Raw genomic sequence first — 125,808 nt, 5'->3', positions numbered from 1 at the left:
CCGCCACCAACAGCCTTTTTACAGCTAATGAAAAATAACCTGCTTTTTATCTGCAGAAAATAGCATCGCCTGGGTCTTATCATGGCAAATTATTTAATGGCTCTTCAAGCGTTAAATAGTCCCTCCCTGTCTATAGAGATGTGTAAATCTCTCTCCAGCCGCTATCCTGCCACCTTGCTGAGCACCCCAACTTCCAAAGCAGAGCCACAGACCACAGCTGTAGCTGTCCCATCCCCCCAGGCAGGGAGCCAGAGTGTCCCCTCGCATTGCTGGGGGCAGAGGGGGGTCATGAGCCCTCCCCCAGCTTCCCAGCTCTTCTCCCCCAACGCAGGTCACTTGTTCCCTGGAAGGATGCAGGACAGCAGGATTCTGGCTTAGGGAGAAACATAGAATCATAGAATGTGTTGGGTTGGAAGGGACCTTTAAAGGTCATCTAGTCCAACCCACCTGCAGTAAGCAGGGACATCTTCAGCTAGACCAGATTGCTCAGAGCCTCATCGAGCCTGGCCTTGAATGTCTCCAGGGATGGGGCCTCCACAACCTCTGGGCAACCTGTTCCAGTGCCTCACCACCCTCATTGTAAAGAACTTCTTCCTAATGTCTAACCTAAACCTGCCCTGCTCTAGTTTAAAACCATTGCCCCTCATCCTATCACCACCTGCCCTTGCAAACAGCCCCTCCCCAGCTTTCCTGTAGGCCCCCTTCAGGGACTGGAAGGGGCTATAAGGTCTCCCTGGAGCCTTCTCTTCTCCAGGCTGAACAACCCCAACTCTCTCAGCCTGTCTTCATAGCAGAGGGGGTCCAGCCCTCTGAGCATCTTCATGGCCCTCCGCTGGACCCGCTCCAACAGGTCCATGTTCTCCTTGTGCTGAGGGCTCCAGGGCTGGGCACAGTACTCCAGGTGGGGTCTCATGAGAGCAGAGTAGAGGGGGAGAATCACCTCTCTCAATCTGCTGGCCACACTTCTTTTGATGCAGCCCAGGATGCGATTGGCCTTTTGGGCTGCAAGTGCACAAAGAAAAGTCCTGTAGATCTGCTTGCGGACACAGCAGCATCCCAGCAGGATGCCAGGAGGGATCCCAGGTGCCGAGCCTGCAGCCCACCTCTGCTGGGAAACGGTGAAGCACAGAAAGCACCGAGCCCCCGGATTTCCAGCCATCCACTCCCATCTTGTTTGTGCATTGAAACAGAGGAGGGAAAGTCAGCGATCCTGATTGCGTTACAGCCTCCCCGGGAAAGGGGCTGCAGCACCCGCAGGAGAGCCCAGGGCAGGAGCCCAGCCCGCAGCTGCCTCTGCCTCGGCCCTGGTCCGAAAAAAGGGAACTGTCAGAGGGGAATTGCTAAGTCAAGCTTTTAATTGTTGTTTTTAAGAATTTGATCATTTATAGGGTGGTTGGGGTTTCTTTTCTAATACAGGGAGAATAGTGAAGGATTTGTTGTTTAAATTGCAACATTATTCTGGTTTTTATTTTATTTTTCCACAAGGGAAGAAACAAACCCCTCTGTTCTACGCCAGCTTCACTTTAAGTACAGCAACACGGCAAACGGACAGCAGCGAGAAACCTCTTCTCAAACACTCCAGGAGGAACCGAACTATTTATTCTTTTTTTTTTTTGCAAACAACCAGCTTAAACCCCTTGGGGGAAATGCATAACTTGAACCCTTTATTTTTGCGATTACTCTCTGCTAACTCTCTCCTTTGCCCGTGTGAGCTGGGTCAGGTTTGGCTTGGGCATGGGGCTTTCAGGCTCTTTCCAGCCAAGCCTATGAAGGTGGCGGGAGAAGGCTTGCGAAGGTGATGGGAGAAGGCTTATGAGGCTGCGTAGGTCCTGAGATCCCGCTGGATGGGAAGCACAGCTTGCAGCCGCGAGACCGGCTCTCCAGCCGCAGAAGCAGAGCTGCAGCCATCAACAGCAGAGATTGCCGCAGGTTATGGATGAAGCCAACCAAAAGGCAGCTCCCCCGAGGACATGTTGGAGTGACCCGGTGTATGCGGAGCTTCTCACTTGCTGCCGGGCTGGAGCAAAAGCCACCGGACAGCTTTTGCCTCCCTGCATGGCAGGAGTGGAGCTGCAGGTCCCCATGAGGCTACTGCCCGGGCAGAGGCGGTCAGAGCTAAGGGGACAAGTGAGGACGGCAGCATCCCTGGAGCGCCAGGGCAGGCGTCCGCCTTCACCCTGCAACGGGAGAGATTTTTTCAGCCCGAATAAATGCAAAGCCCCCTATTCTGCCTGGCACAGTGGGTTTTCCTGAGGCTCATCCCGTGCCTTAACGAAGGACCCTTTCCAATCCGCGAGCTGTCAGATCCCAGAGCAGAAGGGAGGACTGTTTGTTTAGACCTATGAGGGTTAGGCAGCTCAGACTTTATTCTTGCACTTTTGATAGGTTCCTAAATGAAAATCCAATAATATTTTAAGCAGAACGAGTTCCCATGAAAGTCATTTCTAAATCGCCCGGCTCATCCTACCTGTCGGCTGGATTCTCCATCCCCACTGGCCTAAGCCCGGTGTAACGTCCCTGCTCCCAGCGGCGTTACTCCCGGGAGCCGAGTCCGGCCCTGCCGCCGAGAGCCCCCGCTGCCGCCTGCCTTTAATGAACATGTAAATAGACGAGAGGCTTGGGAGCAGAGTCACCCTGCAGTCAGGAAGTTCTCCAAAGCAGCTCGGGAGAAATAATACTTTATTCCTGGTGGTGCAAATAACTGATAGGGACTGGCTAAGAAGGGTTCATGCAAATACTCCCGAATTAAGCACCGTCTGAAGTTAGAAAGGAAAGATGATAAACACACCCGGCTTTAAAACTGCAAAATATGCTTTGCAGGCATGAAACCGGAGGAGTAACAAAACTATCTGACATCATATTAAACGGCAAAGCATTTCTTCTTCTCAGGGCTGCAGTTACCTAAAACCAGAGTCCCATTAAAGAGTCCTAACTATTATTTACATTTCTAAATCTTAAAACCATTAACAAAAGCCACTTAATTCAATTACTTTCCCTGGGCGCCGATGTTATTACATTATTGTCACGAAGCCGAGTTTGGCTCTGCGTTTCTCTTTTTTTTTTTTTTTTTCCTTTCTTTAAATTCATTCCTCTTTTCTCCGTGCCGAGTGCCTCCCCCCCACCTCCCCGTCTTCCTCTCCCCCGATGTCATTGTGTAGAACTAATGGGGTAAACTGAAATGGTATCTGTCCTCATTGACAGGTTTATGAGAATTTAATAAAGCGTGGCGCGGATAAAATGAGATATTACAAGGCCACACAAAGCTGATTGACTTCTCCACGTCAGCATTTTTATTTGGTTATTTATTTATTTATTTTCAACGCAGGGGTGATCTCACCACTTCTCCGGTAGTGCCGGCCTGGGAGAGATGAAAGGGGGAGGAAAAACGCGGGCGGCAGGAGGGGCCGATCGATCCATCGACTTGTTATCTGTGAGCATGGGCCCCGATGCTCTGTGGCTTTCCGATCGCCCCAGGAAGGTGACATATAAGAGTCAGCGAGGGCCCTTCCACCACTCCGTGTGCGTGTCCTTTCCCTTGGTAGCTCCATGCGCTGGGGTGGGCTCACCAACAACAGATAGCCCACAGGTGGGGGTCCCCACCACTTTGTTATCAGGGCATCCGAACCTTGCCAATTGTGCAAGGCATTGAACAGACACTCCGCATGGACGGGGCAGGAGGGTCATTGGCATCGCGCGAGTTGTGTGTCCCTATAGGGGTGACATCTGATGTGATGGCCCCCCGTAGCCCACCTGCTCGGCTCACCCCAGACTAAGAGCACAGCGGGGTTTACACCGACCGACGCAAAGCAATCACAACCTGCGATAGGGTTGGTCCTCAAGAGGTCCAGGAGGTCCTTGAGAAGAAGGATGCCACCAACCAGCTCCACCAAGGCATCGGCTTGCTCCATGCCTCAGTTTCCCCTCCTGCCCGATGCCCATCCTGCTTGTGTAAATGTAAATCGCAGGTCACCCGGGGGCCTGCAGAGATCAAACCTTCCCTCTGGGAAAATCAAAGTGTATATTTCAGTGTGTTTGCTCCCATCCCACGGCAAACAGGGCGAGCTGGAAATGTGGGCTGTGCGGTAAATGGCTGGCTGACTCCCTCTCCTGGCCTGTTCAGAAAGCAGCGCGCTCAGAACCCAAAAAAACCAAAATTCAGGGTTTGTGTGCTTTTTTCCCAGGCAAGGAAAACCCCAGTGCCAGTAGTCGAGGAGGTCTGGGTTCAGCCTGGTCACACTCAGAGATGCACAAGGGCTCAGGACTCCGCTACGACGCAGGACCCCACTTAAATCTTGACCCCAAACTACGGAAGAACGTTGCTTTGGGGGAAGACTGCCAGGTTTAAACTTGGGGCTGCCCTTGTTAGCCTCAAAACTTGGACCGTGGGACTTTAAACACAAATAATATTAATTGTTTCCCCCTCTCCAATATGCAGAGAGGCTGGAGATGCCCTTGCTCATTCGAGGTGGTCCATGCTCCTGGACACTGCAACAAACGCCAACAGCAGGAGATCTGCAGGTCTCCTGGGCACTGACGGTTTGCAGGATCAAGCCCTGCTGGGATATCCTCCTCCTTGGCAAAACCAGCCAGGCCCAGATGGACCAGCAGCAAATCTCCCATCTTTTCATCACAGCAACCTGAAGTCGCCTGAAATGAAAGAGCATTGCTCGCCACAAAAGCTTGGGCTGTCCCATCACCCAAAGAGCCAGAAAAGAGCCTTCTGCCTCGTTCAGCGCTCCTCACAAGTAGGGTATGTAGTGCAGGGTTTTAGGGTGCAAAAGCCTCCGAGCGCGGGATTTCTGCCAGGACAGCGGCTCAATCCTGCTCTCTGGTGGCTCCCCCCCGAAAGGCCAAGCGCATCCAGCAGCGGTGTCTTCCCGGAGCAGCAAGAGATGCACGGTGTTCCCCGTGGGCTGGAAAGGGTCTGTGCTTTTCTATTTTTTTATTGATTTAATTCAAGATACAGCTCAGAAGGCAGCTTTGCACAAGAAGATGGAGACTGCAGAAGATTTTAAGATTTCTTGCTTGAGCAGGGCGTGGGTCCATCACAGGAAGGGGGCCCATGAGCTCCGTAAGGGGTTGCAACCCACCGCCCTTCATTTAAAAGCCTCTCCAAATCCTTTGCATCGTGGCAAGCATCCTGCTGCTCTGCATAGATTGCTCACAACCCCTGCAAAAGCCTTTACTGTCATTTCTGTAAACATCCCCCCCCCCCATATCACGTCTCCTTGCTGAAGGGCCACAAGGTGTGGAGCAAGCCAGGGAGCATTTCTTCCAGATTTCCTCACCCCATCCCTGCTGAGACATACCCGTGCTCCCAGCAATACTGATGTGGCAGCGTGATGGGCTTGCTTGAAGAGCGGGGCACAAGCAGATGACCATTGGGGACACTAGCTCTGCCGCTCCCACCACAACCATCGGTCTCCGAGGGCTGGGCAATCATTGCCTGTGACCCCAGGACTGGTTTTATCAATTCAACACACCATGAGGCAGCATCCTATAAAGCCTGGTGTCATCCCTTGCTATTCTGAGGAGTATTTAAGCATCTTCTCCATACTGCCTTCACCCTGTAAAGTTTTAAACACAGAGAGGACCCCCTATTCTTCGCTCTGTAATGCACAATAAAGAAAAAGAAGGGCCAAACTTGTCCACCGTCATCCCCAGCTTTGCTGCCCTGGCTCTGCTCCCCCCTCCCTGAGCACCAGAGCTGCTCATCGGGTAAATGTATGTAAATCTTTGGCAGTATATCCACAATACCCCCCTATCTCCTGCTCTCTTTCTCTGAGCGCTGGAGTAATTACAGTGTAGAGGTGCCAGCACGAGGCATTTCTGCTGATGAATGCACTCAATCTAAGCACAGTTTTATGTATCATTAATTCCTTTAGCATTCAAAAAAATAACTTTTTTGATGGCAGATAATACTGTAATCACTCACAATTGCCAATACAATTATCTTCATTCAGCTGTGTAGAACAACGACAAGAGTAATTTTAGACACTTAAATTTTCTTTCTTTCTCTTTTTTTTTTTCCTCCTTATTTGTTAATGTTCACATGGTAAATGCAAAGCTGTTTGGACTTAGGTTGCTCTGACACAGGCACTACTGGAAATGAGTCCCCACACTCCCATTTGTACAGAGAGGCGGTTTTCAGAGCCTGATCCCAGTGCTTGCAAGGTGCACTATTTGCTTAAGGTGTCTTCAGCAATCTTAGGGATTTCCCAAAGGGTCCTCCCCGCTCTGGGGACCCCACCGCTGTGACCTCTTCAGCTTTTCCTTACCTTCCATCAAGCTCCCACGCAATAGCTGCCAGGTGCACCAAGGAGCAAAAAGAGCTTGTGCAAGTGCAAGCTGCACGTACAAGTCATGGTCCTCTGCCAGGTCAGCTCCTCCTCCACTCTCCTGAGGAAGAAAATACGTGAGCCCTCCCTCATCTGCCACAGAGCAGAGTCCGCAAAGCTGGCACAATCTACGTGTTCAATCTGCTTACTCTAACTCAGATACTCCAGTTTGAGGCAGACTACGCAGCAACCAAGTGAACAACTTGTCTGAAACATGCGATTTTTTGGCAGGGCCAAAAGGAATCACTCCCACATGACACTACCTCTTGCCTGAGCTGCTGGACAACCTCCTCCAGAGTCTCTACACGGTCCTTAGCTTGGACAAACTTTCTCTTCCTCAGCTCCTTCATGGCCAAGGTGAGCAGCACGGAGCTGCTGTGGAGCTGCACACCAGGATGGAGACAGAGCGGGGTTAAGCTCCAGTTCTGAGAGGAGACCCTTCACCTTCTTGCAGATTGTGTTGCCGAATCCCATGCAAGAGCCAGGAACCTGCAAGGAGAGGAGAAATGAAGCAAGAAGGACCACTTGCTGCTGTATACAAAGCTTGGATCTTCTTCCAGAGAGCCAGACCCTGGGAGGGGGTGACTGGCAGCTGGCGGCAGGAGCAGGTTGTTCTCCTCTGGAAAACAGTCTAAAAGCAGTAGGGTGAAATGAAGAATGGATGTGTATGAATTCCCAGGTGAACAGCAAACAATTGCTTATTGTCTCTTCTGAAATAAAGGGCAGCAAATGAAATCAGCTGAGGGCAGCAAACAGGAGATGTCGCCTCCCTGTAGCACATGGATAAACCGTGGATCTCCCTGCTGCAGGACACCGCGGGTGCCAGAATCGGATTGCTTCACACCAGAAATATCTGTATGAACACGCAGCTATTAGTCACCCAAACCTAACCTCTGGCTTGAGAAGCCACAGCAACCCAGACGGCGGGAGACAGCATTAAGGAAAACATTGCTGTGTTTTTGCCACGCTCTTGTGGCGTCTACTGTGGTGTCAGATGAACTGGAGGGAAGCTAGCTGGTCCTTCAGCCCGAGCTGGTTCAGCTGATCATGTGTGATCTGTCACGGTTGGAAGAAGATGACGCCTTTCTGCCCCTCCTTTGGTAACCACAGTGTTACAGCATCGCTGGGGTGTGGGGGTGGTACCCACCCAGCTGCAGCTCTGTGGACACATGGAAGGGTGTGGGCAATGGGGAAGGAAGCCTTCACGGATCCAGCTGATCGTTTCGCCCTCCCTTAGCCGCAGGCTCCAGCCGTTTCAGGCAGTGCAGGATGGGCAGGATCCATCCTTTTTTCCAGCACCCCAAGGTTCAAGCCTGCTTTGCTGCAGCATATGGGCAGCCCTATGGATGTAACAGCAGAAAGTCTCCACTTGCTCATCTGGCAAGGACAGGCCAGTGTCTCAAAGGGACATCAGGGCACCACTTGCCCCACAAGCCAGCAGTTAGCCCCCAATCTGGCCCATGGGGAGCAACGCCAGACCCAGTTTACCTCTCTTAGGTGGTGCCAGGCACATCTTCCTGGACAGGGCATCCCCAGCCACCACCTGCCTGTGCTTGGAGTCCCCCTGTCCCATCTCTGCTGGAAGCCGGGTCACAGCAGAGACCTGCTGCATTTTGGGGTTTCCCATGCTCTGAGTTAACCTCCTGGAGCTTGCCAGTGTCCCACCTGATGTCTCAACTCCATTTATCCACTCCCACACACTTGCCTGTGGGAGGGGAGAAGGGGGTTCTCCAGCACAGGTGCCCCAGGCATCAAGTTCATATTTTGTTTTCTGCCCTTTGATGAGCTGAACTGCAGAAGCTGAAAATTGTTCCTGCATGAGAGATTTTAAGCAGGGTTTTGACTAGGGGGAAGAGGGTTGGAGAAGTAATTTTTCCCCTTCCACCAGAACTAGTTTTTAACTTCTGTTTCTCCAGAGTTCACCACCTTTCTTGTTCTCTTGTTAAAAGTCTTCAGGTGCACCTGGTTTTACTGCCTGCAGGGAAACAGCCCTATTCTGGCATTGTGCTGCCATGGGATGAGATTAGTGCAGCTGAGGAGAGCACGAAGCCTCCAGCAGGAGAAAGGAGGAGGTAGGGATCGCAGCATCTACTTTCGTGAACCTTGAGCTGATCCCATCCTCCTGTCTCACTGCAAGGGCACCCCCCGCCAACCCTGCTCCCCTTGTGGTTTCTTGTGCCCTGAGCAGCGCCCAGAGCACGGGGCTGCAGTGCCCTGGGAAGCTGGCGTTACTGGATAATCCTCTGAGCCCTACAGTCGGGGGGGGGGGGGTAGAAAAAAGAAGAAAAAAAAACCCTCACACAACAGTGGGGAATAAGAGGCTGTTCTTGCATGTAATTTCCTTGACGCAGACAACAGGGAGCTGCTTGTCCTCAAATATGGAACAAGAAGCCATAAGCCACGAGTTCAATGAGAGCTGAATATTTCCAAAGCTTTAACACCCTTCAGCAAAGACGGTCCCGGGACACCGTGTACGCACAGCATTTCCCTCCAGGGGAGCCAGGCTCTGGTGCAAGCTCCTCAGGTGCTGCCAGAGTAGCCCTGAGGGCCCGCAGGTTGATGCAACAACAGGATTAACACCAGGAAAATCAAGTCTGGGGGTATGTGACCCTCCATGGCATTTTCTAGCTCAGCATCTGCCAGTGGTGGCTTAGGCACAGCTCAACCTGCTGGGAAGCAGGAGGAGGGAGAAGCCATCCCAAATCCTTCCCGACAGGTTTTCCACAATCCTGTGGGCAGCATCTAAACTGGATAGCTTGAAACATTTCATACAGTCATAGAATGGTTTAGGTTGGAAGGGACCTTAAAGATCACCCAGTTCCAACCCCCCTGCCATGGGCAGGGACACCTCCCACTAGACCAGGCTGCTCAAAGCCCCATCCAGCCTGGCCTTGAACACTTCCAGGGATGGGGCATCCACAGCTTCTCTGAGCAACCTGTTCCAGCGTTTCACCACCCTCACAGTGAAAAATTTCTTCCTGATACCTAATCTAAATCTCCCCTCTTCCAGTTTGAAGCTATTACCCCTTGTCCTATCAGCGGGGAAGTTTAAGGACAGACTCCATGTAGGGCTGGCCACAAAGAAATTATTTTGGAGTTTCCCTCAAAACTGAGTGCAAGGCCCCAGCACACACACCCCCCGCCCGAGCAGGGATGCCAGACTGCTGCTGTCAGAAGCCGCAGCACTTAACAAAGCACAGGCACACCCATGCTCCACCAGCGATGAAATGGACTCTACCGGGCACAGGCTGTGGCATTTATTGTTTTTTTTCCCACACAGCTGCTCGGCTTCAGGAAATGCAAAAGGAGACGGGTACCTTTGGGACTCCCGCCTCGCTCCTTTGATGCTCTTAGCCAAGACTCTCCCCAGAGAGGCTGAAAAATTACAGGGAGATCAAAGTCCCGCTTGGGGAACTGCAAAATAAATAAACCTTATCAGAGAGAGAGAGAGACAGAGAGACCACCCAGCACAGGGAGGGGTGAGTTTTCACCCAGGAGCTTTTCCTGCTCCCAGATCTCCTCCCCCCTTACCCGCGCTGCCGCTCGCAAAGCCGCAAACTGGTTAAAGCCTTTTCTTTTCCAGCGAATCCAACCCTCTCCCGCCCGGGAATCCTTCCCAGGTTTTGCCTCCCTCTCCCCCACCTCCCCATCGGCGAGCGGTTGCCCTTGGACCCGGCCGGCAGCGGGGAGGCGCCGGCAGCGGGGAGGAGCGAGGGGCGAGCGGGGCTCTCGGCCGGTTAGCCAACCCGGCTAGCCAGCCCCCGCCATGCGGGTCCCCTTGCCCGCCCTGCTCTGCTGCTCGGCCGCCAGCCTGCTGCTCCTGCTGCGATGGCGGCGGCGAAGGGGGCTGTGGAAGAAGGTGGAGGAGGCTCGGCGGAGGCAGGAGCGCAGCTTGGTGCAGATGGAGACGGCCGTGCAGCGCTTTCGGGAGCAGGTGGGTACCATAAAGCCGCGCTTCTTCCCTCCTTTTCTCCCCCCCCCCACCTCCCCGGGGGGAACGCTGGGGATGGGAAAAGCCGCGCTTCTCCCCTCCGTTTTCCCCCGGGGGAAAGGCTGGGGATGGGCAGAACCCGCCCGGTGCTGGCTCCTCACTCTCGCCCCTTCCCCATGGCGTGGCCCCGGGGACAGCCGGCGGGCGAGGGGCTGCTCTCGCAGAGCTGCCAGGCGGCGTCCCGGCTCCTCGTAGGGAGCCACGGAGGAATTTAGTTTTATTTTCTTTGTAAATCTCTGCGTGCACGCATCCCTGCGGCCGTGCAGGGCTCCCCTCTGCAGCAGGGACGGGGAGGAGGAGGATGCGCTCCCCGGTGCAGCCGGGGGATAAACGGGCGGCGGCGCAGGCGCCAGCGAGCGGCAACCGGTAAGGGAGGGGAGGAAAATCCCTGCCCCTCCTCTGAAAGCTTCCCGGCCCTCTGCCGCCATGGTGGGAGGCTCATCCTGGCTGCTGAGGAGGGGAGAAGCCGTGCGTGTTATCAGCAGAGGCCGAAGTGCAGCTCTGCAGTCCGGGGGCGCTGCCCGCAGGGACGGGGCGTGATGCCGACGGGGTATGGTCCCATCAAACCTCCCGACCTGTGTTTGGAGTGGACTCCCTCAGGGTCAGAGTCCAGCTTAGGGGATGAGGTTTGATGCTTTTTTTCGTGGTATGTAGTAGGGAAATCTCTGCTGACCCAAAAATGACCTGTCCGCTGTCAGCCAAGCAGCTCCCTGGTTTGTGCACTTCCCTGGAGGATGCCTTGGTGATGCCAGAAGATCTGGCACCAGGTCGAATTTTGCTTCTTGCTGGAGCAATGTCTTTGACCATGCTGCCAGTTCCCACTGTAATTCAGCAGAGAACATTGCGCCGAGCGGTTCCCCCAGGCCTGCCCAAGACCTGTCTGAACAAGGCTGCGCAAAAGACTTTCTCTTAAACAGCAGGTGCTTGATGTCTGGCCAGAAAAGCAAAAGGCTTTTTAGAAAGCCCGGGTTGCTACTGGCCTTGCAGGTTTCCCACCGTGCTCACTGGTATCAGAGTAGGGGCAGGATTGCAGTCCTGAGGCAAATATTGCATTTGGCCACCGGACAGCAGATATTTTTTGTACGGGTTACAGTGGGCACCAAGGGGAGAGGAGGAACCCACCAGCTGAGGTAGAGCTGTGTCATTACCTGTTCAATCTTTCCCTTAGCATCCTTCCGTGAATGCGGTCTCCATCCTCTCTCTGCCTTTGCCGGAGCTCTCCAAGAAACTCCGGGATGGCTCGCTCCCTCCGGAGCATGTCTTCTACGCCTACGTGGGCAAGGTGAGGAGCAAGGGTGGTGGGGCTGCATCTCACCCACAGTGGGGCTGGCTCTCTTGAGAGAAGCCCAGGTTCAAGTGGACTGGTTCAAACGCTGCTGAGCAGTTAATGCTGGGCCCTTCTGCACTTTTCTGTGAGCAAGGGGAGAGCTGGGCATCTGGCTGCCATGGCTCTTGGCTTGGTTTGGAGCAAAGGGGAGCATCAATCTCAGCATCTGGAGAGCCCATACCTTCCCAGGGACAGGTGTAGCTATAAGGAAGCTTCAGAGTGCTGCTGTTGTCTCCCCTCCATCTCCAAATGGGTTGGTAAACCTCAAGAACTCAGTGTCCGCTTTCATCCTCTGCTTTTGCCATAATGCCCTGATCACCCCCTGGGTTCCCACTTTGGGCTTATCATTTTATGCCACTTGATCCAGAGCCTTGGGTATTCTGCTGAGCTGAGTGCCTCTGTCCGTCACACACCAGCTGGTGCTACAACCCAGCTATGTCCAGACCAACATTTTGGAGTTTAGCATTAAAATATCTTGGAAAGGAACAGCAAGGGCTGCCCTGATACCGACTGTCCAGATGGGGAGGTGGAAAAGGGGGAAGAGGCAGATGTCCTCTGCAAAACAGAAGGCTGTTGTGCAATGTCCTGGACTGCATCTCACCCACGAGCTTTGCCTGCTTTCTCCAAGGCCCTCCAAATCGCCATAGAAACCAACTGCATCACGGAGTATCTGCAGGAAAGTGAGACCCAGGTCCGGAAAGCGAAGCTGACAGAGAAGCTGGGTTTGCTCTATGGAGTGCCTGTCAGCATCAAAGACTCCATCGACTGCGAGGTACCACCAGCGTGATACCGCGTGTATCCTGAGATCCATGTGATTTGAAGATTGGTGGTGGGGGGAGGTTTGACCTCAGCTGGACTTTGTCATAGCTGATGTGGGATGGCCTGCCCTGGCTGGTGACAGGGTTTGCTCCCTGTCTCCCATATGAGCCAGTAGAGAGCTGGTCAGATTTACTGACAATACGCTATGTGTGCAATGGGTGGGTTGTTGGAGGTGCACGCACATGCTTATATATAGAGATAAAAATACGAGGGCAGGGGGAATTGCAGTCCTCCGTTTGGAAACCTCATTGTCCTGTGTTCCCAGGGCCATGATTCCACGTTAGGGTTTATAAAAAATATCAATAAGCCCGCAGCAGAGGACAGCGTGGTGGTGCAGGTGCTCAGGAGACAGGGGGCAATTCCGTTTGTGAAAACCAACGTTCCCCAGTCCCTCATCAGGTAGGTGGGCGCTCCCTTCCCTCGGCGCAGCGGCAGTCCTCCCTCCCTCATCTCAATGAGGGTTTCCATCAAGTCTAATTCTCATTTCCACCTTCTTTTTAAGTCACAGCACCTGATCCCCATCCTTAGTGTCTTTTAGGTGTTTCTTAAGAAAGTAAACACATTTACGCTAAGGATGAAAATTAACTGTAGTTCCAAATGAAATAAATAAGCAAAAGAGGAGGAGAGGAGAAGAGAAAACACTGATCTTCTTTTTTGTGGGGGGTATTTTTAAGTAACTTTAATTTTCTTTTTTTTTTTTTTTTTTTTTTTTAATGAAACCCCCAGAGGTGATCCTGTTAACTATACAGTGGAAATGCATATTAATGGCAGGGGAAGCTGGTTAAGCTAATGACCTTAAATTATCCTGCCCCCAAACCTCCTGCTGTATCTGGCAAGACCGCTCTGGGTGTCGCTGATATGGGGTGAGGTCGGGTGTGCTCTGCTGGACAGACACCCCCTGTAGCGTCCCCGTGTCCTGCCAAGTGAACTCTGGCAAAGCTCCTCGGTGGGTGACCGTTCCCCAGCCCTGTGAAATGCCTTCCTTAAGGCGATGCAACAACGACTGGCTGTGTTTAAAAAAAAAAACACAAAAACACACAAAGAAGTTGCCCCAGGGGTTACCGGATTTTGCACCAGTTCCTCGGAGAGTCCGATGTTCAAATATGACTGCAGCTGGCATTTGGCCTGTTCCCAAGCAGGGGCTCAGCACCCCCTGGGTGGGGAGGCCTGGACCTACTCCAAGTGGGCTGTTTCGGATGTCCTCTGGCCCTTGGGACTGCCCAAAGGGAGCCTTTCCAGGACGTTTGATGTATTTTTGCTGCCAGAGGGTCTGTCTGGGGAAGGCTTGACGATGCTGAAATTAGCTGGCAGTGAATCCAGGTCCTGGGAACACCACAAAAAGGCTGGCAGTCTTCATGGGAGCTTTGGGAAGCTCCCTCAGAGTAAATGATGTCAATGTAACAACTAGTTACCTAATTACCTAACAAATTACCTAATTACCTTCTGAAGGTCTTTTCGTAGTGACTGGGGTCCGTATCAGCGGCTATCTACATTCCTCTCATTCGCGATCACTCTCTCTCTCTCTTTAGCTATGACTGCAAGAACTTAATCTTTGGTCAGACGTTCAACCCTCTGCTCTACACCAGAAGCCCCGGAGGCTCCTCTGGTGGAGAAGGGGCACTTGTAGGAGGAGGTGGGTCCATTCTGGGCTTTGGGACAGATGTAGGAGGGAGCCTGCGTTTCCCCGCTGCCTTCTGTGGGATCTGTGCACTCAAACCCACCGGGAACAGACTCAGGTACCGCGAGTAATGCAGTGATGTCTCTGGGTGAGACACCCTACCCACCGCTGTGCTGGGATGCTCCTGCTCCTGTGAGCAAGGGAAAACTTGGGAGGAACTGAGAAGGGCTCGTTTCTCCCTCCTGCCCAGACATTTTCTGGGGCCTGTATGGAGGGAAGCATTGGTTCCCCCAGAACGGAGAGGGGGAAACCTCTCCATCTGCATGCTAAGGGGGTCGTTGTTCCTGACTGACGGGGCATAAATCATTGTGGGCTAGGTTGGGTCCCCCTTGGGCTTCCCCTTGGCCCTTCCTTCAGCCAGCCTCTGCACCTGCAAAGGCAGGGCAGTGTTTACCACTTGCTACTGCTTAAAGCCTTTCCCTTCTGTGAAAACTACTTCAGCTGCTATATTCTGTGTGTCTCTCTTTTTCACAGTAAAAAAGGAATCATTGCTGGTGTCCTTGGGCAGAAGGCAGGTAGGAATTGGTGGCTGTCCCCCAGGGAAGGGCAGTAGGGCAGGGCTGAGAAGGTTGTGGGGGACCTTCTCCAACACATTCAGAGAGAGAAGCAGGTTCCCTTTTAGAGACTCTTCCAAGAGCCACCCCCATGCTGTGATTCCCAAGAAACTGGAATACGTGTGAGCCAAGCTGAGCAGTTTGTGTAATGCATAAACCTGAACACGCCCTGTAACCCCACGTTGTTGCATTGGCCACCACTGCTTCATGGGAGCTGGGATTAACAGTCAGAGGGGGTGTTTTGTGACGTCCTTGTGTCATGATCGACAAAGCTTTTTGCTTAATTTTGTAAATCATGAAATGGAGCACATGGGGCACATATTGGGGGATAGCAACTCCTGGTCCATAATGATGAGCCTGCTGGTGGGAAGACGCCTGTAGGCATCCCCAGCCCAGTTCTCAAAGAGGAACTGTTGCCAGCACTAGACTAAGTCAAAATGATGCCAAGAGGTCCTGCTTTTGCAGGACATGCCCTTCAAAGACCCCCAGCCATGAATGTTCTCTTCTGGTCTCTTCCAGTGGTCGCAGCAGTGGGACCGATGGCAAAAGACGTGGAGAGCCTGGCGCTGTGCATGCGGGCGCTCCTCTGCGAGGACATGTTCAACCTGGACAGCACAGTGCCCCCCCTTCCCTTCAATGAAGAGGTAAAGAACCTCAAAGGGGGCAAAAGCCTCTGAGAAGAGCTTCCGTCGCTCAGGCTGAAAATGCCAGCGGCTTATGGAAGCCCTCCAGGACCTGCTCCAACCTGCCACATGCTGTGGGTGGGCAAGTGAGCGAGAGAAGTGCTGCCTTCCAGACTCGCCCTGCGGCACGGGTGTAGTTGACTCCTGATGCCGCTGATATCCTTCCACGCTGGTGCCCTCCCTTGCTTTGCAGGTGTATGCCAGCACACAGCCCCTCCGCATAGGCTACTACGAAACCGATTTCTTCACCATGCCAAGCCCTGCCATGAGACGCGCCGTTCGGGAGACGAAGCAGATGTTGGAGGATGCCGGCCACACGGTAGGATGTTGATTGAACCCAACAGTCGCGCTGCCTCTATTCTTCCTTCCTGCCATATCTTTGGGACCCGTGTGCGAACATCAAGCAAATTTGGCAGGGAAAGAGGGCCTGGAATCCACTCAGCTTCACACAGCTTTGATGAAAGTAGATAGCTGCTTCTGGAAAAGAGAAATTCTTTGTATTGCAACTTGATTTCTCCTCTCAGCAGGATCTCAGCACTCTTTAGGTTCTGGTGAACACAAAAGGAAGCCTGCCCTGATCCATAACACGTGCTAGGGAGTAGACACACTGCTGTGTGACTTATCTGTAGCGTGGGTGTATTTACTTACACCCTGGCTGAGATCCATATTGCACTAGGTGTTGTACAGACGGGTCCCGAGGCAGTGCAGGGACCTTACAGTCCTGGTGGTGCATGATTACTGTCAGCTCAGCATGTTTCCTGAGCCTGATGGACCATCTCTCTTCAGTGGCTGTGACGAGCTGTTGTCCCGCTACTTGTTTAGTCTATTCTCAAGCCAGTTTCACCTCTCCTGCATCATGTCCTTTGGCAAGCAGTTCCACAGACGTTGCATGGAAAGCCACCTCCTGGTTTTGTATCTGGAAACACGGACCTAAGGAGAAAACAAAAGCACAGTTGCAGATGGCACATCTTTTATAGCCAAGTAGTCCCATATTGGCCCAGCCCCGTTTCCAGGGTCTCAGGTTTCAGAGGCTGCCATTTCAGCAAGTCATCTCCTCTGCATGAGGCATGGTCGTGGCTGCACGCCTCCCCCTTACCCTTGTGCAAGGACCAGGAGTGAAGTGGGGAGCACAGACCCCTCAGCTCTGTCACCCACTGCCAGTTTTGGAGGGACCTTTGTGCCTTGGGGCTGCTTGGGCATCAGGGGGCCAAGCCCATCCTGTATCTTTTGACTCAACAGTTGCTGGTCAGAGGGAAAATGGTGTTTTCAGGGAATGATGGATGGGATGGGGAGGACCTGGTGGCCTCGGATGCTAGGGGCTTTCCTGAGGGCTTGTCAGGAAAACCTCAGCCCAGCTTGGCCCACTGGGAGCCCTTGATGGCTTCTCCCATGCAGCTTCCTTGTGCTTGTGCCACTGACTCCTCTTCCGTTGTCCTTCCAGCTGGTGCCCTTTGAACTCACAAATGTGGACTACATGATGTTTAACTTCTGCGTCAGGGGAATGTTTGCAGATGGGGGTGCCTCCTTTCTCAAGAAATTGTAAGTACAGCCTGGTGTGATGGGTGCCTTTCTATGGAAATCCTCCCCAGGGTCTGGCTACCGTCCAGATATGGGTAGCAGATCTACTGGATGCAGACGGGGGCTGATATGCACTGGGATTTACTGGGGAGCTTACCCTCAACCAATTCGGCCAAACTTTGTGTCTCTCTGGGATTGTTACCAGCCTTGACAGATAAAAGGAGACTGGCTGCCACTACCCTATAAATACCGTGAGAATCAGAGGAGCCCAGAGGAAGGGAGCAAACCTTTTCTTATCACTTAGATCTGCTGTTCAGAGGGGTTGGGCTTGTGAAAGCTGATCCACTGTGATTCCTTCCTAACGCTGCTCAGCTAAACACCCGTTTCTCTTTCAGCAAAGGGGAGCTGGAGAAGAGTAGCATGGGGGTGTTCTTCTGGTTGGCGAAGTCACCAAGCTGGCTAAAAACTCTCCTCTCCTGGATTGCCAAACCCTTCGTAAGGTCCATTTCTTTCTAGCATAGATGTAGTTAAACAACAGCTGGTGAATAACGTGTCTCCCATTGCAGTGAGGCTTTATCAAAGAGAAGTCTCTAGGCATTGCTTCCTGGCCGTGCTTAGATACATCTCCAAACTGGAGTCATGCTATTTCTGTTCCTCCTCTCCCCACTTTGGGGAAGGTCCACGAGTCCTACCTGAGCAGCTTGTGTTTGTGACGGACTGTCTCAGAGGACAGGGCTGGGTTTAATGTAAATTATCTTTCATTTTTTTTTTTAACTCTCTCCTTCTCAGATGCCTCGATTTTCAGATATCGTCAGAAGTATGAGAGCAAAGTGAGTAAATCTGAGCCTGAGCAAATGCGTGAAGATTTGGGTTTCTCTTTTGGAGAGCCGCAGTGTTTGCTACGTTAGGGATACTGCCCCAGCTGCGTGTGTCTGAGAAAATAGGAGGCAGAAAACACAAAGGTGGGCGCAAACAGAGCAGTTCACGTCAACACCGTAACCCTGCAGGGTTTGACAAGCTTCTCGTACTGAGGATGGGAATGGGGCTTGGGGCTCACAGCCTCTTGCTTAGGAACTGGATGGAGCTTGTGGGAATGAAATATAGTGTTGGCTTCAGCACTGGTTAACGTATCCGTCATGCCACCAAGTAGGGACCCTGTAAGACAGAAGGAAGGTAAATGCACAGAGAAGGAGGCTTGCTCCTCCTCGCTGCCATGTCAGTGTTGGGCAGATAGTGAGGAGAAAGGACTCAAGTCCCGTAGCAGAGCGGGTGTGTTTCGTGCTGTGCCTCCGAGGCAGTACGTCTGTCCCCGCATCAAAGCACCAGTCCGCCTCACACAGCCTGGCCACTGGGAAATGTTGTGCCTGGGCTTCTACCTCCTCAGCACAGGGGCAGTAACGGGGCTGGACACTTGTCAGGCCAAAGCAGCACTGCACTAATCTGCCTTTAGTCTTCATCCCTCCATCATGGGCAGGAGCAGAAATGAGACCCCCCCCCCAGCCCTTCAGAGGAAAGACAGGCCTTTGCCAAAGTCCTCCCTTCCCTTGGCTGCAGCTCCAGGAGTAGAGTTAACCTGTCCCCATCTGCGTTTTGATGCCCTTCTCTGCCCCTAAAGCTGCTCTTTGGAGCACCTCTTGATGCCTTTCATGGGTTTTCTTTCCTTTTTCAGCACAGTGGATGAAGTCTGGAGTCTTCATCATGAAATTGAGGTAAAGTGTTGCAATTTGGGGTTAGATAGTTTTTTGTGTTCTTTCTCTTTGGGAAGAGGCAGATTCAGTACCCACCAAGGTTAGGAGATGATCAAGTCACTGGTGATGTGAGGTAGGAACATAGGTCACTCCTCAACAGATCTCACTTGGACATGCAAGTTCTCATGATACATAGACATGTTCATGATAACAAATCAGACCTGAATTTTTTACTCCTACACTTGAAAACATAGACCATCAGCCACATTACGTTTGTCTTCCTCAAGATCCATGCCCGTGTCCCAGGTTGCCACGTGCTCCTGCACTCACTCTTTTCCCACCTCCAGTTTTAGCCGGGGGAGGGTGCTTTGTACACTGGGAGGGCTGTTGGCCAAGCGGGAAAGGGTTGCTGGATTTTAGCAGGATCAGGCGTGATGTGGCCTGATGGCTGCTCCTGGGGAAAGGCCGAGAGCCCGGCTGGGCACCCAAGGAGAGCCTCAGCCAGCAGCCATGGGACAGTACATCCACCCCGCTGACCACCAGTGCGTTTCCTCCTCAGGAGTTTTGCTACCAGTTCATCGGCCAGTGGAAAAAGCTGAATCTGGACGTCATGCTTTGTCCCATGCTGGGGCCGGCTCTCGGCATCGGCTACCCTGGGAAGCTCTCAGGTAGGACTGCCGATGGGGGACCTTTATCTCCAGCGTGCCCCTGCTGCAGCACTCCACCAGCATCAGTGGGAAGTGTTCCTTCCCCTCACATCCCCAAGGCACTGGCTAGTGGTGGGAAGAGCTGGGCTCTTGGGGCAGCTGCCGCCCCAGCCCGTGGGGTACACCCAGGACAACCCCCCCGGAGCATGTGGGAGCCAAGGGGCAGGTTTCCATCCCACAGCCCTTGAGTTCCCAGTGCAAGAGCCCCGTTAGCTGGAAGCTCATATACATGGAGGGGGGTGAAGGCTTTCTCTGTGGCGGACCGGCGCTGCGAGCTCCCCTTCTCCTGCAGTGGCAGTCAGCTACACCATGCTCTACAACGCCTTGGACTTCCCCGTCGGTGTGGTCCCTGTCACGGTGGTGACTGACGAGGACGAGGAGGAGCTGAAGGGCTACAAGGGGTACTTTCGGGACTGGTGGGACCGGACCCTGGCAAAGGTGAGTGGCAACAGGTTCCCCAAGGCCAGGAGCATCCCCATCCCTTCTCCCTGGACATGCCCCTGCCCTCCCCCCCTCTCTTTGTGTCACAGGCTTTTCGGGGCAGCGCGGGGCTGCCCGTGGCCGTGCAGTGCGTGGCCTTGCCGTGGCAGGAGGAGCTGTGCCTGCGGTTCATGAAGGAGGTGGAGGCACTCGCCCTGAAGAAAAACAGCTTCTTCTGAGTCCTACGTGCTTACCCGGTGCAGGATCCCAGCGAGCATCAGCGCAAGGTCCGCCTGTGGTCTGACTCGCCTGAGGACACGGTGATGGCTGGGCTGGCTGCTGGCTTTGGGGCACAAGGGGAAAGCGAGGCGAGCTCCGTGGTGGTGGAGCACTTCCAATCATTGTCCTAATACAGTATTTTTTTGGTATTGGAAAGTCTGTTATTTCGGGTCCGTGTTTGTGTATGGGGCTGGCGTGGATTTTAATAACCCTCTCAACACACCCCAGGGAAGTGCAAGAACATGATCCTTCTCTTACAAATGGGGAAGCTGACGGGCGGGGACTGGTTTTGTCTGAGTTGTTCAGGCTCCTACTTGGAGTACGGTAGGAAAAGGGATTTTCCCCTCCGTTCTCGGCTCCCCGAGGACAAAACCCAGTGTTTTCCCTGCAGCAGACCAGCAATCCGAGGTCAAAGCTGGGCCTGCCAGCAAACTTTGGCAAGCAGGGAAGAAGCTGGCCCGCTTCCCGCAGCGCAGGGCTGCTGGCACCCTGCACGCCATGGAGGGGAAAGCTGGAGTGATCCGTAACTCCCGGCTCCTTCAGGCACCTACCCCTGCTCTTACTTATACAGAGCAGAGGTATGAAGTGCTTCAGCTCACAATATTGCGTGTATAAAGCAGCATGCCAGGGTCAGACAGACAGCCTGCCCTGCACACCCTCTCCTCCCGTTTGCCGGAGGCAGCCATGCCAGGTTTTCCAGTGTGGTTTTTCCAGCCGCTGACAGCACCAGCTGCTCCCGGCAGGTTTCCGAGGGTGCTCCAGAAAGGGATATCGCAACACGAAAGTGTTTTCCCAATGTAGCGGTCACAAGCGGATTGTAACAAAGCTCTGGCAGGATTTATGTTTGGGTTTTTTTTTGACGTGTTATTGTTTAAACCAGAGTCATACAAACACATGGGGCCGGGCAGAGAGGTTTATCCCAGGCTAGGAGAAAGCAGCCCCCAGGACCCTGATTCTGTACCAGCAGGCTTTGAAAAAAGGAGGGAGGGGGCTCCAGGCATCCCAGGACTGAACGCTATGTAAAGCCAAGCCCCAGTAGAGCTCAAGCAGGTTTTTTCACCAGTCGCGGGTCCTCCCTGCCCACACAGAAAATGCCGGATGAGGTTTATCTGTTTGCATTTTAAAATTCAAGCCTGGAGGAGCTTGTCCCAGGAGAGGTGATGCCGCCTGCACCCATGGTCCTGGAGGGCCAAGCACTGCATCGCTCTCTTGGTTTAACCGCTCTCTCCCTGGCATGGAGGTGGGCAGGGTGCAGGAGTCCAAACGACGGAGACACCACTCAACCTGAACCAGTAACTGCTCCTCACTGGAAACCCTGAGCGAAGACCTCCACCAAGCCATGCCCACAGCCACCGGACAGCACGCCGGGCAGGGCCAAAGCTGCTGTGTGGCTCCGGGGACTTGGGGTTGCCAAAGAGGGCCACCTGCAGGCTGCTCCCAGCCCAGCCTGGGCAGAGGGAGGTCAGTGTGAATGGCAGCGCTGAAGCTTAAGGCTGGGATGGGGCAATGAAGGCCGGATCCCCCCCAGTCAGTGGGGAGAGGTTGGTGACACCCACATTGAGTTGTTTGGCTCTTTTTGCTCTCCGTCCTGGCCAAGCAGGGAGGATCCTCCTCGCCTTTCCAGTTAGCCACCAATTTCTCTACAAGCTCTTGCTTCTTCCCCAAGCTCCCTCCATGCTGCCACAGGAATAATCCCACGGGACGTGTTCAGGACCAGGTGAGGTAACATGATAGCAGCACGACCACTGGCTTTCGAACCCCCTAAACGAGACCTCTCCGTCAGAGAGCAATGATTACCCTGGATGAAGCCTCCTTACAAGCTCTGCTACTCCCTGGAGCAGAGGCAGCAGCTCTCCAGCTACGGCAACGCTGCCTTGCATCTCGGCAATGAATTTGCAGAGACGACATCTGTTCCTTCCCCACGGGCTTTACAGACCCTCGAGGTTTGAGAGAAGCTTCATTTTTATTTTTTTTTCAGCCCCTCCTTCCTGCATTCTTGGGGACAGTCCCATGGGTGGGGGGCACCGTGGCGAGGGGCAGCTCCTGGGGCTGGCAATGCTGCATGGTCCAGCTCCTTTGCCTTGTGCTGGCTGGAAGATGGCTTAGAAACTGGAGAGAGGGTAAGGATAGTGGGTCTACCAGAGAGGATTTCCCAAAAGTGCTCACCCCTTGATATGGGTTGCCAAAATGCGTTTCAAAGGATCGTGGCTTGAAAATGACACCTGGCAGTCATACTCCTTGAAGGCATCTTCAGATAGGTAGCTCCTTCCACACCACCTTTCTGGAGTTGCTGTGCCCTGCATCACCTTCACGTTCCTGGTCCTCCTGAGTTCCTTCCTCTCCAATAGGCGCAATTTCACCCCCTGCAGCGGGTTCCCCAGGACAAGCAGAGCCATGTTGTCCCAGGCTCTGAGGGCTGCACATGCTGGTGTCCGGGAGGACAGAGACGATGGCTGAGCACCTCTAGTTAATGGGCTTAACTGTCAATTAATTATTACACGTGGGTATAGTGGGGATAGCCCAGACCTGGGCTTTGCAGACGTTCAGCTCCGTTGATCAGCTCTGTCCGCTCTCAGCAGCCAGGCACAGCAGCCGGCAGCGGCCTGGGGAGATACAGCCTTGGGGGACACCCCCCACCACAACTACCCCAAACCCAGCGCGAGCTGAGCACACTGCTTTGCAGCCCGACCCACAATGCTTCTCTGGCAGGCAGACCCTTTCAAAGTCCATGGTCTAAAAATTCCATTCCTGGACTTTGTTAAAGCAATTCTGCCTCAGAACTGATCTTGCACAGCAGGCAATCGCATAGCCTGCATTCATCAGCCCTCCTTAGGAGAAGGTGGGAGACCCAGGTGTCCATAACTTGACCAGAACAGGAAGGACTGGGAGAGAAATCATGACCGAAGTGCGACTGTGGCAGGTCCTAGATCCATCCTGGGCAGACCCTCGCACCCTCTCGGCTCTGCTCTGTAGTTCAGCTGCAGCCGTTGTGCTAGTGAAATGGCTGGGACGTAGGCAGATCCAGCAGAAGATGGAGGAGGCAAGGAGGACACGGGATCTGGCCCTGGAGCGAATGGAGAAGGCAGCTCACAGGTTTAAGCAAGAGGTAATTTGGGGAGAAATGTGTGTGGGAGGGATTTTATTTTGGGTAACCAAAGAAAGGGGGAAGTCCTGATCAATCTGTCTTTGAATAATGGTTAGGACATGAGCACATTTTGGATCATGACCTATTTTTTTGAGGGTCACCACCCTCCACTGTGACCCCCCAAAAAAACCAACCCCACTGTGAAAGCAGCATAAAAGAAGTATTAATACAGACCTGAGGATGAATGACGGATTGGAGTTTGGGACCCTCTGAATGAGATAACCGCCTCAGACCTCCCTATGCAATTTTCTCCTCATCCAACCCTCCTGCTAAGCCTTTCTTCTCCTGTCCTCCTCATCTCTGCCCCTCCATAGGGACCTGTCTGCCCTATTGTCCTCAAAGTACAGGGCAGGGGGGCTTCACTTCCCTCCAACATCTGCACATCGGTGACCAAAAGACATTTCTTCTTGCCCACACCCAGGTAAAGGAGCACCTGGATTTTAGGTCAGGTCCTTGGATTTGGGATTTGTCTTAAACCCTGAATAAATACCCATTGCTACTCTTTTCTTGTGGGGGAGGTTGCAAATAGCCACACACTTGTGTTAATGATACATTTTGTAAAACTTTAGCTGGTTGAACTGCTATTCAACACGTTGTCTATGAGTTAGAAGGGGGGTGAAGGCCCGCACAAGAGTAAACAGAGATAGGTCAAACCTCTCGTACAGGTTTATGCAACTCTCCGGTCAAGAAGCAGTTTTCTGCCTGTTTTGGTTCTGTTTTTATGAACCAAGACTCAGCAAATTCCCCGTCAGCAAATTCCCCACTCCAGCACACACAGTGCTGTGTGGGAGGTCTGCATTTCTACAGGGAACGTCTCCTAAAATTCTCCATTCAAGGTCATTGCTGGGCAGGTGTTAGAATTGGGTACTCGCAGCCCCAACACCAGCCTTTTCTGTCATTTTCTTCCCTCTGCACCCAATTTCCTACCCTTTGCAGAACCCAGGCACCCAGACTGCACACATCCTTTCGTTGACGATGGTTGAGCTGGCAGAGAAGCTAAAGGAGGGGTCCCTGTCCCCAGAGAGTGTCCTCTACTCCTACATGGGCAAAGTGAGTGATGCCTCCAGCATGGGAGAGATGCTGGGGGGCTCTTCCGCAGCAGGGGTTTTCAAATCAAAAAACAAGATCTCTGCTGAGAGAACTAACAATGCTGAGGATCACAATTCATCAATACTGTGGTGGCTGAAGGGTGGTTTATGGGCGAATAGGTAGGACGGAGATCCAGGGCAGAAAATTATCCTAGCAAGAAACATCTAAAGTTTAGAAGTGAGGCCCGAATAATGCATGCTGGAGGTTTGAGGATATTGCAGCTTGCAAACTCAACTTACATGCTGTTTCCTTCCTTCCGTCCATTCATCTGTGTTGCTGCTCTTTGCCTGACCTCTCTGGCGAGGCTTTGGAGGTGACTCGGGAGGTGAACTGTGTGGTAGATTTCATTCATGGCTGTGAGGATCAGCTCCAGAAACTGAAGAAGCAGAAGGAGAAGGGGCTGCTCTATGGCATTCCCGTCAGCATCAAGGACCACATTAACTGCAAGGTACATCCCTGATTCCCCTGCCTCTTGGCGTGGGGTTGGGAACAGGTCAGGATGCCCAATCCTCTACTCCTCTGCCCCCATACAAGGGATCCAGCTTGTTCCTTTTCACCCCATACAAGAGCTGAGAGTTCCCTCAGATAAGGACGTTTTGGACCAAATATTTGTGGGACCTTTCTTCTCATGGAAAATTTTGTTTTCTGCAGAAATGTCTAACCTGCTCAGATTTGATTTTCCCTTGGGTAGTCAGATCTTGCTCTGCCTGTGAGAAAAGTTAGGTGGGAACTTTGTCACGGGGGGCATCAGGACTTAACGTTTGTTATTGTCACAGCTCCAAACAGCTTCTTTCCTGGTACCTAAAGAGCTTTGCTTCCTATCCCCAAGGGCCATGTCTCCTCTGGAGGGATGGTGAAGTTTCTGGGCCAAGTGATGGAAGAAGACAGTGTCATCGTCCAGGTTCTAAAGAGCCAGGGAGCAATCCCCTTTGTGAAAACCAACATCCCACAGACGATGATAAAGTAATCACTTGTTCACCTTCATGAAAATGCCATGAAATGTAACTCTTGCTATCTGAGAGAGGGTGGGCCTGCATGCACAAGCTCCCACCTTTGTCCATGCATGTTGAGTTAATTGCCTCCTCATTTAAATATGAAATTATTTCTCTTATATTTGATGCCTCTTTCTTCCTAAATTCGGCTGTCCCAACAAATCGACTTCATGCTGATTCTACCTGCTGGGACTAATTCCACACTCATCCCTGCGTGGATGCTCTGTGCCCTGTATGCATGGTTTGCAGAGACAGAAGTACCTCAGTCACCTGCTGATCTTCCTCTCCCCAGCTATGACTGCAGCAACCTCATCTTTGGCCAGACGCTGAACCCTCTTGACCACCAGAAGAGCCCTGGGGGCTCCTCGGGAGGGGAGGGAGCTCTGATCGCAGGAGGAGGCTCCATCCTGGGCATCGGGTCGGATGTAGCTGGCAGCATCCGCCTGCCGTCCAGCTTCTGCGGGCTGTGCGGGCTCAAACCCACAGGCAACAGGATCAGGTACATCCCAACATCTGTCCTCTTCTTCCACCCACTGTGGAGACTGCAAAGCGTCCCTCACAGCGCATCAAACTTTGCAGTAGTGTCTTTGGTTTCCGCCAGGTTTAGGTTAGCACCTGCCTGTTCCCTTGTGTCAGCTAGGGCTAAGGACCTTATTAATGACATGGGATCTCCATCCATTAATACAGCAAAGACTTATTCAATTTTTAATAGCTCTGGCCAGGAAGCTGAAAGCAAATACTACAGGGTCATCTCCTTTTCAGATGTTTTCCAGCCCTTGCTTTGCTTGTAAGAGTTTTCTGTTTATCAGAGGTGGCTTGCTCATAGATGAGGGATTGGATGGACCGGGGAAAGGAGACGATAAAAACAGTCTCTGGTCCCCAGCAGTTTACAGCCCATGGAAGGCTTCCTAGCCTAGAAAGTGTCGAGTCTTTGCAGGACCTTTTGCCCTCCTAGACGTTGACTGGGAGCAAACGGAAAGTCTGCAACCCAGCGCGGTGACCTGCCTTCCAGTGAGAGCGGCTACTAATCTGCTTCTCCCATTATGTTCCTAGCAAACTGGGTGTGGTTTCTTCTATCACAGGAATGAAATCAGGTGAGTCCATCCATACACCATGTTACTACTGCCAAACCTTTGCTTCTTACATCTCCTTCTACTGCTGAAATGCCAGCAAATGTGCTTGCTCGGTTATGTGTCTCATGACCAGTCAAAACCAGTGATCTATTAGACGAGGGCCTGCCTTGTGCTATTATGTTTTTGCACCATTTGTTCTGTTCTGGATGGCGGTAGGTGTTGGCTGAATCTGAACAGAATTGAAGCAACACCCGTTCAGGCAACGCATGGCAGTAAGTGAGACCTGCATCCCAGAGTCCTGGGATGTTTCACTGGAGATGCTTCCAGGAGTCTCTGCTGGCTTCATCTGCTGACAGGTGGTATTGCTATTGGCAGGAGGGCTATGGTCCTTGCTTCGCTTGAGCAAGCCTTGTGCCTGCAGAAGCCTGGCCCAGAAGGTCAGCCCCAGTAGGTTACCTCTGCTCTGAGACTTACAAATTGTCCCTGATGGACCTCCTTACTCCTTGCCCGTTACACTCGTTCCCCGTTCCTCTTCCCTGGTCTGACTGAAACTCTTCCATGCTGGGCCCCTACCAGTAACTGTGAGACAGCACCAGCCCATCTGCCTGCAGTGACAGGACCTTTGTGCTTGCAGTGACAGGGATGCTGGGGCCGATGGCGAGAGATGTGGACAGCCTGGCCCTCTGCATGAAGGCGCTGCTCTGCCAGGAGATGTTCCGGCTGGACCCCACCGTGCCCCCCATCCCCTTCAATGAGGAGGTAAGGCTCAGAGGCAACACCACACCTCCATTTTCCCAGCAACAAAATGACACCTTGGGAGAACCCTGTCTGGTTTCATGTCTCAAGATAGTGAAGGACCCAGGGAAGTAAGTGTCCCTCTGAACAGAGGACACTCAGCATGAGCAACCACAAGAAGCAGCCACACAGCAGGGTTGGCAGGCCCCTCTTGGCTTGCAGTGATGAGACCTGCCGGATACTGACCCCTTCCCTTCCCAGCAATGTCCAGAATAAGCTCGTTGTCTCCATTCTGCCATCATGGCTCAATCCCTAAAGGAGCTGATTTCTCCTGATCAGAGGAATTCACCCCTCACAACTTTGAGAGCCTGATTTAACAGTCACTGACCTAAGAAATCATTCCCCTTTGCCATTAGCTCTCTGCTTCTGCCATCTGATTGTGTCTTTCTGGCTCAGGTCCTAGGATTCCTGGATCTTCCAGTTGTCCTTGACACCCAGACAATACAGACCAGTCGCTTACCTAGAGGAACAGGCCCCTGAACTCAGTCCATAGCCAGGCATCCCAGGCATGTGGTCTGTACAGGTGCTATCACACCTGCTATCTCATTGGGACATGTTCATATGGCAGGAGGTGGTGTCAGAAAGACCATACCAAGGACCACTTCTGCAGACCTATGTTCTGGACAACACTGTTTTCCACCAGCTCTATTGCCCCCATCATTCCTCCAATCCACAAGACCTCAGTTGCTGCCTCTCTGAGCCCTGGGAATCGTCCAATCTCACGTCTGCAAGTGATGTCCTCTTCTCACAGGTTTACACCAGTTCAAAGCCACTTCGGATTGGGTATTATGAAGGAGACAGCTATTTCCAGCCCTCACCCAGCATGAAACGGGCGGTCCAGCAGACAAGGAAGCTCCTCCAGGATGCAGGGCATACGGTGGGTTTTCATGCCTGTGGTTGGCTGGAGCTGTTATCCTTCTCCTTACAGAGTTTGGACAAGTTACTTCCCATCTCCGCTTTTGCTGCCCATAAAACAGGGACCATCCCTCCCTGCTGCAAGGATCCCAAAGAGGAAGGCACCTCCAGCAGTTTGTTTCCCAAACCAAAGTGACCTTACTTATGTTCCTGGCCTAGCAGACAGGAGAATGAGAATCACCTTCAGATATCTCCAAGTTACCCTTTTCTAAAGCACTGTTTTTTCCATCATGTTTGATTTTCCCATAAATATCAAACTCTCAACAGTTTCCACGATTCCTCAGCTGTTAAACACAGTTTACAGATTTCTTGGTGGGTAAGTGGGAAGGGGGTTTGGAGCATTTGACCCCCCAGATCTAGACTGAATTATTATGTGGTTTCACTGATGGGAATTTCTATATGGGCGCTGTTCCAATGATGAAAATTAATTAAAAATACTTGGTGTTTTGAAGCCTCTAAAAATTCTTCTCTAAAATGTGGAGGAGTGGAGCCTGTGCCAGGTCACAATACGTGGCTAATGCCTTGGAGAGGGGAGAGGACAGTGGGCAGATGCTGCTAACCCAGGTCCCTTTGAAAATGGGGTCCTACAGCAGCCAGGAGGGTGTAAGCTTCCCACCACTTCCCACTCACCTCACTAGTGAGACAGGGAGGTTCACAGGGGGCTCCATGAACCATTCATCTTTGCTGCCTCTCGAACAGGGATGGTTTTCTTGCAGCTTGTTCCCTTTGCACCACCCAAGATTGACTACGTGGTAGACGAGCTGTTCACCAGAGGGATTTTCTCGGATGGTGCTGCTCACCTGGTGGACTGCTTGTGAGTAAAAACCCCGTTTCGCTGTGGGCCATGAGACTTGGCACTGCATAGCCAGTGGCTGCATCCAGAGTGTTTATATTCTTGAGGGTGCGAGCTAAATAATGAGCAGCAGAGGAGCAATTTCCGGAAGGATGAATTTAGCATGAGCAGCAGCTAGTTCACAAGAGCAGTTCACACACGTGGATAACGCAGTAGGGTAATAAGATACGACGTGTCAGCAGTGCTGTGGCAACTGGTTTTGCGTGTGTGATTAGTCCACGGCACACGGGAATTATCATGAATTAGAGAACTTCCTATGGAAGTTTGGTGGGGTAGCCCTGGCTAGCAGCCAAACGCCCACCCAGCCGCTCAGTCACTTCAAGGTGAAACATGCCCAGGGTTGTAAGTGGTCCCACCACTGCAAAGCACTCCAGAGCCTTTACAGCACTGACAACATAGGCAGTAAAGTATGTATTTCTCTATAACTTTTGCAGTGAGCATTCACTCCTGAGCGTCTAAACCCCACATGAGCACTTCTTGTTCAGCGTTTTGGGTTGAAACAGGCAGATTTTGTCTTCTAGCAACTTCCCTCTAGGACAAACCCTGCTCTGGAAACAGCGCTGCTGCTGCTGCTGTAGCTCTGGCACAGATGGCTTGTCCTGACTTCTCCTTCACTCTCTGCCCTTCCAGCAAAGGAGACATCGTGGATCCCAACCTGAAATCCCAGTTCAATACTTACAGGCTTCCTACTCTGGTGAAAAGGATCTTGGCTGTCATTTTGAAACCCATAGTAAGTGTGTGGACATCTCAGCTGTGTTAGAGGAAACCTGCAAGGTGGGGAAGTTTCCGCGTGCAGGGAGGTAGGCTGCTCCCCTCAAGAAGTGCTTTGCTGCTTCGTGTTAATTGCCTGATGGGCTTCATAGTGAAATACTCTTAAATACAATTAGTCCCTAAATCCAGGCTGAACTTCTCAAGTGGGTGTGACAGCCTTTTGTGGGACTTTTGCATGGTGAGGTCAAAATATGATCTGTTGTCAGGAACCCATGAGCCATTTAGCTCATCCAGCATTGGGCTCCAAGAGAATGGATATCACTAGCAAGGATCTAAACAGCATCCCCACATCCAGAAGATGTTCTCCAGGGCTAGCAGTGTGGTCTAGAGCCTTATTGGCATGAGATTAAATGTATAAATTGATGTGGGAGTAAAACCACTTCATTGGAAACCATACCTGTTCTTCAGAGCCACTTCTGCTAGGAGAAGTGTCCCCAAAATGCAATCGTGTGGTAGCCAGCTATTTCATCTGCATGGATGTTGACTAATCCCAAGTTTTTCTCTTCCCTCCGAAAGTACCCACGAATCGCTCGGGATCTCAGCGCTCTCTGTGGAGTGGGGTAAGACGCACTGAAGTAGCTCTAGAGAAAAGGGATGGACATGGATGTGTCCACTGGTTCACGCAGGTAGATGCCAGCTTGCTGGGCGAAGCCCTGTCATGGAGCTGTGCTGCATAGGCTGAGCCAGGTGAATATGTGCTGCCTCAGCACCACCTGGGCTTAGCACAGTCTTATCCGGGGCTACGCAGCCAGAGTTTATTCTAATTGCTCAAGGTTCCCCACCGTGGCAGGGCTAGGATGTCTCCATGGAGATCAGCACAGACAGATACGGGCTACTTCCCCTATCAGGTGGATACTGGTACCCAGAGCATCATGTGCCGAGTCAATGCAGAGGTCTCTGCATGCGGGTGCGGTGTGGTGTGAAGTACCTGGCCCTCCAAGAGAGACAGAGACACACTAAATCGGGAGCAAGTGAATTTGGAAGGCTGCCATGATCTTTGTGTAAGTGCTCTAGCATGGTGGCCTGCTTTTAAGCTCTTCTGATGCACCTGTAAGCGCATGTGAACCCAGTGGAATGGGCTGGGTGAACCTATAGCTTGTTCCCAGAAGGGTCAGGCGGTTTCCATAACAATGGGCACTCTGTGCGTTTTGTTCATTGTTTTCTGTCCCAAAGTCCCAAAGTTGATTAATTCTGCCACCTTTCCAGGTCTGCCAAAAATCTCTGGGATCAGCATGGAGCAGTGGCGGTAATGTGATCTATTTTTTTTTTTTTTTTTTCCCCTCTTTCCATACTAAATGTAGTGAGAGATCCCTAAAGTTTCTAAGCAATTGCTTTGAGCTCTGTGATGGATTCGGGGTTGGAAATGGATCATATGGAAATGGAGCATCTGGCCTGGGCTTTTTTTTGAAAGTCAAGCTTTGCAAGAAGTTACAAGAGCTGAAGGCAATAGATGTTCATGTGAAGATCTCTATTTACTGGAGGATGAGGAAAGATTATCCTTTGCCTTGCATTTTCTAAGCAGAAATAGTATAAGAGCAGCCACTAAAGATGAGGGTTTATTTTTTTCTTCTTTCTGTCTTGGTGCAAATCCTTAATTTCAGACATTAGGTGCTATTGTCATGAGCTAAGACCATGTTTGAACTATCAAGTGGAGACGTTAGGAGTCTAAAATTGTGGTTGCGAGCTCTTTGGCTTCTGTGGATTTTGTATGAACTCGTTTGGCATCAGGAACAGAGGACAGAAAGCACTCTCCTGGATAACTGAGTCCAGTGCTGCCCACAAACTCATCAGGTTCCTCCTAAAATGCTTGCATTAGTTTTTATTGGCCAGCTTCTCTCCTCCCTGCTCTGATGGTTGGAAATCTTCATATTTCCCGTGCTGTTTATTCGCTTCCAGTTGATCATTTTATTCCTGTCCTTGAGCTCAAATAGCACCTCTCCTCTCTGGTATTTTCCACTCCCTCTGTCGTCCTTGATCTATTTATAGAGAGTGATCGTATCCCCTTTTCAGCTGGTGTTTTGCAAGGCCGAAGAAGCTGATCTGTTTTGGTATCCTCCCCACAAGGCAGGATCTGCGTTCCCAGGGACACCCTGGCAACCCTCCCCGAGCAGGGACGTGCCCCCAGCCCGCACCACGCAGCCCCCGTCAGTGCCAGGCACCGGGAGGAGGTGCAGGCTGGCTTGCAGCGGGTCTGACAGGTTATAGGGCAGAGGAAAAGCTCCTGCAAACCTGCCCAGTCATCGCGTTTACCAGAGTGTTCGGAAGGAAATGGGTTTGGGGTTTTTTTTTTTTTAGGTGTAAACACATGCCTCTTCCCCTGGAAAAAAAAAAAAAAAAAAAAAAAAAACAATGAAAAAAACTAAAGAAACCCCAAAAAAACAACCCAAAAACCCTCTTAAAAAGGTTTGCCAGCCTCAGAGATACTTTGGATTGTTTTTCTTCAGTGAAACCATATTCACATTTTTTCTTCTACTGCAAACAAGAGCTGATTGAAAACTTTTGGCTAGTGACCAGCTTCTCTCGCAGAGGAAAAAAAAAAAAAAACAAAACCAAAACAGAACCAAACCAGGTTAGCTACACTGACTGTATTTCCTGGAAACCCATCTCATTGGTTGAACTTTCGGCAGGAAGGATCTCAGACTGCAGATGGAAATTGAGGTCAGACTAAAAAAGCCCCTTGTGGCTGGGGCTTTTGTGAGAGCTGCAGAAGACCCTTGAACAGAAAACTTGGAGTGAGAGACTTGTGCAGAACAGGGGCTGGACCATGGGACAAACGTGTCCCTGTAGCCAGAATATGGCTGCAGAATGTCTTCTAGATTCTTCTACCAAAATAACTAAAGCTTTTAGGAAATTTGCCTCTTTAGTCGGGTAGAAATAATTCTTCAAACTATTGTCAATCTCCGTTCAAGAAAATCCAAAGACAATATTGTTCATAGGAAGGATTGGGTTAATACTCAAAGAAAACAACTCTGAAGTGCCCACCTAGCGTTAATGTCTAGGTTGGGGCAGCACGTGGTATTCTGACAGGAAACCTAAGGGTGGAAAACCAAAATCCAATTGCCTCTATCAAAGCACAGCTCAGATTTTCTTTGATTTTTCAGTTGTATCCAGGAAGGGGTTTTTCTTCCTTTTCCCATGCTGCAGGCATTGATCTGCCGCTGCTGTCCAACAGACATTGTTTGTCATCTCCTCTGTCTTTCCTTCCAGGTTTACTGTGCTGAATTCATTGCTAAATGGAGGAAGCTGAGGCTGGATGTGATTCTTTGTCCTGCGCTGGGGCCAGCCTTCAACCACGGCTACGCTGGGAAGCTCTTTGGTAATCTCTGTTGAGGTGTCTCTGGATGCATCCATGGTGGTGTGCGTGAGCAAGATATTTTGGTCCCTTGGACATTCCCCAAACCATGTGCGGTGTTTGGTCTTCCACCTGGGGAAGAAAGCAAAAGAGAGGTCTCCTCTGGGTGGGTCTTCTCATGTGCCCACCTAGTCCGAGCTGCAGGTGTTTGGATTATTATGGGGCAGCAGTTAGCGGCACATCTGTCCCAGTCATTCTTGGGTGAGTTTCCCTGCATCGTCTGTCCTGTAGAAAGCCCAAGAGGTGCTCTTGCAGCAGAGACTGGCTGTGAAGATAGTTGCCAGAAGGGTGGTAGACCTTAGTACAAGGCCAGGCTCTTCTGAATGCGGCCATTCTACATTTCCCAAGACTTTGCAAATAGCAGAAAGGCTTGTTGCCTGTGACTCGCAGAAAAAGGCCATTTTTTATAGCTTCCAGCAAATAGTCAGGGTCCTCCATCTCTCTAGCAATGGCCCTTTGGGATCCAAAATCCTCACGATGGTGTTACAGAAGTGGAATTTTGGATTATCTTGGAAAGAGAGCTGGGATTTTTCCCTGAAGTATGGGAGACATAGATGCAGACTCTGACTCAGATCAAATACTCGCATCTGTCTCTCCCAGAGCAAATCTAACCTCCACCTGACTGACAGGTGAAGGCATGTGTCTCTTTCCAGTCTCATCAGCCATGTGGCCTTTAAACCTCTCCATCAAAAGTCCCTTTGAAAGCAGCATGTTTTCATGGTCCAGCAACTCCAGTCTACAGTTCCTGCAGCCTGAATTATCATCCGAAAGTCATTGGTGGTCCAGCACACTAAATTTTGCCATTTTGCATTCTCTGTGTGATCTTTTCCAGCGGCGACCTCCTATACCAATTTATACAACGTCTTAAACTTCCCTGCCGGGGTGGTGCCGGTCAGCACCGTCACAAGAGCCGACGAAGAAGAACTGAAGCATTACCGAGGGCACTACGGGGACCCTTGGGATAAGAGGCTGAAAGAGGTCAGCGGGGAAAGAGCTTAAGTCTTAGCAGAAGGCTGTGACTGGCACAGTGACACTTCTGGCACATTGTCCCCAGGCTTGTCTGCATCTCCTGATGAGTGTGGGAGCTTGTTTAGTAGTGCAGTTTGCACACATCGCGTTACTGCCCTGCATGTGGTGCAGCTGGGCTGGTGTACATCAGCCTGACAACTGTCCCCTTGCGTGTCTTCCTTTGTCTTCTCTTCCTATAACATCAAAAGACAATGTTCTCTCTTGTGCCTCCCCAGGTGCTCTGACTCAGCACCATGCGTAATTTTTGCAGGCTGTGGAAGGAGCCGTGGGGCTGCCGGTGGCCGTCCAATGCGTGGCTCTGCCATGGCAGGAGGAGCTGTGCCTTCGCTTCATGAAGGAGGTGGAGACACTTGCCCGCGGCACAAAGAGAAATCTGTGATTCCTGGGAACCTGCCTTCGCTATGACGACTTTTCTTTCCCTGCCCTTCACTCCAGCCACCTTGCACAAAGCAAAGTAGATAGCGACCTGCAGACTCTGAACCACCGCTTCAATAAACTGGCAATAAATGTTGTTTTTAAATAGTCAGCAAAAATCACATCTCTGTCCAAATTGTCCTTCTTTGTTAGAGATAAATTGAGTCAAAAAAAAAAAGAAAAAAAGAAAGGAATGAGAGTTAATGCTGAACTAAAGGAGTCCAATAACTATAGTGGTAAAAATATCTGTTGTATGATATGAGACCAAAGAGCTGTTTACCCCAATATTTTACTTCCAACAGTAACAGTGGGCAGGAGCGGATGTTTGCGGGCGAGTAAAGTGACGGATTCCCTCTCTGGGCTAAGAGACTTCTTGGCAGAAAGTTGCAGTCAGCGCGTCATTCTTAATAGCTGCCGAGAAAGTTCTCCTTCGTGAACTTGTTGGGCCCCTTCCTGAACTCAGTTACTCTCTTGATTTCCACACCATCCGGTGGCAGTGGGCTCTGCAGTTGAGCTGGGCAGTGAGTATTGGAGAGCTTAATTTTCATTGTTTAAGCATAAGCTGTGAGAAATGGTAACTGGTCTGTCTTCATTCCTGTTCCTTATTGTTTCTTCCAGGTAAGCAATGGGAAAAGAAGGTTGGGGATTTTTTATTGCCTTTAAGCAATAAAAGTTTAAGCTTTTTTGTGGCTACATTCAGACCATTCACACCGTTTGGTGCTTCCAACCTGACTGTCACAATTGTGTGCCATTTCTCGATGCATCCTTCACTCTCATGGTGGAGGAAAAGGCTGGAAGGGAAGGCGGAGGCGGGGGGTGGAGGAGACCGAAATGCTTTGAATAAGCAAGTGTGCCTTGAAACAAGGCATCAACGTGAGCGATGATCCGTGCCTTCTCCAAGCTGCATATCTCTCCAGGCGCCAGGGCTGGATGCAATATTTCCACCAGAGGAGGAGAGAGATGAGGGGCCAAGGGGTGACTCTGCTCTTGTTATTTATGTCCCTCGCTGGGGCTGCGCAGGGATGCTGCAGTCATCCACCAGCCTCCCATGGTCACAAGCAGGTCTGAGTCACACGGATGAGTCCTGACTCCTCAGCCTGACTCACCACCCTCCGTTCAGCAGCAGGGAGAAGGTCAACGGCCCAGCCCTGCTCCCAGAAGATGCCTTGTCTCTGCAGGACTGCTGCTGGGCGGTGCCAGCCACAGAGCTCCTGCCTGATGGGAGTCTGCCGAATGACCGTGACTATCTCAGGCCAGGAGCGAAGGATTTAGAGCTCTCCTCTCCTAGGGAAGATGGGAGCTCACCACTAAACAGGTAAGCTGCCCAAGTAGTATTCCTGGCTAAATCTGAGCATGCACAGACCTTGTTTTGCAAGGGAAGGACAGTGTCCTTTGCTCCTGTATCCCTCCATATCTTTGCAAGGCTGAATGAAGTGGAAGGTTTCTATTTCTAAAAGGAATTTCCCTGTGCATACTTGCACTCTGCATTCCAGCTGCTCTTTGTGGGTGGCTCTGGAAGGGATTTACCGTTCCTCTCACTCTCCCCTCTCCTGCCTCCAGCCAGTCGTTATATCATTATATCTCAAGATGCCACAGAATTAGCTCCCAGGGCCCCACACCCAAAGGGAAGTCCTCACTCCCATCCAACAGATACTGAAGCAGAGTGCATGGGTGCCCTCAGCCCTGGTTTGCAGCTCAGCCACAGCTTTCTTGGCGCTGAAGCAGATGAGGTAGAGACAAGCCCAGAAAAAGATAGAAGAGGCATCAGGTAGACAAGACACAGCTTCGGACCAGACGTAGAGGTCTGTTCAGGAATTTAAAGAGCAGATAAGTGCCTCAGCTTGGCAGAGAGCAAAGCACCTTCCGGAATAAAACTCAAGGTCCTTCTCAAGACAGGTTGTCCGTGATATCAGTTGGCATTGCTGCAAGAACGTAGGGGCAAAGTGGAGAAAGTGATGCTGAGAGCAGTCTGGTGAGCTCAGGCTGAAGGAGGGAAAGGCCTTTTGTCAGGCATAACTATAGGTTCACAGGAGAGTTCTTCCTCTAGACCTCCCCGGGGATGGTGAGAGGATGTCAGCTCCTTCTCACACCCACCGGCACATTGCTGCTGTCTTTCAAACCCTTCCGTGGCCCCTTCACCATCAGCTGTTGGCTCGGGCAGCGCAGCCCTCGGCCATCTGCACCCTGTGTTTACAGAGGGCTTGTCCCAGCCGCCTGGCACTGACCAAAGCCCAGGCTTTGGTCTGGCTCAGACAACTAGGTAGAAATGCTCCTTGGGCCAAAAGGGCTTTGTTTCCACTTGCTTCTCTCACCCCTAGCACAATATCCTGGCTGGCATCTTTGTTTTGATCATTTTTCCTCCTTCCTCTTGATTTTAATAAGAATTTAAATCTGTTCTCCTCAACCCATGTTTCATTCTGCAGCAAGGTGAGTAACTGAGCAAGGTTGAGAGGTTGAGTCATCAGACAATCCAGCTTCTTTATTTGGTTTTACTTTATTTTGCAGGGTTTTTTCTTAGTTTGCGGGTTAGGCTTTGTATAGTCAGGACACCACGAGCAAATAAAACTCTCTAGAAGATCTGATATCAGCAGAACATGAGTTGTTAGGGCAGGTCGGTTGGCCTCCTACAGCATCCAAATCGAACAGAGCTCTCGGGTGTCACAGGACATGGCAGAGGGCATTAGAAACATGAACGTCTCCAGGATGCCAGACATTAATTTCCAACAAGTTTCAGGGGAGGAGACAGTTGAAGTAGCCAAAATCAAACGTTTAAAATGTAGGTAAAATGAAACACCTTGGCATAGCAAGGCTTACCCATGAAACACAAAAATGCAAGAACTAGGTTTGGTATATCTTTCGCTCCGAAAGAACTGTTAGCTGCACAAATCCTCATCTCTCTAAGCACAGCCTCAATCTTCTCTTTTCTCTTTTTTTTAAATTTTTTTCTTTCACTCCCCACCCCCGCCCACCCCCTCCCCGGTTACTGTTCTCTTACTTCGCACTCAAATCACCTGGCTCCCCCCTGCCCTGCTTGCCCACGGTGAGGCCAGTGAAAAGCCCAGCTTCCTGCTGTAGGCTTTGTGCCCAGCCATGGAGCAGCTGGGACCATCCCAGCCCTTCACCATCGGGGCGCTGAAGTCTCCGCTGTCACTCGGTGGGGACAGACCTGTGCACGACACCAGGCACGACGGAAGACATAGGAACGCTCCTGGACTTCTGGTGAAGAACAGCTCTCTGCAGCCTCTTTGCTAACGGTGTTTCTGCCTTGCTGGAGAAGTTGTAAGCATGATCCATACAATCCACTTGGCTACGGAAAGGCCCAAGGAAAATAGTGCAATACCCACGAAAGTGGAAAAGATGTAGGGATGTTCAGTCCCTGCTGTCAGAGGTGTGAGGGCCGGTATGGGAGGTTTCTCTCCCCATCATATCGCAGTTTATTCAGGGAGAGACAACAGGGTCCCGGCTGAGCAACGCGAGAAAGAGTTGATAGAAACAGAGCCTTTGTTGGAAAGGTACAGAATAAGTAGCGGCGAGTTTCGTACTAGCTGTCATGTTCTTTGAGTGTTGGTGGAGTTGGACTGGAATCGAGGAAAATCTCATGCTTCCAATAGATATTCCAGGCTGAAATGAGTCAGAAACTGGAGAGTTCCCAGAAAACATTTATTTAGCCCTCTTAGCCAACTGGAAAAACTTCTCCAGAGGGGACCAGCACATTTCACTGTGATTTCTGCATTTTGTGAAATGTCTTTAAAATTCTTTCAGAGCAGCGTAGTTAACATACCTCATTTTGTAAATTGTTTTGAAAAAGCGCCTCAGTGTTTGCTTCTAAAAACATGGACATGAGATACAACTGTCATGATTTATTCTTTGTTATTTTAATCAAAATGGAGCCAAAGCTGACTTAAAAATAGTGATTACTGATTTAGAGGGATGATAGTTACAGAAAATTTCTGTCAAAACCCGGCCTGCTTGAGAGCTGAAGGCGCTGGATGGAGCGGGATGAGAGTACATCAGTGCAGTTTTGCTTTCGCAAAGATGGTGCAGCTCTTGCTGGGGACAGGAATGGACTGTCTGAGTTGGTCAAACTGCCTTTTTTCTGTGCTGGTCCAAAGCAAAGGAGATGCCGTGACTGCCACAATGAAATCCCAGACCGGCTGCTACAGGCTGACTCTTCTCGTGAAAAGGGTCTTGGCTTTCATCTTCACTCCACTGGTGAGTTTGGCCTTGGACCTGCATCGATTCGCGTGAGAAAAGCATTGCAAAAACATTGCACTTGGCCTTGGTTGTTTAGTGCACCCCAGTGCAATGTGGAGGAGTGAACGCTGACCTGTGGGTCAGGCAGGTCTGTCTCCTCTGCTACAGACCTGAGATTTCTCCTGGGACATCTCTTTGCTTCCCTGCCTCCGTTTCCCCATGGGGACAGTGGTCTCCTCCTCAGCAGACTTTTCTCCCAAGCACCCCTTGCTCCTCTCTGACTAGATGTGGGTCCACACAAAGCCACCCACTGTGACCCAGCCCATCCAGCCGCCTCTGTGTAGCAGCTCCTCTCCCTGTCTGGGACTCTTTAATTTCATATGGCTCTTGGAGTGTCAGGTTTGGATTTTGAAACCATCCCAGTCCTGAGGGTGGATTCAACCCTCGCTCCCTCCAGTCGCTCCCCACTGCCTGTGTCCCCACTGCAGGCTGCGGCAGGAGCCGTGGGGCTACCCATGGCCATGCCATGCATGGCCTTGTGGTGGCAGGAGGAGCCATACCTCTGGTTCGTGAAGGAGGTGGAGGTGCTCACGCATGGATAGGGAAAGAGGCTTCCTCAGCAGCATCCGGCCACCTGGAAATGCAGCTGTGCCTGTTGATAAATCTGCCCTTTGAAACACCAAGCTGCTCCAGACACAGCCGGCTCCGGCTCCGTTAAACATTTGCCGAGCGTCTAAAGCACAGGTCGCAGTGCACAAGTGGATGTGGGAAGCCAATGCCCTGACACTTCCCAGCACAGGAAAAAACACTCCCACACTTGCTCAGCCCAACACAGAGGTTATGTTGTTGTTATGTAGGCAAAGAAAGAGCCCACCTCTGCCTCGGGAAGCCCTTGCATGGATTGCCGGAGGCTGGGAGAGGGATGGGTATTGCCATGTGCTGATCCTGTTCATATGTGCCTTCTGGAGGCCCTTGCTGCAGCCAACACCACGGGGCAGGAGCAGGAACAGGAGCTGGATGGGCTGCAGGCATCTCCCCATGCCGCTGCTCTCGAGGAACCAGCAGCGCCTCAGCTGAGGCGGCACCCTCTGAGCAGGGGTGCCGCTGGAAGCGAACATGGTAAAAGGCCAGTTTAATTTGTTACCACGTAGCTAGTTTCTGTCATCTCCAGACTGTTTCTTAGAGGATGGCAAAGACAATTTTATTCAGAGTCCATCATAAATTTTCCCAGTTAATAACAAAGAGAAGAATGTTCCCTGCTGACACAAACAGTTACAGAAAACAACAGTGATATAACTACTTATAACCACTAAGAATGGACATGAAAATGGATGAAAATTCAAGCATTAGAGGACTACCTAGCCCTGATGGGAGAAGACTCTTCACCTTCCTTTCCACCTCCATATCCTCCCTTTCCACGCTCTGTTGGAGCAGGATCAGGTCCTGGGCCTCTGGCCACCAAATGCAACCTTGCAAAGTTTTGTAATCATAGAATGTGTTGGGTTGGAAGTGACCTTTAAAGGTCATCTAGTCCAACCGCCCTGCAGTAAGCAGGGACATCTTTAACTAGCTCAGGTTGCTCAGAGCATCATCAAGTCTGGCCTTGAATGCACAATCTAGCTGCTCAAAAACTTTTTTTCAAGGTGGGATCCACAGGAGGACCCACCAACCAAAACCCTCAGAGAAGATCACAAACAGAGCACAGTGGGTTTTTTTGGGGCTGATGTTGGCTTGGTTGTTGCCTTCAGCTCAGTGCATCGTCTTTGCGTGCCTGTAGTGAGAGGCATCTGTGTTGGAAAGACCTCAGACACTCATTGTCCTAATGTCTGTTGGAAATAGTTTGCTTCTGGCCTGCAACCCTGTGGGTTTTTCCACTCCTAAGGCAATACCAGAGTGCTCTGTCATGGGGTGGAACAGCCTCTCCTTCTGGTGCCTGGAGACGCAGTGCTGAGCCCTATCTCACAGGCCTCCTGAGACAGCCTCTGGCCACCATGGGAGCAGCATGGGTTTAAGGGATTTGGTGAGTGAGTGGGTACCCCCCAGCTATGCATCCTCCTGTCATACCATTCCCCATCCCTGGGCAGGAAAGCCTTGTGATTTCAAGCTGTTTTTTCCCCTTCTCCCATTGTTCCCTCAGGCTACGCAGGAAATAGAAGAGCAGCTATTTCCTTGCTTCTTTTGTTCAGCTGATCCCACAGCCCTTCCTCCCCAGCGGAAAACTTCCCGCAGTCCAGAAAGCCCCTATAAACCCAACACCCCAAGGTTCACTGGCCAAACGTCACCTTTTCTGTTTCCCAGTTAATCATTCTCCACTGCACGCTCCACCGAAGGCAACTTTGCCGAGGTCAGCTTTGGACTTACAGACTATTTGCTGACCCGAGGCGGTGGTGCTGGGAGGAGTGATGGGTCTGGGGAGGTAGGGAAGACCTCCTGCTCCTGCCTTGCTTTTCTTTCTCACTCCATCCCTGGAGACCAGAAGGCCACACTATGATCCAGCAACAGCTGAGACAGCTCCTGCCAGAGAGGGACATGGATCCTTCTGCTGCCCTCGCCCTGCTCAGTGGCTCGGCGGCAGCCGTGGTGGTCTGGAAATGGCTGGGCAATAGGCAGATCCAGAAGAAAATGGAAGAGGCTCGGAGGACCAGGGATGAGGGTGTGAAGAAAATGGCAAAGGTTGTCCAGCAGTTCAGGGAGCAGGTAAAACACATCCTTCTGGGGGGGGGTCTGTGTCCCAGCAGGGTGTCTGCTGATGTTCTTCAGCTCCTCCTTCCAGCTCATGCCTCCATAGCTTTTAAAATAAGGAGTCCAGGGGAGATGTACCAGCAGCCGTCAACAAGAGGAAAGGCTGCCTTGGGAGGAAGGGAGCTCACTGCCCTCCTCAAGCTGGATGAGATGCGGTGGGAGTCTACAACCAGGGAGATGTGAATTACTCACTGGGAAGAGATTTTGGACAACACTGGTGATGAAGCACTGGACCTTCATTGATCCAAAACCCAATCCTTTCAGGATCTAGAAATGCCTCTTGCTTCTATGGATAGAAGCAAGAAAGCTTTTTCCTCTTCCTAAATCTAAGTTTGCACAGCTGTCCACACCCCTATATCTTTGTCTGTAAAACCTGGCTTCTGGATGGCTCTTGGAGAATCTTCAAAAGAGCTTTCACTAAGGTCCCCAGCAATTGAGACCTCCCGGCCCAGCACACTGCCCAGAAGATGCTTGGCCTAACTTAGCATTAATGAAGCACAGGGAGTTCAGTGTCTGCTGGGAGCAACTAGGACATGACATAGGGATGAACGAGGCAGGCACCCAACCAGCGTGGATATGGCCCTGAAGTCCTGCTGCAACACTGATTTCTAACCACCTTTCATTCCTGCTCCATTCGCTTCTGAGTAGGTACTGGTTAAACCAGCTCATGTTTACGCAGGTAATGTACCTCAAGATAAAGCATACCAGCTACAAGTGATACATACCTTCACAACCTTTTTTCTTAAATATATATCTATAAGTATGATATAAATTGCTCAGACCCCTTCATAAATTCCCCAATTAAGAGCAAAGAGGAGATATATATCTATAAATACGATATAAAACCTTAAAAAAAGCTGGTGGCACTGAGAACTTCCAGTCGTCTTCACCTGAATAGACCTTGCCCACTTGTGAGTCCCTACTGACTTCTTTGTAATTTTCTATGCTTGAGCTGTTAGATGTTTGTCCTCAGACTGGGCTGACCCATACTGTCTGTACCCATTTGGAGGGCTGAAGGGCCAGTTTGAGGGTTGTGTACCCAGGCTGGTGTTTGTTCAGCTGAGATTACCTCTTGGTCAGTGGGTAAGTCCCACAGTGCCAGGAGGAAGGCTCTGATGTGAACCATTGCCTTGTCCCTTGCTGCAGTGGAGTCATGAAGCTCTTCTACGTCTTCAGAGACAGCTGGGCTCCTGTGCTCACCATGTCCATGCCATCCAAACTCAGGATGAAACACTCAGCAGCTCAAGGTCTAACCACCACATGCAGGTCCACCTTTCCAGCAAGCTCTGTTGATAACGTTGGCAAAACTTAAGAGATTTATCCTCTCTGAGACAAAGAGTAACTGAAGTTTCCCCTTCATCTACCCCTTGCAGGTCCCCAGTGTCCAGACGGATGCCATCCTGTCCCTGCCCCTGCTGGAACTCACTCGGAGACTGCGGGAAGGGTCTTTGTCCCCCAAGACTGTCCTCTACACGTACTTAGAGAAGGTGAGTGCCTATCCACAGTGTGGTGGGCAAATCGCTTATGTTCTCCATGCCATGGTGTGTGGGCCAGTGGCTGAGAAGACTTGTTGAAGCTGGTGATTATGACAAGTCTTTAATATAGCAGATATGAGGAGAAAGATGTGAAAAGGCAGGGATCTCGCTGTCTCTGTGGTGGATTGACCCTGGCTGGACTCCAACCAAGCAGGACAGAGGAGGAAAAATATAACAGAAGGCTCATGGGTCAAGCTAAGGGCAGGGAGAAATCATTCACCAATTACTGTCACAGGCAAAACAGACTTAACTTGGGGAAATTAGTTTAATTTATTACCAATCAAATCAGAGTAGGGTAATGAGAAATAAAAACAAATCTTAAAACACTTTCTCCCCACTCCTCCCTTCTTCCCGGGCTTAATTCCTGATTTCTCTACCTCCTCCCCGCCAGCGGCACAGGGGGACAGGGAATGGGGGTTGTGGTCAGCTCCTCACACGTCTTCAATGATCCTTCCTCCTCAGGGTGAGGACTCCTCACACTTCCCCTGCTCCAGCATGTGGTCCCTTCCATGGGAGACAGTCCTCCACAAAATTCTCCAACATGAGTCCTTCCCATGGGCTGCAGTTCTTCACTAATTGCTCCAGCATGGGTCCCTCCATGGGGTGCAGTCCCTCAGGAACAGACTGCTCCAGCGTGGGTTCCCCACACGTCCACAAGGAACCTGCTCCAGCGCAGGCTTCCCACAGGGTCGCAGCCTCCTTCGAGCATCCACCTGCTCCAGAGTGGGGTCCTCCATGGGTTGCAGGTGGATATCTGCTCCACCATGGACCTCCATGGGCTGCAGGTGGACAACCTCCCTCACTACGGTCTTTACCACGGGCTGCACAGGAATATCTGCTCTGGCACTTGGAGCGCCTCCTTCCCTTCTTCTTCACCGACCGTGGTGTCTGCAGAGTTGTTTCTCTCACATATTTTCACTCCTTTCTCCAGCTGCAGTTGTTGTTGTGCAGCAACTTTTCCCCCCTCTTAAATATGTCATCACAGAGGTGCTACCACTGTTGCTGATGGGCTCAGCCTTGGCCAGCTGTGGGTCCCTCTTGGAGTGGGGCTGGCATTGGCTCTGTTGGACATGGGGGAAGCTTCTAACAGCTTCTCTCAGAAGCCAACCCTGTAGCGCCCAAGTTAGCAAAATCTTGCCATGAAAACCCAATACATTTCCTGGGTCGGACCCGTCACTGGACAATCCTTTGAGATGGTTTGAGCTGGGATGTTCCGGGGAGGGCGTTACCATTCATGCCAAGCCACTGGCCCTTGGTTTGAAGATCCAGGTAGTTACTGAATGCAGCTGGGAAACGAAGCTGTTCTTAACTAACACCTATTCCTCCATGTGCCCGACAAAGGCCCTGGAAGTGACCCGTCAGACAAACTGCTTACGACATTTTATCCCAGAGTGTGAGGAGCAGCTCCAGGAAATACAACGGCAGGAGGAGAAAGGTCTGCTCTATGGCATTCCTGTCAGCATCAAGGATCACATCGGCCACAAGGTGCTTCCCTTTTTGCCTGTGAAGTGTCCCATCATGAGCTGGGCTGGGTGGTGAAGTGGTGGGACACAGAGAATGGGGAAGGGGCCTGATCCCTACCTGCTTACACCACGGGAAGCCTGGCTGGGTCCCCACATCTCATTGCAGCTGCAACCCTGGTGGTTAGAATCCTCCATCAGCAAAAATCCAACAGGTGAATAGTTATAGGCCCAAATGATTTCTTCTCTGATAGGTGAGACAGCATAGGCTGGGCTACATGGTTGTTTGGGTGATAACTCCCATTTCTACTCAGAGGTTTGCAGTATCAGAGATAAGAACATGGCTCAGCTTCTAGAAAGTCATTAGTAGCTGGAACCGTTAACCTCTAATCCCTGTTGTGCTGTAGCCTGGCCACTGAGCCCCTTAACAAATAGCCTGTGCATGAGACGGACAAGGGACCCCCTCACAGACAAGCCCTGATGAGGATTGACCACGCACTCCCGAGATGAATTTATTAGGCAGTCTCCTCCACGTTGACTTACCAAGACAGTTCAGAGGGCCCTAAGCCCAAAGCAAGCCCCAAACACCAAGGCTAACTGATAAAGGATCATACCTGTTTGCTAGGGATGTATATTTCCTCCCTGAATGTCCATGGTGGCTTCACTTGAACAGCAGGACACTGGGCTTGATCCTGAGCTAGTGCACCTATGGAGTTGCATCTGGGTCAGGGGAGTGAAACAGCATGGAAAAGAGCAAGGTCAGCTTCAGGAGAAGCCTTAACCCTGGAAGTGCTTGGCAGCCCTCTGCCAAGGATGGAAGGAGAGGCAGTCCTTGGCCCTTCATGCAAGGGCTTGCAAGGGAGTGGGTTAGTACCCCACCACCACCACCACCAAAGGGAACACCAGATCATCCTTCCAAAAACTGCAGGGGAACCGCACTGACCTTGTCCATTTCATCTCTCCTCTCTGCAGGGGCATCTGTCGACCTGTGGGCTTGTGCAGTGCCTGGGCACTGTGGTGCAGGAGGACAGCGTCCTAGTCAAAGTTTTGAAGAGACAGGGGGCCATTCCATTTGCAATGACCAACGTGCCACAATCCCTCTTCAGGTAACATACATCATTAGAAATCTTTCCTCTGGTTGTGCTCCTGAAGCTAAAAACCAGCCTGTAGGTCCCGGGACAGGATCATTCCTGTCTCTTGAGATGTTTCCTGGATGAGTCCCTCTTCCACCAGCTGCCAACAATCTCATTTCAACTGAAAATAGCTTTCAGATAAGAGTAAGAGGAAAAAAAAAACATGATGATATAAGAGAAATCAAGTGTACTTGTGCATGGGAGGGAGAGCGGAGGCTCATGGGAATGAGCTGTGTCCCAAGGGATTTATGGGATGGAAGGATGGGGTTGGCTATGTCTTGCTGCAAGGGAGAGCCAAAAAACTCAAGGCATTAGGCCGTTCCTGACAGCCCGCTTGCTGGTTTTCTTCTCCCCAGCTACGACTGCAGCAATCCCACCTTCGGCCAGACCTTGCACCCCTTCAACCCCCAGAAGAGCCCCGGGGGCTCCTCGGGAGGGGAGGGAGCTCTGATCGCAGGGGGAGGCTCCATCCTGGGCATCGGCTCGGACATCGGCGGCAGCATCCGCCTGCCGTCCAGCTTCTGCGGGCTGTGCGGGCTCAAACCCACCGCCGAAAGGCTCAGGTAGGTGCCGGGGTCTGCCCTTCCCACCCGGCAAGGATCCTGCTAATTGACAAACTCAGCAGAAGGGGCGAGGTATTCAGGGGCAGGGGCAAGGGGGGAAAACAGAGGACAGTTTCTTAAAGGCTGGCTTACTTTGCTCAAAACTTCTCCCAAGAGGCAGCACTGTCAGGTTTTGTGGGGAAATGGCCACGTTTTCATTGTAGATCTGGCCTGGAGTTAAAAGGACACAGGGGATAAAGTGGTTAAGTAATGCCAAAGTGGAACGTTCTCGGTTAAACCAAAACTAAGATTTGTTGGGTTTAGTTTTTTTTTCACTTTGACCAAAATTTACTGTTTCATGTGACTCAAATCAAATACTTTTAATAATTTCCTTCTGGTTTGGGTCTTGCACGGAAGACCCCACTGTGCTATTCAAACGTATTGGGAATATCTCACCATTACTGAAATGACAATATACTGCTTTTTCTTTTCCCGCAGCCTGTCCGGAGTGAGTGGCCCAGTCAGTGGGATCCTGGCAGGTACATTAATTTTTTAATTGCTTTTCTCTATATGCTGTGAAGAGTCCTATGTCCTCCTCTAGGCTTGAGGAAAGCCTGAGACAACCAAAATCTCTCTGGAATCCATCTGAAACATCCCACCTCATTGCCTGATCATCCCTTGGAGCCAAAGTGGCCGTGCGGAGGGGTGGACCAGTGTTTGGCGCGCCCGTTTGCCTAACATGGATGTTTGCTCTCATCCCGCTCCAGTTCCTTGTGCGGTGGGGCCGATGGCGAGGGACGTGGACAGCCTGGCCCTCTGCATGAAGGCGCTGCTCTGCCAGGAGATGTTCTGGCTGGACCCCGCCGTGCCCCCCATCCCCTTCGATGAGGAGGTGAGTCCTTAAGTCAGCAAGCCATGGCTCGTTTGAGGGTGCTGCACGCTCAACGTATGCATTCTTTAAGGGCCCAGTTATCTTTACAGTACCGGTTTCCAGTAACTTGTTAGCTCTCTTTGAGGGCACAATTCATAATTATTAGGAAAAAAAAATAGGTTAATAAGTAGTTATCCTTTCTGCCTTCTCTGTTGGTGTGTAGCTTATCAGGTTGAGAGGCCCCAGAAAAGAGTGGGGAGGAAGGCAACACCAGGAGCAAAATGCTGGAAATTTTTAGGGGAAGACAAGACAAAGTCAGGAGCTCCCGCAGCAAATCTCTTGGCCGAGGACATTTCCTTTCCCTCGGCAGCAGACGAACTTCAGGGGGTTCTTCCGCCTCCATCCTTTGTAGCAATGGTTGAATCCACTGGTCTTGAGTGGCTGTGCTCAATCTGAAGGGAGGGATGAAGGGGAGGCTGGAGAGAAAGGTAAGGGTGGACACTGGGAAAGGGTAACCTATGGAAATTATAAGCAGCAAACCAGAAAATTAGTTACTCCCTAACTTCTGGAGCTTTCGCCCCCTTCTGCAGTGGGCTTCAGCACGGGGGCAGTCCTACCCCCAGCAGAGTTGGAAATGCTTGACCTAATGGTGTCTCTTTGCCCCAGGTGTACTCCAGCTCCGCTCCTCTGCGGGTCGGGTACTACGACACCGACGGATACTTCCCCCTGCCCCCTTGCATGCGGCGAGCGGTGCAGGAAACCCGGGGGGCTCTGCAGGCAGCCGGCCACCAGGTGAGCACAACCACTCCACGCTCTTCCTCCCGGGGCGTCCCCAGCTTTGCTCCTCGCTGCTGAAACCACCCTCCACAAACCAGACGTAGGCCCCAAGCCCAGCTGTGGGATAAGTGACCCACCAGAGGTATGAGATTAAGTTACTACAGCCGCGTGACGCAACGCGGACACATGCCTACCCAGGGTAGCAGTGCCTCTCGTGAGGCAATTAGCAACTAGCACTAGCAATTAGCAAACTTGTATCTGCAAGGAGCCAGGGGTGTAACGAATCCATCTCTGCTCTCCTGGTGGCTGTGGTCCACACCAGACAGCAGCATCCATAAAGTTCTGCATTTGACCCTGGAAGCTTGCCCCAGCATTTTCTAGGTGTGTCCACCCCCAGCAGGGCTCTGGGAGGTGCTTTCCTCCTTCCTCTCCAATGCCAATAGAGACCTCTTGTCCTTCCTGGATCACTGAAGGAAGTGGACCATAGGACACGGGATGGGAAATACCTTTCCCTCCATCTAGACCTACCTGTGGAAACATGCAAGTGATTCCATGTCTGCGAGATGTCAATTCTGCTGGGAGAGGTGGGAAATCGGTGCAGGTTCTGGCGCAGTGACTGCCTGGAGCAGGATGGAGGAGGAAACAGCTCTGAAGAGATCTCAGAGCTGAGCCAAACAGCCGTTAGGGAGGAATAATCCCACGGGGAGATGCTTGGGCTGGTAAAGGGTTGAACCGGGGCCTCCGTTGGCGTGTGGAGCCCAGGGAGGTGCTGCTCTGCCTTTGAAGTATATCCACAGTTGGAAATTATTCACAACCCCCGGCAGCCACATAATCTTGTGTTTTGGTGCAGCTGGTGCCCTTTTCTCCACCTCGGATCCACTATGTCATGACTGAACTGTTTTTGAAGACGTTTTTTGCCGATGGAGGCCGTGCTTGGTTGGACGTGTTGTAAGTAGGCAGCAGCACTGTGAAACCCCTCCATCCCCACGCCCCTGAGCACAACGCACGGGCAAAACGAGCCCATCCCTCCCACCCCAAACGGGACATATTCAGGTTTCTGAGAAAGGGCAGACAGCTTCTCTGGCATGACCCCCTCCTCTTGCTGTCTCTCAGCACAGGAGGTATTGTAGATCCAAGCTTAAAATCACAGGTGAATGGCTGCAAGATCCCGAGGCTGGGGAAGAAGCTGCTGGCTCTGATTCTGAAACCTCTGGTGAGTCTCCGGCCTCAGGCCCAAAGCGGAGTGGTGTCCGCAAGGCAAAGCTCGAGAGCGCGATGATACTGAGAAACACCTTTGACTGGAAACACTGGGATTTCAGGTCAAGGCACACGCTATCACTTTGGAAGGTCTTTCCTAGACCCCTGCTGGGATTTATCCAGTGCAAAGGGAAATGAGAGAAGGACCAGCCAAGAGCTGTAAAAGATTAATGCAGAGCCCGCAGCAAGTGGTTCCTCAAATGCTAGACCAAGACGTGCCCAGATTCATGCATTGGGATCACCGCAGCAGAGGGACTGGAGGTTGAAGGTCTGTCCCCATGTTGGAGGCCTCCCAAAGATCACCCCTTCATGGAGACTCCTGGTGATTAATAAGGGCTGGCCCCTTTCATCAGCTGAGCATCCTTTCATAGGGCTTCTCTCCTCCATCCTCCATTCTCTCTGCCTCTCTGTCCAGTTGGGTTGTTCCCAGCTGACAGGATCAAAAAGCTAGCAGCGAGCGGGAGGCAATCAAAGTGCTTGCAGAGGTGTTGTTTCTGTGAGGTACCGAGCTAAAAAAAAATATGTTTGATTTATCAAAAATAATGAAAGGTGACTCGGTTAAGGTCAGCGCATTCCTCTGCGAGCAGGAAATACGGGGCTGTAAGAAACAAATTGGGAACCAACAAACAACCAGAAGCTGGAAGCAAAGTAAATTTGGAACCACGAGGAGCATTTTTAATCACCGTCGCTCACCCTCAGTGCAGCATATCCCCAGGGACGGAGGCATGATTGGAGCGGGGGTTTCTCGGGACGGCACAAGTTACTGCGTCCCCGTGTCATGTCCCTCACAGGAACCTCTTGCCTTTCCAGTTTCCCCGCCTGGCTGACTACCTGAGCGCCTTGGCTGGAATGAGGTATGGTGGCATTGTCCCCAGGGATGTCTATGAAAATGAACGGTACCTTCTCTAAGCGTCCATGGTGGGGTAGGGGGGTGGACTGGATTCACGACAGGCTCTGCCCTGCTCTCTGCAGGGGCTGTCCCTTCATCCTGGACACGGCTTCAGTCTTTAGGAACACATCTCCCCAGTGCTGCAGTGCCCCTAGTGTTATCCTGAAAGGACTGAGGGGCTCGGATGGATAAGGTCGTACAGGAAACCTGTGGCAGCGATGAGTACTAAATCCAGGCTCACAAAAGAAAACAACCTCTCTACCACTTCCAGACGTTTGTTGCTTAACTGCTTGTCCAAACGCCAAAGGAAACTTTAGAGCAATTGGGAAAGATGTATCATTTTAAATAACTGCTAAAATCACCGGGGCTTATCAACCTGGAGAATTATTTAAGCAATTCCTCCTCCTCCTCTTAAAGCTTAAAAATGTTGCTACGATTTCCACGTGCAGGTCAGTGAAGGAGATGTGGAATCATCACCATGAAATACAGGTACGGTTTGAGGACTCTTCTCTCCGGCATCATGTTAGGAGTTGAGGCCTCATGACAAGTGCCAGGTTGGAGGGTCATCAGTCAGACTGTGCGGGGGGGGGCTGGGGAGGAGAGAACATGGAGGAAAAGGCACAAAAGAGAGCGAGGAATGGGGCAGATGGGTCAACCCAGACAGGACTTTATGGGTTGCCCACAGTGCTCATACCCAAAGCCTACACTTAACGGTCCCAGCACAACAAAGCCTGTCCTGGGAGTGGGCACAGCTAAAGAGGGACCTTTCCAATTCCTGGCCACAGTCTGGCCGCATGCTGTGGAGGCAGACACTTACACCCTCCCCTGCTTCTTCCCTCGAGCACGGCGGCTGCTGCTGCTGCCCCCTTGGCCGTGCCAGAGCCTGGCGCATACCCTGGAGAAGTGAAGATGCTCCAGGCGTGGACATGGCCTCCATGTCATCTCCCCTCTCCTCCCCAAGGCATACCGCACCGAGTTCATCGCCCGGTGGAGGGAACTCCAGCTGGACGTTGTGCTGTGCCCTGTCCTGGGGCCTGCCTTCACCACAGGATACCCCGGGAAACTCCTCAGTAAGTGAGTTTGGGACCTTCCCGAGAGGGCAGAGGACCACAGTGGTTGAGACTGGACAGAAACACCTGCTACTGTGGAGCTTCACCACCCACCTAAGCATTTTATGGGCATTAAGCAGGAAAAATAACCACCATAAAGCTATCTGAGCAGACGGGGACAGACATATAGATGAAGCGATCTGATGGCAGTTGTTTCTTGCAGTAGAACTTGGTGCAGCAGATGACCAGCCCTGTGCAATCTCAGGGGCTTCGGTGGGCAGGCAAAGTGTAAGTTTGAAGGAGGGGGCGACCACCCGCATTCTCTCTTCTGCTTCTCTCAGCTGCCATCTCCTCCACGATGCTGTACAATGTCTTGAACTTCCCTGCTGGGGTTGTACCCGTCAGCACGGTGACAGAAGCCGATGAGGAAGAGCTAAAGCTTTACCGAGGATGCTGCGGTGACCACTGGGACCGGACGCTGAAACAGGTATGTGACCTGGAAAGTGTTGGAAGCGGAGACCGCTGATGGATGTCCAAGTAACAGTCTCGCTGAAATCAGGGGCTCCTAAATGTCTCCATCAATATGGGCATAGAGGAAAAAAACCAAACAAACAGAAAAATTCACCTCTTTTTTTATAAACCCCTTGCAAATCCCATTTCTCCTAAGCCCCAAAAACAGAAGTCAGTGTGGGGGTAGCACCCCCAGGCTGGATTATAGGCTGACACCAGAAAGGAGCCGTGCAGCAAGGCTTCTTCGTGTAGGTCCTTGTGCCAGCGGCGGCCCACAGCACCGCACGCTCCTCCGGCTCCCTGACGCCTTCGCCAGGCCCAGGCTGCCAGCGGAGCACGGAGCAGGAGTGAGGACGCTGAGGGAAAAGGGATTTGGCTGCAAGACAGCTTAAAGCAGAGATGGACAGGGAGTGGGTGTGGGGGGCTGCCCAAGATTTAGCAACCATTTCTTCAAGGAAGCCCTCAAGAGCCTCCCCTTTGCCCCAGCGCGCTAACGCTGCTGGAATGGCAGGGCTCAGCCGCCCACCTCCCCAACCCGCCGGGAAGAAACGCTTGCCTAAACCAAGTCGCCAAAAGCCACTGGAGGTCCGCCCCAACCCCCCCCGCCCCACCACCTCGGTAACCCCTCACCGCTTGTGCCCCCGCTGCAGGCCGTGGCGGGAGCCGCGGGGCTGCCCGTGGCCGTGCAGTGCGTGGCCTTGCCGTGGCGGGACGAGCTGTGTCTGCGGTTCATGAAGGAGGTGGAGACCCTCAGCCGGGAGAAGAGAGCGGCGTAGCCCCCAGTGCCCGCGCCTGCCAGGCCGGGGGCGGACGGGACGGCGCTGCACGGGCTGCTCTTTTGCCATCGGAAGCGCAAAGATTACAGCGAGGAGGGCAGGAGGAAGGAAAAGCCATTTCCTGACCCTCCTCCTTGCCAATAAGCGCGGATCCCATAAGGAACCAAGATGCCACGCAGAGGGCAGGACTGGCTCAAACTGGGTTCAAATGACGATAAATCCATGAGCTGCACCTTCCTGGAGGGATGGACATGGATGGGGGTTCTCTCTCGTCTTCATCTGTGCTGCTTCTCCCGAGAGAAAAGGATGACAAACGCTCAATAGTATTTTCTTGCCGGCACTGGAGTAACTTCATGTGGATGTAACCATGGGCTGCCCCGTATGGAACACAGCCATGTCTACCCTCCCCCTCACTGTATTTTGCTCACAAAAATAAAAACGTAGCTATTAAGCACCTCTTAGCATAAACTCCGGTAATCCTTCACTGATGGGTATGATTATATGAACACACGGTTATTACTCAAAGATCATACAAACACCTTCCCACCGGACAGTAACAGCATCCGGCACCTTCACACCTTCCCCCTCAACCACAGCTTTCCTGTCCGTGAGGGATGGCCACAGCCACCGGCCGTTCCACAGCACCAAGCTCTTTCCACCACCAGATCTCAAGCATCCCAAGCAGGTTTCCAACCTCACGGCAGGGAGCATTCCTAGGAACCTCGTATTTCCGGACCTCGGGCTGCTCTTTCTGAAGGTAGGAGATAAGCAGAGACAGATGCGACTCTATTATGCAGATGGCGAGATCCGGGACAGAAAGGCTGAGATTCCCCAGATGGTGTTTATTAACCCAAACCTGCTCTTGTAGGATCAAAGGAGTCAGACAGGAGGGAGAGAGCGGCATCCACACAGGGCCATTTACCCCTTCCCGAGACCAACGGATAAACCGCTCCCTCTGATAAGATCCCTCTCGCTTTCCTAGACTAAACACCTCAGTCCCAAACAGGCAAATATTCAGCAGACTCTACAGCAAGTCGTTCTCATTTATTCCCCACGTCTGCGGTAAAAAAGCAGACTTCCTTTGGGACGTTTTAAAAAGAAAAATAAATATAAAGCAGTTTTGCTTCCCCTGGAAACCTGAGGCATTTCCTGATAGCCAGCGGATAGAGTCTGTCGCCCCGTCTACATCCGACGTAATTTGCAGAAATACATAGGTCCAAAGTTGGCTGTGAGGTGAGGCAGAACAAGCTCCCCCAGCCGGCAATCCGAGAAGAAGGAAAACGTGTCCTGGAAGAGCATCCTGAAGTGGCTCAAGTCCTCGACCTGGACACTGATGTTATACTGGGTCTCTGCGACTTCAACCGCTCTCTCGATGACGTGCTCGTTCTGCAGCGGGGAGAGGGAGCACGTAGAATACACCACCTCTCCTCCCGGCTTGGTAGCGAGGATCCCAGCCCTGCAGGCAAGATGAACACACACACACCATCATGGGAAGAAGGGGACTGGGTGGGACACCAGCACTCCCACCCACCGAAACTGGGAAGCCAGCACGTAACTCGTAGGAGGTGAGAGACCAATCTCCTTGAACTCCACAGGCTGAGCAGTCTCACCCTGTCACTGCAACCTGAGGAATGTGTTAGACCAGGGCAATAAGGGTCAAAAAGAGATGCTCCGATTGATAAAGGACTTCACGTGGGAGAGACACTACCGCAGAGCAGCTGGAAGGAGGAATCCTGCGCTTACCTCCAAGGGAATGGGACAAAAGTATGCACAAGGGAAGAAGCTCTCGCAGCTCAAGTGCTGCCACGGGACTCTAAGCTGTGTCCTTCTTGCCCCAGCTCGCAGTCAGCCCATCCAGCCTTCCCAGAGAAACAGGGTGATGAAGCACCACCATGTCCTCCCATGATGTGGACACTCAGGGATCTCCCAAGGATGGCTGCTGAGACCCGGGAGATCATCACACTATATGATCATCACAACGCTACATCCACCCCGTTCCCTAGTGAACCCTCCCTACCTCCTATGGACAGGAAGAACATTTGATCTGATGGAGAACATCTGCACCTGCTTACACTTATTATGATTTGATGTGTTCAACTATTGTCATTCCAGAAAACTACATGTGGTTTCCACATTTCCCAGTTGGGGGCACAGAAAGGTTTCAGCGCTGGCCATGGAGAGCTGCTACCGTAACACAAAATAGCACCCAAACAGCATCCAGCTCACTCACATCAGCAGCTGCAGCTGCAGCATGGGCAACATCTGACGCTCCTTGGTCCTTCTCCTGTGGAAGATGTTGTTGTCCTGCTCCATGACAGAGTGTCTGTCCGTCGTGCAGGGTACGTCCACGAGGACCTGCAGCAGCAGAGGTCTTGCATCAGCCCTGGGCCGGGGCCAAGCTCAGCGAGGTCTCCTACTGCAACCCACCCCTTGCCCAGCTCCTCCACCCTCCCACACACAGAATCACAGAACGGTTCGGGTTGGAAGGGACCTTAAAGACCATCCAGTTCCAACCCCCTGCCACGGGCAGGGACACCTCCCACTAGACCAGGCTGCTCAAAGCCCCATCCAGCCTGGCCTTGGACACTTCCAGGGATGGGGCATCCACAACTTCCCTGGGCAACCTGTTCCAGTGCCTCACTACCTTCACAGTGAAGAAATTTTTCATGATATCCAATCTAAATCTACCCTCTTTCAATTTGAGGCCATTACCCTGTGTCCTATCACTCTACTCCCTGATAAAGAGTCCCTCCCCAGCTTTCCTGTAGGCCCCCTTTAGGTACAGGAAGGGGCTATAAGGTCTCCTCGGAGCCTTCTCTTCTCCAGGCTGAACAACCCCAACTCTCTCAGCCTGTCCTCACAGCAGAGGGGCTCCAGCCCTCTCATCATCTTCGTGGCCCTCCGCTGGACCCACTCCAACAGGTCCACGTCCTTCTTGTGCTGAGGACTCCAGAGCTGGACGCAGTACTCCAGGTGGAATCTTACCAGAGTGGAGCAGAGGGGCAGAATCACCTCCCTGGACCTGCTGGCCACGCTGCTTTTGATGCAGCCCAGGATGCGGTTGGCTTTCTGGGCTGCAAGTGTGCGTTGTCAGCTCACGTTGAGCTTCTCATCCACCAAGCTGGTACCTTGCCTGGGGGACGCTGCCCAAGTACAGGCGTGTGCCCACACCGAACTGCAACTCATCTGGCAGCTTTTGCGTTTCAGGAATGTGTAAACAGGCACGGAAACGGCGGATAATATCACGCTCGCAGGCCCGTCCTCGTTTAAGGTTTCTACTCCGCTCGTCCTCCCGGCAGGCGTTACTGCAGCACCCGTGGCCAGAGCTCCCGCAGTGACACCTCCCGGGGCCACAAACCCAGCTCCCGCCGCTGGACACGGCTCAGAAACAAGAATTATCTAATTGTCACATTTCAGCCCTTGCAGGTGATGGGTTAGAACAGGATTTTTAAGGGGTATTACACAGGTAAATAAAGGTATGACTCCAGATGCCCAGATCCCGCAGGAAGGGTACAGCAGGAAGAAATAATGCGCCGTATGTGGCTTTGTCTTCTCTCTTTGCATTTAAGATTATGGAAAATTATACAATTATACTGCAGGATAAGCTGCTGCCTTCCTCTGAAACAAGAGGGAAGTGAACTAGACGGGTTTAACTCCACCGGTTCCCCACCACCTACCTTATGGAAAGTGCCACCTTCCAGCTGCCCCCAGTCCCGTCCGTCGTAGGACGTGACGCGCACAGTCTCCCTGATTTCTCTGGGAACGTAGCTATGGAGAATCTGGTACAGCCTCTTCGTCCGGGAGATGGAGACGTCGTTGGCTGCCAGATGTCCTGAGAGGACGAAACAACCGCACTGGGAATGTCACTCTTGCAAATCCACACTGGCTCCCCAGCTCTTACAACCAGAGATGATTAACGGTCAGCCATTAACGGGCACAGCACGCTCTCCCAGCCCCATTTTACGCACGGGGACAAGGAACACCCGCCTCCACTTACCACAAATCCCGGTCTGCAGCAGAGCCAGCGTCTTGCCACCCGGAGCCGCGCAGAGGTCGAGGACAAAGTCATCCGGCTGCACGTTGAGCGCCAGGACGGGCAGAAGAGATGCTGCGTCCATGAGATAATAGTCGAGGAGACCCAGGGTGTCCGGCCTGGAAATCACCAGTTTGCGTAAAAAGAAAATAAAAATAGCAAAGGTGTGAGGGGAAAAAGAGACGAGCAAGTTGGCGGTGAGGATGGGGACATGCGGAAGCAGCGGGTGCTGCCACACGTGCAGCCCCCGCGGGCGGCAGCGACAGCGGGCGGCCCCGTCCCAGGGGTGTCTCACCTTGCAGGGCGAAAGCGCGTGATGTCGCCCCGGGGGAAGGTGTAACACCTGATGTTGGAGCGGATGGAGGCACGAAGCGGCGGTGACGTCTCTGCCCGTGTCACCGTCTCTGCCCGCGCCGCCGTCCTCCCCTCGCCAGACCCCTCTGGGGACACGCCGTCCCCTCTCCCCGCTTCCTTTTTGGGGGCTGGGGAAACAAAATCGGTGGCATTCAGCAGCTCCAGCTCTTGGGCGACGTGGCGGACGGCAGAGAAGTTGTTGAGAAGGGCACCATACTTCTGCTCGCAGAGCAGACCGGCGCGCACCGAGGGCCACTGGTCCCGCAGCTGCAGGCTGTAGGTCACGTCAAAGTGGTGCAGGGCCAGGCGCGTGGGCGGGATGCGGGGGGCCGTGGCAGCCTTTTTTGGGGGGAAAAAACCAAAACATTCGGAGATGTTAAAAGATAAAATACCTCAACATCCCAGTGCCCCTGCTCCCCAGCCTCAGGGTTTTTCCAGGAGAATCCAGCACTGGGTTCTGCGCTGCCAAAAGCCCCCGGGGTGTTCCTGCAGCCTCAGAAAGTGACTGTGCCCCCGACACCCGTGGGACGGGGTACTCCCTGGGGGGAATTCGGGACTGGGAATGGCTGAATGGGGCTGGGGGCACAGGGTGGGCACAGGAGGAGGAGGGGAATGGCTGTGTGTGGAGTGGTGTAAGTGGGGTGCAATGGGTGAGGGGGTGCTATAGGATGCAATGTAATGGGGGTGCAATGGGTGAGGTGGGGGTGCAACGGGAGCTGCAAGGGGGCGAAATGAGGAGATTAGAGGGGTGCAACGGCAAGGTGAACTGGGGTAAAACGGGGAGGCAGAGAGGGTGCAAAGAGGGGTGGAATGGGAACAAGAGGAGGCATAAGGAAGGTGGGAGACAGGGGAGAGGGGGGATAGGAAGCGGGGTGCAGTGCAGCGTCACGGGGGGAAAGAGGCGACAGAGGGAGGCGGAACGATCGAAAGAAGATAAGAGCGGGTGCAATGGGGGGACAAAGGGGGTGCAACGGGGTGCAGAAGGGCTAGCGGGGAGAAAGGAGGGGGTGCAATGGGGGAGAAAGGGGGTGCAACAGGGTGCAGAAGGGCTAGCAAGGGGAAGGGACTGGGTGCAATGGGGGGAAAGGGGGTGCAGTGGGGTGCAGAAGGGCTAGCGGGGAGAAAGGAGGGGGTGCAAGGTGGGGACAGGGGGTGCAATGGGGTGCAGAAGGGCTAGTGGGAAGAAAAGAGGAGGTGCAACGGAGGGAAAGGGGGTGCAATGGGGTGCAGAAGGGCTAGTGGGAAGAAAAGAGGGGGTGCAATGGGGGGAAAGGGGGGGCAATGAGGTGCAGAAGGGCTAGCGGGAAGAAAAGAGGAGATGCAATGGAGGGAAAGGGGGTGCAATGGGGTGCAGAAGGGCTAGCGGGGGGAAGGGACGGGGTGCAATGGGGTGAAAGGGGGTGCAATGGGGTGCAGAAGGGCTAGTGGGAAGAAAAGAGGAGGTGCAACGGAGGGAAAGGGGGTGCAATGGGGTGCAGAAGGGCTAGTGGGAAGAAAAGAGGGGGTGCAATGGGGGGAGAGGGGGGGCAATGAGGTGCAGAAGGGCTAGCGGGAAGAAAAGAGGAGATGCAACGGAGGGAAAGGGGGTGCAATGGGGTGCAGAAGGGCTAGCGGGGGGAAAGGAGGGGGTGCAATGGAGGGAAAGAGGGTGCGGGAGGGGCGGGCAGGGCAGCCCCCGCGGCGGGGACCCGCTCACCCACTTCTCCTTGTACCGGTACCGCCGCGGTGCCGGTCCCAGCCCCGGCGGCGGCCGCCCCCGCCGCAGCAGCAGCAGCATTCCCCCCGCCGCCGCCGCCGCCATCGCTCCCGCCATCCTCCCCGCCCCGCCGCCTTCCGGGGCGGCACCGGCACCGCCCCCCAGGGGGACAACCCCCGCCCGGGCTCCCTCCGGCGTGAGGAACCGGGCGCGGGCATCGGCTGCCGAAAGGGACCCGGCGACAAAACGGGCCCTGCGGCGGGAGAAGGGCTCGCAGCCCGGCCGCCATCCCTCCCGGAGCCTTCTCTGCAGACACCGTGCTGCAAAAAAAAAAAACAAACCACCCCCAAACCTCCTAATATCAACGTGCTGCACTTCCCCTGGTAAAGCTCCGTTTCCATCCACTAGGGATTAAGCTCACAATCCACCAGCAAAAGGATGACAGACTGCTACGTTGATAAAGAACATCCGAATTTAAAAGGACGTTTTTCTTCACCTTGAGGAATAGCTGAGAAAGCACTTGCTGCCCCATGAAACATCAGTTTTCCTGCTACTAAACACCCTACTCAGAAGGAAAACAGGTAGAGGATGGACTTGACCCTTTCACAGGTCAGCAGAAGGGACTGGTGACTCGCACAGAAAGGTTTCGGTTCCTCCCCCCGGTGACCCTTCACGCTCTGCTCAGGGTTTGAGGAGGTGGAACCACCACACTGCCCATCTGCAGCCATGTGGTCGGTGGCTCTGGGCAAGAACCCGAAGCCAACCGCAGCCAGGAGGCTCTTCCAGCTGCTGGCAGCAGTAAGTGACAGCATGGGACAACTGACAGTTTTCCCCCAAAGCGGGGAAGCTTCTCTCTCCTAGAAAAGGGTCGCTCCCTTTAATTTAACTTAGAACTTCCTGTGTGAACAATATTGGTCTTGTGGGGCTTGGAAATAATCTTTGTGGCTTCAACAGACAAATTCCTCCCTGTGGGATCACGCTCCAGTCGCACAAAAAGGACATTCCCACAAGGGAGGAAAAGTCTCCCCCTCACAAGCTAGGCCCCGACCTCTGCTAATTTCATCTTAACCCAGAAGCACAAGAACTAGGAAATAAACAGCAGGTATTTCCATGGGAACTTTGAATGTTTAATATGGAAAACTACAGAACATCAATATATTTTCGCACCGCTGCGCATCTTCCACGAGAAGAGACGCAGTGACATGCTGACGCTCGGTCGCTGCCAGGAAGCCGTTTCGTTTGTACTTGTCATGGAGAATGAACGGGCGGGAAACAGGACTGTGGATCCAGGAACCGCCGCCACTGGCTGTGGAAGCAGATGGACAATCGCACCTGCCTTCACTTCAGGTTCTTAAAGAGTTTGTGAGCAACCTGAAAAGAGACAAAGCACTCGGTAACACACAGTTTCAGGCTGGAGATCAGCAGGGTGTTACCACCTATCTCGTGGTTCTCTGGGCCACCAACACACACAGCCCCACAGCCCTCCGCTCTTCCCATTGTTTTGCAACAAGTCATTCCGGAAAACTGACAAGCTGAGATTTCTTACAAAGCTTCACCTCAGGTTCAAAAGGTTTAACTTTAAAATGGCAAATAAAACACTGAAATAACAGTGTCATTTGCAGAGGAGAAACACTGTGCTTGATTTATTTCATTGTTTAATAACCTACCGAATGCCAGCAGGAACTGTTGTAATGGAATCAAACATTTAATAAGAAAAAGCACCAAGGCTCACAATTCTTCAGAGCTCACACTGTGACTGAACAGCTACCAGGTCTCACACTTGAACTGTCTGCCCTCTCAGAAGCGCGGCTAAAGGCAGCTCTGCTCCCAGCACCAGCAGGGACGTTGCATCCACGGGTGCCGCACTTACGCAGTGGTCCCTGGCGTGCAGGAAGTCAAAAAGCTCCTCTGTGCACTGCTCTTCTGTCTGGGACCTGGAGGAGACCCGGGCGTCGCACAGCTCCAGCCGCTCCCGCGCCTTCACGCATTTCTCCGTCTGCTCGCAGTGCTCACGGATGGTGGTTAAGGGATCCTGCAGGGAGGGGGCTGCCGTGAGGAGAGACCCCGAAACGCCGCCTTCCCCCACGGCCCTCACTTCATCAGGCAGCCATATATCCCATGCGGCTTCCCCTCGGAGCAACGAGTCGCTGCAGAAGCTACGGGCCTCCCCCGCCGCCGCCGCGCAAGGGAGGCCCGGGCCCCCCCAGTCCCGCTCCGCCTCTTACCACCAGCTCTTCCTCCTCCTCCTCCTGGGGAAAAGAAAAGAAAGCACAGCCGTGACCGACCGACCGACCGACCGTCAAGCCGCCCTCCCGCGGGGCTCCGTCCCGCCACGGCTCACCTCGGGCTCCCCGGCGTGCACGACGCTGTCCCGCAGCCCCATGGCTCCGCTCCCGCCCCACAGAAGGACTCGCCAGGGTCACCCGCCGGAAGTGGCTCTGCCCGCCCCGGAAGCGGAAGCGCGCCCGCAGCAGCGCTGGGCCTGCCCCCTTCCCCCCCGCTCGAGGACGGTGCTTCACGCCTGGGCGTTTCTCTTCCAAACACGGCAGCCGGCACCGGCGATCGCCTCAGGATGGCAACCGCGCCGTTCCCGGCCTTCTCTTTGCTTTTCTTCCGGGGGATCGCAACCTTGCAGCCGGCTCGGCCTGGCTGCCGCTGCCGGCCCTGTTCGACGCGACCTCCCCAACATGGCCGCCCGCTCCCTCCTCTTCCTCCCAAGATGGCGGCGGCGGCGGCGCGCGGGCGGGGGGGTTGTCCCTCCCCAAGATGGCGGCGGCGCTGAGCGGGGCGATGGCGGCGGAGGGTCCGGGCAGCCTGTTGGCGCTGAGCGCGGCGGCGGTGAGCCGCAGCATGGGGGCCCTGGAGCGGGACGTCTGGGGTAAGGCGGGGGCGGCGCGGGGGTGGTGGGGCGGCGGGGCCCGGGGCCTGCCGGCACCCTGCCGCCCTCTCCCTCTGGCTCTCCGCAGCGCTGCCCGGGCACCTCCTGCGGGGGCTTCTGCCGCTTCTCACCGTCTTTCGACTCGAGCGGGCCGAGGGAGCCGCGCGGAGAGCAGGTGACACGGGCGGGGACGGCGACAAACCCTTGGAGGGGGGAGAGAGGAGCCGCCCGGAACTGACGAGGGTGGACAAATGCCCCCCCCCCACACACACACACACACACTGGGGGGGGGATGCCCCCGACATGCAGAGGTGACCCCACACTGGGGGGACCCCTAGCTGGAGGGACACACCCCGCTTCTAAGGGGATGACACCCCTGGCGTGCAGTCCCTGCTGTCAGAGGTGGCCTGGCCACCTCCCCACGTCCAAAATCGCAAGCCCCCATCCCAGGGAGGGTTCACACAGCGGTGTGGGCCCTGCTGTAACTCTGCTCCTTTTGAGGACCAACAAAACTGCCAGTTTTTAATCTCCCTTCCCTTTAAGGCAGTGGGCTCCACCTCACCACAAATCACCATCCTTTTGCCACAGGGGTCTGGGTCTGGCCCCCCGCCCTGAGCTGCCCCTCGTTTGCCCAGCGCCCCTTGGGGCCCCAGGATGGGGAGATGGGGTGAAAGCGCCTGCTTGATTATTTTTCTTTCCCAGGCCTCTCGACGCAGCCCATCTGGCGCAAGCTGTGGGACGATGTGATGAAAACCAGGCCGCCCAACTCGGAGGTGAGGAAATGCTGCCGGTGGGAGAAGGGTCACAATGCAGGTTTCTTCCGCAAGGTTTCATTTTGAAGCCTGAAGGTGCTGCTGGCCACCTCCCAGTGATTGCTGGCACTTGGTTATAAGTGTACATAGAACTTTGGACCAAGGCATGACCCTGGAATTACAATAATTTTGGGAAACGGGGCTCATAAAATGAAGTGTATTGTACAGTCACACCCGTCATCTCACAACGGCGAGTTGGTGAAAGAATAAATCCTGTCTTTAAAGATGCAACTCTTAGAGAAACAGAGGATAAAAACAGTATCTGATATCAAGCTTACACCTACACTGGCAAAAAAATGTGCTGATGTCTTAGAAAGCACTAGAAAAATACTTGTAGAAGACAGTGAGTTTGCAAGAATGGTTTTATGTAGGAAAACTGAAGGAGCTCCATTGATTCATCATCGCGAAAGACTAGTTAACAGCCAACTTAATCACAGACTATAAATAGACGCTTGGGAAAACAACTCCTCATTATGTGGTTTTTAATAGGCAAAAACATAGCTGAGCTTCAGCTTCAGACCACTGAATATGTTTTAATTAGGCCAAAAGCAGGATGAAGAGGTAGCAATGAGAGTAACTTGGTTTTTCAACAAGTACAATGAGAAAGATGTTGAGAACTAGGAAGGTAGTCTCAGTAGCACTAGCAGTAGGTTTTTTTGGACACCGTGTTTACCAGCTTAGCAGGTAGCAATAATTCAACTTTAAAAGAAAAAGAAAAATCATGGCTGGCTTTTTGTTAACATGGTCGTGTTAAATAGGTTTTACCTTTGTTGACTCTAAGGTAATTTAATTGCAGAATATAACCTGTTGGAGGAAGAAGTTCCTTGAAACATTCTTCTCAAACGTTCTTCACGGTGTCTTGGATGTTTCCTCTGACTGGCGTCTCAACGACCATCACTTTTCACCACTGCTGCACAGCTCCCCGCACGTTTCCCAGCTTACCCTCTGCAACATGCTGCAGGGCGCGGTGGAGCTCACTGCTGAGCACAACCAGAAAGTGCTTGAAAACTTGGCTGTCTCCCTGCGGATCCTGAAGTTCCAGCACCTCCTCTCCTCCGACCAGTCCATCAGGCGTTCGCTGGTTTTACTTCTTCATCGGCTGATTCACCATGGCTCTGTCAGCCAAGTGTCCATGTATTCCTGGCCTGTTCCCGACACGGTTCTTCTCGTTCTTATTTTGAGCATGAGTGCTGGGTTCTGGCGCTCGGGAAATGCCCTCACCTATCAGAGCAGCCCATGTGGCCTTTGCAGAGAGAAGGACAAAGCCCAAAGCCAGGAGTCAGCACAAGAGCGAGTAGAGAGGGGCCATTGCGATGGAAGGGAGTGGAGCGATGGTGAGAACCAGAAGGGATCTCCTAGAGCTCCGGAGGAGCCTGATGCGGAGGTCAACAGATGCAGGGCTGATGTTTGCCTGAACTCTGTCCTCTCCGGACCGAGAAGTCCTCTGCAAAACCAAGCGTGTGAGGAAGCAAGCAGCAAGGTGCCCTGTGACACCAGCATTCAGGGAGGGTCGTCTTGTTGCATTTCAGACCAGCTGTCCTGTCACTCCGTTCTTCGAAAGACACGCAGACGGCTGAAATCTGCAGTGGGGAAGAAACGTCGCTGCCTCAGACGAAGCAGGGGACCATATGCTGACCCAGAAGACCTGTATGATTTTGTTTTTACTGTTGCTAGAGAGGATAATTCAGGATTACTCGACAAAAACAGCACCACAGAGGGAGAAAATGCTGAGAACTGGACTAGTTCCTCCCCAGGATCTCCATGCACTGGCCATGCTGTCTGTAAGAAAAGAGGAGGATCTGCTGGGATCTTTTCTCTGAAAGCTGCTCATCGCTTCCGAAGTGTGTCCACGCTGGAATTGTTCTCCATTCCTTTGACTGGGGAGACATGTCGGACTCTGAGTAACCTACTGAGCTCCTGGGTGTCTTTAGAGAACTTGGTTCTGTCTTACAACGGTTAGTGGTATGAACAGGTTGCTTCCTTCCAGCTCTGGTCTAATGGTCTGACTTATTACTCAGGTTTACCCTGATTTTATTTTTACTGGAATGGTCATTGTAAGAGTATTGGTACCTGGTTTTGAGAATGGCATTGGTAGAGATGGTTAATGAGTGTGAGGACTTGTTTGAGGGAGAGAATGGGGCCCTCCTGCCCCAGAACAGCCCCCGGCCTCGTGCTTAAACTCCATCCAGAGAGGGTGAAGGAAAGAGCCAGATCTCCATCTCCTGTGTACACTGTCAGTGCTCTAGCTTAAGAACGTGTGGATAAAGCAGTCTGTGAGTTTAGCCTTTGAATTTTGGTTGCTTGGCTGCTGGTGCAGCTCCAGCTGCCTGTGCGTTGGTGTCTGTACAGGCACATCTAACACCTTTCTGTACAAATGCTGTTCCAGGTCTGGATGCTAATATCTTCTGCATCCTCTCCGGGCTCCGAGCCCTCTCCCGCCACTCAGACTGCCACCTCCGCGTGGTGCGCGTCAGCGATGTCTTCTCTCACATGCCCTGCATGGAGCTTGTTCGCTGCATCCTGAGCGCCTTTCCCCGTCTCCACATGCTCTCAGTCAGCTTCGACCTCAAAAACCAGCTGGAGGTGAACAGGCCAGAGGGGAATCCAAGCTGCAGTCAGGCAGAAATCCCAGGTAGGAATCATCATTCTGAGTGATGACCAGGACACAGCAGGCAGATAGAGCTGTAAAAGCTTGGCAAGCAGATTTGAACTCTGCAGTGTTACAGTGGTATGTAATTAAGCAATTACAGCCTCACCTTTCTGATTTAGATGGTTTTGCAGTTTGTCATTTCTAGTTTGTGATGTGCTCTGTGGAGCCTGAGTCTTGGACAAAGCATTTTATTGCTGTATGCCAACCTGCTGCAACATCAGCTTTGTACAGGGCCAGTCGTAACCTGCAGGGACTGTCCACACAGCTCACAGGAGCGTATCCCACCGGATCTGTAAATCGGTTGTGAGCTTCTGCTTTGTCCATCCTATTGACTGTGAAGCTCTAAGCCTTAGCTGGACCCTTAAGCAGAAAGAAAGCATCTCTTGATCATCACAATACCACAGGTGATGGCAAAGCACTGCCCAAGCCTCTGGATTACAGTCTGGGAGCTATAACAGCATGTTCTCAGCCCACAGGTCTCATTGTCCTTGAATGACCAGAAAAGCAGTAAGCAAAGCTTGAGCGAGTACAGAGTGGGGTCAGTGAAGAGCTGTGCTCTGGGAAGACGCTGACTGGTTTGTGCGTAAAGGGTGTGACCTTTTCTTAAGCGTTGTTTCATTGCCAGAACATAATAGAAATTGGTGGCCCTGTGGTCTGGCAGGAGTCCTGAAATGAGCCTTAAGTGATTTACATTACCATAGGTTTGAGTTGCCATAGTGCTCTGTGAGGCAGGGTGTGTTGCATAGGCACTTTCTGCCAACCTAAACGATAGTCATGTCAGGCACATGGGCTTCTTGCTTGTTCTAGGACCTAGCTCCAGACCAAGCTCTTTCATTGTTGTTTGTTTTTCTTCCCTTAGAGAGCTGCCTGGAGCAGCTGGAGATTCGATTCCCCAGGGAACCTCTGCACACCGCATTTCTGGTGCCAGTGCTCAAGGCGTCAAAGTCCCTCCAGCAGTTGTCCCTTGACAGCGCCACACTGCCCTGTTCTCAGGAGTTTGGCCTCCTTTTGGAGGCGCTCAAAGGTACTCTGCTAACCTGTAGGTAGCATCCCTGTGAGACACAGAGTAGCTTCCTTGCTGTGATCTTCCATCCTTTAGCATGAAGCCAGCTCAGGTGGGTCCATTTCTTCAGTGTGGACATCCTGAAATCTCCCAAGAAAAGGAAATGGGTGTCAGCCATCCCACTTTCTGTGCTGAGCATGTGAATGATGCTGCACAGCAGGTTGGTTCCTTTTTAATTACCCACAATCCAGCACAAATTATCCACGGTCCAACTCAGTTTCTGGGCATTAACTGGTAGTTGGGTCACGCTCTTTTCATCCCAAGGCTGAACAGTATTTTACCTGAGAACTTGTTTTGCTTTTAGAGTGTAATCCAAATTTGAAGAAACTGAGCTTTCATGATATGAACCTGGCTGAGCACCAGAAAGAAGTTCTGCTTTTGCTTCAGGATCCCGTCCTGCAAGGTACAGCAAACTCCTGGGTGCTGTTGCTTGGAAAAGTGTGGCAGGTGGCTGCTTTTGGCTGGCTGACATTTAAGAGGGGATCTTCCAGTGTGTAAGATTTAGCCAAATATCACTGTCCCTGCAGCAGGTCTGTAGCTGTTGGCAGAATGGGAACACATCTGGTTCTTTGTGCCAGCAGGGCAGAGAGAGGAGCAGCTGCAAAGCTGGCGTATGCTGCAGAATCTGTAGTCTTGGCTATAAAACCAAGATTTTTAACCTGCAGAGCACATCAGCCTTTAAGTGGGTCAGCTGGCAAAGCCCTTCCCTGGGTGTGATCTCTGCTCTCTTCCTGTGACAGAGCCGTTCTGCTGTTGCATGCCATCCACTGCTGGGGAAGCTTTGTTCTTGCATACGGATTAGGGGCTGGAGCTGTCTGCAGCATGCAACAATGGAATAATGAAGCACACAGGGAGTACTAACATGTACTGTCAATCCATTTCTTCCATAGAAATCACATTTTCTTTCTGCCGTCTGTTTGAAAGCTCTACTACTGAGTTTTTGTCAGAAATAATCAATACAGTGAAAAGAAATTCATCTCTGAAGAGCCTCAAACTGCCTGGGAATCGCCTTGGTACGTACTGTGGTTGTTGCTATGGGGCCTTGACCTTAGACCAGCCCTCTTGGGGATAACTTCAGGGCTGGAGTTAGGACCATTGCTAGCTGCTGACCTCCATGCTGAACTTAACACATGGACGAACAGAGTGGATTTAGCTCACAAAATAAGGAGCACTGAGTTCATTTGTTAAAGGTAGAGTTTCAGTTGTGTTCAGCAATGTACCAAGAGGCCAGGTGCTGCGCAGGCATTACGGTTGCTTTTCTCTGCAGCAAAAGCAGGTATCAGCAGGCCTCCAGATTTGACCGAACGCTGATCTGCTTCAGACCCTTTAACAGGAACAGATCCAGCAGCAGATGCACAGCGTCTCATCCAGAGGCACAGGTTTTGCCCAAGTTTGGGCATTTTGTGCCTTAAAAGCAGTTGGCAGCCACTGGAGGGATGGGAACAAGTAAAGGAAGGGTTTGTGTCAAAGTGGAACAGAATTTACAGAAATAAGAGGCTTTTTGGATCATAGGCCAAGTAGAAACGTTTGAGAAATGAATTTCAGGCAAATCCAGAATATTGTTTTCCGGTTTTAATTAAATGGGAAGTCTTGGGATCACCTGGAATAGACTTAATTTCTAAAGTTTGTGTTTAACCCTGTGCTTTTAGCCATTTTTAGAACAAAGCTGCATACTGACTGCTCAAACAAAACCAGGATTTTTCTAGTGAAACAAACTGCCCATTCAGCAAGTGTTTCCACTGCCTTGAACTCTGTGCTCCAGGGGGTGAACTTGCTCTGCACCACTGAGGGGGACAAACTGAGTGTGCAAAGATGAGCCCTTTTGCTGCATGCACGTGCTTACAGCGTCCTTTCTGCACTATTATCCCAGTCCTCTGGCCGTTTAAATGTTTAAGACAGTTCCCAGTTTGCATCTAACACCTGCATTTCTCCCCTCTTAGGGAATCACAGGCTGGTCGCCCTTGCAGACATTTTCTCTGAAGATTCCTCTTCTTCTCTTTGCCAGCTGGATGTCAGGTATTCTGCTGCTCTAAACACGCTGAGTTTCTTGTTTTGGGAGGGCCAGAGCTGAACTGGGCTCGGACAGCAGGAGAAGCCTGAGCATGGTTTTGTTCCTTCCTCAAGGGAACCTGTGCCCAAGAAAAGCTTAGAGGATGCTGCAATGGGCACATACAACCTCAGGGACCTCCAGCAGCTCTGAGGGATCTCAGTGTCCCTTTTATAAATGGGTCAAGCTCTGTCTTAAAAGTAGCTTTGGTTTGCTGCTCCCTTGGGAGGCTGCTGCAAGTCCTTCCTGCGCTGTAGGTTAGAACTCACATCCCTACGTGCTGATTCTTAGGCATCAGCATGAATAGCTCTCTTCCCACTGCCCTGCAACAGGGAGAGAATGCTCTTATTGCCCCTGCCAGATCCTGTGAATGTCTCCGCATTCTTTGCATCATCTTTGGTCTTCAACCTGAACTGCTGCTCTCTTCTTGAGCCTGAATGGCACTAACCTTCACATTATGGAGGGTGATATTTCTGCAGTACTGTCTGTTTTGCTTGATTTCTGCCCTCCCCTGCTTCTTTATATCCTAATGGCTCAGGTTGCTGAGAGTACACAGGCTTGACAATTTATTTAACTATGGCCACTCCTGCAGCAGCCTTGAATCCTGAATCTGTATCTGCACCTGACTGTTACTGTGCCTCTCACAAGATTAAGTCCAGCAGGCAACTTCATATTTATTTACACATCTATGCAGGGGAAATGACCTTTTAACCTCCTAGCAACCCTAGGGCCTGACACGTGCTCCCCAGCTTTTCTCAGAAGGAAATGGTCAATGGTCACTTACTGCTGGGGGCTGCACTGGACCAGGCCCCTTGGTCCCGGCAGTTGACAGCTGCTGTGAGACCAAAGTGCTCCTGGCACTGCTCTACAAGCAGCTTGGGTACGGCAGCATTTTAAGGCCACATCTGGGTATACTGAGGTCACTAGTAAGGAGGCCAGAAGAGTGAGTTTAACTTGTCAGTTTTAAAAAGCTTCCAGCTCTTCATACTACTGTGCTTCAGTTTTGTTTTTCATCAAAACTAACAGACTACTCCCACTTTGTACTGCTGAAGGAAGTTGTACTTTGCATTGAAACATCCTCAACTACTTGCCTAGACAGCTACTGAAGGAATAGTAATTTAAACTGCTTAAATTATAGCCTAGGCTCTTAATGACTTTTTTTTTTTTCTCCTCCTTTCCCTGAAAAGCTCAAATTGCATCAAACCTGACGGGCTCCTGGAGTTCACAAAGAAGCTGGAAGGGCACATCCAGCAGAGAGGGGGACAGATTCAATTCACGCATCTCCGCCTCTTCCAAAATTGGCTGGACCAGGATGCTGAAACAGCTCAAGAAGCGCTTCGGCGTCTCAAAGCTGTGTGCAGTGTGGTCAATGACTCGTGGGACTCCTCCCAGGCCTTTGCTGACTACATCAGCGTCATGTGATGGATGCAGGAGCAGGAGAAAACCGATCAGCTTGAACTAAGCAGTTCAGTCCCTGGCCAATAAAATTTATTTCACAGCACAGGTGAGGTTTTCTTCCCCTGGTTCAAGCAGGGTACAGTTGTTCTTGTCACATGTCTATTCATTTGAAGAAGGGGTACCACAGTGAGGTGACACACAAGACCGTGCGGGTCAACAGTTGTATTTCCAGTTGATCTAACTCTGCCATCTTCTCAGTTTGAATATTTTAAGTGGGACAGATATCAAATGAACTTCTGTGACTTCCTGCAGATCTCCAGACAAGCAGTTATTTATTTCACTAGGTGTTGTTACAAATTTCATGTTGTTTCAGCCAATATCTCATCAATAACTCTCCATCGATGCGGCCCAAAAGCCATCTGGTTGTGGTCCTTGGCAGCCAGCTCTAGGTGACATTGATTTTTTTGAGCAGGGGTGTTGGACAATACGACCTTGAGGTCCCTTCCAACTTCAGCCATTCTGTGAAATAACAACTCCTCCCTCCATTTAAAGGGAGTAGAAAACAAGCTAAAAAAGCCCCCAGCCTTGACCATTTATATTTGGAAAATTTTACTTTATACCAAAAAAAATAATATTTATGTACCAAGTAGCCTGCTGTTTATTTACAATCATTTATCAAGGGGTTTGGGACAAGAATTCTTCTCACCCCTTTCCAACGTGTGTAGTCATTTTACAGAGGTTTTGAAGTTTGTTCTTTTGTAACACTTTTATAATAAAAATATAATTAAGACCCATAATGTACTGAAGTGTGAATTTTATTACTGGCTTGTAATATGATCTAATTAAAACACTGCTAGATCAGGGGATCCTGCCCATAACAAAGCAAGTGGTTTTAGAAGTGGAGTTACCTTAGTAAGCCTGATTTCCTACTGCATCCATGATCGTTCAGTCTAGATGTTCAACATAAAAGCTGAAAATTTTTTCCCTTATACAGATCTTCTCGTTCCTGAGTAATCAGCAAGGTTCACATTTCACAACAGAAATGGATCCTTTTAAGTTTCTGGTCAGCAGCTGTAAGCCATAGCTGTCAAGGAAAAAAACATGACTGTGCACATCAAGTGCTATAAAACTGCAAGCTTAACTTAAACCTGGAGACAAAACTTGGCTGAGTAGAAGGCACAGACACCAACAGCATGAGAACCAGTGCTGAATCTGATCAAGCACACAAAGTCCAGCTATTGCCAGTTCCCAAAGGGCTGTTTTTCAGGCACACAACACAACAGCAGAGAAGCCATGGACTCCTTGCTGTTGCAGTAGTCCGACCAGTGCTAAGGGCCTTCCAGCCTCTCAGAAACCACGCTGTTCTGCTATTCCACAGCCACACAACAATCCAGCATGTACGGCTACCCACTGCCCCTTTCCTTGAAAGGGATTAAAGTGGGGTGAACTGCCACGGCAGCCTGCCCTTGCCCCCACAGGGGACAGTAACCTGTCAGGGAATCCCTCGCTGCTCCTCATGGGAGTGGTGATGAAAAGTGAAGGTGACGGCAGCATCCCATGCAGCCTTCAGCACGGAGTCCTGCAGCCCCCGCTTATCAGCACAGTGGTTCCACTGGGAGAGGTCAGAGGTGCAGTCAGACCCTTCAGGAGGGGGCCGTACCTGGTGGCCATTCACACAGCGACGACACTTGATCCTGGAACAGAGCCAGCACAAGATCAGTGCAGGGTTCCTCCACTTCTTTAGTGTATGGGTTGTTTAAAAATCCAGCCCAGTCCCCTTCACCTGCAACGCTGGCAACTGGATTTTCAGGCAGGATTAACTACTACCATGTTTCGTTTAAACACAATGACCTTCTGGCACATGCGACATAAGGAATGACTCCCACACTCTGGAAACACCAAGGTTCTGTTTCTAATGGCAGTGCACCTCCATGTTTAGCCATGTAGGAATGGTCCAGCAGGACCCAGGGGAAGTTCAGGAGGAGTTTCTCCTGGAAGGTGAGGGATGCTGCTTAGAGCAGATCTCGAGTGAACACCCCCACTGCTAACACATTCTTAGCACTGTGTTCAAGAGAGCACACCACACTCCAAACCGCTCCATCTTGGCTCCCACCACAGCCACCAGATTGTGCTCAGCCTGTTTTGGAGATGCCCGACTGAGCTGCCACATGAGACGACAAAGAGCAGCAGCAGCTCCGCCAGCAAAGCTTGTTGCCATGCAGACCGGATACCTACAGAGAGCGAAGCTTTGAGTCAGCTTAAAATTAATCCTCTTCACTTCTTGCTTGAACTAAGAGTCTTAACTTTCACAGTGAAGCATTTTCCTGCATTCCCTGTCCTCTTTCTGGTGGCTACAATACCACAGGTTTCAGGGGTGGGGGAGAAGGGCAGGCAATGGAGAAGAGAGCAGCACTTGGTTGGCCTCATGAATACTTAGCAGATATAGTAGCCCTGGCAGTAGAAACAGCTCAGCATTTGGAGATCGCAGACCACCAGAAAGAGGGTGGCAAGACAGGACCAAGTTAGGCTCCACTAATTTGAACAACTCCGATCAATTTTTCTCATTTCATTATCTGCAATATTTCGCAGCCTCCAAACACAGGCAGCAACAAGATAGTTTGCTTACTTGTCCAGCCAGCACAGCTTTTCTAAGACAACAAAAAGGGAGGACAGCAAGGAAGTGCTCAACTCCAGATGGTAACAGCTTCATAAGCAGAGACACCTGAGGCTCCCTCTCTCTGAGCTTTCTCCTGCTGCCTGAGGAACCGCTGAATCAGTAGACCAAACTGTGGAGCGGGTTTTTTGCTGACCCTATCCATTAACCATTCAGTGTACTCACTTGTCATGGGTGTCACTGGTGGTGGTCTCATTCAGTGTGAAGAGCTCCTTCAGCTCCCCGAGTGAGAAGTGCCTTTCTACATCCTGCTCTTCATCCACTACACAGCTGCTGAGGGCCTTCTTGTGGGTCTGGCGCTGGAATATCTTCTCCTCTATGGTGCCCGTCTACAGGAGAGAGTCAGAGATGAAGCCCAGTTGGGACACTGGTGTTAAAGAAGCACTACATTGGGAAAGTGTCACAGATCAAATGGCAGTAAGCTGTCAGGACCATTTATGCCTTGCCAGACCAGTACGGATGACAGGCCGAGTGTTACTAGCTGCACTCCAACCATGTCCTGTTTGGTTACTGATCTAACCCAACTCTGCTTCTCATGTCTTTCATTGTGGCTACAGGAGTGGGTCCGACAGAGATATGGATGAGGCAGGTGTGGAGCTGCCACTTGCAGCTCGAGCTCACACACTGCACCAGTTTGGGCTGACAGGAAAGAAGGGAAAGGAGATGAGCAGCTATAGCCACTCCCTGTCAAAAAAACAGCCCAAACACAACCTCTCCCAAAAAACTGCAACAAGGGCTAGCCCTGGATGACACGATGAAAATCAGCAGTATTTGCTGGTTCACCCACACACAGATCAATCCCACCCACTCTCTGGAGGGAGATGACTACTTCTAGAACAGATGTGCAGGAAGCCCAGTATGCTGCATTTTTAAGGCAAAAAGCTAAAAGCAAATATCTGTATGACATTTGTCAGGTCAGAGAAAAAAGTGGAACACCTCAGGAAGAGACGGGCGAAGAACATCTGTTTTGTCAAAGTAAAATAATAATTGATCAAGGAACACAAGCTTACCAAAAACACCACCCGGAAACAAAAAACACAAAACAAAACAAAACCAAAACAAAAAACCCAACAGTCTGAACTAATGAGAGGTGAAGGTGAGCAAGGGCAGAGAGGGGACATTTCTGAGCAGTAATCACTACCGGCACTGCTGGACAAAGTGTTACAGTAGCCTGAAAAGACGAGTCTGCTTCTGCTTTGTGCTTTTCCTTTACAGAGCAGCTACCCCACCCGCTAACTCGTAGCCCCATTCCAAAAGCTGCTGTAATTATGGGAATGTACTTGCTGTTTTATTAAGTACACATACACCCAACCAAAACAGGCTACAGCCAGACTGAAAAACAGCAACTTTGGCATCAGACACCCCACAAAATTAAAAAGTCGGATGCCTAAATGACTTCAAAAGAATATCTTATCTCGAAAGCCACAGTTATTTCTATTTCTCAGAAAACAGTCACAATTAGAAACCAAGGCTTGCAATAATGATATTCCAAGACTGAAGCTTCACGGTTTTCCATGGCAACACATCTAACAGTAGGAAGCAATTATGTTCCAATCAGTTCTAGCCACTAAAAGGGAATTCCCCTTCTGGTCCCAATCACAACAGCTGCAGTCTGGGCTGGCACCAAGAACTCCATGTTGAGCAGGCAAGAAGAGTAAGACTCACTGAAAGCAGTCGATAGATGTAGCATGTCTTCTTCTGGCCATCCCGCCACACACGAGCCATGGCCTGCTCATCATTAGCTGGATTCCAGTCCGGGTCGAACATAACCAGTCTGTTAGCCCCGATCAAATTCAAACCACAGCCACCTGCTTTGCTGCTTAACATGAAGATAAACTCAGGGCTCTGTGGAAAAAGGCAGGCTTGGATTAAACTACAGAGGCAGCCATACTTTTACTCACAGCATTCAGAACCAGCAAGATAGCTGCTCACATCTGGCAGGTTCTACTCACTGAGGGGCTGTTGAATCGCTCCACAATCTTTGCTCTCTTTTTAATGGACATGGTGCCATCCAGCCGGACATATAAATACCTAGAATATACAGGATTTACTACAATCAGACTGCTGCAACCTTTAGAGCATCCTTCTTGAAAGAGAAAAATCTTTCACAGCTTTGTATAACAAGCGCCTGGGTTTTAGGAGATTTTGCAGAGGGCCAGAGCTTTTCTGTGGGGTGACCCCAGTAGCCAAAGCGCAAGCCACATTAGTTCCAGTTCAGGAACATCTGAGGTAAAAGAGAGATCACAAGCTCCTGCTGATAGAAACTTTAAAAATAACCATTTTCTTTTTTACAGTGTAGGCTGCAAGTACAGTCTTGTAGGTTTAAACAAATGAAGCCCAAAGACAAACCTTCTGTTCCTGCAGAGCTTTTCAAATAGGTCCAGTGTCTGAGTGTAGTTAGACACTAGAACCACCTTGTCATTACTGGTGCTTTTTGTAACAGCAAGGATGTAGTCCAAAACCAGCATCTTTCCTGTATAAAAAGGAAAGAAAGAAGAAAGCTAAAGCAGAAGTTCCCAAATTCCAGACCTTGGAAGGGCACTTGATAAGATGCTAAATACAGTCTCATGGTTGCCCGTCTTCGGCAGCACATTTGTACTGTTGAGTTCTACAGTACCTGAAAGCTGGGGCTCCACGGATTTGGTGCTGTAGCCAGCAGGGAACAAGTCCAGGGCTCCCATAAAACCTTCTTCCTCTTCTACACACTTATCATGGATAAGAGCAGGGTCTGGAGGACAAACAGACCTCAGACTGTGGAGTGCACAGGAGACACCAAAAGAAAAAAAACACAAACTACAGTGCAAAACCCAAACCCACTGCACGAGTGGAATAACTCACGATTGCAGAGCTTCTTCAGGGAAGTGATGGAAGAGAGAGAGGACACACTGATTTTGCCCTCCTTCAGCTCCTCCACCGGCTTGGCTTGCTTCAGGAAGTTCTTGTACAGCTCAGCCTGCAGAGGTGTCAGCCTGAAACAGAACAGGAACTCTGAAGTCTCAGCGTGCCCCTAGAACAATCTTAGTCTTCCTTCTCCATCTACACAGTGCATTCCTTTTATCTCCAGTGTTCAATTTTTTAAGCTATAGCACAGACAGCCTAGAACTGCCTCTGAAGCTGGTGGTACAGCATTGATATCTCAGCCCAGAGCTGGAAGAAGAGAACCTTGCAGATACTCTGCACAGCCCAGGGCTCTGCTGTACACAGCTGCCCGGAGCATGCCAGCTGGCTGGCAGAAGGACCAGGTGTAGGTTGTCCATCCCTGTTTCAGGAGGAAAAACAACGTATCGCCAATGGCTACAATGTCTTTCCTAGAAGGATGCAGTCATCATAAGCACTGAGGGACAGTACAAGATTTTCCTTCCTCTCTCCCTTTTCCTAGGCACAGTACAAGCTTTTTGGTACCTGCAGCAGACCACCTGCTCAATCTTCACCGGCAGGTATTTGGAGAGGATGTCCGAAGTTCTTCGGATTAAACACCTGCAGGGGCAGAAATTAAGATCAGTGCTTGGATGACATCAAAACCCTGTTTTATCACTATTATTCCTCACAAACTCAACACAAATCCCTTTGATATCTAATCTGCAAAAGTCTGTGACAGTCCAACACATGCCAAAGGCCAGATGCCCACCATCCACATTAAGCCATGCTAAGAGGCTCTGTCAGCCCATGCTACAGAGCCCAATACAACCCCCTGTCTTTGTGAGGCTTCCAAAGTTGGTTCATGAAACATGGAGAGATCAGGCATGATCTCACCTAACAGGGCCCAGTTCCTTACAAGAGAAACTCAGCTCTTCTTCAGACTACCAACAGCATTCTCAACTTGAGCCACAACAGACTGGTGGCATGGACAGCAAACATGGACAGGATTTAACCACCACACACTATGGACATAACTCAAAGTACAAGCAGGCGGCTCCCAAGTAATAACTTAGTAGCCACCCTCAGCAAAGATGGGTTCATTGTCTGGCACTAGATTTCAGCCAAAGGCATATATCCTTTGGGGCTCCAGAAATGCCCCATGGAACAGTTCTACCACATTTTAGAAAAGAAGGAATGGACTATAAAAAGTGCTGAACTGAGCAACCAGAATAAGAGAGAGGTGCAGAAACCCAGTTCTGCCAGGAAACATTGAAAATATGATGTTATGAAACCTATAGAAGAAAGACAGCAGGGATATATGACAGCCCCAAAATCTGTCAAAGGCTGCTAAAGAAAGGAATAATCTGGTCTCCAAACCCACAAGCAGTAGGATGAAAAGTAACAGGCTTAAACTGCAATAAGGAAGATTTATGTTACACATTAAGAGCATTTTCTAACTGCAAAGACAGTGATGCCCTGGAAAAGCTGTCCTGGGGAATTTGTTTTCAGGGCTGAGTGGGGGTTAAGTAAGGGATGATTTAGATCTAACACCTTCTAACTTGGGACAGCAAGATGGATTAGACACCTTCACCAGGGTCCCAGCCTTACACCTATGATTCCACATATCTTTGCATCACTGCTTCATTTGTAATTCCTACCAAATTCAACCAATTCATCTATTATTACTTATGTGTTTCACCTTCCCTATTTATGTATCATGACTGTTGCACAATAAAGGACAGAGACCTCAACACAGCGAGGCACAAGCATTCCTGAACACACTTTTACACCACTTTTCCATCAACTATAAAAAGAAATGCACTTCAAGAAAGAATAAGCTCTTCTTCTCCCAACCTTTCCTTTCTCTTAGGCTTCTGCAAGCTGACCTGAGTCAAGGTCAGGGCTGTCTCTGTAGTGAGGCTGTACTCAGTGTGAAATTCAATTTACCATGACTATGAACTGCAGGATTACATTCGTGATGGTTGAAAAAGTTCAGATTAAGAAAAAGAAATGAAGACACCAGCAATGCTGAGAATTCGAAAGAGTCTCTAGTAAGAGTTCTTATAGAGACAAGCAATTGCCAGCAGATGTGAATAAATTGGTTGTATTCACAAACAGAAAAGAAACCAAGTTTAAATAAATACCCAAAATCAACCAAAGAGAAATAAGACAGCATTTTACATCACAGAGGTGCTTCTTAGGATCAAGTCACATCTCTGACACCAGTCTAATCCCACTAGCCCTACAGAGCCAATACAGCTATGAAAGTGCGAGCTGGACCCTTTTGTGACTTGGGCAATCAACAGCAGAACTAAACAACGTTCCTTACACTCATTCTGTCTGCCACTCGACATCTAGGCTGGATGGATCTCAAGTCTGACCCAGTCTACACTGTAGTTATGTTAACACAAATAAAAGGATGCTGCCTGACTATTCAGACCCCAGGAGAAAACAGAAATACAAGAGTCAAATCATGATTCAGTATCTGAGCACATTTACTTGGAGGTGGCTGCAGCTAACTGTGCCATGTTAATGTGCTATTTTTCAGACTAAAGCTACACGCTATGTAGATTTCTTAGGCAATAAATACTTGCACAATCCCTAGCTGAATAGATGTAACTGGCAAAAGAATTCATTACAGCTACAACTGTAATTTGTAAAGATACCAGTGTACACCCGGGGTTTATGCAAAAGCTCTGCAAAGAGAAGAGGGATGAAGTTCACCTGTTCACAATGCTGATCAGCTCTTTAAGCCTCTCTTCTCCTTTGTGTCGCTCAGCTTCACTTGCATCCGCGTCTCTGCCTTTTAAGATGGGAATTTCAAAGTGTCTTTTAAATTCCTGTGCAGTACCTGCACAAAACAGAAATGAAAAGGTGACAACTACTACCAAATAAGCTTTCATCAGTACCCCGCAACCTCAGTTATCACACCAAAAGCAAGGGGGCCCAGCAGATAAAACAAATTCTTGCCCTGTCAGTATGATTTGTTTTCCTTTCTAGCCAGAAGAGATTCAAACAAGGCAGGCAAATCTGTACAACAGAAAATAATTTTGTACTCCAACAACAATGCACTGACAAAGGTCATACAGTTTTAGTTAAACCTGAGTCCAGTCAGACATGTACTGTTTATGCTTACATTCCAGCTATGCTTTTACTATCAGATTTTGTCCTTGCAAACAGCAGCACAGGAATTACGTGTGCCTGTTCCAAAATTATCTGTAATCAGTTGCTTATTACTGGTGACAGGCTGAAAGTGGGAAAAATGACTACTGCATGCACACAGCTTTGTCGGCAGTAGTTATTAACCTTATCTCAGACAGAACGAACTGGAAGTACAGGGAGGCTAGCCTTGCCCAAAGTACAGGTCAAGGGGGCAGGGGAAATCACATCAGCTTCCTGTAATAACTACCCAAAATTGAAGCACATGGAAAAAGCAGATGTAGAACATCTACCACCCCATCCCATTCTTTCCTTGAGAAATCCTGGGGGCAGAACAGATGAACGGAAAAAGATAAAGCCCAAATGATGCTTGTAAGACTAATAATCTGATGAATGGTGTTTAACTAGAGTTGTGCGTGCACTAGAATCAATGAGAAGCCTCTTGGACTGGATGCCCAACAATCCGAGACAAACACAGGTGATGAGTTACAGCAACAAGGAAATGATTTACAGATTGTTTTATTTTCACTCCTTGACAGAAAAAAAATGACCTCTCTTGACAAAGACAAGCTGTTCCACACTGGAAAGCAGCAGATCTGCTCCTGACCCAGTGATGCAGGAGAGGATGCAAAGACTACTTTGCTTTTAAAGTGAAAAAAGAGCTTGCAGACATAAGTAGAGCATAGGAGCCAGAGACAGAACATTTCAGTCTGCTACACCAGCAATTGTAGAAGGTGTCTGATCCTGAAAACTCACACTAATCAGCATCTCTCCCTCCAGACTCTTTTCTTTCTATCTGAGATGAGGTTAACTCCATATTTACAGGCCTTCCTTGCCTTAAAAATCAAGAGCAGTCTTAACTCCAAATGCTAGACATCACCGTCAGCTTTCTCTCAGATTATCTGAAAGTGGGTTGCAGAGCACCAGCAATTCGGGCTTTGTTGCCTAACTCTGGCACAAGGTATAACATTCTGCCTTGCACCAGTCACTTCAACCTCCTGTGCCAGAAGGATACGAGGGAGAGAGCAGGGAAAAGCCATCTCCCAGGCTGCCTCTGTACTCAACACAGAGAGCACGTCATGTCAAACCCTCCTCTCCTACAAAGACATCATTCTTGATTCGATTTCTGATTTTGCTATAGCCTGGGAGTGTTGTGGGAAGTACCATTATGAACCGACTCTTCCTGCCCAGCAACTCCTGCAGTATCTCCAAGGGCTTATTGTCAGAGAAGCTCCTAGCCTAGGTGGACGTTTTGGCTGACCAGTATTGGTACGCAAGATCAGCCATGTAGCACTCAGGATTATATACTCATTTTACCTTCATAATTATTTCCCCTTCCAAAACACCTGTCAGAGTGGTATACTTTAAATTACAATCTTCTTGGAACAGACCTCTGATGATACACAGCTTCTAGAACAGGGCACCCTAATCTAGACTTCCTGGATACAAACTGAAGGAGAGTAAGTTTCCAACCTGCATGTGACCTTTCCTCCCATTAATATCTTCACTGCTGCTTTCACTGGCACTGGCAGCTAGAGGAGGCCTTGCCAGCAACTTCCCCCCACCCCATGCCTCTCACACATTCACAGCTTACCTAGGATGCCTGAATTGACGAAGTGTACCAGGCTGAAATATTCAAGCAGGTCATTCTGAATGGGGGTGCCTGAGATAAGGACTCGTCGAGGTGTATTTAAGCTGTTGAGAGCCTGGTATGTTTGGTTTTCGGAGTTCTTCAGTCTATGGCCCTTTGAAAAAAGGAATGAAGCTGATCAAACCGCTTCCCATCAAGGCTACTGGATTTGAGATCCTCATCAACACTGATATACCACTTCTCCCACAAGCCATCTCACCACTTTTCCCATTCCTTGTAGTGGACATTCCTTGTAAGTGTTGTATGTACATTCAACTGTTGCAACATGCTTCTTTCAAAGGCAAGAATCTGGTGGGAAGCCATTACGTGAGGAAACGTGATGTTACAACCTTCCCAGACCGGGAACATCTGAGTCACACCCAGGCAAGAGGGCCTACCATGAAACTAACAACCACCACATGGTTTAACTATAAGAGCTGTTTCCTGTTCAAAGATGGGGACATTTTCAGCTACGAACACTAGGCATTGCACTCTGGACCAGTAACACTGCATCACCCAAGGTCAAGATCACAAGCCGTTCAGACCACCTATATCCAGGACGGCCAGGCTGTTGCATACTAATAAAGAGAGGTTCTGCACCTCTTACAGTGGTAATCTGAATACAGGCCCCATCTCCCATGCCTGGGAAAAGCAACTTTATTAGCATCCGAGTACTATGCTGTAGGACAAAGCATAAGTGATGAGGTGCTTTTTACAAGTGTCAGACCACTGCAGAGCAGAGTATTTATCGGGAACACATGGAAGACACAAGGCCAAGGACCTGCATTCCCAGCATCCCTAGCTGCTGGACCCATCCCAGAGGCATCAAGAGGTGTAGGCACGCACAGACTCAGTAAATAAAAGGTGGACGGACGGCAGTTAAACTTGTGAGGATGCTTGCTCTTTTTAAGCTCCTCTCAGCACTGTTCTAGCAAATACAAACCCAAACCACTGGGTGGCACCGCTATTTAATAAAACCACTCTAACTGGCAGCAGAGGACACCTCAACAGTGGCTGAGGCCCCCAGATTAATTGTTTCGAGGAGGCAAAGGGCATTTGTTTTATTTTGTCCCTCAGAGCATCTCTGGCTTTCACTACCTATAATCACAAATACAGAACAATAAATGAAAAAACAACTCAATATCAGCCATGTGAAAGCAGAGCTTGACAGCCCAAGCTTGGCAAAGCTAGATCCAGCAGTTAGCGGGCAGGGAGTCAAGCCAGGTCTGTCTCTTCTTGAACAAGCAGCACGTGAGGTAATTCCTCATCCAGCTCTCCTACCTCTCCCCCAAGCAGGAAGCTACAGAGAGGGAAAGAGGGTCCTGCCATGGGAGTGCCCTTCAAACTCCCCCACAAGCACAGAATAAGATGGCCAGATAAAACGGCTGACAGCAGCCAACACCACACACAAGAGCACACTGAGTCACAGAATCGTTTAGGTTGGGAGAGACCTCAGGAGTCTCCATCCCAATCTCTTGCTCAGAACAGAGCCATGCTAAAAATTACCAGGCAGAACATAAGGCCAGGCCAAACAGAAAGTTACTTCTCGCTTTAGCACAGACAGACACAAACAGAGGAAAACCAGATCAGTGAGCCAGGGCACTACCATCCCAACCGAGTTAGGCCTCTTTCAGGGTCAGAGACAGGCAGTGGACCTCCTTTCTGCTACATATTTGGCATCAAGAGGGCCCTAGTAGGTGCCCCCACCCTGCCAGGGACCTACAAAGTAGCCAGTTACCACCCCCTGGATTTTTTCTTCTTGGTAGCTCCTGAAAACACCCCCTCTTGTTCAGGCTCACCTGGTACGGGTGAGCTGGTTACCCAGAGTCTCTCAAGCACCAGAATGGGTGCTGTTCACAGCTAAACCTTGTCTCCCACTGACCTCCCCTCTTTTAAGAAAACAGAACCAGTTTTACACAGATCTTAAGAAAATATCAGGAACAGATTCTCCTTAAAGATTCCCCTGTACCTCATCACATATGACCAGTCCAACACTGCCCTTCTGTAATGCCTCGGCATGGAGTCGGAAGGTCTCATAGGAGATGATCAGGATGGGTGAAGGCACTCGCAGGCCACGCTGGTTCATAAAGCCAACTGCAGGTGGAAAGGGGGAAAAGGTAAAAGAGGGATGAGTAAAACATGTAGAAAAGAGTTCAAGCTCTGTAGTCAAAACTTCTACCTTAAAAATCTAGGAAAACCTGTCTGTTTCAAGTACTCTGTAGCATCCCTTCCAAACCCTTATACCCATGCTCCCTTCCCCCCGACTGTCCCCATTTCCATCCTACTCCCACCTTTGACCACTCCTTTCCTGGCATCCGGCTGGAGCAAAAAAGAGGCACACAGACTGCCCTAACTTAAGCACATGACTGGACTTGATTATTCCAAAATATCAACTATTACCAAACATGCAATGGCCTGATCTAAACATGTTAGTGAAGAGACTTTCAGTCTCCAGAGCTCTAATAACAGCTCAGATGTTCACATGAACTGCTGCAGGCTTCTTCCAATGCAAGATTTTGACCTAAGCCAGCCAACCACACCATTTGCAAACATTCTGTACCTAGTTTACGGTCAATCTCCTCTTTGGAGCCTCCATCAATGGCCAGGGGCTGGATCCTTCCCCCCAGCCATTTCTCTACTTCATTGTACCAGTTTCTGACCAGGCTGGAGGGAGACACCACCATGGCTTTCTCTATTTCAGGCTTGCAGTCTGGACTTTGCCGGAGAAGTGTCCACATGAGTGTGATGCACTGCAGGGTTTTGCCCAGCCCCATTTCGTCTGCCATGATACAGCCATGACTCCCGGGGATCCGCCGGCTCGTCACACAGTCCCAGAGGAATTTCACTCCCTGCCAAAAAATTGTTCTCTCAGAGCAGGAGGGGGACATCACCAGAATGACAGCTTCATTACTGCAATGCACAGGACTGATAGTACAACAAACTGTGTAGCACATCCTGGGAGACATGCAATGTTCTAATGAAACAGAGGGAAATCACCCGAGACACATCTGGTTTGGAACAACATTACTGGTGCCAACACGTACCTCATAATATGCATGAAATCTTACTACAATTATAACCAGCTTCCTGACACGAATTTCCAGAAATTTCTACCCTTGGCTGCATTACATAGGCCCAGGCCATCAGCTAACCTGTATCAATCACTGCAAACAGGTTAATCATCTTAACAACACTCAGATAGTTTTAAAAACACAGAATCATACAGGGAGCAGAATTGTTTCTGCTGCCTGATTAACCGCAAGAACACCCTCATTGCTTCTGCCTAGAAGTGCAATGACTCACCTGTGTACTCAAAGTCCAAAGCAGATTTAACTTCAGAGAAGACACAGGGCTGAGGTTATAGCCCACGTCACACGGTGGGAGAAGAGTTCAGCCCTGCATTAGGCTGTGACACATCACCAAGACAGATAAAAGGCGGGGCAGGGAGGGGCGGGGAAGAGAGAGAGAGAGACTCTGCAAAATGTTCCTCTATCATGTGATGACAGAGAGTCAGAGAAAATTAGGGCATTGTGCTGGGAACACACAAACTCCTGCATTGTGTCAACGGGGCAGGGAATTAGGGACGCAACCTAAACACACCTGGACAAATTCACCCCTCTGTGCTCCAAGCACCTACCTACACTTGCACTTTCAAGTCCTTTTCTTTCTTTCTTAGGCCCTTAACAACAGGTTAATGAAGTGTATTTAAGCCAGTTGAACAATTATGAAATACATTACTGACTAAAAGAGTGCATTTGGCTGGGATCCAGCCCGGTAACCTCCCAGCAACTGGGCAAAAGACAAGACAAAGACAGAGCGAAGCTGTACAACAGTCTGGGAGCATCACTTGAATAAAGCAGGACAGGATTCTTAGCAGGCAAAGACTTATTAGTCAAACTAGAACAAAGACTTCTTTATCAGAGGTATCTAGCTGTCAAAAAACAGACAGTGTGCCTAGGACACCAACATAACTATCATTATTTGACAAAAGCACCAGCAGTCAGTATCTTACCCAAAAACAGAGTGCCTCCAGCTATGTAGCTAGAGACAAGCCTTGCACTGGGTCACAGGTTCAGTACCAACTCTGAGATAAAAGTACAAGCTCTGAGCAGCTTGCGGCACTCTTAGAGCCATCTGAAGATCTCCCATGCAGGAACACATTTGGCTAGACCTGCTTAGCCTGCAAGATCAGCAATCGCAGTTTCCATCTGTGCTGCCTCTAGGCTTAAATGATAATATACCGAATCTGTGATGAACTTCAAACTGAGCAGATACCTATGTTAGATATTTGGAGATTAGTACACACTGTTTCAATATTGTGATGTTGTACGTATTTACAACATAAAATGTTTTTCAGCACTCTCCACTGGTGAATTCCAAGTCTACGTAGGTCATGGACAGCTCACACCTACAAAGGGTAGCCTCTGAATAAAACACAATGAAGTGGGAATCTACTCCATGCTGTGTTGTGAACCACGGTACCAGAAAGAAGAGCTTCAGTATTTCCTGGCTCAAAGACTGCGGATCAAATTAATTCTGCTGACCAGCAAAACACAGTGGTGGATAGTCTGCTCTGCCCAACTTGAGACTGGTCTGCAACACAATTTATTGAAACTATATCCCATCACCTTCCACACTGAGTTCCACTCAGCAGAGCTACACCTCCCAGACTTCAACATAAGTAAAGGCTGGACTTTCGGCCCTGACTCTGCAAGATCCCATCTCCCTGCAGAATCTGCTCTTTTCCTAAAGTAGCCTGGTGACACAAGTTCAAATGCTTTCCTAGACCTGTGCAACAAGTGCACAATGGTCACAGAAACACCTCAGTTTCCACTATCAGCTGACCTGATCTACAAACACAGAGAACACACCTGCATCATGTTTAGGCTGGGAATGCCCTGACCCTGCTACATCAGAGGCAAGTGAAGAGAAAGTTCTTACCCACAAGAAAGTAGTAAAATTCCACATTTTTAAGGACAAACAGGACTATTGTAATACTCCCAGCATGTCCTCTTGCTTAACATGGGACAGAGAATATTTGCAGCATTCAGGCCTCTAAGAGGATGGTTAAAACAAATATTTCACTTTGCATTTGCAACGGACTAGAGCCTGTCAGACTGTCACAGACTGTTGGTCTGTGAGGTCTATGTAGACCTCACAGCTGGTGGGTAACAATTCCAGCAGAGGAACTGCAGCTTTTTGAAATGCTGCAAGTTCTCCAGGCATACTCTCAGGTCCCAATGGAAAACTTACTTCTCTCTGATGGGGCCGTAGAACACGGCTGAGGACAGGATCCACCACAACATGGACAGGTGCTTTGTCCCTGCAGGAGGCAGTCAAGGAAGAAGACAGTGTGATTAATGAACTCAGCACAGCACATGTTTAGTTTTTTTTAAAAATCTCACTGCTATACTGAGGACTCCCCAATGGCATGAGGGAAGCAACTGCCAACAAGCAAAGGAAAAATGGATTAATTCATTTTTGAGAATGAAGTCACAGGGGCCTGATCTACAATCTAAAACATCAGTGAAACCATGCATTTGGGCTGTGGCTAAAACAAGGGCAGAATGTGGTTCAGAGAGACAGTTAAAAAGTCATTCTTATTTTTCTTGTTTCAGTAACAATATTGTAACTGCATTACTGGAGACAGGAACCCCATTCTCTGCCCATGAAGATCCAGCCGACAGCCCTTTTAAGTTATAACAACAGCACAAAAGAAACTACTTCAGAATAAAAACTTTAGGCAGCTTAAAATTTGGCTGTCAGTCATCTTGTTTTGCATGTCCCTAGATGCTGATGTTTCCTGACTAACGACTAAGCCATTAAGATTTTCTAAGCAGCTTCTCCACGTGTGCATCCTCCTCGCCTGCAACAGGTTTAAGTTATTGATGAGTGGGAGATGAAACAACCTGTGGAAGAACACAAACAATCCAGCATGGATACATTCCTTCTTTAATTGCTACCATACCTGTAACAATTCAGAGGTGGAATACTTGGAACCAAACTTCCCTTGATGTTCAGACCCCAGCTCAGACACATTTGGGAAGAAAGCACACAAACCTACACATACAAGGAGGTCAGTGCTGAACCATTTGTGCCAGGTGATGACTCACTTGTCTATTTTCAGCTGGTCGTGGGCACTCAGCAGCGGGGGCTCATACAGAACCAGAGCTCCTTCCTCAAAAGGGTCATGGAGCGGACTCCTCAGCCCTGCCCGTTTGACACCCAGCGCGCGCAAGCCCAGCGGCCCTGAAAGCAAACAAAGGCACGACTCAAAGAACAACTTCTTCCTGGAAGAAAGCAGAGCCCTGCAGAAGCATCTGATTACGTTTAGGAACAGTGAATTAATTGGGTGCTGGAGTGGAGATGCAGGCACAGCTGGTGCTGACAGCAAACCCACGCAGGGCAGTTGTTTGGCAGCACTCTGCCAGCACACAGAGTAGCTCTGTGTCAAAAAAGAATACAATGAAGGAGCAGAGGCAAAGATGGAGCAATGGCACTGCCCACCACATTGGGTGCACCAAAATGGGTATGACTGGGTGCAGCAGGTGCCATATATACTGGCACAGAACAGTACAAGCTGTCTTGCAAGGTGACCGACTGCTTCATCCCTGACCTGTGCCACCAGCATCAACCATAAGCAGGCACAACGTCTCCCTCAGCTGTCTCTTGGGCATCAGAGCTACTCCTAGGACCCAAAGGGGGTTGTTTTTGTTTTCTAAAAGCAAGCAGGATTCCAGAATGTACGCCTCAGCAGCTCACTAAATATGTTCTCAACATACATAGTATATATTGAATCAAATCCTCTTTTTGGATCACCTGACCTTGACTTAGCCAGAGTTGTATCTTTTATTAAAGTCCAGAATTGATCTTTAACACAGATGAAGTTTTACTGTATCATAGCTAGCACCATGCTGCCATTACCTACTCTAAGGTATTATTTTCTCTCTGCTGAACAATAGTAGACGTTTGGCCTTGGAGCCAATTTCTGTGAAGAACAGAAACCAAAGATAAGTCCCTTTTCCAAGTATTATCTTTTAAAGTCACAGTTTTAGAATGGGGATGAATATAAAAAGAACATGCACAGAGATCCCTTTTCCGATCAAAACTCAGGCAACTGTGCTCCCAGGATTGATTTTGCTTGGGAAAGATTCAAGCAGGGTCAACTTGCCCCCTGCTTGCCAAAGCTCCTTGCAAAACGACAGTGTATTACAAGCCAAGGCGATAGTGCGTGCACACCAAGAAAAGAGCACATGAAACAACCTCATCTCCCAATTAAGAGAGGAAGATAACAGCCACAGAAAGCAGCTTCCCCAGCTACAGTTCAGTTTCAGCCTCCTGAAAAATCTGCTTTTCCACTCTTTTGGGGTTTATCATTTAATAGTCAGTGTCTGACTACAGGCATATTTTTATAACTAAAGTTTCAGTGAGACTGGCTGACCTGCATTTGAATTTTTCAGCTGGAGGGTGAAGGGGAAGAAGGGGACAAGAACAGACCCATTTGTTTCTGAGATCTTGTGTTTCACTGATTCAAACCAGCCGAGGCTTTGAACTTCAAAACTACCTTGCTTTGAAGATCACCTTGAGATTCAACACACCAAGCCAAGTAGAAAGAAAACTGGCACATACTATCTTTTTCACCTACAGCCTTCTGTCTGTTAGTACCATTAGGGTATTATTTAGATGGTAAACCTTCATCGCTTGGAATTCATCTTGCTTTTGTATTTGTGATATGGTGCACAATCTTCTGGCACTACATCAAATACATAGCAGTAAGAATACAAAATCCAATTCTGAAGTGTAGGATTATCCAAACTAAACACTAGTAAGAAATATGAAGACTTTGCTAATGTGCCAGTATTTTTCTTTTGGAATTAAGTCAGGATTTCTGGAACATATGCATCATTGCAAAAAATAACAATAATCCCCACAGATACATTTGACAGGCCTGAGCATCATCTATTTTACCCGAGTCAGTCAACACAGACAATCCTTAAACCTCCTCATCTTACCTTTATAATTTGGAATGGGGACTTTGAAGGGTTTGGACAAAATGCTGCGGATAAAAGCCTCCTAGGAATTCAGAAAGAAAACACGCTTAAGAAGTCTGAAATCAGAGATTGCTCAAGAAGGCATGCCCAGAACATTTTTTAAGAACTCAATTTTGCCAAGTACTCAGAGTCCCTCTACTCAATCTACCCAAGCTTCAACTATTTTCAAGAATATCCAAAAAGGAAGAAAGTAACAAACCAGCACAATTCCCCCCACCAACACTGTTTTGAAAGACTATTTTCCTTTGGGTTTTCTAATGCGTGAAATTGATTTTTCAAAACTCCCATCTTCTTAAATCCACTGGCATTATTCACTTCTTTAAACACTATTGCTTCCCCCTGCCTTGGTAATTCAGTCAGGCAATTTCCTACAACGGAGCTAAGTTACCATTGTGGAAACATCTGTGCCAGATCAGCAAGCACCCAGCCAGTCTCCATGAGTGGAAGCCCAGAGAGAACTGCGCAACCAAAGAGCACTTGAGACATCTGTGTGGAAAGCTACCCACATCCCTGGGCACTGTCCTTCACCTAGACTCCACAGAACTCTTTTATTCAGGATTGCCATTGTAGAAAGTTTCCCCACCACACTTCCTTCAACATTAAATCGTTGGAGCTGGCAAAAGGTCTCCTGTGTGTGTGTGGCACTTCCATAACACCTCTGATTAAACAGGTCCATGGAAGCATTTGGATTCCCTTGATGCTCCATATGCAATCCACCTGCTACGGTGTGCCAGCAGTAACACCCACTTACATGTTGACTGCTATCAAGGCAGTGAGGTCTGTTGGTCAACTGAGCCAAGGGTTTCCGGAAAGGTGATCTGTAACATTCTCCACTCTCAGTCTCACTGACTGGCTTCTGTCTCTTCCGAGCCTGAAAAACCAAATCAAAACAAAACAACTCAGGGGTATCTGGTGAGACCAGAAGATAGATGCATTGCTGTCACACTCAGTAAGCACCTAACCACACAGACAATCCACCCAGCCAGCTGAGCATCTCCAAACAGACCCAATCATTATTCACCTCCGCTGTCAAAGGACAGAGCCAGCAATAACACCGAGATCACCATGCCCTAAAGTTTAACCTGCATAAGGGCTACTTTAATTTTCCTTTCCTAATTATGAAAATAGCTACCACCTTCCAACCTTGTCCATACTAAGATTTGTGCCCCCTCCCACCCCCCCCAAAAAAAAAAGCAGAAGAAAAAAGAAAAAGGAAGGATCAACAGCATGGAACAAATTATATGAAAGTCCCCAGAGGTTCCCACAGCATCTGTTGTTATGCAGGTGAAAGGCTTCACACTGAAACCTAAATTTCAAATGCTTAGCAAAGCATGACAATAAATAAGTCATTGATCTGTTTCCTCATTTAACACAGTCCTCTTCAGATTGAGGCATGGTCTTAACCCACATGCTGGCATAGAAAAAGGGATTTAACACAGAAAGCACTACGTGAGACTCTTTGACTCGTATGACATATAACACAGCATCATAATACTCTGCTTTAGCTTAAATACCCGTCTATTCCCAGCTACCATCCCTGTCACAAAACAGTCGGAAGCAATCCCAGGGACAGTTTTTCCATAGCCACAACACATCACCTGCACACAACGAAGTTATTCTACTAACTGCGTGCCCAGACAAAAGTTTTCTCCCCAGCTGCTGAAAACAGCATAAACTCGGGGCCCGATCCGCGACCCCCAGCAGTCGGGGGGCAATAACAACCTCCCATGAGGCACCAGGAACTGACCAAGCACCGCATCCCCCCTCACACCCGCCATGGCTGGAGAGGCTCCGGGCGACCCACCGGGCCGCGGCCTCCATGTCCCGGGTTCCCTCGCTCACCTTCGGGGGGTGCCGGCCCCCTTCTTCCTCCTCCTCCTCCTCGCCCGCCTTCCTCTTCGCCAGCTGGCTGGGGGCCAGGCTCCTCCTCTGGAAAAGGGGCACAGGATACACTCTGAGGGGGCGCCGGAGCCGAGGGAAGCCCGGTAACCCCGCGGCGCGGCCCGGCGCCCCCCGCCCGCCCCTCACTCACCATCGCCTCACGAGGAACGGGGAGGGGGTAAGCGGTAACGTCCCACGGGCCGACCGGTTCGCGCGCGCCGGGCGGGAGGCGGGAAACGCTCCGCCCCGCCTCTATCACCAAGGCAACAGGCGCGGCCAAGCGAGCGCCGAGCCCCGTATCGACGCACTCGGGGCTCCGCTGAGGGACGGGGGAGAGGGGGCGCGACCCACCGAGCGAGGGGCGGACAGACAGACCGGCGGCGGGGTGGGGAAAGACGGGAAGTCCGCCGGCGCTAATCCCCCAACACCTAGCTGCGGAAAACTTCCCTTTTGGTTGCTAGAGTTTCCCCCGCCTCGGCTGCTGGAGCCGCCCCCTAGTCGCCAGGCCGCTGGCAGAGGCCGCTCTGCAGCCCCCCCCTTCCCCGGTACCTCAGGCCCTGCTCACCCTCCCTGGGGGTCGTGATTCAGGCCCTGTCAGGAGGATCGGCGCCATGTGCGCTTAAAGGTGTGAGGAAGAGAGGCTGAGCCTTAAAATGAAGCAAGTGAGGCTGGTTCTGAGGGCAGAGCCCCATGGCTGCGGTGAGGGCTGGTAGTAGGAATGGAGTTACTGTGCGTTGCGAACCCTTCGCACTGAGGCGGGAGAGCTGTGGAGAGGGAGCTGCCTTCCCTTTACAGTCTTGTTTCAAAATAGACTGATGCTTTTTTGCACAATTGTATGTTATTTCACCTCTTCAGAGAATGGGTGACCCTAAAGCCCCAATTATGGACTGGCATCTGTCTGCACACTCACAGAACAAAAAGACAATCCCCTTGGTACATCCTAAGGGTATTGGGGGGGGGGATGTCAGGGTGAAAAGCAAACTCAGAGCAGCAGCAATTTGAGCGTAATTTGTTTTCCTTGAAAGAGAAGGGCGGGCTAGTCCTCAGAAAAGAGCGAGGCTGTTCCTCTTCCATGGATCACGGCTGACATGATAAATGAGGACTGGTGCTCACCAAGCAATTTAAAGGACAGGCTTTTTACAAATTGCAAAACCACAGCATTTTGGAGACACCCAGCTAAATTTTCCCTCTGGCTACACAGGGTAAACCCCAAACAACTCCATGAAATAAGCCAAGTCCTCTAATCCATGCTGTTAACTCTTCCATTGGCAGACAGGGAACGCACCCTGAAGATGAGATTCCCACACAGCTTGTGATACAAGATGTGCCTCTTGCTGGCCTCAGAGCACGTCTTCCAGGGCCTGTGGGTTCCTGAATCCTCAGCTGCTGACAGCCTTAATAGATCTTGGGAAACATGTCAAATCTCCAGACGCCATTCGTGGAGCACCTGGGGACAGGCAGGGAGGGAAACGTGGCCTTCAGTGCAGTCCAGTGGAGCAAACAAGTCAGTGTGCAATGCCCTGCAGCTTTTAAAGGACTTTGTCTTTCCTTCCTCCTCCAAGGAGGAAAAGGAGAAAGGGAGGGATGGATTTCCCCATTGTTGGTTGTTTCACTGGTAAACCTGGGAAATAAATAAAATGCAAAAACTTACTTCAGTCACTTCCAGTTGCACAGCTGACCTTAAACGTCAAGAAACACAAAAAGCCCCTCTGGCAGTATCCCCAGCTCAAGTTACATACTATTTCTCTATTCAGTTTATCAAACATCTATGTTAATACAGTTGCGCACCTTTAAAGCACGGACCATAAAATAGAGTATGTATAAGACAAAGCCAAATTCTTGCATCTGTAGGACGTGAAGTGTGAGTGGGCATAGATTCCCTGCAGCCGTTTACACCTTCTGAATATCTACTACCTTAACTTTACTTTTTTCCTGTCTTTTTCTTTTAAGTCCAAATCCATTTGTCAGTATTTTATTCCCAAAGTGCTTTCAGAGCTCAGTGACGAATGTTAGATGTTGCAATTACTGGCTCACTGGGCAGAGAGTAGTTCTATAGGAAGGTAATTGGCTATTTTTCTTGGCATGAATAATATTCGCATTAATAGCCTCCCTCACCATGGCTTTGAAAGCAATTCTGCTGCGTGCTTTTTTGCCTGCCATGGGAACAGACACATTTTCTGGCCCAGGCCAGGCTGGGTCAATAATAAGAGGAAGGGGAGGCAAAATGCTCTTTTCCTGCTCCATGTAGAATGACAAGAAAGATCTTAGTTGTCTTATACCCAACACAGAACCGCTGAGGACTCCATCCTGCAACAGCTTTTCTCTTCTCACCATTCGTGACAAGTCCCAGAGGGAAATTTGGGGTGATGCTAACACCTGTGTGTGGCCAGCCCGTTTGTGAGCCTGCAAGCCTGGGACAAGGTGGACATGCATGAGAGAGATCACCTTTCTACCCAAAGAAACTGTCTGAGAGATACAGCAGAAAGAAATATTTTGTTCATTCTCCAGAGGGGAAGACCGAAGGGCTTGCCCAAGGCAGCAGGAGCAGCCAAGAACAAGGTCAGCGATGGCCCTTCCTGGTGCTGTGGGTCCCAGCGCGGATGCCAGTCGGCACTTTTTCCACTCTTCTCTCCAAACTGGCACCTTCAGGCACAGGTTAAGTCCTCCCCTCTTCCCCCTTTCTAATTACACAATTTAGTCCTTTTCTAGCTGTAATCAGCTCCCATTTATACAGCCCTGAGAGATCACAGGATAATCACCATGGGGAATAATCCTGCGATTTCCCTTGCTGTCTCTGCAGGATGCTGAGTCCCTCCAGTACCAGCTAAGAGAGGGGAGAATGCCAAACATCTTCCTCAGGGACTTTACAGGATTAGCCCAAAAAACAGTAAAAAAAATATTCTCAAATGGTCAAACAGAGTCTATCTTCCAGTCACCACCATGGTATGAACTCATGGCACTCCCTCGGTGTCAGCCACCGCTGCACCTCAGTGGGACCCGGTGGGCACAGTAGCTCTCCGGTGACCTCCCTGATTTTTGGGATCTCCCTTCTTTTTACACCCCCTTTTTGTTGTTTGAGGCTCCTTGCTTTTGCTGTGGAGCGCAGGCCCTCCCCAGTTCCCCACAGAAACTTTTAAGAAATGCATTGCAGGAACTGGGGCCTCTTCGCAGGCAGCAATAAGGACAGGTCCTGCCCAAGAGGGCTCATGACCTTTGTAGCAGGCAAAAAAACAGCATGAGGGAGAGATAATGCAAGAAAATGTCTCCTGATGGAAGGACACCTCAGACCTTGTCTAACAGCTTCAGCCATTCTGCAATGAAAAGCGAAAATGAAAATCTGTAATCATGATAAGGGCAGAGCTACAGCTTTAACAAAATTCAGTGGTGCCACCTGGATCTTCTTGGGTGAAACTCTGAACGGACCAGGACTGCAGGATGAAGACCCCCGTGCACCAGTATAGCTTGGCCATATTCAGCTGAGAGAGTAATTAGTTAAATATCCTTCCAGTTAATTCCTTTGCAAACCACGAGAGGGAAACTGAGTACGATCATACCAAGTTGCTGTCAGTTGGAGTTGTGATCCCATTTCATCACTGCCAGGGACAGCTCAACTGCCCTTCCACCAAAGCCACTTACTGAGAGAGGAAACATTAAGTGCTTTAAAAATATTAACTTCAGGGAGAAAAATCTTTTTCCTTTCTGGAGGTCAGGTGCCATTCAACACGCATCCGGGGCTGCACGCTGGTCGGAGGCAGAGCTTCAGCAGCGAGGATCCCAGCACTGCCGCTGCTTTCAGCACGTTGGCACAAATATCACCCGCAAGAAAACTGAGTCATGAGCCCAGACTGATGCGAGTCAGGCGGCTGACATGCTTCCCACCCCCGGCCGTCTGGCTGCTGAGCTGCCACAGCCCTCGAGCATCTGCAGCTGTGCCCAGCAGTGAAAGGCTGTGGCTATGGGGCTGACCCACATCCCATCCCACCATCCCTTCTGTACCCTCCATAGCAGCCCATTTCAACCTGAACCCCACTGTAGGGTGCGCACACCCAAAGGCAACGCTCTTGTGTCCCGTAGCGGGGTGGCACAGCTGGGCAACTGCAGCTCGCTTCGGTCCTGGACCCCTTCACCATCACGCATTACGTATTAGATTTCACAGTGTCTTTTGATTCTTTCATGACTGCTGTCCCTTTGGCCCCAGTGGTACCTAATCCTTATTATTGTTAGAGGAGAAAAAATAAATCTTTGCTAATCTTGTTTATTTACAAAAAAAGACTCACAAAATCCTATTTCCTTGAAGGAGCAAAGGCAAAAGCAGCAGGGAAAAATCTCCACAGCCGCTGCTCCAGTGAGTCTTGAGCCCATGGCTTGAAAGCCATGAGGTGGAGAAGGGACTGGTGGTGCAGAGGCAGGAGGAGGACATGGGATGAGCAGGGAAGCAGGAAGATGGGTGGCATCCAGGGACTAAGCCCTGGACTTTCTCCTTCAGTGCTGTAGTTGCACCCAGTACTAATCACGGTCTCTAATTTTTGTCCCTAATTTGACATTAAGCAGCTGATTCCTTTTCAGGCCCATGGCACTGGCTAAAGAGCATCTGGAAGCAGAGGTCCACCCACCAGCCTGGGTTTACCATCGCTTACCTGCAAAGCGATACCCTCCCTGCTCCGAGAAAACCATCAGCAGCTTGAGTGCTTCAGCTGGTTCCCGCTCCATGGGACTGCTTTCGAGAGCCAGCCCTTCATTCAGGAGGAAGGCTGTCCCCACGGGGTATTTCCCCCTGTACCACCTTTGCCTCTACTTTAATTTTGTTGCCAAAATGTTTTTAAACATGCATGAGTCTGACTCAGCAACCCAAAATATTTCATTTGATGCAAAGCAAAATGTTCTGTTTTGTTTACAAGCTAATTAGCCAGTCTTATCTCCCTCACCTTTATAAGCACAGGCAAGCCAACAACACAACCTGCAAACATTAAAAAGCCTGGTTTCAGGAAACGTCAGAGTCAAGCTGTGTTGGCACTCCCAAAAACACATCCCTCATTTCTTAAAGGGAGGAGAGGAGGCCAAAATGACTTCCCAAATTCAGCTTGATTTTGCAAATTGGTTTAGCCCTGCTGAAGGTCCATTTTTGCAGGGAATTTACAATCAGTTGCAATTTTCCTTGCCAAGCTCAGACATGTGCAGAGCACTCAGAGAGCTGCAGAACAAATCCAAGGGCAGATCTCAGTCTTATGCACCCGGGACAGCCCCTGATCCCGCTGGGTCCTCACCACTCACCCGGCACCACCACCAGAATTCTTTGGGGCTGCATTCAGGGGTGCTGCTCGTGGGTACGAATATGCCTTTATGCAAATCCAGTTGCAGGACCAGGACTGAAATAAATAGGATTGCAACCACCTTCCCATAAAAGCTATCTCCATCACGTCACTTCTATGATCTACAGAGAGACACCCACCATAGTCAGTCTGGGTGCAAAAGCTGAAAGATAGAATATATGTGAATATGTAATATATATACATACACATACACACACATACACACACACTTACTTTCTGAGCAGTTAATCTACCAAGCACGCTACACCACATTTAAAAATATTTGCTTATCAGCTTGTGTGACCAAGAAAGACTTTTCTGCAAATGTTTGGGTTTTTTTTCCAGAGCAGGAGGAATTTCTTCCTCCCTGCTGTCTGAGCTCTGCAGAGACCAAGCGCTGGCTCCCTTGGGAGAACAGTTTGGCCCCTGCGTATGATTTTTGTGATTTATACGATCTCCAAGGGGCAGGACCAAGGCTGACTGGCAGCAGAGGTGCTCTCTGCAGTCAGACCTGGGTTTGAGGAAACCATCTTGATGGTTGGTGGAGGTACATCCCTTGGAAGACATCTTCTGAAGCGTGCATGGTCCCCAAACTCTTCAGCTCCTCTATTTAAAGAGGGGCTGGCAGGGGTTGAGTATAACACACAGGCGTCAGGGTTTTCAGATTATTTTTGCGGGAGTGCATGGTCCTTCACAGACATTCCCGCTACAGTACCAAGTTGCCCCAGGTCCCGTAGGGCTCTGCTGAGCTCCAGGACCAGCTCCGGAGCTCACAGCATGGACCATGCAACCTTAAACACACCTGGCCTCACTGGGTGGTCATATTGCTCGGCTAATAAGGGATGTGTCACCTCTAACTGCGTGTGACTGCCCTCCCCAACCGCTTTGTCTTTGCTTAGAGAAGTCCTTCCTCTGGCAGGAGGCAAAATGTTATTCTCTCTGCACCTGATTAAATCTCAATAGGAAAAAAAAAATAATCTGGCTCCTATAAGTAATGGCTCAGGACAGAGGAAACATCATTTCATTGGGGCAATTAGCGCAGTCTAATTAAACCCTGGTCTTCTGATCAGGCTCTGCTGATTAAGTGGGTTGCAGACACTCTGGATTATATGAACGAAATGAATCAGTTAATTACATGACAATCAATAAGAAGCAAAAAGTAGGACAAGCAATTTGCCTTTAAATGACCATCTAAATTCATCAACATGATACATGTTGTAAGTGTTAAGGGAAGGGGCAGACATGACAGATCTCTTAGGCACTAAGATAATCATTTCTGATAGCTGCAATTCATGAAAAGCAGAGAACTCACAGCATATCCCTGAAAAAATAATTATTTTTTAATAATAATTTACAAAACAAGCAGGGCACCAGCCAACTCAGCTACTGGGGGAAAAGAAAAAACCAACAAGCCACCTTCAAAAACTTAGCTCTTTAATAAATTGCAAGTCTTAGTTTGGAGTTGCAACCTAAAATGGCCAGCATTGCTTTGAACCGCAGACATTGTGGTCTTGAATGATTATCTGACTTAGAGCTCCCATCCAAATTGAAAACCGTGGTGAAGTGGGAGCTGGAAAATGACATTGTTAAAGAGGCAATTTTTTCACTGAAAAGCTTACAGCCTGAATGGAAGGGCTTAAAAAATAAAGGGGGAAAACTATTTTGTGAAAAATACAGAAATAGCGGTTCTCATTTTGCAGGGTCCAAAACAGGCAGACCATGAGGGGGTTTCAGCATTTGTAATGAGTGTTTTTAATAGTGGGGTTTAAAAAAAAAAACAAACCAAACCAAAACAAAACAAAAAAAAAGCAGAAAGCGTTATCAAGATGGCTATTGAGAATTTCCCCTCTCTGAAATCAAGCTTTTCAGTCAAGCAAAAAAAGCAATAACATTTTCAAGAAAAAAAATTCAGTGAAAATGTCATAAAAAATGAAATGTCTGACAAGCACAACAATCTTCCCAGCCTTGAAAAAAGGGATTGGGTATTTTATTTTTTACTTTCTGCCTTATGATTTTGGCTGCCTGGATAATGCAGAATTAGGAGGTGACTTTTCCTTCTTCAAGAGATGGTGACCTGAGGACCAGAAAGATGAGTCTTACCCCAAACCATGCCTGCAATCACAGACTCATTTAGGTGAGGAGGGACCTCTGAAGGTCTCTGATCCACCAAGCAGGGCCAACTTCAAAGATTAAATCAGTTTGCTCCGGCCTTTTTCTGGTTGATCTTTGAAGATCTCTGAGGATGGACACTCCAGCACCTTCATCCCCGTCACAGAGAAATTGCACCCAAGTTTTCATCCTCCGGGTTAGGTGCCCTGATGAAAAAATGTCCTAATGTCCTTCACTGCCCTGGGATTGTCATAGAAGAAATCCAGGAGGGTTGGCATACGCAGTGGCGTCTACAGTCATGGGGGAAAGAGCTTCAAAACGAAAGAGGTGTGGGCCAGAGCTTTTTGAAATCTTCAGGCTTTGTCCACAGCCTTCAGTAGGGGCATGAGTAATCAAGTGTGGGTGCTCCTCATCCACACCAGCCTCATCCAAACCAGCCTCATCCACACCAGCCTCATCCAAACCAGCCATGCTTAGACCCTCAGCCCCACCACAAGGCAGCCTCCAAGCCGTACTCCAAAGCTGCGATACCTGGTTTGTCATCCCTGTTTGTTTTCTCCCCCTTTCAGTCTGCCAGCGATTGCATTTCTCGGGGGGCACAGGGCTCATTTATGAGTCTCTCCAGCAACAAAACAAGAAGGAAGAAGCGCAACGCCACAACCTGGCCTGCCAGGCAAGGAATTTGCTTGCCATTTGTTGGCAATCATTTGCCATCTTGCACAGGAAGTGGATCAAGCTACTGGGGGATTCTCAGTTCCAAAACCCACTAGAAAAAACCTGAAACTGCCAGGAAGCAGAGGAGAGCGGATTGCAGTGAGACGGCTCGGCTGTCCCAGCGGCAGGTTTTACTGACGCTAAGATCTCTGGGCTCCTGCAATTGCTTTCCCAAAGTCTCTCCAGCTGGCTGCCGAGGCAGAGCCTGCAGAGAGTCGAGGTAAATACCTTTCATCTTTTTTAAGCTTTATTTCCGAAGGAAGCAGAATTATGCTGCTGTTCTCTTTTTTTTTTCCCCTAATAACTTTTAAATCCTTTGGCTGCTTGCACCAAATTTTTCACGGGGGGACGAGACATGCAGTTCTGACAAGTCTGGGGTAAACAGGCAGCTGGGGAGAGGAGAGAGAAACTCCGCTAAATGTCTCTCGTCGACAGTCACCCCAGAGCATGAAACATCTCATTTACTGGGCACCGCGGAGTCTAAGCAGAGCTTGGCCTCCAGGAATAACTCCTTGGGAAACGGGCTGCGCTGCTTCAGCCCATCTGTCTCCCAGGGATGTTGTTCTGCTTTATAGCAGTTTGCTCTGAGCCGTGCTCAAGCATGCTTGTGTGCAAGAGGCCACAAAGAGTTGGTTTCTGGCATGGAAGGAGGTTGTGCTCAGGGCTTTTTTAGTCCTGAGCTGCTGGAGCCACCCCCTGTGCAGCTGCTAAAGAGCTCTGCTGCATCCTGGGGTGTATCATAGGGCATAAGCCATCCGATGCATCAAGGCATCCCTCCTCTCTGCACAGCTGCAATACCATGCCCAGTTTTGGGTATCCAGTCTCAATGTGTCAGGAGGTGAGAAGAGAGAGGCCAGCACTAGCAGAGCCCTGGAAAACAGGGAGCGTAGAAGGAGGCTGAAAAAGATTGCGATTGTTTCGGTCTCAGAAAAGGGAAATAGGAGAGCAATCCGCAAATTTGCAAAATGTTCTTGTGAAGGAGGGAGTCTTCTGTGTGATCACGACCGGTAGGAAAGGAAGTGGCAGGCTTCGATTGCAGCCCAAGAGGATATAGGTTAGAAATTAAGGAAGACCTTGCCAAGAGGAAAAAGAATCCTCTCTGGACAGGGATGGCGTTCCCCTTTTGTAGTTTTTAAGAACAAGCAATACACCTTTCAGCTGGGTTTATGCTTTGGGTGGAGGTGACTCCTGGACCTCCCTCCTGGCCTAATTTCTACATTTCCATAAGGAAGCCACCATCACTGCCTGAAATAGATGGGCAGGATACAAACCTTAGAAGAGAGGATGATGGTTTATCAGCTTGCCTGATGTGTTTGGTGCTGCACAAAGCCCAAGGACAACTCCCGCCCCATTGCTCTGGACAGTAAGGATGCTGCAAATTCCAGGTTATCATTCATGCCTAAATTTCCTGTCTATATTCAGGAAAACCTTGGGTCTTCCCTCCATGCCACAACTAAACAACTTTTTAAAAGCTCTACTAAATGTATATTTTGTAAGAACAATGCAACTGTTGCTAATGTAAACTTGGCCAAACCACTGTCCCACTATATAGTGGAGAATTTCAGTCTGGATCTGGACTTTGCCATTTCTGACCAGGACATTTGACCATCTGGTGTAAAGCAGCACATTCAGCTTGAATTGTAAAACTGCACTCACATAGGAAGCACCTATCCCCAAAAACCTCCCTGCTTGCCAGAGCAAAGAGGCCACTGCACATGTCCAAAGTATATGTGCAGTGCATAAGGATGCTCATTCTGGACACTACCAGTGCCCCCCTGAACATTGGGAGGAAGGCTTTTCCCCTTCAAAGGCAGCCTAGTAACTTGTTCTTCTTGGAGAGTCTCTTTTGAAGGCACAAGGACCCCAAGTTAGATGATTGTGCCACACACAGTCTAATCAGCAAAGCTGGCACGTTTGTGTGCAGAAAAGGGAAAAAAACCCCTTGATCGCTACTTTCCTTTTACCTTAACCAAGCCTGCCTTGATCTCGCGAAACCCAGGGTGCTTGGAGTACAGAAGCACAAGTTCAAAGAGACAGCAAGAAGTTAATCTGCAAGCAAAAGGTGCTCTTCAGGCGGGCGGGAAGAAGTAATTAGAAAGCACAGCTATTCCAAAGCTTCAATAAATGACATCAAGGCAGCCATTAGACACTCACTAAAGCACGAGGGTCCTCCACTCTTGTCAATCAAGAAAAAAACCAAGGCTATAGACACATGGGCCAGACTGCAAAGGCAGGAGCTGGTAGGGCTCCTCGCCACCCGGCCTGAGGAGGCGAAGGCAGGGGTTCTGTAGGTGAGGCAGGAAATAAGCAGCTTCAGGAGGCCCACATCTGTCAAGGCTATTTTTTTTTCGTTTAGTTGTGCCCCCTCTACCCCCTCCACCATCAACATTCACTGTGCTCCATGAGCTCCGTGGAACAGAATGAGCTTCAGCTTTCCGGAGGCACTGTCCCATTTTGGTGTTACCCATCCAAAACGTACTGACTTTTTAGCTCAGCATTTTGCTTATTATTTCATTTCACCTTCAGAAACTACAGCCTGGCCCACTGGTGCTGCGAAGCCCGATGACAAATCAGAGGGCCCTTATGCTTTTGTGTCACCCAGCCCCCAGCAAATGCAATGCCGGATTCAGGACCCTGTTCCTTCAAAACTGCAGATGCAGAAGGAGATTCCCTTCTCCATAATTCTTCCGTCTCTAGCTTCTCATCTGTAAAATGCATCTAATCATTGCGCAGCTTTTGTCTAAGCTGTAAGCTCTTAGGGGCTATGCAAGGACATCGCGCGTGAGGAGCCCCTCCATCAGCCAAACAGAAGATGACTTGCATGAGCTGAATGCAGGCAAGGTTGGCAGGGAGAGATGGCATCTTTTATCAGAAAAATTGATTCACAAAAGCCAAGAGGAGCAGTTTTCTCTCCAGCAAGCAACATCAATACACACATATAGATCCAGAGCTAGTGTTTTTCTCACAGCATTTCACCACCCCCACTTTCAACATCCCTCTCTACCCCTGTCCCGTAGCAGCGTGACATTCAGACAACTGCTCCCCGACTCAGCCTTTTCACATCCTACAGCTGGGCCTGAATCCCACGTGGCGGTGGTGCAAATCCCAAACCTCTCTCCTACGCCAGATGTGTGCCAGCTGCAGCTGAGCAGCGCGAGCTGCGACCCTCTGCTGGGCTGCCCCAGGCTGAAGGAGCAGGTGGAGGTTGTGGTACCCGGCTGCTGCCGGGGCGCAGGAAGGGAAGGGGTGACACTGAGCAGCACAGCACGTCCCTTCTGCAGACCAACGGCTCCTCTCTCCTTCTCCCACAAGCCCAGGAGGTACCGGCCACATTATGCAGCGTGACGCTGCTTCTGATCCTCGAGGGCTTGGAGAATCGCCTGGACTGAGCAGGCTCCCGCTGGAGTTCGGAAGGTGCCCGTGTGAGAGTGCGATCCCTGCTGCCACCCTCTGCTGTCAGCTCTGCTCGCAGGCAGATCTCTATAAGCCTCCCAAGCCGCTGTGGAGCTGGGGCTGCCGGCAACAGTAGGAGCCCTTTCCCCTGCTGTAAGCACTGATCCCTCCTAAAACCCGAAGCGATTGCATTAATCACTTTGCTTCGAAGTAGGCCATGCTGAATGTGTTAGAGCCTGGCTGATAAAATGGGGAGAGGAAGAAGTGCAAGGAGATTAGAAAGGAATCGGGCTTAATTTGGGAACGTCTCTGAAGATTTATTCCAAAGCATGAAAGCCATGGAGAACGCTCCCGCCCAGAGATTAAAGATGCTCTGACTCACATCTCTGAGGCCTGACAATAGCTTATTCAGGAGATCTGCCTGCAGCCACGAGACAGAGGATACAGTTTTCCCAAAGCATTTCAATTTTCAGGAGAAAAAAAAAAAAAGACTAGACTTCATTAGATTCACCAAATAACATGAGATGACATGGTCCCCATCTCTCCTAAAGCTGGCTATAGATCCCTGCGCATTTGTTGTCCTGAGAAAAACCACAGCCAGCAGTTGGTGACACCTTCTGAATCGCCAATTTCTGTCATTTTCTAGTGCATTTGACCTCCAAACAAAAACAGAGCTAAGAAGCCAGTGGAAGGCCTTTGCCAATCAGGGGAGAGTGTAGCAAACATCACCCCTTGCCTGTCATGCCCCTTCATGTCTCCTCCTTCCACAGAAGTGAAATTCAGAAGCTAAAGGTGTTCATCTGTTTACTCATGTCGGCCTTTTCCAGGCCACCTGGTGCTCCCTGCTGCATGGCCGACTTTGTGAGTATCACACCACCCCCAAGCACGTGTCCCCATTCTGCGGTCCCATGGGTGGCCCGCTGAGCACTGGGTGTGCGGATGGTGCCAGGACCTCAGCATCTCTTTCCCCACAAGCTCATGATGGGCCCACTGTCCGTGCCAACTCCAGGGGAGCCTCCAAAGGAAAGAAGGTGGCACCTGCAAGAGGGTGCGTGTAGGAATTGGTCGTGCATTTTCTGCTTTGCTCCTCTCATCAGGTGCAGAAGGGAAGGGGATGGTGAGCTTGTCAGAGATGGGATGGCAGGAACAGTGGGATTGCTGCCAACAGACTGCCAACGCTGGAGATCCCTTTGGGAGGTGCTGGTGTAACCGAGCCTTGGGGATGAGCAGCAGGACAGCTCCAGGGCATTGGGAAAAAGGAATCAGATTCAATGCTTGACTGATGTGGGCACGACGTTGACATCACCTCTTATGACTAGTGTAAGCACAGCCCTGTTTTTTTACTCACAAGGACCTTTTGGTAGATAACCTGGTGAAGAGTTTTTGGCTGATGCTATGGACATTTACACCATCACGGTGAAGGCTGACGTGGGGTACAGCGTTTGGGAGGTGTCAGCTCTCGTCTAGGGAGGTCAGGCTGCTGCTGCAGAGCGTGCTGCCAGCAGAGTCCCTCCGCAGGACCCTGTATGGGGCTGCACACTGGCAGCTCAGGGGACAGGGGGACCAGAGGGCAGGAGAGCGGACACAGCACTGTGTTGCCGATGCATGAGAAGTTCCCTTGCATTGCTGAGCAGCAGATCATCTTCGATACGACGTTACAGATGGTCCTTTCTGAGCAGCTGCCACTGATGCTCCTTGTTCTGTTCTCCAAGATAGCTGGAGCAGAGACAAGCCCAGCCCCATAAGAGGCTCTGCAGGGTTTGTTTTGATCTTCCTGATGATGGCGAAGGACAGCCAGAGCCTGCTGAACAGAAAAGGCTGTGTACCAGCTCTCGGCGTCCAGGTAATTGTACTCATCTCCCATCCATCATCCCGGGTACGGCAGGCTCTGTTGCCAGACCTAGTGCCCTTTATGCCATTTCTTTCATGGAACTGGCTGGAAATTGATTTTGAAACAGAAGCAAGAGGCTGTATCAATTTTCCCCTTGGAGGTGTGACAGTGTGTCTGCTTGCTGCCAGGTTAGGTTATTTCCGTTCGCTGCTGTATGCGTGTGTGTTTCCCTGTCTCTGTTCACTGAGACAGGCCGAAAGGGATCCCATCTTTCTGAAGCCGGGCTGGTGGGGCAGAGGAGATGACTGATAACATGACACGGCAGAATGACAGACACCCCCACGCTTCACACTGTGTCCATCACCTGCACCCTCACTGGCTTTGTTTGCCAGGGGAAGGGTTCGAGGAAGAGATCTGAGGCAGATCCATTCTCTACAGCTCAGGCAGCCCTTTCCAAATCGTGAAATTCACCCCCGGGTCGTGGAAGGAAACTGAGGTTAAAGGCTAATGCGCAAAGTTTCCTCACCTGTGGCAAGGGGACCCCGTTAGAAGGCACCCCTTAGGTCCCTAAGCAGTGCAAGGTCATAGGATCACTTTTTGATGTCTTTCTTGAGGTTCCTGCCTTACAATTTGTCTCTCTAACTAGAACCCATAACGCTAAGAACATGCGAAGAGGCGACGGTCCATGGATCCCCCTGCTCTTCTGCAGCCATGCAGCAACATTATGATCTTCTGGCTGAAGACAGCATTGTGGACAGGATCCAAAATCAGAAAGAGGGTGGGTTTGGGTTTTTTGTTTGCTTTTTTTTTTTTGCCAGATCACATTCAGATTAGATACTAACAGAGCAATCAAGATTTCCCTCATTCTTAAGCAGAAACCTTATAGCACCGTCTGATCTTGAACATTCCTGTTAACAGCACAGTGTCATTCAGCAGACACATCTGCCAGATCTGGTCTGGTGGCAGTTTGAGATACTGCCAGATGGTGTGGACATAAACCTGGTGTGAACATAATCCCCTCAGCCCCAGCCAGGATCCAGGCAGAGCTGGAGGAGCCTTCACAAGGTTAGTCCATCCTCCTAAATCAGTCTGAAAATATGTTTGTTCAACCCGTCCTTTAAAACCACCCCAGAATCACAGTCTCAGAATGGTTGGGGTTGGCAGGGACCTGTGGAGGTCGTCTTGTCCAACGCCCCTGCTCAAGCAAGGCCACCTAGAGCTGGTTGGCCAGGACCATGTCCAGTCAGCTTTTGAATATCTCCAAGGATGGGAGACCCTTTACAACCTCTCTAGACAACCTGTTCCAGTGTTTGGCCACCACAATGTATTGTTGGTGCCTGAGGTAGCTCCTCCTCAGGTGCAGGACTTTGCACTTCCCCTTGCAGAATTTCACGAGCTTCCTGTCAGCCCGTTTCTCCAGCCTGTGGGCATCCCTCTGGACGGCAGCATGACCCTCTGGCACATCAGTCACTCCTCACAGTTTTTCCTCATCAGCAAACTTGCTAAGGGTACACTCTTCCCCATCATCCAGATCATTAATAAAGATGTTGAATGAGATCGGACCCAATATTGACCCCTGGGGTACACCACTGGCCACTGGCCTCCAACTAGACTTCATGCTGCTGATCATCACCCTCTGGGCATGGCCGTTCAGCCAGTTTTCAATGTACCTCACTGTTTGCTCATCTCTGGCAACAGAGAGGTCTTGCTTTTGTCTGCAAATCTGTTGTCATGCTTCACTGTCCTCCCTCTTGGGATTTTCTTTTTTCTTCCTCACTGCCTTTTGACGCTGACTTTCAAACAGTCCCTCCTCGCACCTGGCTAAGCCTTGGTGCCACCTACAGAGGAAGGCGGGGACAGGTGCTGCTTTTCATCGTTTGCTCTGTCACTGAAGGGAGTAGCCCTGGCGTGCAGCACAGGCTCGTTCAGCAGTGTTTCATGTCTGTGCATCCCAACCTCTTGTTTTCAGATTACTCTGGGGCTGGTTTTATTAGAGGTTGATTGAGTGGTCTCAGCATGGCTCTCGTGGAATACCCACATCTTCCGTTCACCACGGAGCAGATGGAAATGTTCTCAGTGAGACACTCATGCATATGCAATACCTACAGAGGAAAACATCTCCGCTCTTATTGCTGCTGCCAACAATGCCGCCTGTCAGCATCTGGGTGAACTCGACTGATATTTATTTGGGCAGTATCGGAAAGGAGCACTGGCGGAAAAATCCCCAAGTCATGTAAAAATGCTTTTGATGCTTCTGGTAGAAAATCTTCAAGTGCTGTAAATACCCTATTGAAATTGCTTTTTTTTTTTTTTGTCACCGAGTCTTGAAATCTTGACAAAATGCTTGAAAAAAAAAATTCCTTTGGAATGTTTTGACCACCTTTTCAAAAAGAGTGCGATTAATAAATACAAAGGGCTTCTTTCCACTTGAGCAGCCCTTTATACCTGCTGGAGTCTTCTGGGTGAACGAGATTAAGGTATGAAAGACTTCAGGAAGCAAAATCACCAATAGATGTGGAAAGGACAGAGCATAAAAACAAGTGCCAGACACTCGCATTTAGGGATATTCTGGAATTGACATTAAGCCATTTTTGTGCTGCCCAGGGGGTTATATGGCTAAAAAAGGACACAAGAAGCAGTCCTAAGATTAGAGAGTCGTGATTTTGGCACCTTCATGTTAGGAGAAATGAGGGAGAGAGGAAACAAGTGGAACTGCGTTCTCACCAGCTGGAAAGGGATGCTGTGGCTAATGCACCTGCACAGCAAAAACACGTACGGATTTATATGTATGGTTGAGTGAATTATAATCCTGCGTATTCCTGTTCGTCTGTGGCGCAATAGACCAGCTCTCCTCTCCCACCTGCCATTCGTAATTATTGGGTTGTTGTTTTTTTTAAGTATTAAAGAAGGCATGTATGCTATCAGTCATGTCAATTCTGTAACCATCATCCTGCATCCAGGCTGTCCCTCCACTGCCCGTGAACGTCCTACAGTCAAAACTCTGGTGTTCTCAGCAAGACCCAAAAGCCGTAAATGTTTCGTTTCCGTAGAAATTGAGATTTTCTTGATCTGTCACATGTAGACACAAGTTTTTGTAAATGTTATCCTGAAGCCTGTGAAATGCTGAATGGCCGAACAGTAAGGCACCGGACTCAGGCGGTGCTTGCATTGATTAGCTGAGCCCTGATTGATGTGTGGATGCTTTATGCTTTGTTCTCTAATGCACTTTCAGCAGCGCTAATAAAATTTCCTTTGAACAAGTGGGAACAGGTGATCACGCAATTATGTGTGTCTTGTCTGTCTGGATGATTCAGCCTCATGTTGTTGTCATAGCAGCATGTCCCCATCGCGGGCTCACACGTTAAGGTAGGGCTCTTTTGTATGTGCTGGTTTGCAATTTGCAAATAATAAACAAAACCCAGTGCCCTGCTTTGATAGAAGAATATTTGCTGTGGTGTTGGAATTGTAACTGCATTTAAATGCGGGAGGAAAAGTGGAGCTGATTGTCAACACCCTGAGGACACCCCTGTAAGGATTTCCAAGCGTGAAAATGCAGCCTAGATTTGACTTTGATTGTGGGAGTCAAAGAAAAGAGCGGTTAAATCTGTTTCTGTATCCTCTGGAGCAAGAGGTGGGTTCCCTCTCCTTCAAAGGACGCGTACTCTGTGGCAGGGCTGTGCCATTGCTCAGGTAGCGTGACCCTACATGGAGCAGGACATTGGTTATTTAACTAGTCCTGGCACGTGGTTCTCTCCAGCCCCTGAGCCGCAGGTGCACACCTTGCTCTGAGTCTGTGCTGACCACCAGTCATCCTGCACGGGCACTGGCATCACTGGCTGGATCCTAAGTGGGATGCAAGGCTGTGGGGTGTGATGTCACGCCATGCGATGTCACGTAATGCTGTCCTCATCACACTCCAGCTTGTTGGCTACTTACATTTGCTCTTTGCCGGGCTGGCCACAAAGGGAGCCACACAGCTCTGGAAGGGCTCTTGCACCTTTTGAGCCTGTCTTCGCGTATCACCACAGCCCACAGGTAGCGTGGGTTTCTCGAGGAGCTCTAAAACAGCAGTGTGCCGACGACCCATGACAAAACATGCCTTAAGAACTGAGCCTACTGAAAAGACACGACATTTCTAGCCTTGGTTGTAGAAGTAGCCAAATCTGAAACCTGCAACTCTTCCATTAATTCCCACGTACATGTAGGTGAATAGTCGGTGGGGCATTCATTATCTGAAGATGTTCAGACGTGAAAGAAGCCCACGTGCAGTGCCACAGCGGCAGCCCTTGCAGAAGTGACCAGCTGTGACCAGTGAGGTCCCACAGTGACAGAAGGGTTGTGCCAGCGCCAGCTGGGACACGGCACCGGGCTGCGACAGTGCATGTGAAGGACTCAAGTGAATACCACACACACATCCTGAGAGCCAGCAGGTCCTTGGGGGAAGCAGAGGGAGCACCCCTCCTAGGCAGAGGCTGATTGTCAACACCCTTAGGACACTCTGGTGATCCTGTTAATGCTTTCAAAGAGGCATCTCTCCTTGCATCTGATCCCTGTGGCTTCCTGCAAGTTCCAGTTGACACCCCTGGAGGCAGATTCTCAGTCATGGTGGATCACCGTCTGACTAATTCAACTTGCTCCACACAGAGAGGGCCTGAGCAGCTGCGAGTCCGTTTGAGGTTGATTTGAGCCAGTCGTGGCTTGGGGCATGTGTTAAAACAACAGAAAAAGCTGACACACATACACAGAATGGGTAAGGAAGAGGAGAGTGGAGATCCTAAAAGAACCCTATGTCTAGGAGCAATTTGAGTGCCACTAATTTTCCTTCTTTGTTTGCCCTGGCAGACAGAGCCCAACATGACTCAGGTGTCTAAGGAAATTTTCAATCATATTTAAAAAGAGAGAGAGGAAACTAGAAAATGGTATGGGATTGCACTGCGATGCTGTGACCTGTCTGTGCCCAGAGCTCTGCCTTAAATTGGAAGAAAAGTGCCAATTAATCTGACACTGAGGAAGGCATAGGCAACGAAACCATTTCATGTCTGCTCATTTCCCCCCACGACATGTAGTCCTCTCCACCTTGCTAATTGGAGAAAGCTTGCTAACAGCTCTCTGATGTGGGTTTAATTAAATACCTTTTGAATGCCCCTGAGCGGTGGGAAAAGACAGTGGAATCATTCCAAATCTGACACGCTGAGGGACAGCTTCAAATCCGGGGCTTCTTATTTCATCGCCGAAAAAATACAGACGCTGTGGGAGCAGTGGAGGATCTCTAATACCGACGGAGCTAGAAACTAAAGGCTGACAACATCTGGCTGTGGAAAGGAGGATCTTCCATGCCCCAGCAATTCTTATAATCCTGCAGAGAAGATGCTTGGTCATTCTGCGGCAAAGGAAGGGCTCTGAGGGAGGGGAGACACTTCTGCAAGGGATATACGCAGGGCGAGGATGCTGCTGTCGTGTCCCAAGAAGAAGGGCTGCAGGTCCATAAAGGAGGTGGAGTAGCGAAGCGTGGAGGAGAAGAGAGGAAGACGATGTGCTCTTGAAGGGGACAGCCAAAGAGAGGAGCAGCAAGCGCCAGGTGTGTTGGAGCACAGCTCTGCCCCAAGTCCACAAGAGACACTTCAGCAGGTCACTTCTGTTCGGTTGGGTGTACACTGGTCTTGGTGCATTGTCTGAAGAGAAGGATTCCTGCCTGGGAATCAGGGCTGCCGTGCGCTGGGACCGTTTGTGCCCTAAATAAAATGACAAAGCGTGATTGATTTTATGAACTTCGGTGTGTGAACATGAAGGGGAAGCACGCCATGGGCAGCAGGTAGACTGTGGACGGGGTAGATGCCCTTGCAGCGAAGCCAGACCTTAAGCCAAAGCCTCAGCTATGACACAACTTTCCCCATTTCTTTAAAACACCCATTTTCCCCCCTCCCCATCGCAGGAGGAGGCCAGGAGTGCAGCGTACAGGCTGAGCGCTGCTGCAGAGAGCTTGCCAATAATCTGTGAGCAAAAGAAAAAATTTCAACGAGACTTTGAGAGAGTCTATTTAGCTTATCAGAAAGGAGGTCAAGAGGTGATTTGATTACAGAGCATAAGTGCCGTCAGCGGAAGAAAACACCAGTTTCTAAAGAGCTTTTTAATCTATCAGAGAAAGCCAGAACAAGAGCCAATGGCTGAGAGATGAAGCCAGACAAATGCAAATAAGACATAGGGAGCATATCTTTAGCAGAGAAGGAGATAAACGGAAAGAACAAACTCAAGGAGAACAGCACTCGGTATCTCTGGGTGCCTTAAACGGGAGCTGGATAACAGGCTTAAGGCAGAGAGGGGCTGGGTTGGTTCCAAGGTGGCATTTAGGAGCCATGGTCATATGTATAAAGTGGTCTGGCACTTCTTTGTCTCTTAATAGCAAGAAAATCCAAGTTCCTTGCTCTCGTCGGGGCAGAAAAATGTTTGAGCACGGGCTTTAGGCAAAGCTGGTTCAGTCACCAGGAAGAACTCAGCTCCATGTTCATGGTTTCTAAGTCAAAACTGTATCTTAGGAGCCTGGGCTTCCAAAGGCTTGGTGGTCCGAGCCTGTTTGGTGTTCCCCTGGCAAAGGACTGGCCACATCCTGGTGAGAAATTCCAGCCTAGTGGAAGGAAAAGCTTCGCCATGGGTAGGAATTAAGGCATTGCCAATTCAGAGCATAAAACAAAAAAAGATGTAGCAGAAGTCCATCTCATCATGCGCCTGCATCTGGCACTGGTAGGGGACTTCCAACAGGGGGCTAGGGGGGAAAAAAAAGCCTGGAGCGATCCTTCCCTGGAATTTCTTCCTCATTTTCAGCAGTTTGTAGCTGATGGACTCCTGAAGTGGAGGCTGACAGACAGGTATCAACGGGCCCTGAAGGACGCCTCTCCCATGAAATTCTCAGGCTGCTTTTGGATCTATTACACTTTTGCCTGGAGCAATAACATTCATAATTTAGTAACACAATGTGTGAAAAAGTACATCTTTTTGCTTGTTTCGAATCCTCTGATCCTCTCACTTTTTTTGGTATGAGGAGCACAATATACTTACTTAACTGCCATTTCTTTGTGTTATTCAAGATTGTTGAGGCTTCTCTCCCACCCTCCTGGATATTTAGGGCAGGGTATCCTGATGGAGTCAGTCCCCTCCTGTGGTCAAAGTGGCATATCCACTGCCATCGGTGTGTGTCGCAGCCAGCCCACCAAAGTGGTGTTCCTCACCAGAAGCCCAAAAGAGACAGATGCTAGAGCCATCCTCCAGACCTGGATTACAAAGGGTGAGGAGGATATATACAAACAGTATGCCAGAAAGTACGGCTTATCTTAGGTTGGACAGGAAAATTCTTATTTTTTGTTTTTAATTTGCCCTATTTCTAACCCCAGCGTCTCTGGGAGAATGGACACTAAGCTCAAGCAAAAGAACTTCCCAGCACTAATTTCTGTGTTTCTCATTTGAATCCCTCCTGTTTGATGATAAGAGAGGGTTTCTAAGCCTGCATCCTCCAGGGATGTCTGGGCAGCTACCTCTTCGTTATTGCTGTGTTTTCTCCTTGTTCTCTGTACAGCTGTGTTCAGTAAATGAAAACTTTTAACAAATAAACCAAGCAAGCCCCTTTTTGGCCCAGGGGCTATTTGCTGGTGAAACCAGTATTTAAATATTTACCACTTGGATGTGGAGGAAATTCCTGGGTTGTGCTGTCTGGCAAATAAGGCAGCTTATTCAGCGTTGGGTTAAAGTCCTGGATAAGTCTTGGAAATAATTTCATATCAGCAACAATGGGTGTTTACTAGCGAGTAGGTAAATTCTACCACGACTGAATCCATCTTAGAATCATAGAATCATAGAATCTTCATGGTTGGAAAGGACCTTTGAGATCATTGAGTCCAACCACACACACACACAAAAAAAAACCCCTACAATCTCTGCCACTAGAGCATGCCCTGAAGTGCCAAATCTACACGTTTCTTAAACACCTCTAGGGATGGTGACTCAACCACCTCCCTGGGCAGGCTGTTCCAGTGCCTGACCACTCTTTCAGTAAAGTAATTCTTCCTAATATCTAATCTAAACCTCCCCTGCCGCAACTTCAGACCATTTCCTCTGGTCCTGTCATTATTCACTTGGGAGAAGAAGCCAACACCCACCTCTCTCCAACCTCCTTTCAGGTAGCTGTAGAGGGCAATGAGGTCTCCCCTCAGCCTCCTCTTCTTCAAGCCTCCTCTTCTTCAATCTTCACTCTCCTCCACTCCATGGGCTGTTGTAATGAGGGTCCACAGGTGGGAAACATGTCAAAAGTGGGTCACCCGGCCAAATGTTTGCCAAAGTTCGCTGAAAGAAGCAGGTATCTTGAGTCAAAGAAACAAATGGAAAAAAAAAAATACGAGAGAAAACACTGTGATTCAGCCCACAATCTTTTTTTTTCAAATGGTTCTAAAAATAATAAAAAAAAAAAATTTCATACACCAGCATTTTTTCATGTAAATGTTTATTCTTTTTAATTCAATTAATTTAATTTATAAAATATCAGTTCAAATAAAGGTTAACTAGCTCAGAAGAAAATAAAACATATCAGAGTATCTAAAGGAAACACATACTATTTGACCCACGCTGAGAGTTAAGCGGTTTGGGAGTGCAACAAAAGTCAACGTTGAGTTTTCCAATCCAGACCACGCTTGGAAAGATTTTTCAACTCTTGGAAGGTATGTGGGTTGGGACAGCTGTTTCCTGTCTTTGTTTGGGTGGGAAACAGGAGTGCATAATCCTGCCTGTTCGAGTCATTAGGAATGTATGGGAATTTTCTTTACTGCTTGTTACAAAACAGCATGGGCCGAGTTTCCATCTGAAAATTAGACCACCAGTTCCCAGCTGGACAAACTAGGAGTCAGTCTTGACGTGGAAGAGTTTGCGGTGTAAATACACAGACCAAGGATTGTTAGTCCTGTTTTACCGAGTGCATAATAAAGCCCAGAGCCTCACAAACCAGAACTTAATTATTTCAGTAAGGGCTAGAGAGCCTGCACAGAACTTAGCTTTGATTTTGTGGAACTGTTTCTACCTTTGATGGATCATCCTTCCTCCAAGAGGGAAAAAACTTGCCCAAACCATCACTTGACATCATGGACTTTTTCCTCAAGTACCTACTTAGGGGTGAGGAGAAACACAATGTTAAATGTGGCTCCTCCACAGTCGTGTTTAATCACTCTTATTCCTTGGAAGCCACGTGAGGCTGTAAGAACGCGACAGCAGCCACCTGGAGACGATCCTGGTCCAGCCGGACTGTCCCCGTTCCCACTCCTGCTCACAGACGTGCCACCCAACCCAGGTGTGTGGCGGGGACGGCTCGGGGCCCTGAGCACAGGTCGGAGTTGTGCCTGTTGGGATGCTCAGCACCGACAGCGCTGCCTTTCTGGAAAGCAGGAGTGACAAAGCCTGGCTTTGTATGCAGCCCTCTCATCCCGTCCCCATGGCGCTCATGCCACAGTGAGCTCATGCCACGGTGAGCTCATGCCCTCTGGGCAGCAACAGAATGATTAAAAAAATTATGTTAAAGTCCCCAAGATACAGGCTTGTCTTGCTCTGGGTGAAGAAACAACCAATCTTGAGTTTCCTCCCTTTTTTCACACCACAGAGTAAATTTCAAGGGTTCAAAAAACACGTGCCTGGCTTCAAAAGGTAATAATCCATTTGGCTTCATTTCTTTTTTCCTCCGCACCTTTCAGGGCCATCTGACCACATTTCCCAGTTTGGGGCTTCATCCCCCATCCCTGTGGAGCTGTAAAACCCAAAGTAGAAAGGCAAGGTGGGATTCTCAGCTCACCCCATGACTCCTTGAGGCTTTACCCGGAGCACCGGTTTTCGTAAGACCTCATGCCACAGCTCTCAAGGAAGACAGTGCCAGCAGCCATGACACGACAGCATCCAAACGCCATTCATCAAGCCAGCGTGGTTTGCTTTCAGCTGCTTTTAATCTTTCCCAGACTCTCTCAGGGCACAGCTTGGATCCCCCCATGAATTGGAGAGTTCAGTCTCCCTCAGCAGACCCCAGACGTGGGCAGTTAACAGCGACAGGCTTTCCAGCAAGCACAAAATAAAGGGCTGGATTATTTTATTTTTTTTTTTAAATGGATGCTATTAGTGTTCTGGGAAGAGCCTGGACCCGTACTCATTAAGTCTGCAGTCTCCAAAGTATTTATAGAGAGGAAAAGCGCATAACTGGTTGAAATTCTTATTGTTGTAGCAAATGATCAGTGCACTTATTCGCAGAGCCGTAGTGTCTGTGATTAATTCGTAGTCAGAAATAATAGCGGAGTACCTGCTGCGTTGCTATTACCTTATCTCTGCCTCACTGGTTGATTCTCAGGTACAAGCGAAACCAACCCTTAATTACTTGGTTAAAAACCTGTCGGCTGCCAGGGAACAAATGGAATGATACGGCCACCCCTGCCGCTGCGTTTTACAGCTCCCAGAGATAATTGAATGGAAAGAAACGCACTTCAAAGTCCCCCAAGAGCCAGCACTGGCAGTAAATGCCTGGATGTGCCCTGAGGAACGGTCAGGGACCAGGGAATGGCCAGCTGGAGGGACGACCTGCACCGGGAGCAAACTTCACATGCTGGTGTAGAGCTGGGTTATTTCTATCCTGCTTTCAGGAGGACCTTTACCATCCCGTTCAGATACCTCTCATCTGTCTTACAGTCATCTGTGCTGTTCTTCATTTTTTTAGAGAGAAGCTGCTGCCTTGAGACACTGCTGCCGTGCCTGGCCTGAAGCAGGAGTACCACTGTTTTCAGGCGTTTGTCCCTGTAACCCTGCCTGGTGCTGCACTGCAACCCGCTCCCGTTCCGGACAAGAGAGCAGGTGGTGTTGCCTACAGCCCAGGCCACGAAGCTCAAAGGCGGCCAGCCAGCACTCATTACATCTCTGGAACCAGCTGGGGAGGCTACAAGCATCCCATGGCCTCAGCCAAGCAGATTCAGTGACAGCTCTGAAGTCCTCTGAAGTTTGGAACTACATGGGAGCTCCAGGGAGGCACAGGAAAACTCTGACACTCTCTCTAGTGGGATGTATCCACCAGTGGGACATATCCACCAGCGGCATGCTGGGGCAAATATTCCCAGGTGTCCTCCAATTGTGGATGGCGTTGTCCATTAACTCCAGGGCTGTATCCCTCAGTCCTGCTGGTGTCATGCTTGTTCATGGGGTCACAGAATAGTTCAGGTTGGAAGGAACCTCTGTAAGTCTCTGATCCAACAATCCCCAAAGCAGAGCCAACTTAGATCAGATTGCCCAGGGCATTCATCCAGCCAAGTCTCAAGTATCTCTAAGGACTGAGATGTCCCACCTCTCTGGGCCCCTGTGCCAGTGTCTGACCATCATGGGGGTGAATTTTTTTTCTAACATCTAACTGGAATTTCACTTGTCACAACTTGCATCCATTGCTCTCTTCCTTTCACTTGACATCTCCAAGAAGAGTCTGGCTCCATCTTCTCAGGACCTTCCCACCTCAGTCAGTGGCCCTGTCCCCAAAATTCATTTTCATCCTCCTTCCCTTGCTGCCTTGCTGGCTACACCAACATCAGAACAGCCGTCTTGTATGGAGATGTCCCTGCACAAGAGTTCTCCGGGTGGGTTAGGGCATCTGCTTAGAGCCCAGGTTTTCAGGGCTCTGGAATTATGGAGGAGACATTCAGGTGCCCTTGACAGGGCAAGCAGCCGGGCTTGTTCATGCTGCAGTACGACGCTTCTATGGGATGGATGTGATTGCTTCTCAGCCACCCTCTTTAAGGACACAGGCAAATAAAAATGCAGGAGAAAATCCGCTGCGTTACATGGTGATGCTTTTAATTGCCTTGGCTAAATGGGAAATTAAATGCTGGAAACTTCAAGTCCTGTTTGATGTTTAGCATTCGTGCTCCAAAAGGACGGCTTCTCCGGGCATGGCTTTGGTACACCCAGGAAGCGTGAAATCACTCCCAAATTGCTCGACATGTGAGGTAATTGGCCTCCATTGCCTGAAACACTCTGGCTGCAGACTCGGAGAACAGACAACATCTCCCAAGTGGAACAAACCCAGAGACAGCACGAGGGCTGTTTATGTGGCACCCGTGTGCCTGGCACCTTGTGGTGCAGAGACCACCTACCGCTTCTGTGGAGGAGCTCGGTGCCTGGCAAGGTTGGGGAAATAAGTCCCTGGGACAGAGCAGGAGAGAGATTTCCTATCATCAGCCCTGTGCCGTGCGCTTTCCATTTTCTTCTTGTTATGCTCAATCAAGACACATTTTATTTCATATTAGGAGAATTTGAAAGATGATGGGTTGAATGTGGCATGCGTTAAAGCATGTTTCTGCCGACAGAGAAGCACACGCTCACAAAGGCTGCCAGGCTTGGCGCTCTTCTCCTCCCACGCTGGAATTTTTGTTCTCTGAAATAGGATCCATGATAATGTCTCACCTGCCAGTTTGGTTTGTCTGGTGGCCATTTCTGCCCTCTCCAGCTCTGCGATGACAATCTTCTGCTCACCTCCAATGCTAACGCTATGGACTCTGCACATCTGTTGAGGACGGTGGTCACAGGGTCAGCCAAGGTGCGACCACTGTGCGCAGCAAAGATGCTCCAAGGCCAAACAGTCCTATCCCCCCTCTTCTTTGTACAGACACATCGCACACCGGTGGCCGTCGTTGCTGCCTCTGCCAGTTCTGCCATGCCTTTGGAGATGAAGGACTTGGAGGGCGGGGATGAAACACAATCTTCTAGATTCATGTTCATGGATTTATAAAGAGGCTCAGAGACGTTCCCTGCTCTCTTCTTTTGTCCTTTCCTAATAAGTTCTTGCAGCAACAGGAGAGGTTACAAGAGAGCTTTGCAAACACGCATGACTCCCGAGGGCCACGGTGCAGGGCTGAGATCCAGTTCCAAGCTCACGGGCCTAACTTCAGCAGAAATCCCCTCCTCACATTTCAGGACCGTCTCCCCACAGCTTCTGTAATCTCCAGAAGCCCAGAAACCCCCAGGGAAGGTGCAGCAGCTCCCATCCTTCCACACTTCTCAAAGCTGTTTCATTAGCAACGTTCCTGGGTGCGATCTGCTGCCAGACTGCAGGAAATCTTGGCAAGCTCATGGGATGTCAGGGTTTGGGAATCAGCACAACGGTCCCTTTCCACACATCTCACCCCTATGGTTCAATGCTGTTGGCCTCTCCTTAATTTTCACTCTCTAAATACTTGCTTAGACATTAGGACCAGAGGATCAGAAGACAGCCTGCAAGACCCAAACACTGCTATGAGTCTTTTGGCAGGAGAAGGGCACTGGTTGCACTGAGAGGAGTTGTTCTCCTTCAGCTGAAGAGAAAAGTGATGTGTGCAATCTTGGACATTGTTTTTTTTTTTTTTTTTTTTACTCCAGGTACAAAAGACCAGACTTTGGTGAAAATGTCTAGAGCTATACTGAAACCCATTTATAGCTGTTGAAGCAATTCAGGTCATCGGGTTATTTTTTTTTTAATGGTTGATCATGATTGCATTGGTCATTAAGAGAACTGAGGAAGGATCTTTGTATCAGCACACTGAAGAAAGCAAAAGGCAAAGGCATCCTGAGAGATCACCTAACCACCCTTCCCTGGGTGCTCTCCTGGCGTGTCCTCAGTGCATAAATCCACTTCTCTGGGGCGCAAGGATTCACTTTTCTGTTCTCACTACTCCCTTCAGCTGTCTCTTTCCGTCCCTGCTCCTTGGGATTCATTCTCTAAGCAGCCTTCCTCAAGGGGGAAGCATCTTGCCACTGGGCTGAGTAGAGGAATGAGCAGAAGGAGGGGAAAGCCTTCATCCACCTCCTGCTCTGGCTGTCTCTGGGCAGTCCCCTCTGGTCAGGCAGAGCTGTCCCCCACCAGCCCCAGCCTGGGGGCACCTTCCTTTTCTCATGCCCCCATCTGGAAAGAGTGTTGGAGTCAGGGCGATTTGCCTTCTGGTTTACCTAGCCCTGACATCAAACTGTAAAACCTAGGGGCCTGCAATGGATGCCTAGGACACCTCCTGCCCTTTTGCAGGACCCTGCTCCACTCTGTGCATGCCCGATGGCAGCGTGTCTAAAATCCCTTCTCCAAAAATTTTAGAGAAGGCATATCTACCTCTACCCCCGGGAGATAGGAGGCATCAGTAATCACCGCGCTGGTGGGAAAATACAGGTTAACAGGCAGCGTGGACTTGGCAGATAAAACCCTGCTGCCAGGGGAAGGGGCCAGCCACCGGCAGCGGGAGGGAGGTATCGGGAGCAGGGATGCACAGCACCTCTGGACACCGCGCGCTCCATGCGCAAATTGCTTTTGCCGGCCGGCAGGTAAGATGCGATGGAGGCAGCAGGGTTTGCCCAGCCCTCCCCCTCCACCGCAGATCGCCCCGGCTGATTTCAGCAGCGATAAAAATCACCTCATCATCTCCAACAAAGCCGATGCAATTACAGAGTGTCTCTGATCGGAGTGGCAATAATCAACAACATGAGCTCACCTCCTCCACTTGTTTATTTTGGAGGTTTCTTAATACACCGAGAACCAGTGAAACTAGTGCTAATCCACCCCCCAGCAGCATCTTGGCCAGGAAAGAGGAGCTATCACCACGACCACATCCTTCCAGAGAGACATTGTAGAGATCAACAGCTTTGATACTGCAGAGAAACTCCCAACAGCTTCTCCCGGCATCGATGTCTCCTGCCTGCTGCTCCCTGCAGTCCTGGTCCTCATTCTGCTCCCTGTAACCAAACAGTCACCCTCCACAGAGCAAAATGAGGTGATCTGTGTGTCCCATACAAATACCTTCCCAGGGCTATAGAGTCCAGCAGAGACAGGGGCTACAAGGGCCGCATTTGAAGTCAGAGAAGTGTAAATGTGACCAGAATATCGGGGGGGGGGGGAGGCGGGGGGGGTTCCCCTAATATGGATCAACCACTGGAGCAACCTGCCCAGGAGAGCAGTGGGGCCTCCAATTTTTGATGGCTTCAAGTCACAGGCAAATGCATTTATTTTTTTCTGTGAGGGACGTTTTAGCTGGATTCATATAACCAGACTCAGTACAAAGTGGGAGAGATGAAACCTCCTGCTCAGACGATCTCTCCAGCCTCACAGGCTTGTCACCTGCTTTCACCAGGAGGCCAGCGCTTGGGTAGGATGGGACCTGCTCAGAGCCAACAGGAGTATGGCTGGCCATGCTGCAGTGGGGGTCTCAGCTCCACCATCGGAAGGGCTCTTCTGCTGTACCTGTTCTTCCCACAGTCCCTGCTGTGTCACCAGTGTGGACCAGTGAGTGTTGGAGTGAAGGCTACCTCGTTATTGGGCCATGCCGGGAGGTCCCCAGCTGGGGGTTTCCCAGGGACTGTTGAGAAATCCTCCGCTGGGTTCCAGGTGGGTATGTCAGGTTTGGGCATCTCTGGCTTTTCGCTGCTCCAGCTTGCCCAAAGCAATTCCCCAACCTAGCTGACTCACATGAAGCCCTCCCCATCTTTCAGCCTCCCCTCGCTTGCCCGGACAGGAATGAGGGCTTCATCCATCTCATGTCACCAACCCCTACCACTGCTGAAGACCAGCCCTGGATGGGAGACGACTGAACCACAGAGAGGGGTGGCTTCACAACCAGCTGCTCCTGTCTGAGGCACCCGTGTGGCATCATCATTAAGAGATCATCTCAGCACTGAAAGGCTCTGACACTTGGCACAGACCCCTCTGGGTTCTCATCGGCTCCTTGACATCTGCAGGGTTAAGATTATTGCTGAGAAATTCTGCTGAGCTGGGTGCTTTTCTGAGCATGAAGACAATGAGGAGGGAAAGGCCCTGCAGGATACACCCTGGGTATTTCCTTCATGTCCAAGGACTATCTCGCCATCCTCTGTCATGGCTCTGGTTTCTTTTTCAAGGCCTTTGGATTCATTTGGTGGGATCATTTCATTTAAACCAGGCAGAATGAGTCGTGGCTCCATCGCATCAAAGACCAGAGCTGGGAAGGGGAAGTCTTAATCAAACTGTGAATTAACCCTTGGGAGAAATAGCTATGGAGACCACAGCAGAGCTCTCTGATTGTAGGGACAGGTGGGAGGGATGGAAGAGACTTATTTGCAGAGTTAGATGGAGAAAGCTCTGCTCCCCCTTCCTGTGGCTGGACCCACCTCCTTTCTCCTGCGTGGGAGTTAAGCCCTGTCACCTCCCATCAGCCAAGTGCCAGGAGCCCCCCAAGGACTGGCAGGTCCTGCGAGGGCTCTGGTGACAGCAGTGCTTGGTGCTTTCCCCTCCACCCCTTCTGCCCTCTCCTCCTTCTTGAATCCTTTCAAGAGCAGGTGGGCGGATCTTCCCAAAGCCCCCAGGATTTGCATGGTTGATCCGGCACACAGCTGGCAGGGGGCATGTCCATCACACATTTCCAAAAGCCCACAGAGTTTTTCTTCTCCTTGCTTTCTTCCTCCTCCTCCTCCTTTTATTTTTTGTGGTCTCAGGTGAACACAGAATATTTCAAAGACATCTCTGCGAACGCCGAAGCTTTGAAGCCAGCTGGTGGAGCAACCTCAGGTGACATGGAAAAGGAGCGGGGCCCGGCTGGGTGTCTTCCCGGGAGCACTGAATCAAAGCCAGAAGAAATGACAGCACAAGCTGATCCAACTCACTCTGGATGGAGGTTTCTCCCTCCCTTTGTTGCTGAGCCCAGCCTGATGTCCCTTCCTGGTTTTAAATTAACAAAACCTTTGCTAAGCTTTGAGATTAAGTTCCTGGGTCACCAGCAGAGATGGCCTGTAGCAAAGCCCTGGATTTTATCTTTAATTATCGGCAGGAGTATTACATTCTTGCAGAAACTGAGCTGAGAAAAAGCCAGCATCTGTGATCCCTGCTGTGGAGCTGAGCATCTGCTCAAGGGAAGACTGGTAATCAGGAAGAGAGGGGTCAACAGAAGATGATCTTCTAAGTCTTCCTCTATAGACTGAATCTCTAATATGTTTACTTAGCCAGATGCAAATCCTTTTCGCAAACTCATGGCACTGCTGAATACAAGTATGCACAGAAAATTAACTAAGCTTTAGCATGAATTCCTCATCTATCGCCAGCACAAGACTCCTGGTGACTACATGGGAGGAAGGAAAATGTTCTCTCTTCAGTGTCCAGGGAGACAAAGCTGAGTTTCCAGCAGCAGTCTCCAATTCTTAACTAAGAGATCCTGTCCAGGACCTCACTGATTCACTCTCTGTCCTGGCTGCCCTCCTTCCCTGACCTGCTCTTGGGCTGCTCCTTCCCTGTGTCTCCAGGGTTTGAGTCTCACCTTTTTCCATACCCAGCAGCAGAGTCCGCCCATGGTCAATGAACTTGCTAAGGCAGGAGACCTTCCAAAAACCAGTAATGGCATCATGTGTAAAACCATTTCCGAGTGTGGTCATGAGCGGATGGAAGAGTATAAGAGAAGCCTGGTGTATAGACCCCTCACCTGCGTATCCTGTGCCTATTGAAGACAATCCTGCCTCCTCCCACCTGCTGGCTGGAGGGATTTTTCCTTGATGTGGACTAGAGAAGCAGCCTAGTGACTATTCTGCTGGAGTAGAAACCTCTCATGGCCACCTTATTGCATGCTGGGGCAAGGACAAGGTGTCATTTGGAAAGTGGGGATGCTGTCTGCATTTGGCTGTTTGCATATGTTTGATCTATCATGGAGGAGTAGGAGGAACCAGAGGCCAAGCCTAGCCTTATTACATGGTCGGGGAGCCACCAGAAATTCCGCATAAAGCACCCTGTGTTGGGCTGGAAATGGTGCGCTGCCTGGAAGACGAGGCATGGGCAGGAGAGGACAGGAAGGCAGCACTGCATGGGCTGAGCTGCTCACAGCATGGACGGCCATGGGTCGGGGCAGGTCACTGTATTTGGAGCTTATCTTTGCATAGTTCGTTCTTCTTTTTGCTCTTGACAAAACATGCGCCGGTGTATGTGTGGTGTGTCTTAGGTTCAAGGTCACCTTGTATTCAGCCCAGCACAATAAAACCTTAAAGGAATGGGGTATAACAAAAGAGACGGGTGGCTTTGAGCCTCTCAAAAAGTGATGGGTCTTGAAATAGATCACAGCTACCTGGAGGTTAGAAAGCCTTATGTCCATTCCCTTCACGGATTGCTTCCTAAGACATCCTGCTCCTGTAGTGCAGAGGTCTGGGGATCCCCTCTGAGCTGATGGTGACAGATAAGGAGGAATGAGACTTGCTTAGGCAGAGCCTGTTTAATGCCATTCCAACCCCAGCCAGCCAGGTCAATTAAAAAATAAAGGTGAAGGCACTCGGTCCGGGTCTGCTATCCCTATCAAATTCATTATCTCCCCCCGCCAACAGAAAGAGGGCAACTGTTCACGTAAGACACGGCTAATAATATCTAAGTACAGGACATTGCTGCTAAATTATAGGGAGGGCTTGGGAAGGGAAATTAGTGTCATTTGCAAGCCCAATAATAGGGGCTGTGCAGCATGAATGCCGATGCGGGAGCGGGCTGGAGGACAGCGTGTGGCTTATGCAACCGTCCCCGTCCCCCTCCGGCGGGCAGAGCCGGGCTGGCAGGGGAGAAGTGGGCTTGAAAGCCAAAGGCAGTTAAAAACAAAGGGAAAAGTGGATACCTCTGTCTGAGGGTGAAGGCATCAGAAGCTGCTCCTGGGGGAAAAGGCTGAGCCCTTCCCTCCCAGCTGAGCTTTGGCAGAGCGCGGTTTAGGGACCCCCGTGGCAGCAGCTGCCAGGGGTGGGAGGTCTGGTGGTTTCAACGGAAAGGCTAGATCTGAGCAGCTTCTAGGAGCAATCAAACCCAGTGGGGAAACTGAGGCACGGGGACACTGCACAGCCTGAATCTGAATTGCCTTGAATCTTAAGGCAATTCTTGAGCACTCCTTGATGATGTGAAATGTGGTGCTGCTCCCCGGGGACAGCTGCATTCTTGCAGCGGGCAAAGCATTTCCCATTTCAGATTACAGCCACATCTTGTGCAAAAAGGTGTTGCAGAGGAGCAGAAGTTCTCTCTGACCAAATGCTCCCAGGCTGCTAACAAACCAAAAGTACCGACCCCATGCCCTTGGTGATCTGTGGAGTATCTCTGGCTCCAAGCTCAAAATTCGCAGCCCATCAACAACCCAGCAAACATCACGCACCTGCCAAAGAGCCCCCACTCCTCTGCAGCCCCGCCATGCTCTGCTGGCTCTCAGAGACACTCGGTTCCCGGGTCAGGGAATAATTTTACAGCAATGTTATCAGGGTGCTTAGACTAAGATAAGGAAGTGGAGCAACTATTACTCTGTCCAACATATGCAAAGGCCAGTGTCCCCTTCCTGCCTGCTGAGTTATTTCTCAAATTCCTCGACCTTGGACCACTCTCCAGGGCCCCTCCTGTAGCTGATTAGGAAATGCCCCATTCCCCTGATGAACAGGTGAAGCTCTGATTATACTAATCAACTGCTCATTAGCATTACTTGACTTCAGCTGATCATACATCAGCCCCGTGGCATACAGCCACCTCTGTCACCGGGGGAAGTTGAAGCTCCTCAGCTCTGTTGCTATCCCCGCCTGGTTTTGCCTGCAGATGGAGAAGGGCTCTCCAGGGCACCATGGAGGGCTGGCAAGCATATCTCCTCCCAGCAGATCTAAGCCCTCTTTCAGACTGTGGATTGATCACCACAGTGCTGTGCCCCTGGGTCTCAGCTAGGGCGTTTCAGACCCTGAGAGGCTTCCAGGGGACAAACAACTGCCACCAAGGGCTAAAAACCATGCAAGAGGTGTTACAGATCTCAACACACTGAGACAGAGAGGGGTCTACGAGAGCCACTTCACTTACCTGCCAGCACAGCCTCCACAGAGGACCCTCAGCCCAACCTCTACTGAACTGTAGGTGGCCCCAGAGCCAACAGCTCTAACCCTAAAATCAGCCAACAGGGAAGACAGCTGATTACAGATGAGCAGCATGAGCACCAGCACTTTCATGGCAGCTTTGGGTCCAGCCCTCCAGCCACAGTGCAGCAGCTGCAAAACAATCTTGCTGGAAAGGGAGAGTTTTGACAGCTGGCAAAAATCAAAAGCCAGAAAATACTTTATAACCTGTCCAAAACTCCCTTCAGGTCGCCATGTAGCCCCCATTTCCCACCCTCTTTCCTGGTTCATACCTCTAGAGCATGGCTTCTGTCTCATCTGCTCTCCCATCTCCATTCTCACATCACTCGCAGCCACCTTGAATCCAACCTCACCTACCCCCATGGCAGCTTGGCTTAAACAGCCCTTGGGCAGCTGGTCCGCATGGCCACCACCTTGCCTCTCCCACCACCAGACTTCCCAGGTCTGCGATGGAGTTAAAGCTGCTCCAGAGTGTTTCATCCCAGGTCTAACAGTCTAGCTGCAAGGAGGGGAGCCAGGAGAGGGTACTTATGGCAATGAAATTGTATCCCCTCAGGAGGCTGAGCCAGAGGATTGCGCTCTGCAGGTGCCATCCTCTCCCTTATCCTCACACCCCCACGTCCTACCAGCCCCTGCTAATTCACATGAGATAATTAACCAGTGCTCCATCAGCCGCTTTCATATCTCAGAAGCAAGCAGAGGGATATTTCTGCACATGCACGCACAGAGCACCTGTGTATTCCCAGCTCGAAATCGAGCAGCAAGACAGAGCCCGGGGAGAGCAGAGACCCCAGCAGGCTGGTGGGGGACTAAGGGGACAGTGACACTGGTGATTTGCCTCGTGCCCTGCAAAGCCTGGTTCAAATGTGGGGACCCAGACACCTGCTCCTGCCAGCAATGGGGTGAGCAAAACTCTGCTCGGGAGATCTGTAAGATGCCTAGGGATGGGCATTCGGAGAGACCCGACCCCTCGGCTAGAGGGAGCAGGGACCCTCAGTGCTGGAGCCAGAGGAGGCTTCAACTCTTGTCCATGTCCCTACGGATGTGGCAGCTCCAAGAGCCAGGCCCTGGGCAGGCAGAAGAGACTCCACTAGTCTCATCCCTCCTCCATCACAGACATGGGACATGGGACAGAAATCCCCATGGGCTGCCTGCAGTCCCTGGGGACTCCCTGCAGAAGCCGCTGCTCTTCCCTTCAGGTCCATCATCCTGACAGCTCTCCCCAGGGAGGTCTTGAAACCAGACCCCAGCACAGCAGAGTGCCAGGGACACATGCACCACCACATCCTGGCAAGTCCCAGCCTCCTCCAGCCTTCCTCGCTGAAGGCTGGGGACGCAGCCATGCTTTCCCCCTTCCCTTTCCTCCTTCGCTCCATCCTGTCAATCAGGATCTGGCTGAGAAATGTTTCTGTGCACGACAGTTAAACTGGCTTTAGAGAGATGCAATTAAGATGAAACCCACTTATTTAAAGCTGCTCCTCTCCCAGCACTGCTCTAATGTCACCTTTGATGACTGAAACCAACCCAGCTCACAGACTGGCAGGGATGCGTCCTTTCATTTTCTCCCTCTCCCCCTCACTCCATTCAGACAAAACTGGTTTCTTTCCTCCTGCTGGTGCTCCCAGCGTTTTGCAGAGCAAAGGACCTGTCATTTTTGCATTGACCAAAGGGGAAAACAGAGCCCATGAAGGTTGGAGAGGCCACGTAGATGATGCTGCGTGTTGGGCGCAGACAGGCTTGGCCCAGGCACAGTGCTGCAGGTGAGGGTGGACTGCACCAGGGCAGGGACCCCTGTACTAACGCATCTGAAAGGCAATACCTTGAATTTACTGGGGGAGAGCGACCACTGAGGGGGGAGGCTGGACCATTTCCACCACTTACGATAGTCAGTTCTGCTCAAACCATCACTTGGGCATGGGCTCAGCTTTAGACCCCCAACCAGGCCCTGCTCTCACACGCACACAGGAGCTGCTGGATCAGGACTCTCTTCTCAGCAGTCCCCATCCATACACACATTTGATTGTCAGGCATTGAAACCCCAGATCTCTTCACCGTTAAATGCATCCATCAGGTTGCATTTTCTATTAGACTGGAGGTTTCCTGGTTGTCAGCGCTTCCACCCACGCAGGCAGCTCTCTCCTGAACTCCCTCTCGCTGCCTCCAAACCTCCCCCCGTCGCGTTTTCTTTGGAAATGGAGAGCAAATACATGTGTATCCCCCTGCTCTCCCAGGGAGACGGCAGAGCAATTTACAGGGTTCCCTGGGTGGACAGGCTTCTTCGTCTGAACTCTAACTTCAATCTATTTTGTTTTGATCTGCAGGAGAGAGGTCTCTTCCCACAGATGGAGAGCAGAGCAAGAAGCTGCCCGGTTACAAAACACCAGTGATTTGCAATTCGTCACCAGCCCAGGGCCAGGTGCGCTCTCCACTGCCATTGCAGGGTGACGCTCTCCTCTAATGCTTAGAAGCAGAAGTTGTCAGGCCGAAAGTCTCAGCACCGACATTACAGATTCCTTCTGATCTCTCCAAAGATCTCAGATTTAGCAGCTTCTGAGGGTTTCTGGGCACAGAGCGGGTTGCTGCCCTACCTAGGTGACAGCCCCTGGGCCAGGGTCTGGGTCCTGGCCAGAGCTAGTGTGACCCTGCTGGGAGGGACCTCCACCCCCAGATCAGCAAAAATCATTTGGTCACCCCTCGCAGGGAGGGATTTTTCAACTCTCAGCAAAAAATACGGTTTTAGAGGCATCCCACTCCAACACAGTGCTGGGGGAGCTGCAACCCCCATTCCTGCTTTGGTTAGGAGCTGGGGGCAGCAGGGAAAGATATAAATGCACCCTCTCCCCCTCCTAGTCCGTGATGCTAGTTGAGCTGAAGCTGGCCACCAAGATCTTGGTGCTTGAGGAGAGGGGTGTCAATGATGGTTCTGGGGAGGACAGCAAAGAAACCAGCCCAGGTGCTTCTTCTGCCTGTAAATCGGTCCAGATGGGCCACGGCTAATCTGCTGAGAGCTGGGTCCTCTTCAGGGCAGCTTCTACAAGGATGAGCTGATGGAGCGTGGCAGGGCTTCCTCGGCACACCCTGCTGCTTGCAGCCAGAGAGGTTTAAACACGAAGCAAATGGTTTCTCAGGAGCGCTGCTATCTCAGTGGCACAACCTATGCTGCCCGCAGCCACGGAGCTTAAACAGCAGCTGCCATAGAGGGTGTCCCTGCCGCCTGCCTCCTCCGGCCTCTC

The 125,808-nt window shown here is 50.4% G+C and overlaps 7 protein-coding genes across 7 annotated transcripts; 4 read left to right on the top strand and 3 right to left on the bottom strand.

Moving 5' to 3' along the window:
- The first annotated feature begins 9,624 nt into the window (after positions 1-9,624).
- Positions 9,625-20,151, top strand: LOC141747551 (fatty-acid amide hydrolase 1-like). Its single transcript, XM_074597984.1, has 16 exons — positions 9,625-9,817; positions 9,922-10,272; positions 11,498-11,611; positions 12,285-12,428; positions 12,741-12,874; positions 14,005-14,211; positions 14,628-14,668; positions 15,227-15,351; positions 15,584-15,709; positions 16,832-16,929; positions 17,304-17,403; positions 17,698-17,738; positions 18,578-18,617; positions 19,156-19,264; positions 19,596-19,741; positions 19,834-20,151. The coding sequence occupies exons 2-16, from the start codon at positions 10,105-10,107 to the stop codon at positions 19,960-19,962; spliced, it is 1,722 nt and encodes a 573-aa protein (XP_074454085.1). The 5' UTR covers positions 9,625-9,817; positions 9,922-10,104; the 3' UTR covers positions 19,963-20,151.
- Positions 20,152-22,841: 2,690 nt separating this feature from the next.
- LOC141747272 (vitamin D3 hydroxylase-associated protein) lies at positions 22,842-34,544 on the top strand. Its single transcript, XM_074597324.1, has 15 exons — positions 22,842-23,108; positions 24,084-24,197; positions 24,541-24,684; positions 25,066-25,199; positions 25,521-25,727; positions 26,282-26,322; positions 26,936-27,060; positions 27,848-27,973; positions 28,728-28,825; positions 29,495-29,594; positions 30,152-30,195; positions 30,842-30,881; positions 32,843-32,951; positions 33,820-33,965; positions 34,267-34,544. The coding sequence occupies exons 1-15, from the start codon at positions 22,899-22,901 to the stop codon at positions 34,393-34,395; spliced, it is 1,767 nt and encodes a 588-aa protein (XP_074453425.1). The 5' UTR covers positions 22,842-22,898; the 3' UTR covers positions 34,396-34,544.
- Positions 34,545-41,049: 6,505 nt separating this feature from the next.
- LOC141747070 (vitamin D3 hydroxylase-associated protein-like) lies at positions 41,050-52,165 on the top strand. Its single transcript, XM_074596673.1, has 15 exons — positions 41,050-41,321; positions 42,740-42,853; positions 44,243-44,386; positions 45,334-45,467; positions 45,851-46,057; positions 46,535-46,575; positions 46,804-46,928; positions 47,574-47,699; positions 48,535-48,632; positions 48,798-48,897; positions 49,752-49,795; positions 50,280-50,319; positions 50,792-50,900; positions 51,221-51,366; positions 52,040-52,165. Exons 1-15 carry the CDS (start codon positions 41,112-41,114, stop codon positions 52,163-52,165), a joined length of 1,764 nt encoding a protein of 587 aa, XP_074452774.1. The 5' UTR covers positions 41,050-41,111.
- Positions 52,166-53,188: 1,023 nt separating this feature from the next.
- On the bottom strand, positions 53,189-58,897 carry NSUN4 (NOP2/Sun RNA methyltransferase 4). The gene is made up of 6 exons (XM_074596674.1): positions 58,249-58,897; positions 56,494-56,891; positions 56,163-56,317; positions 55,843-55,997; positions 54,396-54,520; positions 53,189-53,621 (listed from the first exon to the last, which is right to left on the bottom strand). The coding sequence occupies exons 1-6, from the start codon at positions 58,363-58,365 to the stop codon at positions 53,348-53,350; spliced, it is 1,224 nt and encodes a 407-aa protein (XP_074452775.1). The 5' UTR covers positions 58,366-58,897; the 3' UTR covers positions 53,189-53,347.
- Positions 58,898-59,353: 456 nt separating this feature from the next.
- UQCRH (ubiquinol-cytochrome c reductase hinge protein) lies at positions 59,354-60,704 on the bottom strand. The gene is made up of 4 exons (XM_074596675.1): positions 60,590-60,704; positions 60,474-60,497; positions 60,119-60,280; positions 59,354-59,619 (listed from the first exon to the last, which is right to left on the bottom strand). The coding sequence occupies exons 1-4, from the start codon at positions 60,629-60,631 to the stop codon at positions 59,587-59,589; spliced, it is 261 nt and encodes an 86-aa protein (XP_074452776.1). The 5' UTR covers positions 60,632-60,704; the 3' UTR covers positions 59,354-59,586.
- A 296-nt stretch (positions 60,705-61,000) lies between these two features.
- Positions 61,001-69,893, top strand: LRRC41 (leucine rich repeat containing 41). Its single transcript, XM_074596670.1, has 10 exons — positions 61,001-61,126; positions 61,215-61,301; positions 61,829-61,899; positions 62,735-63,893; positions 64,325-64,570; positions 65,448-65,612; positions 65,956-66,054; positions 66,542-66,664; positions 67,592-67,667; positions 68,886-69,893. Exons 1-10 carry the CDS (start codon positions 61,015-61,017, stop codon positions 69,118-69,120), a joined length of 2,373 nt encoding a protein of 790 aa, XP_074452771.1. The 5' UTR covers positions 61,001-61,014; the 3' UTR covers positions 69,121-69,893.
- On the bottom strand, positions 69,868-89,597 carry RAD54L (RAD54 like). The gene is made up of 18 exons (XM_074596671.1): positions 89,502-89,597; positions 89,312-89,398; positions 88,221-88,340; positions 87,431-87,491; positions 85,532-85,667; positions 84,672-84,741; positions 81,979-82,267; positions 81,388-81,512; positions 79,383-79,533; positions 77,354-77,480; positions 75,173-75,247; positions 74,609-74,739; positions 74,388-74,498; positions 74,120-74,243; positions 73,723-73,801; positions 73,436-73,615; positions 71,936-72,099; positions 69,868-70,790 (listed from the first exon to the last, which is right to left on the bottom strand). Exons 1-18 carry the CDS (start codon positions 89,502-89,504, stop codon positions 70,589-70,591), a joined length of 2,235 nt encoding a protein of 744 aa, XP_074452772.1. The 5' UTR covers positions 89,505-89,597; the 3' UTR covers positions 69,868-70,588.
- Positions 89,598-125,808: the final 36,211 nt, after the last annotated feature.

This window comes from Larus michahellis, chromosome 8 (assembly GCF_964199755.1).
Source record: "Larus michahellis chromosome 8, bLarMic1.1, whole genome shotgun sequence".
Lineage (NCBI taxonomy): Eukaryota > Metazoa > Chordata > Aves > Charadriiformes > Laridae > Larus > Larus michahellis.
The sequence above is the reverse complement of the archived record's forward strand: the minus strand, read 5'-3'. Positions and strand labels throughout refer to the sequence as shown.

Bases quoted from the DNA above. Each gene is read 5' to 3' on its own strand.
- LOC141747070 (XM_074596673.1), top strand. From the start codon at position 41,112: ATGATCCAGCAACAGCTGAGACAGCTCCTGCCAGAGAGGGACATGGAT. The intron at 48,633-48,797 runs GTAAGTAGGCAG...GCTGTCTCTCAG, and splicing joins CGTGCTTGGTTGGACGTGTT to CACAGGAGGTATTGTAGATC. The intron at 50,320-50,791 runs GTACGGTTTGAG...CTCCTCCCCAAG, and splicing joins ATCATCACCATGAAATACAG to GCATACCGCACCGAGTTCAT.
- LRRC41 (XM_074596670.1), top strand. From the start codon at position 61,015: ATGGCGGCGGCGCTGAGCGGGGCGATGGCGGCGGAGGGTCCGGGCAGC. The intron at 66,055-66,541 runs GTACAGCAAACT...TTTCTTCCATAG, and splicing joins TCAGGATCCCGTCCTGCAAG to AAATCACATTTTCTTTCTGC. The intron at 66,665-67,591 runs GTACGTACTGTG...CTCCCCTCTTAG, and splicing joins ACTGCCTGGGAATCGCCTTG to GGAATCACAGGCTGGTCGCC.
- UQCRH (XM_074596675.1), bottom strand. From the start codon at position 60,631: ATGGGGCTGCGGGACAGCGTCGTGCACGCCGGGGAGCCCGAG. The intron at 60,498-60,589 runs GTGAGCCGTGGC...TCTTTTCCCCAG, and splicing joins TGCACGCCGGGGAGCCCGAG to GAGGAGGAGGAGGAAGAGCT. The intron at 59,620-60,118 runs GTAAGTGCGGCA...GTCTCTTTTCAG, and splicing joins TGCACGCCAGGGACCACTGC to GTTGCTCACAAACTCTTTAA.
- RAD54L (XM_074596671.1), bottom strand. The intron at 88,341-89,311 runs GTGAGCGAGGGA...TTGGTTTTTCAG, and splicing joins GGGGCCGGCACCCCCCGAAG to GCTCGGAAGAGACAGAAGCC. The intron at 74,740-75,172 runs GTACCAAAAAGC...GTTCTGTTTCAG, and splicing joins GAGCAGGTGGTCTGCTGCAG to GCTGACACCTCTGCAGGCTG.
- LOC141747551 (XM_074597984.1), top strand. From the start codon at position 10,105: ATGCGGGTCCCCTTGCCCGCCCTGCTCTGCTGCTCGGCCGCCAGCCTG. The intron at 11,612-12,284 runs GTGAGGAGCAAG...GCTTTCTCCAAG, and splicing joins TCTACGCCTACGTGGGCAAG to GCCCTCCAAATCGCCATAGA. The intron at 12,875-14,004 runs GTAGGTGGGCGC...CTCTCTCTTTAG, and splicing joins GTTCCCCAGTCCCTCATCAG to CTATGACTGCAAGAACTTAA.
- LOC141747272 (XM_074597324.1), top strand. From the start codon at position 22,899: ATGACCGAAGTGCGACTGTGGCAGGTCCTAGATCCATCCTGGGCAGAC. The intron at 25,200-25,520 runs GTAATCACTTGT...TCCTCTCCCCAG, and splicing joins ATCCCACAGACGATGATAAA to CTATGACTGCAGCAACCTCA. The intron at 30,196-30,841 runs GTAAGACGCACT...CCACCTTTCCAG, and splicing joins AGCGCTCTCTGTGGAGTGGG to GTCTGCCAAAAATCTCTGGG.
- NSUN4 (XM_074596674.1), bottom strand. From the start codon at position 58,365: ATGGCGGGAGCGATGGCGGCGGCGGCGGCGGGGGGAATGCTGCTGCTG. The intron at 55,998-56,162 runs GTAAGTGGAGGC...TCGTCCTCTCAG, and splicing joins GCTGCAGACCGGGATTTGTG to GACATCTGGCAGCCAACGAC. The intron at 54,521-55,842 runs GTAGGTGGTGGG...CTGCTGCTGCAG, and splicing joins AAGGTGGCACTTTCCATAAG to GTCCTCGTGGACGTACCCTG.